Below are 144,179 nucleotides of genomic sequence, written 5' to 3' on the forward strand. Positions count from 1 at the left end.
TAAAATATGCATTTTGAACGAACTCACTTATTAAATTTGACCAAGTTAGCATTGTTGACCAAGTTTAGCATTAAATTTGACCAAGTTGACTGGATGTTAAATCAACGTAATAAATTTCAAAATGATGAAAAATGCAACTTCATTCAAGCTTTTGTCTTGATGAGGATAGGAAAAATAAGTTGTAAATTCATGTTATTTTGTTAGAGCAAACCTGCATCGAAATTGTTTTGGACACATTTTTACGTAAACCATATTGATTTTCTGAGCGCTCCCAGAACAGAATACAGATCCGACCAGATTAAGACCAAAAAAATTGTGTGCCGCAGGCAAATTTTTGACCAAACAGTTCAAAAATGTCATTTTAGGGCCTTTTCTGGAAAATTTTGTTAAATGTTGGCGTTTTTTTTCGCGCGTGCCTCTTCAAAATTAGTATATTTTGCCGCCTTTGCAAAATTTTAGGGTTGGTCGGTCTAAACTGGATGTCATAAAATAATTCCAAACGGGTACCCTTCGATTGGTGAGAGGGTCGAATCCGGGAAGGGAAAAACGTATGCCCCCGATCTACCCAAAATCGATCTCTTAATGTACCTGTTGTAAGTGGTTTTTAGGAGTATAAATGTTTGTTCTTAAATAAATCTCAAAAAAGACATCAGGGCTCGAAAATTTTCAAACAATTAAAGGTTGCAGAAATGACTCAACTTCAGCAAGTTTGTGATACAACTGTTTTAAGGTATTTTTTTTTGTATCACAGGAAGTAACGTACATTTTTTGAAACGGCTGCCTTGTCTGCAATGTATTTCAGGTCTGCAAACTTTGTGGTCGTATTCCTAATTTTCAAGAAACTTGAAAGCCAGGTGAAGAAATTTATAAGCTTGGATAGTGGCCCTCCCAATGTTAACTCGAATAACGCAATGATAGATAGAATTTGTTTTTCGATTTTTAGTTTCCCTGTAAGACCCAAACTTTTTTGAGACGGTTTTTGCGCCGCTGTATGCCCTTTTCAGCTAATTTTAAAATCCTGCGTTTGATCATTTTTTTCTTCAAAGAAATGCATAAAAATGGTTATCATAAGTAAAAAATGTTTTTGATTGATCGAATGATTGAAATGACGTGTAAATGATTGTGTGAATATAGTGACGTGTAAATGATAGTGTGAATGTATGAAATGACGGTCAGAGAAATGACTGGTGATATATTACAATAGGGGTTAGATTCAAGTTAAATAGCTGCATAGCTTTTTGTTTTACTTCGAACAGTATTTATAATTTATTTCAGAAGCCAAAATTTTTGGCAAAAGAAAGGTAAACTTTGAATTTTTGACAAACAATTTTCCTGGCAGAGTAATGAATTTACAAAAATTATCTTAGCAGCATGTACCATTGATTGAAAATTAAATGACTATATGGCAATAGTTTTCAAATTTAATAGAAGCACTAAACTCAAAACTACCACTGATTGTAATATATCACCAAACGACGATTAGGAGTGTCTGAAAATCCCAGTTAGCTGATCGCAGAACTAATTTTGCAGAAAAAATTAACAAAAAAATCCAACGAAACAGTAAAATTTTTTGTCAATTGAGACAAAGTGTTTGCAACTCAGAAAGCATTTTTTGATAAATGCTTCCATGCAAGTTGTTTTTTTTTGCAAAAAAAAACAGCTGAGGAAAAACTGCCAACCAATCTTTTAGCATATAGTTTCGCAGGGTTAGCACTCAACACAAGTAATAAACAATTTTGCGAATCAACGATATGGATAATTTTAACTTTTTTGTGATACAAACCTCCTGGAATCTTTTTTTGAACTGAAAAAATCAATTAAGTTTTTATTTTTTTATTTTTTATTTGAATTTCAGTGATAGCAATCTTCTGCGATAACCTTATATATTATATCAGAGTTCTCAAATTTAGTACACGCCTTATACTCAAAATTACCACCAACTGTATTATATCACCAAATGACGATCAGGAATTTCTGAAACTTAACTGGAGTTAAAACCAAAAAAAAAAAACAGAAAAAACAACTCAAGCATACCAGAAGACAAAGTTCCTCCCCATGCTATACACAGTCCTAACAATAAAATTTGCGTCTGCCAGCAAAAAATTGAATAAACGAGCTTGCGATGATTCTGAGTGCAATTAAATTTGCATTATAATCATAGCGTGCATGCAGAGCCGGAAAGCGCGATTTCAATACAATCTTTTTTTGTAAAATTTACACTGTTCGATTTTGCATTAAATTACATGAGATTTTATGTTAACTTTAAAAGACTTTGCTGGCAAATTTATTTTAATTTGATAGCCAAAAAAGTTCGTTTTTGCTCAATAGAAAATCTTTGAAACGTTTTTCTCAAAAGTTTTGAGATTATACTCTCCATAAACTTTGCCGAGCTCAAAAAAAAATCAGTCCTTCTAGCATAGTTTCCATTGGGCTAAAACAATGATAGGTTTCGAAGTAAAAGTTTAGGCCTGAAATTTTCAAATCATCTTGAGCCATAATAGTTTTGTTAAAACTCTATGCAAGTTTTATTCACATCATTTTCATCTGCAGTCAACCAAATTTGAGAAAAACGCGTTGTTTAAATTTCGATTTTGATTGACTAGATTTGTTGGATTTTTTAAATCAGCTTTGTAATGGCGTTCAAGTTTTCTTTAGCCGGAATGCATATGTATAAGCGGTTATTTACCTAACTTAAGTTTTGAATCATTTTGTTCAAATTAAAATTATTAATTGATTGAATGTCGGCTGAACACAAAGTTAAATTTTAAAAAAATATTGCGAAATTTTTTTCTCACCCAATTGAGAAATCTGTTGTGCGCTAGATTCAACATTTTCAGCATGCTTTTAAAAAATTGGTGTAAGCCACCTTTGTCATCACCAAAAATAGTTTGACTAGAAATGAGAAAAAGACAAAAAAAGTAAATTACGTCGTTGCGGAGTGCTTGACTTTTTGTACCTACTATCGAAGAAACTAACGGATTATTTGTGCTCGGCTGGTTTTTCTGCAGAAAATTTTCATACTTGTTACTATTCATTTTCACGGAATTTTTTAAAATCAAATAAAAACTTTTGATGTCCTGAGCTCAACATCAAAATAAAACTTCACTTGTGATCTTTTTTCGCAAATTTATGATGCTGCGAAAAATACAAATTTCCCAATTTGGAATAATAGTAAAGGATACAGGAGCGGAGTTTTCTCGAGGGGGAGGATTTTCAAAATTTCGAAAAGTTTGTCGACTTATTTTTTAGGTCGAAAAAAATGATTTTGTGAGCTCTCCCAAAGCTGAAAATAGTTTTTTTTCAGACACTTTTTTGATTTTTTTTTGCAAAAAATCGCGTTTTTCGGCGCGCGCTGCCCCTTAAAAATACTATAATTTTGCGCCCAAGGCGCTTTTAGAAAATTTTTAGGTCAAAAATGGGTATCTCAAAATAGTAAAAGGGGACCCATTGGGTATGCAGGGGTCGAATCCCTGAGGGAAAAGGGCGCCCCGCCACCTTCTAAACCCGCCGATGTTTCTTTTTATATCGAGCACCGTTTAAAATAAATTATCAGGCCAAATTGCGCCAGCCAGTAGCTTTGCAAACTGCGCAGCATGTTCCGACCTGAGTCATTGAAATGAAAAATGAAATATGGAAAAAATAGACTGCTTGGCACTGATCTGCTCATTTTTTTCTCGGCACATTTTTTTCATGTTTTCACTGGTCCATTGACCGTAAAAGGCAGTCGGAACAATCAGGGCTTCGCCCTGATACGGGCAGTTTCTTTTTTGTTGGCGCATATTTTAAGTTTCGCTCATTTGTTTAATAGTCGAACACTACTCCAGGAACGTTAAATGGCAGTCAGAGCATTCCTGAGGTTGCGCTGATACGATCAACCTTGTTTCTCATTTTGATTTTTATCTCAGCTAAACTCAATTAGTACATCCAAGTATAATTCTACGCAACCTAATAACGTTCTATAAGATCAGAAAAGGTTCTACACTCGTAATTATCAACTATAGGAAATTGTATTTTTTTTAATTGTATTTTACTGTTTTCTCAATAGCTGTCGAGATAATTAAACTCCGAAGATTCCACTTCCAAAACAGTCGATTGAATTGAACACTTCGGGATTCTGAAACAAAAAAAAACGAATTCTTCGACACTTTCAGCGCATCCCATTGCAGCTAGGTGGATTGCGTAAAAAAGGATTTAATTGAGCGTTTAATTAATTCTTGCTTAACAGATTGGTGGGATTTCGGGTATTTTCTATTACCCGGTCCAAAACTGGTATTTTTGATGTTAATCAAAATTGGATCATAATGCTGGAAATTGATTGGTTAAAAAAATTGAATCATAATGCTGGAAATTGATTGGTTAAAAAAATTGGATCATAATGCTGGAAATTGATTGGTTAAAAAAGTGTAAATTTGGGCCGTATAACAGAAAAACCTGGGCATTTTTTCATTAGGCACTATGTGAGTTTCGGGTAATTAACAAAATCCCGAGAAAATGATGAGATCTTTGACTTTTTTTCTATTTTTTGTACTTGAACAGTCGAGTTCACGTATATTCACCAGAGGAGTCTTATAATTTAAAAATTGCAGTTTAAAAAATACCAAGTGGTTTTATATGGGGTATCATCATGCGTGAAGGAACGAATACGCAAAAAATCGCAATCAATCAATTTAATGCCTATGACCATCTTTATCGCTTACTTGCATTGAAAGTATGATTTAAAATTCTGATGGGCTAGCCAAGTTTTGGCCCATTCGAGCTTTTGCTCATAAAACGTTAAAACGTTACCCGTTTAGTATGGGGACCGGCAGATTAGCATGTGTGTTGATTAGCATGCCCATGTAACAAAATGTAGTTTAAAGACTCGCAATTTCAAGTTTTGTTCAGACAAATTTTCAATTGTTATCAGCGCGCATTTTGCCAATTTTTCAATCGCGCAAAACTATAATTTTTATTTCTCTAATAAATTAAGTAGTTTTTGAAATTATTTAAGTTATTGGACTAATTTGTTTTCGTCAGAATACACCCAATTAAAGTAAATACCGCATGTGATTAGGCACACATGCTAATCGCTACGCCCCCGTTTGTTATGCTCACCCTTCCACACGCTTCTTTGAATTCGTCGAAAGTGATTTCATTTGTCTGTCGGTTGGCAGAATATTTCTAAACAAAACACAATTAAAATTACCAAAGAGTTAACTTACCAAAAGGCTTCTCCTGTGATTGTTTGTACATCAGTTTTGGCACTATACAATTCATTCTTTTTGCAGCAAAAAAACGAGGATCATCATAACAGCTACCATCTTTCAAGAAAAGGGGTGTAATTGTGAAGTAGATTACGCTGTTGCACTTGTTGGCCGATCAGAACTCAGCAAAATTTGTAGTGCTAATTTACTGATTTTGTTTTTCGGAGTGGATTCTTAGTATCATTCTTTAGTAGATACCACAGCGAGGGAATTGTTTAGTACATCCCACGGTATAGATTCTGACTCTGATTTTCAGTTTCATCTTAAATGCTTACAACGTTTCTGTTTTGTACCCCACATCAGATTTCGCTGATTTACGCTTTGAAATAACCGCAGATACTCTAAAAAGACTCTTACATTTGTTCTGTGGTTTTTGCCCCACAACTTTCTAAACCAAAACTTTGTCTGTAAAAAAGCGCACTGCAAGAATTAGATGCATGAATCAGATATGTAAAATCAAAGGTGAGATATTACGGAAAAGTGACACAAAAAGCTAGTGTTCTAAGTTTGAACATTTATACACATGGTTTTGGTTTTCTTTAATTTCAATAGCAATCTTCTCCTGTGATTATTTGAAAAACCAGTGGGTCTTTTCGGTTATACCCCCCCCCCCCCTAAATGATAAAAAAATAAAAATTAAAACTTACTTAAAAAGTTTGACTGATTTTCCTTAAAAATGCAGGGCTGATATCGCGAGCGTTAAATCAAGCTAGAAACTAAAAACGCCTTTAGCATCCTTTTAATGAAGCTTATGCACAGAAAACTGGCAATAATTGGCGAAAATTAAGTAAAAGTAGTTCGTTTTCACCAGTCCCATAATAATATAGTGCCTTTCCTATCCTAGCAAATGTCGCAATGATATAATAAAAAATTTCATTCCACTTTTTCTGATTTATGGGGGGGGGGGGTATAACCGAAAAGACCCAAACTAGTTTTGGAATATGAATTGATTTTTTTATGCACTTAACCAAAAAAAAACCGAAAGATACTAAGTCAAACAATACATCATATTGAGGTTATTTCCGTCGGTCGTTCAAACCGCAATAAAAAATTAATTTATAGGAAAAAGCTTAATAAAAAAATATCATTCAATTTATTTTTCAATCTACATTGTCTAGCAAAAACGAATTACAATCAAATTACCTTTACCGACTTTCTTTAACTTAGTTTGGAAAAACGAAAAAATCTCGTGAAAGGGTTTTCAAAGTGGAAAACCACGGTGACCTTTTTCGTTGTAGGTGGAGCTTCATTGGTTGCCACATAATGTCTAAATTGTTGTGCAAGGTTTGTGTGCAAAAAATCCGGATCTAAGAAATGGGGATTGTAAAGTAGATTAAAACAGACGAATTTTCTACCAATCAGAATGCAGCAAAATTAGAATTCACAATAGAAAGCTCGGTGCTAATTTACTCTAGTTAGTCATAGTGGGGAGGTTGTTAAGTAGAGACCATAGGGGGAGATTGTTAAATAGATCCAAAAAAAATCAGTAGAATTGGCCCAATAATTTCCGATATATTTCAGTTCGGGTTTTTGTATATCCAGTATATCCAACGCTGAGGGTAGAATTTTTTCAATCAGCATTGATCACATTGTCAACGAAATTTAATATAAAAAAAATCTAAATTTCTTAGTAGGTTATCTACTTCATTATGACTTCTTGATGCCTCGTGCTAAAAAAAAAACGATAATATGAAACTAATTTTAGAAAAATAAAATTTCTTAGGTAAATTTGACATTGAAAGCAATTTAAAAAAAAATTAACAGAAGTCTGTGGCAGAAGCAAATTTTCTGCGCTACTTGCAAACAAATACTTCTGAATTTATGGTGTCGATTTGGACTCTGTTTGATGACGATTTGGTCGTGTCTGTGACATACTATCTTTACAGTTCACAAAAGGGCGTTTTACACCCCGCATCCGACTTTGCTAGGCTATACTTTTAGATACTTGTAGATAGACCAGGTAGATTTTCATATTTCATTAGCCTATACTTTCAAGGTAATCTGAACACAATAGTTTTTATCAAGTCTACATGCTATTTTCGTAAATTGTATTTTCTGGTTTCGCAGCGAACAAACACCAGACCAAAACAAATTATTCATAAAATTTGACAAATTATTCCTAACAGAATGAAGGACTGAAAACTCGAAAACGTAAATGATTCAAAAGTGCCCAAAAAAAGTTTTATATTTAGCTGGGCTTTTTTTTCTTGTAAGTTTTTGTTATATTTAATTTAAGTTCGCATCAGTAATTCAGCAAAAATCCTAAACTTCACTCTTTGAAAAACTGAATTTAATCAAAACTGCAATCTTTTAACATTTTCTGTGAGCATTTTCATTCCAAATATCGATGGAAGTGACGGAATATTTGTGCTCGCGGTGATTTTTTTCTCTGGACAATTTCGACTTGTTAACTAGCCATTTTCGACTTTTGTTTTATCGATCGGAAAATAATGTTGCCCTAAGTTCAGTTTGGATAAAATATCTTAGGAGTGATCAATTTTTGTAAACTTACGGGGGTTTTAAGATTGCAAAAATGGGCATTTTTGATAATCAATGCGAGATTAATATCGTTTTGTAAACGCGTAAGAGCAGATTTAATCAACATTAGAAATCGTTTCAATTTGAAATAAGGCATGCGAATTGGTCTAACTAATACTTTGCTATCTGCAAAGTATTTCAATTTTACTTTGCATAGCGTGTGGGGGGATGATTTTTGAAAAAAAATTTAAGAAAAAATTGAAAAAATATTTTTTTTTGTTTTAAAATTTGATTAATATTTTCAAGCCGAACTGTGCTTAATAGATAAAAGAATGGCAGTTGCAAAATTCAGGACTTCGCATTGATACGAGCAGTCTTGTTTTTTGGTGCCTTTGCAATAAACCCCCACTAAAACAACTCTTTACTCAACAGAAAACTACATGACAAGAAAAATTATGATAACGATAATGGGCACTGTTCTAATGTCAAGACGACGCTATTATCATACTCGGGGAGTTGATTTCTCAATTTCTTTTTCAGTCAACGTCATCACGAGACTGACTGAATTTCACGCTTTTTTGTTTTGAATGCCTAAATAAGGGATTTCGATTGGCTTACGCAATTTCTGCCATGATGGGTTCCCAAAGTAACAAATGCGCCAAAACAACTAAAATCAAAAAGTAAAAATATTAATAATAACAATCAGAATAATAATCATAATAATCAAAATAAACAAAATAATTATAAAAGTCATCATAATAATCATATTACTTTTCATTATAATCATAATCATAATCATAATAATCATAATGATAATCACATTAATAACTAAAATCATAATAATAGTCATAATAGTCATAATCATAATAATCATAATAATCATAATAATAATCATTATTATAGTCATAATCATAATAATCATCATAATCATAGTCATAATAATCTTAATAATTATAATATTAATCATAATAATCATAATAATTTTTTTATAATCATAATAATCATCAAAATAATCATTATAATACACTGTTTCCAAGTAAAGTCATTACACAAAAAAAATTACAAATAAAGAATTTTCTTACAAAAACATCACTTGAGGGAACACCAATACGTCTCCTGAGTCCAGATCCGCAAATCTAGAAAAAAAATTGGAAACACTATTTTGAAAAATCGCCCCCTCGAGAAAACCCTAGATCCACCTCTGTGCATAAGTATAACGCAGATGAGATATAGACAACTCTGAGCTATCTATATTCATAAATACAAAGGTGGCAAATTTATTTTTTTTTTCAGTTCTGGATGATGAAATGGAGTTTTCAACTTCAAAATGTGTTTTTTTTTCATCGCAAATATACCCCGAGATAAAGTGTTATACATGCCTCATAGATATGAGACATATTTTACACAAAAGGATAGCTAGTGAGCAGAAGTAGCGTACAAATAACATAGAGGTTGATTGCCATTGTCAGGTAGAACTTTCGATTTCGGGTAGATATACCTCTGAACGCTTAAATAGTTAGCCTTACATTTTTATACTGATTTTACAGTCGAAGTCCAAAAACATATCGGAATTGTTTTTGGAGACATTTTGAGATTCGTTTCTTTGATTTTGTTTCTGAGCAGAGCTAATGTGTCACTATGGTACAGTAATAATACAGTATTCTGTGGCATTACTGGAACAGTTTTGAATAGTATGGCATATCAACCCTTTATGTTCTAAAAGGAGGCCCTGCAGTGGGTAGAGCCGGCTTTGATACAAAAAGTCCGTGTGTGTCTCGGTGTGTTTGTGTGTTTGTGTGTGTTTGTGTGTGTGTGTGTGTGTGTGTGTGTGTGTGTGTGTGTGTGTGAGCGTACATTGATGATGTTGTCGACGTGTAAGGAGACTGCACTCTCCTCTGCCTCGCAGTCCTTGCCCACCATGTAGTAGACAGACTCCACCATTAGCCGCAGGTCCTGTCTGCTCAACACCTCATCTCGGTCTATGTCATACAGCTAAAATCACACAGATCAATTGCTAACCATTATCGAGTTGGTCGAATTATGTTTCAACCGGTCGACTGCTGGCCTCTCTTGACTTGATTTGCATCATGTATCGACCCTGGTCGACTCATGCATCGACCCTGTTTGCTGCGCCTTATTCATATTCCCCCTTTTACGCCCCTTCCCCAATTGACGCTCTTCTTTGTATGCACCCCCCTTTTTTCGATGTTTTTTTGAAAATCGAAGACGTAATTTTTGGGCTCTTTTTCGAAGTCTGGAAATGTTCCAAATTTATTGAAAGTTGTAAGTACGCCTTCCCCTTACTTTTCCCAATTTCTTGTCCTTCTTCCTTCCACTACCCTCACACTCCCTCTCGACGTATAAATGAGGGAGGAGGATGTGTTTGGTAGGGGGTGGGATGAGTGAGTGTGAATGAGCGGAGGAGGTAAGTGTCTGATGAGGGAAGAGTATCGGAAGAAAAACAGAATCAAGTAAACATCCCCCTTAATAGACCAACAGAGCACTTTCGGAAAATATTGCTCGGAAACACTCACTTTGAAAATCCACTCGAGTTTGTCCTCTGTCGATCCTTTGAGAATGACTGACATAGTCTGCAGAAACTCCTGACAAACATCACATTTCAATTAGAGCATATAAAATCTTTCAGTTTTTTTGTCATTTTTTCATCTATTGGGTTTTTTGCAGTTCTGATACAGCAGTTTTGAAGGTGGAGATAAATACGTACATACATATGTACCCTAAAAATTTTCTAATGGCGCCTTTGACGCCAATATATACTAACTTTGAGGGGGAGCGCGCGCCAAAAAAAACGCGATTTTTTTGGTCAAAATTTTCCAAAAAGTGCCCAAAATTTGATTGAGGCGCAGATAAAAATTGGCCGAAACAGCGTCTTTTTAGTGCTTTAGGAAAGCTCGGAAAATCAATTTGGTCGACCTAAAAAAAAGGTCAAAATTTTCGATAAAATATATATATGAAAAAAGCTTATAGCTTTCCTCACTTTGACTTTGATGCTTTTTGAGCCTGATTCATTAGCATGAAAATTATTGCGTATTAGATGTCTCAATAGCGGCCGAAATGGGCAAAGTTCCAGCCAGTAATTTTACGATAAGTAACCGGTCAATTATTTTTTGAATCTAATAAGTCATTAACTTCTAGATTGCATTTTTTGACGGAAACTTAGCAAAAAAACGAGCACAACGTTTTGTCACTTTATTAGAAAATCAGAATAAAAAATTAGCAAGACAGGTCATGTATGAGGGTAAAACCCTTAATGCAAATGTAATTGTCCTGTATCTGGTCTCAAATAGTTTCAGTTGAAAAAATTTCATAACATGAAAGTTTGGAAAGTTTATTTTCTTACGCCTTCAGTATCTTATATAAGATCCTCGAAGCGCCCATTCGCAAATCAGAACGTTAAACATTTGGCATTTTTCAAGCCCAAGAATTTTACCAACAATTTTTATGCGAAATGCTTCTTTTCAGATTTGAACTCAAGAGGCAGATATTTCTATTGGGGCAAAAAAAATGTTAAAAACTACTGATTCGATCACCGAGCAAAAAATGTTCCGAAAAATTAATGTTTTTTGTTTTAAGTTGGCACAAAAGTTATAGTTGTGGTAAACTTCAGTGTTCAAATGCAGTCCCATGCAAAATAAGGCCAATTTAAATTGTGAGCTTAATTTCATCAAGATAAAACTCAATGAATGGCTAAAAAAAATTTCAGATTTAAAGTCAGAGAAATATAAGTGATTTCGAGTTTTTAAATGCCATCACATACAGTTTTGTGAATCCACTTAACTTTTTACGCTTTTTGTTCAAAATGCAGTTTTCATACAGCGACAATGTTTAAATAAATACATGATTCAAATTGTCCAAAAATGCTCCGACGGAAAAAGTTTACGACGATAAGTCACTTGGGGGAATAATTGTACAATTCAGGGGCGGATCTAGGATTTTCTTGAGGGGGGGGGGGGCGGATTTTCAAAAAAATTTCAAAAATTTTGTCGACTTTTTTTTTGAGCTCTCCCTAATCATGGTTTGGTCCCTTTTTCGGCAAAATTTTGTGCGCCGCAGGGAAAAATTTGAAAAAACAGTCCAAAAAAGAGGTTTTTGGGCACTTTTTGGACAATTTTGATAAAAAAAATTGCGTTTTTTCGGCGCGCGCTCCCCCTCAAAATTAAAAAATATTGGCGCCAAAGGCGCCTCTAGAAAAATTTTAGGGTCAATGGGCCAAAAATGGATTTCTTAAAAAGTACCAAAGGGGGACCCTTTGGGTCGGCAGGGAGTCGAATCCCTGAAGGGGGGTAATGTCCGCCCCCCACCCCCCTAAATCTTCCCCTGGTACAATTGATCCCCTTTTTGTTCCAACCAGTCACCGAACCAAGTGACTGGAAAAACTATGACATAGTTCTTCTTGCCCAATTTTCGGCACCTGAAGCAAAACTCGTGAGGGGTCATGTGTAGTATCATATTGAAACCCTATTGGCCAGGATTCGGTTTCCCACAGAAATTTCACAAACATTGACTTGCGCCAAAAAAAGAACTTTTTTGTTTTTCAGAATAACGGCTTTTTTGTAAAGTTTTAGAATTTTTTCTCGTATTTGAAACTGTTTATTTATTGCTACCAATGGCAATAATAAACAAATTGAACTTTTCATCATTTTTACATGTTTTTCCCTATTTTTTCAATTTTGCAAGTGATTTTAAGTTCAGAACCAGGCGCGGATCTAGGAATTTCTCAAGGGGGGGGGGTGTCGGATTTCCAAAAGGAAAATTGAAATTTTGTAGACCTTTTTTTTAGGTTGACCAAATTGATTTTCTGAGCTCTCCCAAATCACCATAAAGACCCTAATTTGGCAAAATTTACTGCGCCGCAAGCAAATTTGTGAAAAAACATGCCACAAAGGCGTTTTTATGCTTTTTGGAAATTTTCGACCAAAAATCGCGTTTTTGCGGCGCGCGCACCCCCCTTAAACTAAAGGTGGACTCACGCTAAAGGTGCCTTCAGAAAAATTTTAAGGTCAGTCAGCCAAAAATGGATATCTCAAACAGTGCAAAGGAGGGACCCTTTGGGTCGGCAGGGGGTCGAATCCCTGAGAAGGGGGGATGACGTCCGCTCGCCCACGCCCCCCCTAAATCCGCTACTGCTCAGAACATTATGTGCGAGTTCGCAGAAACTCTCTTTTTTTCTTGATTTCGAACACAGTTAGAAATTTTATCAAATTCTATTCTTCATTACAATTGGCTTACCTGGAATAGAACGTTGCCGTATGGATCTCTTTCGAATGTGTTGAATACAAAATGGGCGTATTGATTCGTGTCTAAAATATTGAATAACATCATGATCAATCCATAATTATGTCATCAAATTTGGCTCTACAATCAAAATTGACTGGATTTTAGCTTGGCATTACTATATTTGTGCAACTGACCTCCGACGGGGAAAAACTGTTGGAAAACTCTTCGGAATGTCTCCTCTGTAAGATAACCATTTGGACACTCCTGCAACACGTAGAAAAATTTGTTCATCATAAACTTTTGATCCTTTATAAAAATTCGGATTGAACATTTTCTCAAATATAAAAACTGCTACTGTCATGTCATTATTGGCATGCTTCTCATCTTTATTTGACCCATCCTTTTAATTTGACCAAATGGCTCTTTTCTCTTTTTTACAGTTACATATTGAAAAGGGATAACACCTGTTTGAATCGTCTGTAGATGTCTTTGATTTCGTGTCTCTCAAAAAGAGTGTTCCTTGTTAGCTGCTCTATGCTGTGTGGTTTTGCATGAACCATCTGCAGATCCAATTCATCGAGAATATCTTCTGAAACCAAAAAATCGGTAATTAGTTATAACAGGCGTAGCCCGTTGCTGTGCAAGCAGCACAAAATATTACCAGCAGAACATTGGATGCTAAAAATTGATTGTTCGGCACGCAACATTTGCCTTCAAAAAAATTTGAATTTTTAAAATTTCTTTAGGGAGTTTTTTCTTCAAGTTTTCTTCAAGTTTTTTTTCTAATGTTTTTGGCGCAGTAAAAACATTATCAGTTAACTAAACGCAAAACTAATCTTATCCGGGCAAAGCCCTGAATGTTTGACTGCCTTTTGAGATTTATGGGGGAAGTGCTTGCATTTGAATAACATGATGAAATTTAAGAAAAGAAAACGTTTTGAATTTCTTCTTCTTTCTATTTTTAAAAAACCATTGCTCACACACTACGTAAAAAACAAAATGATACATTCCCAAAAAAGCAAAGCAATAAATTGACCAAATGGCATGCTTCATTCCAATTTGGAACATTTTTTTCAGACAGATTAAATCTCGGCATAAGCGTTAATAGCACGAATTATTTTGCGCGTTAATAATCTCAAATTGGCAATCTTCAAACCCCCATAAATTTAAAAAATATTATTGCAAATAAAATATAGTTTTAGTTTTGATTTCAGGGCAAAAAATACTATTCAGATGATTTCCAAAAACTTTGTCAAAATATCTGGTAAAAAATTGAAGCTAGTCTGGAGAAGAAAAAAACCAACTCGCGCACACATATTCTATCACTTTTTTTGAAAGTCGCGCCCAAAAAATGGTTCAATAGACGTATATTTAATCTCTTTAAAACATAAAATAAGAGTAGTCAATTCTAGTACATATAGCTAGCACATAATACTCTGACCATTTTGGAGATATTGTGTTATATTTTTTGCCACATCTTGGAGCGAATGTAAGGATACGTTATATCAAAGTTAGCTGCCCTGAGAGATTGCTCATAGAAAGGATACAGTGATAATTGATGTTGATTTTTTTCTTTTGAAGTTCAAACTGAAATGACTTTTTCAATATCTCCAGTGACGAAAAAACGTAAGAATGTTTATTAAAATCAGTATAATAAACTTCTAAGCTTCATCAGACTCTTCTGTGGGGAATCGAACAAAAAATTACTACAAAAGTCACAGTTCCATCTTTGAGGTCGAAAAAAAGTGTGCTTAGCTGGTGTTTAACCACACAAATATAAATTGAGTTATAAGATAACCAAATAATTTTTGAAAGAACTGCGGCGTTTGTCAATTTATCTTTTTCCAAAAATGTTTTTTATTTCCATAAAAAATTGCGTATGAAAGTTACGAGGGATTTAGTATAAGAGCGGTAGAAACTCAGTAATGTGCAGACATCGCAAAATCTTCAGGAAAAATAGAAAAATGAAGAAAAACTATTTAAAAAAATTTTCACAGAAATTTCTAAATGTTAATGATGGGGAACGTGGAACATTTAGCAGTATACGGGTCTATGTTGGAGCTTTCGAAAAACTGTTTTAAACGTTATTTCTAAGTAATAAAAGTTTTTGTCTCGCCTTTTGACTGAAAGTAGTTTAAATCAAAAAACAAAGAAAATAACGATTTGAAAAAAAGTATTAGTCAATCATAGCTTTCTTTCGTCACTGCGATATTGTAAAAGCCATCGCAGCTTGAACCTCAAATATACAAAATTCAGAAAAACTTATCAGCATATCCTTTCTGACGCTTGTTGTTCAGAATCTTAAGTGCAAAAAGTAATTGCCGCAACAACAAAAGCGACTGGCTATTTTGAACTTTAAAGCACAAATTTCTTCGGTTATTCTAATTGTCGGAAAACTTTGTACAAAAACAAAATGAATCTATGTTCAAATCACATATTTCGATCAATTTTTGGAGTTGAAGCACAAAACTAGACAATAGTTATATACTTATTACCTTGAACAATCATTGAAAGGAAAAAAACATCGAATGTCATTTTTTAGGCAATTTCAATTTGACTCATTCTGTTTATATAATTTGACCTACATCACAGTGCTCTTGTTTATCTCGGAAATTTCACTAACTCTCTGAATTTCGACAATGTTTTGCTCTTGTTCAAATTGTGTAGCAAAAACTATCTAAATATCTTTTGTCCGATATCGTTACTTCTAAGTTAAAGTTGCATCAAAGAGAAGGGAATTCGCGTGTACATATGCAGTTCTCTAGAAAAAGTTCAAATAATTTATGACCACCAAATCAAAATTTGCCAAAAATATGCTACATTCGGAGTGTATGAAGCTCGGTTTTGATTATAAAAACAAAATGCAGTTTATCTAACGACTTGAAAAAAAAAACTTTTGATACGCTCGACCACAAAATCTTCTTGATTGAATAACAAAATATGGGAAAATGCTGACACTGGTGCATTGTATATTTATCAGCAAGGTATCATAATGTGCATGAATAATTGTCTTATACGATTGGTTGTCAATAACCTTTGGGCTCATCAGTGATCAATTTTTGGTCTTTTTTTGTAATTTTAATTGACATTCAACTTGCTGCATCAACATCAATTGTCTTTATCTACACTGACGACACTCATGTTCCGTGCAACAGTGAGAGCTCATATGAGTATCAGTTAGACTACGCCAGATTGTGATTACGCTAATTTTGGCAGAACTAGTATGCGTGAAATTAATTCTAATTATTATGTTCTTGTAAATAATGTTTTATTTGGTCCTCGCTTTGTGTGCATAATTGCTCTCAATTGACAAAAATCACAAATCTATCGTTTACCACCGCTGTTTCCCTAATTCGCTGATATTCGCCAAAAATATGTTTTTCCTATATCGGGTAGTAAAATATATCTAAACAAAACTGCTCGTATCAGGGCGAAGCCCTGAATGTTCCGACTGCCTTTTAAGGCTTTTGGAGCAGTAATAACATTAAAAAATTAAATGTAATAAATCAAAATGAAATTTTTTTTTTCTAAAATTTGAAATTTTTTAAATGAAAATCATCCCCCCACACGCCATATAAAGTACAAAAATATAGATTTCGCTCCTTGTAACAAATCAATTATGGTAGATAGGCTTCTTTCAACCAATTTGGAACGATTTATAAGACGGATTAACTCTCCGCTTACGCGTTAATAGCGCGAAATATATCGCGCGTTAATTGTCCCAAATTGGCCAAAATGGCAATCATTAAACCCCCATAACTTTACGAAAAATGATCACAGGTGAAATATCTTTTCAAAATTGAGATCAAGACAACAATACCTTTCGAAGGATATAAAAAATTCCGTCAAAAATGGCTAGTTAAAAAGCCGAAATTTGTCTGAAGAAAAAAACCCACCCCGAGCACAAATATTCCGTTACTTTCGTATCGAAAGTCGGAACAATAAATACCGTCTGATATCGTTGCTTCTAAGTTAAAGTTCAATTGCATGCATTACGTTGCATCAAGATCAAACGTGAATCTTTTCATTCACGACGCTCACATCGCGTTCAACCGTAAGAATGCACATGTGTATCGTTTAGACATATTTACTTTTTAAACCTAACTGTATGCCAAAAAATAAACCTAAATTATGATAAGATGACCTTAACCCAATTTAGTCATTTTAAAAATGCTTCTAAGAATTGTAGAGACATAAATAAGGTGATATTTAGTTCAAAAAAACTCCAGAAAAAAGCTTTATTTTTTTTCATCAGATGGTGTGGGAGGAGAACTCCACACCATTTGATATTTAACGAGTCTAAGGAGTGGATTAAGGCGACAAGTAACGGATGGACAAACGCATAAATTATAAATGGCCTTTCTTCATGACCTGTTTTCATTATGATAGAAGTTCATTGGTTTAATAGATAACATGTTGTGGAGAATTATTATCTCTCTATTAGTCGCTTGTTAATAATAAGTTAAGCAAAAAAAAATATATATTTTTTCAAATTATTACTTTGCAAATTATATCGCTAATCAATATAGAGTGAAATTTTCACAGTCGCTCAAATGGGTGCTGAAAATACTCCACTATAGCTTATCACTCTGTCTCGTTTTGCGAGCATTTGGTTACAGAATTTGTATGAAAATATAATCACCCTTATCAGAATTTCAACCTCAATTTTGGGAATCAGAACAATTATTTAGGCGAAATTCGGTTCATTGTACGTCTATAACTTTTAGGAACATCGATTATTGGTTTTTGGATCGTTTTGCTCAGATGAAAAACGTCTAATCTCAAAGCCCCCGGACGAAGTTTTTTACGATTAAAAGTTGGGTAACTTACGAATTACTTCCTTGTCTGGGACGTGAATAATTTTCGTCTCAATTTTTTGGCAGATGACGTTCAAACACGCTCGCAAAGGTTTCATTGTTTATAGGTATTTAGTTTACAAGGGTTAGAAGATTATGAGAAAACTAAACGGTTTTTCTGATAAAAACTCAGCGGCGTTTGTATGAATATAGTAGGCTTTTTGAATGGTACAAAAGTATAGATGGTTTGAATGGTTCCTCCTTAGGCAATTTTTTTTATTCTCAAATAGCGGATTGGGTTGAATAATTCAGAACTGGACAGAAAAGTTATATCCCGCGGTTAGGTTAACGATAAGAATTAAAATTGTATTAAATATATTAAAATTTTTTTCTGCTAGCTTTCAATGAAATAATACAGATTTTTCTGGTATTGTCAAGGAATGATAAAACAGGGTAATGGGGCTAATAACATACAGGCAAGCCAAATTATTGATTGAAAAACTTCAGCGTGACGGATTAAATCGGGAAAAGCTGCAAAAAATGAACAGAACAAAAGGGAAAACTATGGAAAAAAAAACAGTTTTTAACTATATAGAATAAGCTCTACTTATTTTCCGACCGGTTATAACGCAGGATAGAATAGGAGGCAGTAAAACTGAGGAATTACAAAAAACAGCCTGACGGAAAATAAATCAGAGTGGGAAAAAGTGATTGAAAGAAGAAAAAATGTGCATTTACTAAAAGTTGGTATATTTAATATTTTGCGCGGTATGTGTTTATTATGAGCTAAGTGGCACCGATTTAAAATTCCTCAGGACGGCGCACTGCTCTGAAGTGCTATTAAAAGTAATTCAATGTCTGGGGCTAACAAATTGATTTTGGGAAAAAGAACCCTTTTGGTTTGTATATACCTGTTAGCGGAATACTGAAAAAGTATATTGATTTTCTTTTTGAGTTCTTGATTAGACTCGTTGCTTCTACTCAAAGCAGATAGAAAAAAAAACAATTTTTTTTCGACGTTCAAAAAAATTCTCAAGTTTCAACTCCTTTGCTTGTGCTTTTTTTCTAGATTTTTTATGAAAAAAAAATTGGTTCAACGCAAGTTTATCGGTTTTAAGGGTATTATGTATTCTATTTGAATACATTTGCAACCAGTGCTTTTTGTTGGTCTGATTCGAATAGATTGCTTAAGAGAGTATTTCTTAAGATTGGTAAGTGTTCTGTAACGTAAAGAAAAGATTGGGTGATGGCATTTAATCAATTTACCATTTGGGAGGGGAATTCCACGCCATTTGCTTTTTAACGCGTTTCTGGAGTGGATTAAGACAACAAATAATGCATGGACAAACGCATAAATTATACATGGCCCAAATCATTCAAAATGTTTTCACTAGTTCTTTTTAGAATCACTTGTAAAAGTAAAAAAAAATCAAGTATGTATCATGAAAAAATTGCTGCTATCAAACTCAAAAATTCTAACTATCAAACGAAATTCAATAACGAAAATTGTACTGATGTTGGTTTTTAGTTTTAAGGTTTTTAGATCAGAATTGAATTGGCGTTTTTTAGGCTTTTTTATTGCTCTGCTCGCTTTGCAGTCGCAATTACTCAATAAGCAAAAAACAAATATCTAGCTGCAATTGACGGGGGAAAATCTAAACAGGTTGAATGAAAAATGCGAAAAAAGTCAACATTTAACTAAAGTAACCAGGGGCGGATTTAGGGGGGGGGGCGGGGGGGCGGACGCCCCCCCCTTAGGGATTCGACCCCCTGCCGACCCAAAGGGTCCCCCCTTTGATACTTTTTCAGAAATCCATTTTTGGCGGATCGACCCTAAAATTTTTCTAAAGGCGCCTTCGGCGCCAATATATACTAACTTTGAGGGGGAGCGCGCGCCAAAAAAAATGCGATTTTTTTGTCAAAATTTTTCAAAAATTGCCCAAAAACGGCTTTTTTGACTGTTTTTTAAAAAATTTGCCTGCGGCGCAGAAAATTTTGCCAAAATAGGGGCAAAGCAGTGCTCTGGGAGAGCTCGAAAAATCAATTTGGTCGACCTAAAAAAAAAAAAAAAGGTCAAAATTTTTCGAAAATCCGCCCCCCCCTCGAGAAAATCCTAGATCCGCCCCTGAAAGTAACTATAAAGTAATTCTTCCGTGTTCCTATTTTTCACAGTTTGTTCACATGTTATAAGACCAATCAATGTGTACTAAAAATTCGATTCGCTTGGTTGATTGATTTGCTTGGTTCAGTTGAAAATTACAACGTTGTCAAAAAGGGTGCAAGAGTGCTGAAAATTGCTTTCAAAATAAGGTTTACGAGTACTAAGGAAAACATGGTGGGATCCACTTAACAATTTCCCCACTACCTTTCAAGAAAGGAGGGTTGTTAAGTAGATTAAGTAAGTTAGATCAAGTAATTTTCGATCAATCAGAAAGCAAAATTAGAAGTCTTAGAAATTCTTACAAAATTATACGAAATTAGATACTCTTGGGGAAATATTGTTAAGTAGATCCGGCGGTCCTGTAGATCGTAGATCCTTCATGTACTTCATGACAAGTAGATCATTCATCTTCCGTCCTTGCTTCGAATAAATTATGCCTCTAATATGGGTCAAAATTTTTCGGTCGCGCCATCTCCGGAAGTCGCGAAGGATCATTGTGGTCGCGAAAGTCTGGAAATACCTAAATTCGGTCGCGAAAGTCTGGACATACCTCAAATTTGTCGCTAAAGTCTGGACATGACTCGCTGACATCGACCCGCGTATACTGCAGCGGATTTAGCAAGTTGTCATGCGACAATTTCTTAACAAGCAATGTGGGGTACCGTTTAAATATCCGCTATATCAAAAATCCGAAAAACCAAAAAGCGTTGCGAATATCCAAAAAGCAGCTTTATTAGGGCAACTATCCGACGTTTTTCAAAAACTAGCGCAAAGATTTTAACGTTTCTTTAACAGATGCCGTAGATGCCGAGTAACAGATGCCGTAGTGTTCGAGTGAAGACGGGTCGCCGCCGTTGCGTCAACATGCTGCAAGCTTGCTAGCCAGCAGAGGGCAGGATTCTACACAAAATTTGGAGGTTATTGCTAAATACGAATCAGATACTTGAAATATTTTGACTTTATTTTGAAATTCTTAAGCCATATTGCAACAGGTGAAAAGAACATTATAAGCTACTTGCATAGCAACCGGCTATCTTTGCTAATTTTTCACATAATGCAGGAATCTGATCGGCTTAACATATTTCTAACGGAGAAAATCTGGATTTTCACTTAAGAAAGAAGCTTAAATAACAATTTTTGTTTTTTGATGTATAAAAGAATAGCTGAATTGGGATCGGATAAATAAAAAAAATATGTCTTAATTATGAAGTAGACGTCAATTTTGGAAAGTCGAAACTCACGTTTCAGCGCATTTTTCATTTTCAAACAAATCTTAGAAAAACTTTATTTGCTATTTTCTGTCAATTTTTGATATTTCAACAGAAATTGGTGTCAACCAAAATAGCAATTCGGTTTTTAATTATAACAAGACTGCTCGTATCAGGGCGAAGCCCTGAATGTTCTGGCTGTCTTTTAAGGTTTTATAGAGCAGTAATAACATAGAAAAATTGAATGTAAAAAAAAATTAAATGAATTTTTTTTTTAATTTGAAAATATTTATGAAAATCGTCCTCCCACACGCCATTTAAAGTACCAAAGAATAGATTTCGCGCAATGTTACAAATCAATTATGGCAAATAAGCTTCTTTGAACCAATTTGGAACAATTTCTAAGACGGATTCACTCTCCGCTTACGCGTTAATAGCGCGAAATATATTAATTTAAGTTGAATTTTGATTCAAAAACACGTATCTACAAAAAACAATCAATTGTTTTTGCTATTATGGTGTTACTTGGAGCAATCAAATATCAAGGATTCGAACATAGGATGCGTGTTTTGAAATTTCGTTTTTGCGTTCAAAAATTGAACCGCTTCAACCTTGCAAAAATTTGATTTTCGTGGCAATTTTGAAGCTAGCCATGCAGTCAAAGAAAAAATGAGAATTATGATCCGGTGCATTTTGGAGCAAGCCACTTAGTCAAAGAAAAAGAGAATTATAGAACTAAATTTAAAAATTGTGGAATTAAATGCGAAAAATGAAGCCAAATATTTGACTCAATTCATATCTCATTGCAGCTCACACGACCCTGTGGACAATCAAGACCTAGCCATAAAAGAAATTATGATTTTCAAACTCAATTTTTAAGTTTTAATTCCGAATAACCGAACAATATAATTCGCCTTTTTCCATCATCTAGCTTTTCCATTTTGTATGCAAAATCAACAAGACTGCTCGTATCAGACCCTGATTGTTCCGACTGCCTTTTAAGTTTCAAAATTTGAAATTTTTTTATGAAATCATCCCCCACACGCCAAATAAAGTACCAAAGAATAGATTTCGCGCGTTGTAACAAATTAATTATAGCAAATAAGCTTCTTTCAACCAATTTGGAACGATTTTAAGACGGATTCACTCTCCGCTTACGCGTTAATAGCGCGAAATATATCGCGCGTTAATTGTCTCAATTTGGCCAAAATGGCAATCTTTAAACCCTCATAACTTTACGAAAAATGATCACAGGTGAAACATTTTTTTGAAATTTGAGCTCAAAACAACAATACCTTTTGAATGAAATAAAATTCCGTCAAAAATGGCTAGTTGAAAAGTCGAAATTTGTTTGAAGAAAAAAAACCAACCCCGAGCACAATTATTCCGTTACTTTCGTATCGAAAGTCGGAACAACAAGAAATAATAATGCATATATATATATCGGCTCATCAAAAAGCGCATATCCCACGCATTACTAAAGAAAAGTAGTTATGCAAGAATTATAGGCTTTTTCTCCGCAATCAAATCTCCTTGAAACATATTGTGGTATTTGTTCAACAGCAGGCTAATTTGAGTTGAATTTTGATTCAAAAACACGTATCTACAAAAAACAATCAATTGTTTTTGCTATTATGGTGTTACTTGGAGCAATCAAATATCAAAGATTCGAACATAGGATGCGTGTTTTGAAATTTCGTTTTTGCGTTCAAAAATTGAACCGCTTCAACCTTGCAAAAATTTAATTTTCGTGGCAATTTTGAAGCTAGCCATGTAGTCAAAGAAAAAATGAGAATTATGATCCGGTGCATTTTGGAGCAAGCCACTTAGTCAAAGAAAAAGAGAATTATAGAACTAAATTTAAAAATTGTGGAATTAAATGCGAAAAATGAAGCCAAATATTTGACTCAATTCATATCTCATTGCAGCTCACACGACCCTGTGGACAATCAAGACCTAGCCATAAAAAAAAATATGATTTTCAAACTCAATTTTTAAGTTTTAATTTCGAATAACCTAACAATATAATTCGCCCTTTTCCATCATCTAGCTTTTCCATTTTGTATGCAAAATCAACAAGACTGCTCGTATCAGACCCTGATTGTTCCGACTGCCTTTTAAGTTTCAAAATTTGAAATTTTTTTATGAAATCATCCCCCACACGCCAAATAAAGTACCAAAGAATACATTTCGCGCATTGTAACAAATTAATTATAGCAAATAAGCTTCTTTCAACCAATTTGGAACGATTTTAAGACGGATTCACTCTCCGCTTACGCGTTAATAGCGCGAAATATATCGCGCGTTAATTGTCTCAAATTGGCCAAAATGGCAATCTTTAAACCCTCATAACTTTACGAAAAATGATCACAGGTGAAACATTTTTTTGAAATTTGAGCTCAAGACAACAATACCTTTTGAATGAAATAAAATTCCGTCAAAAATGGCTAGTTGAAAAGTCGAAATTTGTTTGAAGAAAAAAAACCAACCCCGAGCACAATTATTCCGTTACTTTCGGATCGAAAGTCGGAACAACAAGAAATAATAATGCATATATATATCGGCTCATCAAAAAGCGCATATCCCACGCATTACTAAAGAAAAGTATTTATGCAAGACTTATAGGCTTTTTCTCCGCAATCAAATCTCCTTGAAACATATTGTGGTATTTGTTCAACAGCAGGCTAATTTAAGTTGAATTTTGATTCAAAAACACGTATCTACAAAAAACAATCAATTGTTTTTGCTATTATGGTGTTACTTGGAGCAATCAAATATCAAAGATTCGAACATAGGATGCGTGTTTTGAAATTTCGTTTTTGCGTTCAAAAATTGAACCGCTTCAACCTTGCAAAAATTTAATTTTCGTGGCAATTTTGAAGCTAGCCATGTAGTCAAAGAAAAAATGAGAATTATGATCCGGTGCATTTTGGAGCAAGCCACTTAGTCAAAGAAAAAGAGAATTATAGAACTAAATTTAAAAATTGTGGAATTAAATGCGAAAAATGAAGCCAAATATTTGACTCAATTCATATCTCATTGCAGCTCACACGACCCTGTGGACAATCAAGACCTAGCCATAAAAGAAATTATGATTTTCAAACTCAATTTTTAAGTTTTAATTTCGAATAACCGAACAATATAATTCGCCCTTTTCCATCATCTAGCTTTTCCATTTTGTATGCAAAATCAACAAGACTGCTCGTATCAGACCCTGATTGTTCCGAATGCCTTTTAGGTTTCAAAATTTGAAATTTTTTTATGAAATCATCCCCCACACGCCAAATAAAGTACCAAAGAATAGATTTCGCGCATTGTAACAAATTAATTATAGCAAATAAGCTTCTTTCAACCAATTTGGAACGATTTTAAGACGGATTCACTCTCCGCTTACGCGTTAATAGCGCGAAATATATCGCGCGTTAATTGTCTCAAATTGGCCAAAATGGCAATCTTTAACCCCTCATAACTTTACGAAAAATGATCACAGGTGAAACATTTTTTTGAAATTTGAGCTCAAGACAACAATACCTTTTGAATGAAATAAAATTCCGTCAAAAACGGCTAGTTGAAAAGTCGAAATTTGTTTGAAGAAAAAAAACCAACCCCGAGCACAATTATTCCGTTACTTTCGTATCGAAAGTCGGAACAACAAGAAATAATAATGCATATATATATCGGCTCATCAAAAAGCGCATATCCCACGCATTACTAAAGAAAAGTAGTTATGCAAGAATTATAGGCTTCTCTCCGCAATCAAATCTCCTTGAAACATATTGTGGTATTTTTTCAACAGCAGGCTAATTTAAGTTGAATTTTGATTCAAAAACACGTATCTACAAAAAACAATCAATTGTTTTTGCTATTATGGTGTTACTTGGAGCAATCAAATATCAAAGATTCGAACATAGGATGCGTGTTTTGAAATTTCGTTTTTGCGTTCAAAAATTGAACCGCTTCAACCTTGCAAAAATTTGATTTTCGTGGCAATTTTGAAGCTAGCCATGTAGTCAAAGAAAAAATGAGAATTATGATCCGGTGCATTTTGGAGCAAGCCACTTAGTCAAAGAAAAAGAGAATTATAGAACTAAATTTAAAAATTGTGGAATTAAATGCAAAAAATGAAGCCAAATATTTGACTCAATTCATATCTCATTGCAGCTCACACGACCCTGTGGACAATCAAGACCTAGCCATAAAAGAAATTATGATTTTCAAACTCAATTTTTAAGTTTTAATTTTGATAAAATAAAGAAACCACTTCTGATTTGAAAAAATTTCCATATTGCCACGAGTTATTTTTGATGGCTCCAAAACTTTGGCACCCCTTATACTAGCGCGACTTATAAGTTCTTCCATGTATCAAGTCGCATGAGCCATAATAAAAGTTGAATCGGAAACAGCACCTAAGGAAGTTGCATGACTCAAAAAAAATTATTTCTAAGGTAAAAGTTTGAGAGCTTTTTCTTACATTGAAAGCATCAATTGATTCATTATTTCAAGTCGTAAAACCTTTTGGCAAACGAAAAGTTAAGTGTTGATTAATTTCAAAAGTCATGTTCCTTTAGCCTTTGCAACAGTTGATGTGAAAAAACAACAAAATAGTAAACTTGAACAATAGTTCATTCAAAATTATTAATTTTCATTAGCTTTTGCTAAAAGTGAATGAAAAAACACCCAATACCGAAAATTGGGTTATTTATTGCTGCAAATTTTGAAGTTCTAACAATCATTGTTCAGGCTGCAAGAAAAATGCAAACCAATTTATGGTACGACTTATTATACCCTTTGTCCTCCAAAAAGTTGATGTGAAACAAGGGCACACGATTGCTTGATTGTTTCAACAAAAACTTAAATGTTCTCAATGTTTCAACCAACATTTTGAACAATAAAAATTTGAAAATTTTTCTGAGCTTAAATCGACTTGCAAAACTTAATTTTTCGAATCAAATAAGTTTTTGAGCGGCAAAATAGCTTAATTTGATAGCTTGAATTGTTTTGCAAAACATTCAGTCAAACTTTATTCGATCAGCTTGCTTAAAAAGTTCTCATGCTTAGGTTGTTTTACGAAAAAAGAGGAAGGTTGATTTTTTTTTATTCAAGCCGATCTTGACTAAGTACTAACCTTTTAAGAAAAATATCCAAATCACTTCAGATTTAAAAAATTTTGTCAAGCTTGGCAGAGACGTTTTTTAGTAGACATTACCCTCAATGGAAACTTAGAACATTGCTTTCGAAGCGAATTCTGACTTTAGTTCAATTTATGAGATTAGATTGTAACAATTTCGATAAAAATCTCTTACATGAAAAAAATTCACATTAACTACAGTTAGAACTACGTTTTAGCAAAAAGATCGATCGCTATCATCATACACTCTTTTTTAAAAGTAGAGCACAAGAAAGCAAAAAATAAAGCACAAAACTTGAACTTAGCCAACAACTTGCGAAAAATAATCTTTACATGCAGGGGCGTATTATGGTGGATTCGACACCATGCCGGCCCACAGGGTCCCCCCCCCCTTGTACTTTTTGAGATAACCATTGTTGGCCAGACCATTTTCTACAGACGCCTTGGAAGACAATATATACTTATTTGAGGGGAGAAATTTTTTGGTTAAAGTTTTCCAACAAGAGCCTAAAAACGCCTCTTTTGGCCTTTTTTTTCAATAATTTGGCAATCAATTTGATCAATTTTCAGAAAATCAATTTGATCGACCTAAAAAAAGTTCGACAAAGTTTTCGATTTTCTTTGAAAATCTGCTCACTCGAAAAAATCTTAGATCCGCTCCCTGCCTTCACGTATTTTCCCACTTAAAAAATGATAATCATGGCGCAGAAGACATTTTAAACTTTGTACATTGAACTTTTAAAACTCATCTGTCGTTCAAATAAAGTTGCTTTCGTGATCCTAGACTCTGCGTTTGCCAAACTGAACTAAACCCTGCAAAATAATTTGCCAACTTCTGTTTCTTATTGACAATTTGGTACCAAACGGAATGGAAATTGACACTGAAAAAATGAGACACAAAAAGTGAGATTGAATTTTGTGACTTTTGAGTGTCAGAGTGATTGATGGCTTTGACATGAGCAAAAATCATGGCTAAAGGAGATCAGCATTTAGGAAACCGCATTAGACTCTAGGCATGAAAAAAATGAGATCCTTTAAAAAAATCAGACAATTGGGGAGTTGTCTGACTTTTAGAGGAAAGTCCCATTTGCTGTATGATTTCTAGGAACCACCCCATCGGTTTTGGATTCAGAGTCATAGATTCAACCACTTTATCACCTGTTTCAAAATTTAGGTTGGAAAAAATTCCCAAATACTGTACTTATGTTCAGCATGCGGCTCTTTGTCTTCTGCATTATCTGCACAGATATTTTTTGTCGTGAAATCTAAATCAGGTTAGACATTTTAATGAGAAAGCGATTTTGACATGTCTTGTCTCCGGTGCAGTTTTTCTCGACAGGATTTTGTTTGATGCTTTTTTCAAAACAAGGAACGTGGAATGCTATTTTTAAAACAAATGTGGACCTCGCTGATAAAAACAAGAAAAATATATTGTGAAAACATTTAAAGGGGAAACCGGCGAAAAGACACTATAGGCTTCGTTGATCTGGTCCAGCTATTATACTACACGCGTCCGCTGGGCTGGGAGACGGGGTGCTATTCTCATGGGCGAAAAACCGAATGGGCGAAAAACAAAAATTGTCGGAAGTCAATTATTAAAATGGATCGATTGCCGTTCAACTAAAAGGAATTAAATGAAGCAATGTTTTGCTTCTTTTATAAAAACGAAACCCCTCAAAAAAAATTTGTTCCAATTCGCCGGCGTTAGTGTCAATTTGAAAACTATCGCCCATTCGGTCCTTCATCTATCAGGAATTCCACTTTAAGAGGCAAGCCGAAAGACAAAACTATAATCAAACCGTTGACAGAGAAAGGTCAAAGGAACAGCCTCAATAATTACTGTGGAGTGTGCTTGCTGAAAATTGCATCACCAATCCTAACTGGAGTGATGGTGACAAAATTAAGATATTGAACGTAGTACTAAACCTAAGGGATGAAACCAACAAGGCTTCAGCACAGAAAAGTATACTGCGGATGCGACCAAATTGCTCATCAGGATCCATGAGTATTCACCAATTACCAAAGAATAGAAAGTGAAAATTAAAAATCAATGATATTCAAAAATCTATTTGCGATTATTTTATTTTGGTACAATATTCAGACTACTGCATGGTACATGCGTCATTTATATCTTCAAACGCTCTGAGCCAATTACAAAGGTCTTTGCGCGAACTTTTTTCTTACTTTTTACTGAGAATCAATTAAATTTAAATGCATAAAATCGGAATTTATAATTTCTTGTCTAAAAAAGATAACCAGATTGAGGAATCAAACCATCTTGGTATCAATGATCATCACATAGAGAACAAATCTGAGTGTAAATACTTAGATTCGATTCTAGATTTAAATCTGTGATTTCAACTGCAAGTGAATTTTTTTAAACCAAATTGGCTCGAGGCATGGAGGCCAAATATACAATTAGGCATTAATTTCCTACATTATCCCATTTAGATAACGCCATCATTTTTTGCACCAAGTTCAAGCAACTTCAATGAAGTCTTCGAGTAAGCCGTAGAACTGTGCCATAAAACGTTCGTTTTTCTTATCCAAACGAAACCTATCCGTCGTTCTGCGTAAAAACAAGTCCTTATTCGGAAATGAGAATAAAATTGTATTTAAATGGGTACCTTGCCTACGTAAAAATTTTATAAATGAAAGAAAACTTTTGCAAAACAAATAAAGTTACCAACAGTCAACTACAGAAATGATTGTTGAACTAACAAATAATTCTTGATAATCTCTGGTCAACTGCTTCTATTCAAATAATTTCTAACCACACGTCAAAACATGATACTCATTGTGAGATCCGTTTTTTTTAAGTAGATTTGTATTTATCACCAATTAATTTTAATGAAATCTTTAAGTTGGAATGGTTTTAAATTTATGTACATGTATAATTTATTTCTATTTTTAAGTTTTTACTTGTTACTTTCATTCCAACACTAAATTCATTGCATTTTTACTATTCAAAAATTACTTTGCCGAAAAAAATTTGAGCAAAATCTTCGATACAAATCAGATCACAACATTACATGATTTTGAATAGAAAAACAAGCAAAATTGAAAAATCAAGCTGCAAAGGCTACCTAAAAAAGTCGAAACAACCAGGTGCGGAAAAATTTATTAAATTCGTTTTGAATGATGGCTATAAACAGCATTGAAAGCTCTTGACTTTCATTAACCGTGCGGCAATTAAGAGAAAAAACTTGGGTCGACCAAAAAAATTCCAAAATTCGAAAAAGTTCCAAAAATAACTAGCACATTTTTTAATTTTCAAGGCAAGTACGTTTTTCATTAAGAGAAACTACCGCTGAACCAATTGAGCTGTGACAACTGACAATGTTTTTTCAATTAAACCCATAACCTCAGATTTAGCAGTGAGTTTTCATGAAAAAGAAAAAATTTCTGAAAACGGTCAGAAACTCAAAATTTGGACATTTTCTAAAGCCAAAAACATTTTTTTTGCCCAAAGTAAGAGCAAAGCAACTTACTCGGGGAATATTTCCAAAACACGTGTTTTTGATTGAGTTGTTTTCCTATAATTTTTTATGGTAATTTACGAGAAATAACAATAACCCTAAGAAAATCAGTAGAAAATACTATCACATTAAATTTTCGAAGGTCGTAGACTAGCCATCACAAAGCCCGGAAAAAATAGGGAAAATGTGGAATTAGGTGAGATAAAAAAAAGTAGGGATACCTTTATAGGACACAACGCTCGGCTTGTGCAAGACCCAAAACTTTTACGACCGATCTATACTAAAACGGGCATTAAAAAACCTTTGGAAATACTTATAGGAACTTGATTTTACCAAAAAACGACACCATTAACCAAAAAAAAAATCCAAAACACAGAGACAAAGCTGAACTTCGCATCATTTGCAATACACAATAAAGCTCCAAAAATCAAAAGATAATTTGTCTCAAACTTGGAAAACTTGAAAGACTTTTGTTGAAAAAATCATAGGCTAAAAGCTCAAGAACTATTTATTGCAAATATCAGTTACCTTGGGCTTTATTTTATCCATTTCTTGGATGAAAACGATAAGCAAACTTTTCAATCAAAAAGTTCAGATACAAAATTTCCCAAATGTACTCGAAAATTGTTCATTAAATCTTGCGAACAAACAATCTGCATATCCAACAAAAACAATCGGGTGTGAAAGACCCTATCCGTTAATTGCTATAATATAAAACGAAAAAGAAATAAAAAACGAAAAAGAGAACTTCAAAAACATGAATGCAAGAATTACAAACAATAGTCACAGAAAAGAAATTGTCAAAATTTTGAAAAAACTTTAAAAACCTATGAAAATAACCCAATTACATCAAGAATTATCAATTAAGAATATTATTCGCAACGGTAAATGAGCTAGATCACAAAAACAAAAAGAAAACTTTACAAAACCACCAAGAAAGGAAATAAAAAACACTTTAGCCAGAAAAAACCACACCCCTGAATCTTGGGCTATACTTGCCGCCACATTCCTTTGCATACAAAACAGTCGAGTCAATCTTGCAAAAATATTTGGAAAATTAGGTTTTTTTTTGACATATCGAAACAATACGTTAAGTCATCAACTTCAATTTATGTCAAATAAAATTGCTCAAACCTAAAAGACACTTAACTAATTGAAACTTAAACTAGTTTGCCAGCAGAAAAAATCAAAAAAGTTTTATTTCCAACAAAAAATTTTGGTGCCTATAAAAACCAGAAAACCATGAAGGATATTTACCCTCACGTAAATGAAGAAAAAAGTACTTGAAAAATTGGTCAAAAAATTAAATAGTTAATTGCCCGGCAAGCAACCAAAACTTCAATAAAGGCGACAAAAAATCAATAAAGGTCGAAATCAATAAAGGCGACAAAAAATTTATACCTACAAACTATTTTCTAAAGAAAAAAAAAGAAAACCATTTTTTTAATGAAAAAATAGGCTGAACAATTCATTTGAACTAAGTAAAAAAAACATCATCTATAAAAAAAATCTTACCTTGTCTCGGTTGATTTTCATAAACTGCCCAACCACGCCTTGAGAATGAATGACTGAGGGGCAACTGAGGGGAAAAAATAAATCGAATATTTTCTAGCCGAAAACTCTAGCCGTAAAAAAATATTAGAGCTACCAAAGTTGGTCTCTTTTCCACTTCCCCCTATCTATCAACTTTTTTAGTTGTTTTACGTGTCATTATAGCAAAACGCGCAGAGTGAAGTAAGAACAACAAATCTGCTCACAATAGTTAGTTTGTTCAACATGCTAAATTTTATTGTGTTACTACTACATTTAAGAATTTTTTCAAAATTGACTTCAAAAGGAGGGTGAAAGTGTAAAATAACTCAAATTTTTAAACTCAATTTTTTAAAACTATCCCTCCCGAAAAGCGCAAAAGCATTTCAAAATCTCAATCGCGCCTACGCAATGTGAAATGAAGAACCCGGTCTAATATAAGCGAACCTGTTAAAGCGAATTCAATTTTTTTTTTCAAAATCAGAGTCGATAATTTTAATAACTACAGAAAAATTCTTTTAAGTATTGTAAAAAATGATTAAATGGAAAAACCCAAGCATTGGAAAAAACTATTTCAGTAGTATCACTTGAATTTTAGAACAATGGTAAATCAACCGACAGCAATTAAGGCGCAAACCACAAATCCGAAAAAATCTACATTTTTCAATAAAGATATTTGAAAAAATTAAATTTACCACCTGAATTGATCTAAGATGTAATTTTGTTTGAATTCAAGCGAACTTGATCAAGTCAGGTGGTGCAAATTATGTGAGAAAAGTTGAGTTGTTTGCAGGGGGAAAAGTCTCGTTCCCGTTTACAACTCACTTGCTCTCGCAGGTGAAATTACACTTTACTGTCTATTGATGCATAGACTTTTATACATTATTGGACGTGTTCTTTCTTATTATTATTCTAAGCAAACCAGGTGAATGTGATTTAATTTAGCAGACACAAAAAGATGTTTGATGATCAGAACAAAACTAGTGTAAACGAACGAGAAGACAGTCGTGTACCAGTGGTGGTGCATATGCGAAAACAAGGTAAAAACAATTGAATGGTCAATTTTTGGGCTCTTTTTCCTCTCCCCCACCCTCAAATTTTTTATAATTGAGATTACTCTTCACATTGTCTTATTGCCAGGAAAATTGACAGGCTAAAATTGACTAATTAGGCTATGACAAACATTTTTGATATTCATAATCAACCTTGTAAGACCACTCGTTAGACCATAAAACTGATGCTTGTGTGAGGTGGGAAGAAGGAAAAAGAGCCAATTTTTGCGTAGACTGCTATCTGCGGTTTCACAGAAGATATACCAAAAAGACAAGCTGGTTGAAAAAACTCGCAAACTTCAGAGGGCACAGTAGATATCAAGCTGAACAGCCGTGACCGCTGTTGCGGCACAACTACCGTAAACTGTATCTTCCTTTGGAAACTATTTGAAGCTGAATGGCACAAATAAAACCAGAACTATTGCGAGATAGATATTAAGACATAATTTGGAGAGTCCTGGTGCATGCTATCATCGTGTAATAGTAATGAATGGACGAATCTTGGAACTTTTTGAATGGGGAAGGATTTTCGAAAAAAAATCAAAACACGTGACATTTTATTGGGTCGACTGAATTAAATTTCCGAGCTCTATCCAAACACTATTAGTTCCTTAATTTTACAAAGCATTCTGAGCTGCAGGCAAACTACTGAAAAAAAAAGCTTGAAAACCGCCGTTTTTTGGGATTTTTTCGAAAAATTTTTGCCAAAAAAAAAACGTTTTTTTTTTTGGCGCGCGTTTCCCGCTCGAAATTATCGGGACAAAGGAAAAAGGGGGACAATGTGATCCCTGAGTTTATTTAAGTTTATATAAGACCATGAATCATTGAGGGGAAAAATCATCATACGAGCTGCACAGCTCGTAACGGCGATTGGCTGTTGTGCCCCTGTTTAAGAACTGCATGCAATTTTTTTTATAATTTTTCTGGGCTGGGTAATGTTGCCTTATCCTCAAGCAACGAGCACGGATCATTGTGGGCTTGGATTGAGAGGCGGAGACGTAAACACTTCACCACCGCTTCCTTGTCGGGGAGGAATTTTCAACCCTAAACGCGTCGCTGCCACGATGCATGATACTCCCTGACTCAGTAATTATCTAGCAACTAAATAAGTTTTGACGTGAAAACTGCAAAATAAAATTTCTGCCACAAAGTTTCTACCTAAAAACTGATCTGAAATATTTGAGACTGAAAATTGCAATCGATGTATAAGATTCACTTCGCTTTTTATCGATCAAAACATATTGCTTCATTATCCGGCAAAAAACAAAAAAACGATTTAAAAAAATTGCAGTAACTGGACTTAAAGAGGCAAAAAAAAATTATTACTCACTAAAGCATTATTTTTTATCAAGCATCGTATCATCAAGCATTCAGCCAAAATAACATGTAAGACAATGGAGAAACTGGAAAACTTGAAACGTGGGGGAGTAGAAAAGACAAACAGTTTTCTTTAAAATAATAAAACAAACAAGAAATGAAAAAAAAAATTATTGAATTTTTTACCAATATTTTTGCAGTAGTAGTTTTTTTAAAAAACACTGCTTTTTTTGGCGAAGATGAATTAAGTGTAAAAACCTGGAACAAAACTTAGTTTTTACTAGCTAAAATAAAGTTTTTTTTTCACAAGAACTAATGGTTTTATAACTCGTTCTGCGCCTTTTTGAATGTTTTTTCAAATAAAATTTTAAATATTTTTAGAAGCAGTCGATTTGTGCATATGGTACCGACATTTCATTCTAATTTTAGCTTCGTGGTAAGTGTGTTCCATTTAGTTTTTGTCTTTTTTTTGTTGATATTCTTTTAATTTTCCAGATTTATAATTGATTTGAATAGTTTCTAGCTTTCAGTGTTTGTGGTAACGAACTATTAAAGCCCTAAAACGGTAGCTTATATTTTACTTGGGACCATGTGTAGGAATTCTCGTGGCGGTCTTGTATTTGATCAGCAAATATATTGATCTAGCTAACTGCAGATTAAAAATACATATATACTGGATGATTTTGCAATCTGCATCTGTAAAACGCTTATACAAGCAAAAAATCCGACAACAATTCCATTATTTAAGCTTTGCGCGACCCATGTTGCGACTTGGCGCGACCCATTTTGCGATTTGCGCGACCCAAAATAGCTACTTTGCGACTCTGTGCGACCCATGTTCCGAGTAGATGCGACCCAAATTAGCTATGCTGCGACTTTGCGCGACCCAAATTAGCTATGTTGTGACTTTGTGCGACCCATATTAGCTATGTTGCGACTTCGCGCGACCCAAATTAGGTATGTTGCGACATTGCGCGGACCAAATTGGGTATGTTGCGAATTTGCGCGACCCAAAGTAGTATGTTGCGACTTTGCGCGACTCAAATTAAGTATGTTGCAACTTTGCGCGACCCAAATTAGGTATGTTGCGACTATGCGGGACCCAAATTAGGTATGTTGCGACTTTGCGGACCAAATTGGGTATGTTGCGAATTTGCGCGACCCAAATTAGGTATGTTGCGACTTTGCGCGACTCAAATTAAGTATGTTGCAACTTTGTGCGACCCAAATTAGGTATGTTGCGACTATGCGGGACCCAAATTAGGTATGTTGCGACATTGCGCGGACCAAATTGGGTATGTTGCGAATTTGCGCGACCCAAAGTAGTATGTTGCGACTTTGCGCGACTCAAATTAAGTATGTTGCAACTTTGCGCGACCCAAATTAGGTATGTTGCGACTATGCGGGACCCAAATTAGGTATGTTGCGACTTTGCGGACCAAATTGGGTATGTTGCGAATTTGCGCGACCCAAATTAGGTATGTTGCGACTTTGCGCGACTCAAATTAAGTATGTTGCAACTTTGCGCGACCCAAATTAGGTATGTTGCGACTATGCGGGACCCAAATTAGGTATGTTGCGATTTTGCGCGACCCAAAATAGGTATGTTGCGACTTTGCGCGACCCAAATTAGGTATGTTGCGACTGTGTGCGACTCAAGCCTCTAGCGGGATGATAGAGTTTTGGTCGCAGAAAGTCCATTTTGGTCGCAACATGAGTCGTGGACCTCAACCGAGAGAGGAAAAAAAAAGAAATTTTTCTAATTTCGTTCGAAGCATAAAATGAAAAGTCCTTTAATGTAATATATCATTTGACTTGTTCCACTAATTAAAATGGGAAGTAACCCATTTTGGTTCAAAAACAAAATAAGCCTGCTTGCTCACTATGTTTGCTCGAAGTTATACCAAAAATCAACAGTTTCAAACCAGACTTCTCGATAAAATTTTGTTGAAATTTTTTATATGTCGTTCAAACCACCACTGAAAAAGCTCTACGATGATATATAACTCGGCCCAATCCGAGGTTTTTGTGGAACTTGACTTTGCGTGGAAAAAGTAAAAAAACACCCGAAAACAGACTTCCTCTCCGTTTTCAATGGTCGGAACAAAAATCCACTATTTGATTCAAAAAGGCCCGCTCAGCGCATAAACTTTTTAAAGTTTTTTTTTAGAAATCACAATAAGTGCCAAAACTTTGAATTTCTTTCAAAGTTTCGATTATAATTTATAAAACAATTCAAAATGCAATTTCAGGCATGAGATTCCTAAATTCCGATCTACTGACAAGAAATAAACAATTTCATATTTACTGACGACAAAAATAAAAACTCTGAGACCATTCTTAAAAAATTAGCTCAGTGTTTGGGCGACAATCGTGCTCAAAAACTGAACTGCTTTCAGCATCAAAATCTGATGAAATCGATGAATCTTTTGGGCAATTTTTTTGGACGAGATTTTCCAATATCATTTCAAAAATTAGAAAAAAAAGCTCAAATTTTAAGAAGGACCATACCTGCATTATGAATGGCACTGAAAGCTGACGAAGCGGTTGTAATTTTGGACCAAATTTTTTTCATTCTTGAAAAATGCGTTGATGCAGTGGCGAAAAAATGATTTCCAGAAGTAGATCGATCGGGACTCGAACCTCCTACGTTCATTCCTATTGCAACGGCCATTCGTCTTTGGGGTCTGCCGACTGTGGACGAAGGCTCGCCTTCCGATATCATTTTTACGGTTGAAATTTGTAAAGGTAAATCAATTGAAGAACATCCGTATAGTAAACTCTTTTTTTTAAAGCTGTTCTTTTTTGACAACCTAAGTGGTTTTTGGCGTTTTCTGGGCTAAAAGTACATTGTAAAAGCGACCCAATTGTAAAACTGCTCGCATTATCTAATCAATATTTTAATCCTCCAATAAAATCGGGAGACTGAAGAAATGTGAAATAAGAACGGAACTGAAATTTTTTCAACTTCAAAGAGAAATGCAAGCCGCAAATGTTGTCTTTTTTAGATTCGTAAAACGTAACAAGAAGCAAACTTTATTACTCGGGGTCATAAAAAGTTAATGAAACACAAATTAAAAATCCCTATTTTCAAACCTTCATAAATAAAAAATATATGAGTGAACATGGCTTTTTGGTCGTTTTTTTTTTGAAAAAAAAAGTTGTTAAAAAACATACGGTTTTGCTTTTTGAGTCAAATAAATTGTTTCATATATGTTCACTTTGTTAGATAAATAAATGCTAGCTTCAAATAATTTTTCAAAACTTCTTTGTGGACTAAATAAGAATAGAGTAATTTTAAGGATTTTAGAGCATTTTTTTTCAGACGCTTAAGCTATCCTTCATAAGATTTGAAGTTTTTTCATAAAATGCTTTCTGTGGTTTTGGTGCATCAGATTTTTTAAAATGAGATATCAGCATTCCTGTTAAAACAAGTCGATATTCTTGCTCGTACCATCAAATTAGTTTTAAAAGAAAAGTCAAATTTTTGTTTTAAACTTGAAAAGAATGTAGAAAAAATTGAAACCTGGCTTGCATCTATTTGTCTTTCATCGAGAGTTGATAGTTCAAGGACACAAAATTAGCAAATCTTTTCTTAAGTAATGGAAATTGCAAATTTTTTTAAGCTAACCTGTCAAAAATTTAGCTTGAATTTCTAATTGAGGTTTTTTAAGCAGTTATATTAATTTTTCGAGAAATATTGCCACGCAGATCTTCAATGAAGCGATTAATCTGCAAAAAATTTGCACTTGTGAAAATTGCCATTTTGCAGAACAAAGAAAATTCCGTTTAAATACTTCCGTTTAGTGAGTTCTTAGAAAACTTGAGGCGCCAATTAATAACACAAAAAAGTCTGCCGTGAACAATTAAAAAAATACATGCTTTAAACATTTTTCAGCCATAAAAATGACATAAAAAACACTTGTCATTTAGTTTTTTTAAACGAGTGGAAAGCTCTTTGACCTTTAGAACATCTTTGAAGAAATTGATAAAAAATTTTCAAACCGACAATTTCGACGCTTTTATGAAAACTATTGGGTATTACGTACGAAGGTGGTAAATCAGTAAGATATAATGGACGCTAAAATAGTTCAAATTCCCACAGGACAAAAACAAAAAGATAATGAAAATTTCATAAACTCTGAAAAATTGGAAACGTCGTCACTGACATATTTATTCATTTTAAAATCAGTTTGCCTATAAATATTATAAGCTTTGTAAATACGCTTAAATAATTGATTTATAGTTATTTGAGCCAGCTTTTAATGATTTTTAATATCGTTTTGTAGAAACTAAAAAATTGATCCATTAAAAATAGCTGCTCTTTGGAGCTACAAATGACTTTATTTTTTTTTCTGAAGTGGGTTGGGCTTTTTTTCTCAATGAAATCAGTTTTGGTTCCAAATGGATAAAATAAGGGATGAAAAAATAAATGAAGCATAAAAATCAACCTCACAAAATTTGTATTTCATTAGCTTTTTATGACCCCGAGTAATAAAGTTTGCTTCTTGTTACATTTTACGAATCTAAGCACAAAAATCCAGTCAAGCATTAAAAACACTTCACCACCGCTCCCTTGACGGGGAGGACTTTTCAACCCTAAACGTGTCGCTGCCATGATGCATGATACTCCCTGACTCTAGTAATTATCTAGCAACTAAATAAGTTTTGACAAGAAAACTGTAAAATTAAAATTTCTACCACAAAGTTTCTACCTAAAAACTGATCTAAAAAATTTGAGACTGAAAATTGCAATCGATATATAAAATTCACTTTGCTTTTAATCGATCAAAAAATATTGCTTCATTATCCGGCAAAAAACAAAACAACCATAAAAAAATTGCAGTAATTGGAGTTGCAGAGCCAAAAAAAAATTAATACTCATTGAAGCATTATTTTTTTATCAAGCATCGTATCATCAAGCATTCAGCCAAAATAACATGTAAGACAATGGAGAAACTGGAAAGTTTGAAACGTGGGGGGAGTAGAAAAGACCAACAGTTTTCTTTAAAATAAAAAAAAAACAAACAAGAAATGAAAAAAAAATTATTGATTTTTTTACCAAAACTTTTGCAGTATTAGTTTTTTTAAAAAACATTGCTTTTTTTGGCGAAGATGAATTAAGTGTAAAAACCTGGAACAAAACTTAGTTTTTACTAGCTAAAATAAAGTTTTTTTTCACAAGAACTAATGGTTTTATAACTCGTTCTGCGCCTTTTTGAATGTTTTTTCAAATAAAATTTTAAATATTTTTAGAAGCAGTCAATTTGTGCATATGGTGCAGACATTTCTTTCTAATTTTAGCTTCGTGGTAAGTGTGTTTCATTTAGTTATTGTCTTTTTTTTATTAATGTTCTTTTAATTTTCCAGATTTATGTTTGATTTGAATGGTTGGCGACCCAAATTAGGTATGTTGCGACTTTGCGCGACTCAAATTAAGTATGTTACAACTTTGCGCGACCCAAATTAGGTATGTTGCGACTATGCGCGACCCAAGTTAGGTATGTTGCGACTATGCGGACCCAAATTAGGTATGTTGCGACTTTGCACGACCCAAATTATGTATGTTGCGACTTTGCGCGACCCAAATTAGGTATGTTGCGACTGTGTGCGACTCAAGCCTCTAGCGGGATGATGGAGTTTTGGTCGCAGAAAGTTCATTTCGGTCCATTTCGGTCGCAACATGAGTCGTGGACCTCGACCCGAGAGATGAAAAAAAAAGAAATTTTTCTAATTTCGTTCGAAGCATAAAATGAAAAGGCCTTTAATGTAATATATCATTTGAAATAGTCCACTAATTAAAATGGGAAGTTACCCATTTTGGTTCAAAAACAAAATAAGCCTGCTTGCTCACTATGTTTGCTCGAAGTTATACCAAAAATCAACAGTTTCAAACCAGACTTTCTCGATAAAATTTTGTTGAAATTTTTTATATGTCGTTCAAACCACCACTGAAAAAACTCTACGATGATATATAACTCGGCCCATTCCGAGGTTTTTGTGGAACTTGACTTTGCGTGGAAAAAGTAAAAAAACACCCGAAAACAGACTTCCTCTCCGTTTTCAATGGTCGGAACAAAAATCCACTATTTGATTCAAAAAGGCCCGCTCAGCGCATAACCCTAGCAAATTTTTTAAAGTTTTGTTTTAGAAATCACAATACGTGCCAAAACTTTGAATTTCATTCAAAGTTTCGATTATAATTTATAAAACAATTCAAAATGCAATTTCAGGCATGAGATTCCTAAATTCCGATCTACTGACAAGAAATAAACAATTTCATATTTACTGACGACAGAAATAAAAACTCTGAGACCATTCTTAAAAAATTAGCTCAGTGTTTGGGCGACAATCGTGCTCAAAAACTGAACTGCTTTCAGGATCAAAATCTGATGAAATCGATGAATCACTTGGGCAATTTTTTTGGACGAGATTTTCCAATATCATTTCAAAAATTAGAAAAAAAAGCTCAAATTTTAAGAAGGACCATACCTGCATTATGAATGGCACTGAAAGCTGACGAAGCGGTTGTAATTTTGGACCACATTCTTTTCATCCTTGAAAAATGCGTTGATGCAGTGGCGAAAAAATGATTTCCAGAAGTAGATCGATCGGGACTCGAAACTCCTACGTTCATTCCTATTGCAACGGCCATTCGTCTTTGGGGTCTGCCGACTGTGGACGAAGGCTCGCCTTCCGATATCATTTTTGAAATTTGTAAAGGTAAATCAATTGAAGAACATCCGTATAGTAAACTCTTTTTTTTTTTTTAAAGAGTAAAGCTGTTCTTTTTTGACGACTTAAGTGGTTTTTGGCGTTTTCTGGGCTAAAAGTACATTGTAAAAGCGACCCGATTGTAAAACTGCTCGCATTATCTAATCAATATTTTAATCCTCCAATAAAATCGGGAGACTGAAGAAATGTGAAATAAGAACGGAACTGAAATTTTTTCAACTTCAAAGAGAAATGCAAGCCGCAAATGTTGTCTTTTTTAGATTCGTAAAATGTAACAAGAAGCAAACTTTATTACTCGGGGTCATAAAAAGTTAATGAAACACAAATTAATAATCCCTATTTTCATACCTTCATAAATAAAAAATATATGAGTGAACATGGCTTTTTGGTCGTTTTTTTTTGAAAAAAAAAGTTATTAAAAAACATACGGTTTTGCTTTTTGAGTCAAATAAATTGTTTCAAATATGTTCACTTTGTTAGATAAATGAATGCTAGCTTCAAATAAATTTACATTTTTGTAGAGTAAAATATAATAGAGTAATTTTAAGGATTTTGTAGCTTTTTTTTCAGACGCTTAAGCTATCCTTCATAAGATTTGAAGTATTTTCATAAAATGCTTTCTGTGGCTTTCTGGAGTATTTTCATAAAATGCTTTCTGACTTGCTCGTACCATCAAATTAGTTTTAACAGAAAAGTCAGATTTTCGTTTTTAACTTAAAAAATAATGTAGAAAAAATTGGAGCCTGGCTTGGATCTATTTGTCTTTCATCGAGAGTCGATAGTCCAAAGACACAAAATTAGCAAATGTTTTCTTAAGTAATGGAAAATTCAAATATTTTTAAGCTAACCTGTCAAAAATTTAGCTTGAATTTTAAATTGAGGTTTTTAAGCAATTATATTAATTTTTCGAATAATATTGCCAGGCAGATCTTCAATGAAGCGATTAAACTGCAAAAAACTTGCAATTTTGAAAATTGGTATTTTTGCAGAACAAAGAAAATTACTTCCGTTTAGTGAGTTCTTAGAATACTTGAGGCGCCGACCAATAACACAAAAAAAGTCTGCCGTGAACGATTAAAAAATAACATGCTTTGAACATTTTTCAGCCCAAATAAAACACATAAAAAACAGCTGTCATATAGTTTTTTTTAAACAAGTGGAAAGCTCTTTGACCTTTAGAACATCTTTGAAGAAATTGTTAAAATTTTTCAAACCGAGAATTCCAACGCTTTTATGAAAATTATTGGGTATTACGTACGAAGGTGGTAAATCAGTAAGATATAATGGACGATAAAATAGTTCAAATCCCACAGGACAAAAACAATCAGATAATGAAAATTTCATAAACTCTTAAAAATAGGAAACGTCGTCACTGACATATTTATTCATTTTAAAATCAGTTTGCCTATAAATATTATAAGCTTTGTAAATACGCTTAAATAATTGATTTATAGTTATTTAAGCCAGCTTTTAATGATTTTTGATATCATTTTGTAGAAACTAAAAAATTGGTCTATTAAAAATAGCTGCTCTTTGGAGCTACAATTGACTTTAATTTCTTTTCTGAAGTAGGTTGGTTTTTTTTTCTCAATGAAATCAGTTTTGGTACCAAATGGACAAAATAAGGGATGAAAAAATAAGTGAAGCATAAAAATTTGAATGATTGGCTACTAAACTGAATGCGAAGACAATTTTTTCTCTATTTAGCGCAGCAAATTTAAGTCGATAAAGTATTCATTTTTTGACTGCCGTAATAACAGAAAGAGCAATCAGCGTGTATAAAAAATTAATGAATTCCAAGCTAACAGTTCGCATTTTTGATATCAAATTTCATATGTTCCGTGTTTTCATTCACGGTCTAGTTAATTTTTTATTTGGCGCCCATAGGTGCAAAAAGGGCAATACAGAAATGAGATCGATAAGTCAAAACCTGGTGCAGTATTGTCTTTTTTTTAATTCTCAATTTTTACTTTCTACCCTGAAGCATCAGGTGATGACAGTCACATTCGAAGGAAAATCAAAGTTGAATTCATCAGTCTGTTCAAATCAAAGGCTAACATTTCCTTTTTCTGACATTTTTATCAATTGGTTGTTCCCTCTCACAAATTTAAATTCTCAGCTGAAAAACCACAACAACAACAACAAACAAGATACAGCGCCAAAATTCAAAAAAAAAATTGCCAAAGTATTCAAAAAAATATTACCAAAATGTCAAAAATGTCACAAGGACACTTTTTACTCAGCTTTTGTTTTTTACTCGCAGCAAAAGTTTTCTGAAACTTGACATTAAAAGGAGTCAATTTAAATCCAGAAAAAAATTGTCTCTGTGTCGATATCGTTTCATAAGCGTGAAGCGTTGCAATTTTTTGATGCTGCAGATATGATTGTTTTCTGATTAAAAACTGCAGAGTGGACATGACACTTTTAAGGTTCTGTTGGTTTATAAGCTATTGTTCAATGAATACTTGTAAAAAGACGCTTTTAGAGATATCATCATACTGCGTTTATAACTGACACCAGAATATTGTTAATATTAGAAACTTTTAATGTTTGTGGTTGTGGTTTTTTGAATATCCGCCCCCGCCTCTCGAGAAAATTCTAGATCCGCCCCTGGTTGTACACAAATTTCATCCATTTTTTGAAACAAACCTTGACTTTTGTTTTTCGGCGGCATCGATGATTTTTAACAAAGTTATATTGTTATATAATCGCAATTCTTAGTACAAAGATACTTTGAGTATATTTGAGTCAAAATTGCGGGAAACTGAAGCGTTTTTGCGGGATTTTAACTTTTTTGTTTACCCAAAAAATTTAAATGTCAAAAAAGGTAATCATTTTTTTCGGCTGGCCAATAAAATGAAGAATTTTTTTTGCATCAATCAAGGCAAATCAGTTGCGTCTTTGAATTAATCAAAAGAAAGACAAAACCATCAATGTAACCACGGGTGGTTGAAGGTTATCACCAAGGAGAGGAATAATGAAAGCTACAATGCGTCAGTTTGGACAACGCTTTATTTTTGCCCACTTAATGTACGAAAAAAAAATCAATCAATAACACAAAACAATTAATTTATGCGCATGTTTAAGTGCTTGGTTTAAAAAACACTAAATAAGCTTTTATTTTTTTTGTGGGTATTGCTCTCTATTTTATCCACAGTCATCAAAAATAAGGTGAATCAATTGAAAGAAATTGAAGAGAGATTATCGTAAATGATCACTGATGACCTCCCCCCACCGAGGTAATCACCCTTTAATCACCCTTTATAACAAGACAGCTTTTGAGGGGCACCCACTATTTAGAGGGGTACCTTAATTTCTATAAAGGCAATTATTTTGAGATATGTACTCACAGTTGCATCGCTAAGTGCTGTTTTTTTTATTCCCATTTTATTTCAAAAATGAAGCGGATTGATTGAAAAATTATCACAATTTTGAATGAAAACTTCAAAAAAACTGAGGCGTTTTCTTGGGGATATTAGAGCAAAATGTTTTATTTTGTTTTCGACTGGTCTACGATATATATTTTCTCCATTAAAAGTAAAAAGGTTCTTTTTTTAAATTTATCATTAAGAGCAAAACCATCGATGTAAAAAGAGACGGGTGAAGGTTATCGCGGAGAAAAAAATGATGAAATCTACAATGCGTCAATTTAAACAGCGCTTCAAAATTTGTCCACTTAGGACAATAAAAACAAGTCAAACAATAACAAAAAGTACAATTTATGGTTATGGTTTGGTCAGTTACTTTGTTAAAAATCAATGCAAAAAGCTTTTTTTGTTCAAGGTATTGTTTTCTAATACAGAGAGTTGTTAAAAATAAAGTGTTGCTCTTATATGAAATGAGGGGATTTGCGTTTTGCGTAGTAGGAGGCTAGTTGCCCTACTAAAACCCTTTCATCGCAAAGCAGCCTTTGGTGCGCTATTTGAACTCTAACTTCTAAAAATGCGATTGTTTAGTTTTTTGTACTCACAAGTTTGTGGCTTTTTGCACTATCAACTTTGGATGATTTTTAAATTCCAATTTATAATAACAGTAGAGCAAGTTGTGTTACAATTGTACCATAATCACTCAAAATTTTGAAAAATAAGTAATTTTTCTAGAAGCAGCTTTGCAAAATAAAACTGGAATAACTTTAACGCCTCAAGGACAGGCGATTTAACGCCACATGGAAAAATTCGGATCCTGTCATGCGGAACAGCTACGAGCACTTGTTAACACATCAAAGGCTCAATTTACATTACGAGGCCAAACTGTGCATTGGATAGGCGCACAACTTTGTGTCTGTATTCCAGAGACCAGTCTTTAAACATGTTAAAACTTTGTCGGAACGATCAAAGAAAACGAAAGAACAAAAGAAAAACAAAGGGAGCATCCTTGTAGCGGAATCCAGGTACAATTCACAAAATGCACAGTTTGACATCGTAATGTTATTTCTGAAAAAAACTTTTTTTAACAGTTTTTAAAACTTTTTTTACTGTTTTCTGCTGTTCTTTGTTGCATGTCAAAGTTACTTTTCCCATATGCTCAAATGGTTTTCAAACCATTTTTCGTGAAAACACTGTTCCCTGAAAAAAGTGTTTTAAAATGTTCTCTGAAAGCTTTTTGTTGCTACAAGGAAAAAGGTAATTTATACTTGACATTGCGAATGAATCTTGTTAATCTGACAATAATCTGCTTTACCGAGTCACTTAAAATCTGCTAGTGTAGTATTTAACTAGCATTCAGTTATGTATGCTAGTTAAATACTACACTAATGATTTCATGTTTTCAACTAGATCCACTAGTTACCCACTAGTTTGAGTATTTGGCAGATGTGTGATGAACTAATATGACAAGTACCTTTGAGACAAAAAAACGAGCCCGTTGAACCTGAAAGACATTTTTTCTGAACAAATTGTCCTCCCGGGTTGACGTCCATAGAAGAAAATGCTTATCATACAGTTTCATATATGAAGTCTATGGAAAAAATGCTCATCATAGAAAATTCATACAAAATTTAAAAAGTGTTTTAAAAATTTTTAATGAACATTTTTGATCTACTTGCCTCTTTTGAAGCTTTCTGGTCATTAAAAAATGATTTAAAATTTTTTATGAAAAATTTTTATCATACAATCTTCAGTTGAAAAACGAAATTTCGAAACGAAATTTTTTTGTATTTTCATTTAGGGAAAAACTGCTTATCATACAATTTAATAGTATGGAAAAAATGCTTATCATACAATTTCATTTATGGAAAAAATGCTTATTTTGCTTCTTTCATACCCTTACTTTTGCTCTGTGAAATTGTATGAAAGAGTATGATAAGCATTTTTTTTCATGTATGAAAATTGTATGATAAGCATTTTTGTCAACCCGGGCTGCCTTTGACGGATCAACTAGCAGATGTACTGCTGTTCGACCTAGCAAATTAAAATATTGGACAAAATTAAGACCAGATTTAACTACAACTCGAAAAGTTCCAAAACAAAAATTTAAACTTGCTTGTCAAAACCTGAATGATTCAAGTTTAATAGAAAAAAACCTCAAATTAGTTTGTTTAGATTCTAAATTTTTGATTGCCTATTTTTTTTGTTTAGGTTACTCTTTCCCATATGTTCAATTGGTTGAAAAATTGTTTTTCTTGAAAAAACCTTTGGTATAAAATTCATGGAAAAATGGTGTTTGATAATTTTTGTTGTCACAAATAGAAAGTATTTTTACATTTTGAATGAATACTCTATGGCTGAAAACGAGATGGTTAATATTCTCGATGCAAGTATGATTTCTGTATGTATGCATGTTATAATTCTCTGTACTCACAGCTCTCTGTACTCACAGTTGGGTGGCTTTTTGTGTATAAACTTTGGATAACTTTTTAAATTCCTATTTATAATAACATTAGAGCAAGTTGTGTTACAATAGTACATAATCACTCAAAATTTCTAAAAATAAATTGTTTTTCTAGAAGCAGTTTTGCAAAACAAAAAGTAATCTGATATATATATATATATATATATATATATATATATATATATATATATATATATATATATATATATGTGTGTGTGTGTGTGTGTGTGTATGTATGCAAGCTTCTATGCAAGTAAGGATCCTCGTAAGTGTGCATTTATGTATGTATTTATGTATGTATGTAATTGAGTATAAGTATTTAAATATATGTATAAATAAATGAAAGTATATATTTTATGTATGTATGTATCTTTTTATGTATTGAGGAACATACATACATACATACATAGATAAATACATACATAGCTGAGTGGGGAAAAAAGACATCACAGGACGCCGTGAAACGTTTCTGTACAAATAAGATGGTGCCGACCTAGAAAACAAAACATACCAGGAGTAAGCAGTGGAGTGACCCAAAAAGTGACTCTGCGTCCCTGTACAGAAACGTTTCTATCAATAGATGTTGTCCATTTCTCTCTGTACAGAACGTTTCACGGCTTCCTGTGGTGTCTTTTTGTTCCGCACTCAGCTGTTTTCCCTCATCTTCTGTCATATTTGCTTTTATCATAACTTCTGACTCACAGGCTCCAAAGAACTTCGAGTTCCACAAGCTAATTCAGCTCATACGCATCTACAACTCTACTTGCTTCTAAAATTCTATTTGCTTCTCAAGCTCAACAGTACCCTGATGTTCACCATTTCCCCCTGATGCTATCAACCACTGCCTGCTCTGCTCGCGTTGTTTTTCAAAAGACGCCTTTTTATTTCCCCTTCAACTAGCAGCTTATCTTGGTTTGTATGTATGTGGAGCCGAAGTGTAGTCTAGTAAAAACCTTGATCTGCCAGCTCTAACGTCCCCTTCCGGTATTCTGTCATGATCGAGAGCTCCAATCTGTGGTCGCTGAATATATCTCGTCTCGCGTATCCAGTGCTCAGGGGAATCATTGTCTTCACCGCACCTCTTCTATTTCGGATCGGTCGCATGATCAATTAGATGGTTGTACGCTGCTGCCAACTGCATACAATGGCCTGCCCTCAGCCTTGCTAGCATAACAGCGTTTCTCTGGTTGGTCACGGTAGCTTCGACGCGCTTTGCTGAGTAACTGGCGTTTACAGCTGCGGTTTTAGAGTGTAATAGTTGATAGAAATTTTCATCACGGCTTTTTCACTCTTCAAAATAATTAATCGATGATCACTTTTCAGGATCGAGGCATTGTTTGCTAGTCTGTTTTCAACCTAGTTTCCAGGTATCTCCATTGATCGGGGATTCATTGCGTTTCGATGGGGCGGTTTACGAAAACCAATTGTCGTCTTATATGAATGATGTCTTCACTGTCGTTCTCGAGGGCAGTTGTTAGGTATAGCGAGTTGGTAGAGATCATGATTTTGGCAGTTTCGTCAGTAGCTTGGCCTTCTAGCCAGTTCAGTGCAGACTTTAACGCCTTCTTCTCTTCCTCGTACAAAGAGCTGTCCTCCTCTTTATGCAGGTCACACTTTCTGAAGCGGATGGGTCTCTACCATCATCGCTCCCCCTTCTCTGCTCCCTCCAGAGACTAAACTATAAGTGTAGATGGCCCACATCACCCCGTTGTTTCCGAAGACGTCGAGGGCGTCGTTGCAGTCGTCATCGCTTCTATTCTTTCTGGCTAGCTTTGGGCGCACCGTCCATTTTCTAGCAGTGGGGCGTCTAGGGCAGTGCTAAAAGCTCTCGGGGGACAGACACGTGGGAAGGGAATCAGCGATATGCTTGCTCTGTCTCCTCCAGCTGTCTCGACCGTCTTAGTCTCTGGTTGCCTTCTAGCGCGACAAATCTGGGTGTAGAGGCGGGCACCTGTAGACTTTATGTCTGGACACCGACTCGTAGATGAGCCCCCGAGGAAGAAGTTTAGCCTGTGATCCTTCTCAGCGCTTGGTTTTGCGCTTGTTCAAGACAGTCCAACAGGTTCTTCGAGAGCGCCAGGCGGCGGCCGCCTAATCCATAACGCTCCTTTGGTTGGCGAGGTACACTTTGCGAAGGGGTCTCTTTTCCAGCCTTATTCCGTATTCCCTATGCAGGAAACGAGGTTACATCTTTTTTGCACCTTCGCAATCACGTAATTCACTTGTTTCTGGGAAGGGATGTTTCTGTGCATGTAAATACAAAGGAGCCTCGGAGCTAGATCAAACTTCGTTTCTTTGCCACACATGGTGACCCTTGGGATCTATTTTGCGTCACAAGAGGTGGAGAAGAAAGTGGTGACGCTCTTCTCACTGAGGATCATCTTCTTACCCTGCTGTAGGGGGATTGACTATGGCAAACTCAACTATGGCAAACTGCTCGTGAGAATTTTGGCGAAACAGAGTTGCTGTTTTTACATTAATCTTTAGTGAATTTCCACCTTGGCTCCTTTCAAGAGGCCTGCCCTCACAGTGAAACAAGGGTCTGTGATTTACTAACATCAAAATCTAATATTTCCTATTTAAGCTCAGATGCAGGGGCGATTTTTTCATTGTGTTAAAAGGAAAAATTGATGTGAAAATTCTGCAGTTTGTAGAAGAGTTTTGGATAATATGAAGTTGCCAGCCCTAAGCTAATTAATTTCTCAGACTACTCTTACCCGATTATAATTTTTTAATTCCAATTTCGCTGCTTTTAACAATCTACCATCACGTTCAAATTGAATTGTTCTGTGAAATAATAACATCGAATTCTATTTTGTTCTTTTAAATTTAGGCTAAGATGAACGGAGCATTGTTTCATAGAATTGAAAGGAAACATTTAATGTAATTGATTCTGCTTTAAAATATAAAAAGAATCTCCGATTATGTGAAGTTCTCGTTCCTACATTAACTATATTCTTAGACTACTATTAATCTTTTTTGATTTTTAATTTTAACCCTCGCACCTTTTGACATTCTGTCCTCACGGTGAAAATAAAATGCTTTGTGAAATACTAACATCAAAATCTAATTTTTCCGTTAAATTTAAGAGCAGATGGAGGAAACATTTAAGGAAACAATTAAGGTAAATAATTCTGCCGTAGTTTTTTAGGAAAATTTCCAATAATATGAAATTGCCGATGTTATATTAATTATTTTGTCAGACTTACCAAAAAATTGTCCCCTCCATCTGCGCCGAAAAACCTTCCAAAAAAGAGATTTTGATATTAATACTTCGCCGAGCAAGCAAAACTTCCAGTAATTGGGTTTTTCTAGAATCTCTGAACAAGTTAATAATCACGAATTAACTCCAAATAATATAAAACAAGTCTGAAACGACTTTAAAAACTTAGTAAAACTAAAACTGAGGTGAATGATTTATTGGATTAAAAACAATTCCAATATCTGATAAAAGTAAAACGGCAATATTCAGCAATTGTTTCTCGGCAAACAGAAAATTTCTCTTAAATTCGCTTTTAGAATTGAACGACTGAGAAAGCTTGAATACTATACATTACTCAAGCCCATCCGACCGTGATGGGTACATGAAAAAGCGTGAGAAAAATCACACCATGTGCAAAGTTCCTTTCCCTCTTTGGGGTCGACGGATTAAAACTGATTGACATATATTCGCTGGAAAGCTTTAAAGATTTTCGAAGTAAGAAGGTTACGTGAAATAACAGTAAATGTCTATTGGTTCGGGAGATAAATCTAACTTCTAGTGAGTTGGTGGATATTTGATTTATACATTTCATTTTTTTAACAAACAAAAAGGAAGTTTGGTAATATTACACCTTACAGTTGGATAAATTTTTTGGAGTCAAATTTCAGAGCTAATTGGAAAAAAATACCTTTTTTAATCCGCCACGTTATCTCACCACAAATAATCGAAATACCATGTATAACGTTAACAACTGTTTAGAAAACGGGTAACTTTAGTGAATTTGAAGAGCTCTAAAACAACGGATTCAACCGTTTAATACCGGTCATTTCAAATGCGCGGACAAAAATCTAAGGAATCAAATAAAGGGTACTTTTACTAGCCGATATCTAGAATAACCATATAAAGTAGAAAAAAACGTGTTTCTGAAAAAACATGGTATCGAAGCACAGTTTCAAGGATATTAAGTGAGACGGTTTCAAGTAACATGCTTTTCCCTTTTTATGTCAAGAAACGAATCATGTTTTAGCAATCTTATCCGGTAGAATAATACAGCAGTTCAAATGACTGTATTCAATTCAAAGGTTTCACCAAATTTTTGAATCGAACATGAAATTTAACCTCAGAAATGCAAGATTATGTTTGAAATTTCTCGGTTTTTAGAGATATTGCACCAAATTAAAATAATTCGACAACGTTTTGTGCTTAAAATTTATACTCTTAGGCCGTTTTTCTTGGACAACAACTTTCATCAATCATTTAAACGAAATTTTACCGCAAGTTTTTTAGCTAAGACTTTGCTTAGGAGACTCAAACTCGACTTTGATAAAAGCCGAATCTGCGATTATAAAAATCTCTCTCAAATCAGAAGATTGCGAAATTTCTTTCCGGAAAATACGAGAAAATTTTTTTAAATGACCCTTTACTTAAGATAAAGTTTCTTTTTGAAATTTTAAAGCACTCTAGAACAATCAAATGATAGTATTTCCAATTTTTTGGGGGACCGCAGAAAGATAAATTAAATTTAAATAAAACTGAGACTATATATCTCATTGTTCCGCCCATTGAAAATGTGGAAGAACTTTGTATTCGTGTGTACTTTAGTTATTTTCTTGCTTTTTGCTTTCCACACAAAATCAGGTATCAAAAAAAATGATCGGACTGGGTTGAGTGATAAATCACATTAAAGCCCTTTCAGTCGTTATTCGAATTACTTCTTGAAAATTCCAAAAAGTCTTCCCAGTGTCGAGAAAAAGCGGTTTGAATTTTTTTTGTCTTAATTCGAGCGAATAATGCAAGCGATTAGGCTTACAAACTGAATTGTGCCTAATTTAAGACCTTGATTTAAGCAAATAAAACTAATTTTTGGAGTTTTTTTTAGCTTTTTTTGGGAACCAAATTTTCAAAAAAAATTAAAATTTTCTGCAAAAATTTTTGAAAAAATGTTTAGCTTTTTTAGTTTTTCTAGTCATTTTTCTTCGAAATTTTTTGTCGAGTTTGCCTATATTACTATGTCTGTCTAAAATGCCTAAATTATATTTTTACGTCAGATTTTTTTATCACAACCAGCAGGAAAAAACTACACTAATTTGAAAAAAAAACTTTCTAAATCGTAGTTTTCTAAAGAATATGGCCGAAATTTCTATAAAATTTACACAGTAACCGGCTATCCTTGTTCTGATTCTGCATACGGAAGTCAATCTGGCAATGTGTAAAGTTTTTAGATTCGACAAATAATATAATTTCAGAGTCGATCCAACCAATTGACATACAGACCCAATCGTTTTGAAAAAGGGCTTATGTACAGAATTTAAACCCAGATTAGACACGGAGGCGAAACGGAATTTCGCACCACTTGCGATACAAAACAATCGTAAAAAAGCACTAATCAAAATAATGAACAATTGTGAAAAAAACTAGGTGAACCAAATTTTTTCGTATGTCTCGATGAAGGACACCTAGCCCCAACTCAAGGTAGAGGTACCTGTTTGCTATTTTCTGAATTAATTTTACTGATGCGGGACGATATGCGTAATTTCAAAAATTGGACTTTGCCCAAAACTTTAGTTGTTTCTCTACTAAAAAAAATGAAGAGTGAAAAATTTCGAGATATCAGAACTTTTCCAAAAACAACCTGTCTCTTACAATTAAGGAATAGCCGCTACTGCAGGAAAAATTTGCGCAACCGCTTCTTTCCATTGAATATTTCATCTCAAAATTGATAGGGTAGTTTTTGAAGAAATTCATTAAGTTTCTAAAAAACGGTCAAAATTTGACTTTCCGAAATCCGTAAACTTTTTCTGCTAAAAGCAGGTCGTGGCCGCTAAAAAGAGAAGACTCCCAAAATCGGGTTTCTCGATTGAACATTTAACCTGAGATTTGGCACGGTATTTTCTAGTGGGGACAAAAAACTTCTAAAAAGCGGTCGAAGTTTCAAAATTTTTACTTTGTTGAAGACCATTTTTTTAAAAAGAAACTGGGCGTAGCAAATAATCAAGCAAATAGAGAAAAGTCGAAAAGTTTCGAAAAACGGTAACAAAAACAAAATTTGGACTTTTCCGAAGACCATAAATTTTTGTTTCGAAAAACTTGAGTGTAAGCCCGTAAGCAACTAAGCTTTCCACCACCTGTTCTCTGGATTGAACCCAAAACCCTAAATATGGGAGGATATTTTTTGATAAGTTTCATAAAATTTAGAAAAGCGCTCAAAAATCAAAAAACTGACTTTTCCGAGGACGAAAACTTTTTGAGAAAAAATTGTGAGTGTTCGCTAGAGCACAAGAGCTTCCCACTACTCGTTATCTCCACTGAACCCACACCCTCAGGTTTGGGAGGTAGTTTTCGAGGTAATTGAAAAAAGATACAAAAACGGACAAAAAGATCAAAACTTGCTAGTCCGAGAGCCATAACTTTATGTGTAAATTAAATTTGGACGTGGCAGCTTTTGGAGGGAAGCTTTTTTATTCCTTTCTGTTCATTGAAACCAAAATCTCAGTTTGGTCAAATATTGCCCACTCACACTTTTTTGAAGGCTGTAGACAAAGGGGTAAAGCAAAAAGAAACCAGGGGTATACAGGCACACAAAAATGCAGGTAGTCTTTAGGTACCCTTTTTTGAGAATAGGTAGATGGGTAATTTTGAGAAAAAAATATCACTTTTTTGCAAAAAGTGACAAATTTTCCAAAACGTTTCAAAAAAATTCGTATAAAAAAAACCAAACCCATACACTTTCACATTAACTGATTTTATTAAACAGGAATGCTAAGCATGCATGCCAAGTAAGAGAATTGAAATTCAAATTAGCAACTGAAAAAAAACTTACAAAGCGGAAACAAGGCCGACAACCTTTGAGCAGACACCAGTTGAGCCGAAAAAAAAAACAGATTTTGTAAAAAAAAATTAAAAAAACTGCCGTGAAACTATACTGTAGTAACTAGCACCCATCCAGAAATAAATTTGAATTGTTATGAAATTGAGGATGTTAGCTGAAGAGAAGCTTCATAAAAGAAGCACCATACGTGATTTGCTTAAACCAGTTGTTAACCCGAAAAAAAGTCTACATTCCGATTTGATAACGCTTGCTAATCGCAAGCGTAATAAATCAGAGCAAATTTCACATTAGTTCGAGTAACTTAGAATACACTAATTATTCTGATAATTAAAATTAATGATATTTCGAACAGAAAACAGCTGATCACAAAAGAATAGCCTTCGTTAAGCTATTTGAATTAAATTTAAGATTTACTATTTTTTTACAAGGATCAATTAATTAATCTTTCCGGCAAGCAGTCGATTATGTTAATAAAAATACTACATTAATTCCACTGTTCATTCGTCATAATTTACCAAATGATAAAAAGCAGTTTGGAAAATTACTGCCAACAGTTTTCTAGTATTTGGTATTACCTGAGCTTCAAAACATAAGACATGTTCATGTGTGTTAACTTTAAAAAAAAAATTTAACATATTTTCTTCTTAAGCAGATTTCAGTTTGTTAGAGGAAACCCATTTTTGTTTTAAATACAACTAAAGCTTTAATGAACAAATTGGCTATTTCCTTTACTGATAATTAGCATCAGAAGCAAAAACTGCATCTCAAAGCGAATGAATGAACGGGCTTCGATTGGATAGAACTGTCAATCCCGTAGAAACCTTTTTCTACAATACTGTTTTAAATTAACCAGACAAAACAAACAATATAGAAAAATTTACACGCGTGTTACTCAAAATGGGGTAAGATTAGACTCAAAAAGTGGAAAGAACAAAAGTTGCTTAGAATTACACCAGAAATATTTAGATGCAGTTCAATTTCCGAAACCCAATGATATAAGTTTCTCATCACTTAATTGGTAGTTTCAGCGTAATTAATACAACTAAAAAAAAACATTTTCGGGGTAAATTTTTGGGTCTGAAATTCGCGCATAGCAAATTGCATTAAAATAACTCTGGGCATATGAAATTCTAACTAATTTTAGTCATCTTCTCGTTTTGTCTAATTTTAGCACACTTTGAGTAAAACGCATTGGAACTTTCAATTTTTGTTCAATTTGTACGGATTAATTAAATCAGCACTGTTGTCTCGGACCAAAGCAACGAATTTTTCTCAAAATCAATTTAGTGACAAAATCGTTCACTTGTTAAAAGAAAGTTTCCAGCCAATCAGATTAAGTATAGTACAAGCAGGACCTAATGCTTGAATTTGCCATTTAATTCTAGGAGGCGGAGATCGTACACGTGGACCCTTGTATCTAGTATATTTTCAGATATCAATTTTATGATATGGAAAACAAAAAACAAGGTCACTGTTGTAATTGTGAGTACTGCCTGACGACTGAACATGTCGCCAGACACTTTGACTCATATGGAAGTGGCAGTGATCTTTAATTCAACTGTTCTTATCTAAAAATTTGGTACTTTTTAAATCTCCCATTTAATCTTTCTTTACTTATTGAGATGCCGTCACTGAATAGAAACGAAAGAGTTGCATGTCTTGAATGTGGCAGAGAATTCATTAGATATTGACGATCTTTCTAATTGCTTTGTTTTTTTTTCAAGCACGTATAGTTCAATTTTTGTCTGTTTTCTGCTCTTATGCCCTTTCTGCTCTTACACCATTCTGCTAATTGACCGATCACCGAGTTTGACTGACCAATTGCGAAAATCCAATAAATTCTTTTATAATCAGAAATAAGGTGATGTACTTAATTCTACAAATTTTGAATTTTTCATTTGATTTAAAATTACTCAAAACTCAATTAAGTTTTATTTCTCATCCATTTTTAAAGCATCTTCGAGCGCCTTGAAATTTTCTGAGAAAATGCAAAAATAATAATTTAATTTCTTATCAAATGATAGTTATAACTTGAAAAGGGACCATATCAAAATGGTTTCAAATTTGACCTTTTAAAAAAATTCAGTGTAATTCATATATTTGATCATAAACAGGTGCAGCTGGAGTAAGATATAAAATTGCGGAATTCTTTTCGAAAAAGCTATTGTAAAAATATTTCGTTAAGTTCTAATCAAAAACTGAGTCAGGAATGAAACATTCAGAGACCGAAATAATTGATAATTTTGATAGATTTTCTAAGAAGAACCAAAATAGAGCGATTTGCAGATTAAATGCATAAGCAGTATGGGAAGTTTCTTAAGCACGAAATTCTTATTACAGAACTCGCAGATGTGAAGATAATAACTTATGTTAAGTTGACCATTGTTACACGCAACAAGAAAGGTGGCTAAAGAATTTCACAACTACTTTTACTACTAATAATAAAACACATAGTTAAGTAATTAGCTTCTCAAACTTTGGAGTCTTTCTTGCAAAGCTTGTTCGTCTTCCTCTTCACTTTCGACATTCGCATCCAGTGACTGTTGAGCGGGTAAGGAATTGGTGGGCATTTTGTCCAGTTGACCCGAAATTATCTCTTCCAGAACTTTGTTGACCTCGTCGTCTGTTTCCTGTTCCAAATCTTCATCGCCCAATGCGTCATCTAACGCGTCATTCATCATTTCTTCGATCACGCCACTTTTCATCATTTCACGTTGTAATTCCTGCATTCAAGGTGAACAAAAAATCATTTTAAAAACAATTTTTAGACAGAATTTTTAAGATTTGCAGAAGTAAAAAACTGAGTGTATTCAAAGAACTTAACTCAGACTGAAAGATTCGTCAGTGTTAGCCACACATAATCAGAATTCCAAAAAAGAATGATTGTTCTTATTTAGAAAATGGTGATTTAGAAAAATCTTACTACCGAGAGCAATCAAAATAACTGTTTCAAAAGCAGGTTTTATCTGCTGGTTTTCAATTGGAAAAAGGTCTATGAGCTTGAAAGCGACCAAAAAAAATAGACCTTTAAGCCATTTTTTAACTTTCGAATGTAAAAAGTAGCCACCAGATAGTTAAAAAAGAGAATCAATGAACGAAAATAAACAGAAAAAAAAAACACTGACTTATTTTTGAAACCTCAACTTTCAAATTTCCAAGAGAAAAATAATTGGCCTTAAAGTTTCTTGAATTTCAAAAATAATTTTTGATGGACATTTTTTTTAAAGAATTAACCCAATTTGAGAAAACTGGATCAATACAAAAACTTTTGCTTTGCTGGGAAATCTGATAATTATATACCATTTAAGAAATAAGAAGTCGATCACGTGTTTTTCGTGTTATTTACAATTTTGTCAGTTTGATAGTGGATTTTACCTTCCTTTTAACAACGGAAATGAACTGAAATTACAAAAAATCAAAAGTCAAACCGCGAAAAAGTAAATTTGAGCTTGAACAAATTTTAAGACTTTTCCTGAAAAAAATTATTGCGACCTTATATATGAGTCTGCACTACGTTTATCGACTCTTAAAAAACATATATTATCTAAACTCTCTGAAATTCCAGAATATTCAATGATTGGCACATTTTTTGATGAAACTAATGAACATAAATTCTGAACATTGAAATCCATTTTTGAAAGTAGTAGTTATTCTAGTTTTATGAAACTTTAACCATTGACGCCCCTCAAGTTGAATTGAATTCAAAAGTCAGACCGTGAAAAATCTGATTAAAGCTTGAACCATTTAAAAAAAACACGATTGTCACTTAACTAAATGTAGCAAATAATGATAAAAAATAGAAAAAAAGTTGCCGAATCTTGCCTGCATAGTTTTCATCACTTCTGGGACTCTGACCAGTTTCGACATTGCTTTCATGACTTGGGTGGACTTCTCGAATGCACCACTGACTTTGGCCATAGCCATCTGCTGCTTCATATTTAGTTGGACTGAATTGATGTTCGCTTTAGTCTGGTGGAGTCTGTTCATTCCTTTGCGACCTTGGATGACCTGAAGATAAAAATAGATATATTACCATTAAAAACTGTAGGAGCTCCTTAGCAATTCCCCGATGGTACATCGTAACAAAATCTGCACAGCTATGAGAGCTAATTGAACGATGAAGCATAGACGAACTTTCAACTAAAAAGAACGCTCCTTTTGTACCTATTGTCAAGGGGTGCTTGGGGTATCTATAAACCATACTTGAGCTAAAGCACTGTCTGGTCAATCGGAGCAATCTATACCCACCATCCTGTAATGACCACTTGAGCTATCCACCCAAGCAAAAATAGCAAAACGCATAAAAAGGCCTTTTCAAACTCAAGCAGATGGTTGATGCGAATATAACACGCTATCAATTTGAAACTGAAGTTTTTTATATGAGTGTCGAGAAAACTCTTTGAAAAAGAAAAAAATGACGTTTTTTAAGTTTTTTTCCGTTTTTTATTGTTTGGGCGATCATTGATTCGAGGAAAGCAAGTTACCAGGGTTGGTGCTGTTACTTTTTATCTGAATACCTGCAACTTTTATCCGCTGCACCATAAAAATGTACGTAATAGCATTTTTTTCTTCGCTTGAGACAAAATTTGGGTTCATATGCATCACTTATAGGCATTTGTTTTCACTGGGAAATAATTTGTAAGTTTTCATATTGCGAATTTCGGTATTCAACAAGCATTGGAGAGTCTAGCTCATGATTTCAGATTATCCAAACGATTTTTAAGTGGTAAGAAACATGCCTCAAGTACCTATTGAGCTATCTTCTCCCACGCGAGAATGTCAGAATACATCAGTATAAGTTTTGCTAACAGGAAAAAAATCGGGATAAGTTTTGGTAACAGGTATTTCTGTTGACATTTTAAATTTTTATTAGGATGCATTAGCACAAAATTTATCATACAAAATCTCTTCCAATAACAAGAAATATTATTCCGACCACTTCTAGAAGTGGGAAGGAGCTACGTGATCGGTATGTTTTTTCCTCAATTTCAACTACCTCACAGAAAGCTCGTCCAAGGTTAAGCGTGTTATCACAAGAAAATTATATTGTTTGCGACTAAGATTGCAAAAGCGAAGAAGTTGTCTCAGTGTCAAAACGGGTCTGATTTTGTTCGTCTACCCGACTAAAGATTACCTTTAAGACTGATATTTTAGACTGAATTTCTATCTTGTTCTTATTGAATTTATTTATAATTTAAAAGTTTGTGGTTGGAATATTCTGTGCTACTTGCACAGCAAACGGCTATCCTTGTTGTTGTGGCCATTGAAAATGGGAGAAACGTTGAATTCTGGTGCGTTTTAGTTTTTTGTTTTTTTTCTACTCAAAATATCATCGGAATTGGTCCAGTGATATATCATATAAAAACCCTTTCAGCCTTGATTCAAACAGTTTCAAAATATTTTCAAAAAATTGTCCCAGTGTCAAAAAAAACAAGAACAAATTTATAATTTTTATTCTCATTTCTCGACGGTTATATTTTGAAGTTTTTTAGCGCCATTTTGGGAATCAAAAACAAAAACTGCAAAAAAAATTTGTAACTTTTTGGTTTTTTTAGTCATTTTTCAAGAAAAACCGTTGTTCAAATTGCTGATTTTACCAACTATGTCTGTCGAATATGCTTAAGTTCTAATTTTTTCGTTCAGATTTTTTATCACAAAACGATACTAATTTGAAGAAACTTTTAGTGTTTTTTTTCAACACTATGGTCGGAACATTCTGTGCTACTTTGCAGTAACCGGCTATCCTTCTTTGGTTTAAAATTTATTGAAACAAGTAGGAGCTGAGTTCGAATTCTGAGTTTCAGAAGACGTCAAAAGTCGACCGGCCGTACAAAAAATGAGCGTGACGATAAATAAAAACGTTTTCATTGTCACAAATGCAGCGAAATTCTAGAGCGGTGAAAAAAAACTATTAAAAAAGTTCGGAACTCGTAAAAAAAAATCGGAGACATTCTGCTAAGACTTGAAACAATTATTAAGAAAAAACTCGCCCAAATATCAACCAGGATACCTGTCTTGCGAGGACTTTTGCAGCGTCAACTTGATTTTTCTTGGCCATCTTTTTGCAATCCGCCTCCATTTTCTGAACTTGCCGCTTTGATTGTTGCAGCTCTCGATCTATTTTCCTCTGCTCTCGATTAAGAGCCCTGTCCCATTCTCGAACAATCTCCTCTGGCTTTTTTCGGTTGAATAAATTCATTGTGGAAATTATCAATGTTTGGAAATGAAACCCAATGATATAGATGAGGATTTACTATTCACAAGTTTTCAAGAAAGGGACACACGCTCAGCTCAAAAGACAATCGATTTCTCCAGTTTTTACATTCATTGTTATCTAGAAATAAAACAATTTGTGTCAACAACATGACTCCGACAACTCGCATCCATGATTTAATTTCTAATGTATTATGTATCTTTCAAAAACGATTATTTTTTTTTTGCAATCGAAAAATAAAACCAAATTGCATAGTACTTCCAGATCCAATGCGGTCACTTTAGATTGCTGCATAATAATCTTTTGAATTTGGCTGGTGATTAAAAAAATGAAAAGGGTTTCCATAACTGCAATCCCATATTAATTATGGCGTAGGAAAGTAACCCAATGGAATCATACTGCGGTTCGATTTCAGCCTTAAATTAGTCCTTGATTTTTCGTTTAAAATGGTTTCATCCATCAAGAGTTCTTTCATTGTCAATTTTATTTCAATGTTTTTGGTTCCCTTAAATTCAATATGTTGCACCAATGCATCTATGCTAACCGGCTTAAATTTAGTCGAAACCAAATCTGATTTTAATCAAGACATAAAATCTCAGCTGCGATGGCCGAGTGGTTAAGGCGTTGGACTTGAAATCCAATGGGATCTTCCCGCGTAGGTTCGAACCCTGCTCGCAGCGAAACTTTTTAAAACAGCCAACTGAAAAATGTTTTCAAACTTCCTATTCCACTGTGAAATCCACTGTAAAAAATTAAAATCCACTTGGAAACTAAATTCCTTCACGTTTTTTGCGCCATTTTGACTTATGTAATTAAGGAACTTACTTTGACCTCTTTGTAGCAAATGAATTGAAATTGAACAAAAATCACAAGTCAAAACGCGGAATATTAAATTTGAGCCTGATCAAAATCTAAGATTAAGACTTTCCTGAAACGAAAAAATACGACCTAAATACGTGTCGTTATTTCGTTCATTAAGTTTTAAACAGGCATGTCAAAAACTTCACTGAAGTCATATGGTGTAGTTTCAAACCGCTTGCTCGCAGCAAAATTTTTAAATAGCCCTTTCAAAAACATCATTGATACAAAAAATATCTATTTGCAGCTATATTTATTATATCTTTTGTTTCGTAAAACCAAAGCTTCCTTTGAACAAAAAATATCTGCATCAAAATGTCTTTAGAATCCCCAGTTCAGACAATCAGCAACTGAGCTGGTCTGAGAAAGTGACGAACTTTTTGGCTTGCTGCCGCTCATAGTCGCTTTCTGTCTCTGCAAGTAGTAATTGCTGATGCCGCCAGATCTTGTCGGAACTAAAACACGCGTCAAATGTTTGGCTTTTCAACATGCCAGTATAAATACATCATTGTTATATGAGAAACGAACGTGGACACGACATGGATAGATCTAGGGTGTAGATTCAATTAAGAGTTCCTTGATTTATCTATTGAAAGACTTGACCCGGAATCAATTTTCTTGACTGATTTTTTTTTTAGTAATTGGGGACCGGATGAAAAACTATTTTACCTGATTGTCTCGCCGGAATTTTTCCAATTCTCGTCTGCAAAGCCTGCAACTCGGATTTGGTCCCTTGTGTTTTCGACGCTCCTGAAAATGCGGAGGACGATTATGACTTTTACATATTCCAACTGTCCTTAAAAAAGCCAGCTACATGCTTCGATTTAAATAGTTGGAAAGCGTTATTACGCCAAGAGACCCTGCTAGTTAAAAATGCTTGTTGTTTAGAGACAGTAGATGAAAGTAGTGATTGTGATCACCTGGGATCAGCATCTGTGGTTGTGCTGCATGATGTAGGGAGTCCTGACGGGAGTCCTTGAAGGAGTGTTCGAAGAGTCTTCGTCGCTCCTCGAACTCCTTCAGACTCATTCGGGATATTGACGTCGGCAGACAGAAGTGGGGGTCCTACTAAGTCACAGACTTCCACTTTTGTCATCAACTTAATAATTTTAGACTCACACTCAGAAAATTTTTTAAAAAAGTAGTCATTTTTCATTGAATAGAACACCGTGCTAGAAGATTAGACCACTCAAAAAATCGAAAAAAATTTAGCCGAATTGTTCGTACAAAATTAAAATTGTAGAACTAATAATTTGCAGAAAAGTATCATCGCAATTGTAACTTACGAAACTGATTCAAAATCTAAATCTTCGCCGATCAATTACGAAAGAAAATAGTGGCAATCTATCTTGAGATCGATCCTCTCGCAGCTCCCTGTGCCAATTGTCATGCTCATTTGGGACTTTCTTAGAACACCTGTCAATCACTCCTGTCCTCGCCACATGAGTCACCTTGAAATCTTTTTTAGGTTCACTAGTAGCTGCAGATTCAATTTTTGCTTTGATTGAAGCAACCTGGTCAAAATTTCTTATCTTTTAGTACCTGTCATTTGCTAAGCATTAAAAAATGGCTGTTCCTGAGTGATATTATTAATTAAAAGCGATTATATCAACTCAAACGTTTTCTACCTTTTCTTCATGCTTGCTTTCAAGGTCAATATAAATAGGATATTTCTGATTATCTCACCACTGTTTAGCACCACCTGTTTCACATACTTTGCGTCATATAGACACACTACCCATACTGACAGAAACTCTAATTTGAAGGTCAATCCCATGACAGAATGACCGAAAACTCAGAGATTTCAAACCAAATAGCGTGCTTTGAGCTGCCCAAAACAGACCGAATTCCAAACTTATTGAGCTCAAAACTTTGAATACTGAATTCCAAAACATGATGCTCGGGCATTTGTTCTCACTGGCACAAGAGATTCCCCTTTGGTTCATAGATATATTTTATCGTTGGAGGAAGGGGAGTGAGTGGGTCATATTTATACAGAAAAACAAATTTTCAAAAAATATATTAGTAATTTCTTGCCTTGGATTCCGTTTTCGCAGCTGCTTTTAAGTTCTTCAGTTTTATAGCCGCTCTCTCTAGTGCCTCTGTGGTCAACAAATTCAAAGCATTACTCTGGAAAGAGTTGTCAGTTTTGTCACCTGATGAATCACAGAGGGGCTCAGCTACTTTGAAGCCAACACTCGTATTGGAAGACGTCAACCTAAACATGCACAAAAAATAATGAAGACATCATTTAGACATAAAATTATGATATGATTTGTACATAACCTATTTTACAACCTTTCCTATGCTAAAGGATTGCCATATTTAAACAAGGATAGCCGGTTACTGTGCAAGTAGCACAAGATGGTTCCGACCACAGTCTTAGAAAAATACAAAAACATTTTTTTTTTCAAATTAGTGTTGTTTTTTCCGCATGGTGTGATAAAAAGTTCAGAACGAAAAAAAACGTAGGCATATTTGACAATCATAGTAAAAAAGGCCAATCGGAAAATAGTTTTTGAAGAACATTGAATGGAAAAACGAAAAAAAATTGTAAAAAAAAGTTTAAAAATAAGTAAAATTTTTTTCTAAAACGCTATAAAACTCTAAAAACTATTTTATTTGAATTCAAGTAAGTTTTCACGGCTTAAAGTAAGCTTAAATAAGCTATTGTAAGCCTACACGCTCACATTATATTACTTCGAAATTAGACGAAAATCAAAAACTCAAACCGGTTTTTCTCGACACTGGGAAAACTTTTGGAAAATTTTTAACGTGGTTCGAATCACGACTGAAAGGACTTCAATATGATATATAACTCAACCCAGTTCGACCATTATTTGTGATAACTGATTTTGCGTGGAAAACAAAAAGCAAAAAACTAAAACACACCCGCATACAAAGTTCCTCCCTATTTTTCAAATGATCGGAACAAAAACAATTTTTGTTCAGATTGTTCACATTGAGAAGCAAATCATCACATCAATAGCAAAAAAGACAAATTCGAATTTCGAAATTCACAGGCTGCGAATTCTGAAAGCTCAAGCTCTTTTTAGAAATTAAAAGCAACCGCGTATTTTTGCGCCATTTGCATTTTCGTTATCGTAGATTATAAAGCTTTGTGTCTACCAAATGAGTTTGAAGTCCACTTAAAACAAAAATGAAATTCAAACCTCTAAAACAAACATAGCCAACAGACAGTTGGAAAAGAACCAATGAGCGAGAGTAGACAAAAAAAATAGATGCCCTTAAAGCTCTTTTAATTTTTAGAACAATTGAGACCGTCAATTTTTTTGAGAAAATTAACCCAATTGGAGAAAACTGGTTCAATAGTTACAATTTTTGTTTCGCTGGGAAATCTGAAAATTAATTCCACTTTCCAAACTAGAAATCGATCACGTTTTTTATGACCCTTACATTTTTGCTGTTCGATAATGGAGTTTGCCTTCCTGGTAACAAAGGAAATGAACTGAACTTAAAAAGAAATCAAAAGTCAATATCGCGAAAAACTAATTTTGAAAATTTACTTAAAAACAAAAAATCACATAAATTAGGCAATTGTCTCATTTTGGTCAATGACACTTAACAAAAATGAAAGCAAAATTACAGCGAAAAAATTGCCTATAAAACAAACTCTTCAACCTTAGAGATTGAAAATTGTCAATGAAGAGATCAGAAATGCACGTTGTCTTGATGCCTAGAGACTTAAGCTGAGCTCAAAAGACAACTATTGATTCGAAATTTATTTTAAAATTTTGACACTGATTTGTTATCAAAATCTTTGCAACATTTGTACGCAGAGGCGGAGCGGAGCTTCACATCACTTGCCATACAACCAAGCTAGCAAACAAGAAAACCAAAATAATTTCAAAGAAACAGAAAAAAAACTGTTTTCAATAAGTTTAAAAGTGAAATACCCGATTCTTAAAATTTTTCTATCACTGGTGCCGACAGACGGCCGAAAAAAATACTGACTTGTTTTTTTTTAAAAAAAACTTTCGAAATTCAGAGAAAAAATGTATTGCCTGGCCCCTCTTTGAAGTCCAAGAACAATCAATGATTGATTTTTTTTTTGATAAAATTAACCTTCTTTGAAAAAACTAAGTCAACACGTAATTTTTCATTCCACTGGGAAACTTAGAAAACTTAAGTCCATTTTTGCAAACGGTCGCCATTCGCGTTTCTCGCGATCTTTTCTTTTTTGCCGTTCGCTAGTTGACTTTGCCTTCATTTTCACAGAGGCAAAATATGAACACAAGCGAGTAAGCCGCAAAAATTCAGCTTAAGGCACAAAAACTTGAATTTTGCATGTAACAATTTGGAAGGTAATAAACTAATGGCAACCTCACTAACTTTGTATGTAATAAATTAGAATGTATTAAACCAAATTGCGATGAATTTTGCATTACCGAAATCTCGCAAAGTATATCCATTTGGAAATGAAGTGAACTTGAAAAGAAATTAAACCGCAAAAAAATCAGACTAGAGCATGAATAAATTTTCTGAAAACAAACAGAAATCATCAAGACATATATAAGTGAAAATCATGCGTTCTTTTACACTTAAAATGGGCAGGTAAAACTTATGACACTATCTACAACGAGCTTTCGTTATGATACATAAAATTGCTTGAAAAAATTATCGGCGAGGCTATAGCTTGTAAAATGGCCGGAACAAAATCGGTAATTTTTCAGCTTGAGATGAAAAAATTTTACTGCCGGAAACACTGAAAAATGGATGCATTGCCCTTATAAAGAAGTAAATTAAATACCTGACCTGTCAATATAATCAGACATAGTCAGTCGCTTCGGAGTTATTTTCCGAGTGGCTCTTTCGGGCATTGATGCTATTTTTTCGTCCAACGAAGCATTAAATGACGCCTCCTGAGAAACAACGCCCTCCAGAGCTTGCTTTAAACACTCGTAGTCACCTTTGATCTTCGTGATTTCCGACAACGAATCTTGTCTGACTCGGTGGGAACCCCCTCCGGATGGTTTCGGAGCTGAGGATATTTTATTAGCGGACGCGGGCGAAACTTTGACAATCGTTGTGGGAGTTGGCTCCGTGACATTTATGCTAAACGCTGGGGACAGTTTCGGGCCGTCGTGGTTTATAACCAAATCTTCGGTCGACTTCTGCGATTCGGAACCGTCGAAAGATCTCAACGAATCGAACTTTTTGTTGTCTTCGGTTGGTTCCGATTCTGAATCTGCTTCAGCGGTTTTGAGCGAAAACGTCTTGCGTTCATCAGCCGATTCGACTGAAATTAAAACGTCCATTTTCGAATCTTGTTTGTTGAATAAAAATGTTTCGTTTCTTGGTAATTTGTTGAATTGATCCTTGAACGATTTGGTGTCTACAGTTGCGTCGGGTTCCACTGCGTAAGTTTTTGCTACTTTATTATCGTTTGCATCGTTCAGATTGGTGTTTGAGTTTGTTGTAACTGCGGTAATGGATGGTTTCCTTGAGCTCTGATGCGATCTAAAAAAACTTTGCTTCAATTTTTGAATCTTAGAAAGTTTCACGAATGAAAATACTTTTTCGCTTACAATTTTAAGTAGCATCGAAATTCTTGTTAACATGATATACTTAAAGGGGAGGGATGCGTAGAAACAGGTCCTAGCCAGCGTTTTCACTCAAACTTCAAATTGCTTAAAAAAGTGCTTGACAACAATGCATAAACTGTTACCAACCATTGAATTGCTAGAAAAAATTCACGATGAAAATATTCATTTCTAGACACTGAATATTAAACAGAGAAAAGTCATTTCATGAACACAATAAAAATTATCAGAAACATGAATTAAATTTAAAATTTCTAGCTAAAGAAAAATTTTGAAACTTTTTCAGATGTTTTCAATTCCCACTCACGCTATAAAAAATTACATGAACCTCGTTAATTTACCGTGGGGATATGAATTCACTGTCACTACTGGAGGAGTCAAAAGACTGGAAGTCATCCCAGTCGTCGTCACTGTAAGTCTTGTCAAAGGTACATTCATCCTTCCCATCCTCAACTTCTTCTTCCTCGTTCTCATTGTCCTCTTCAACTATTTTGCCACAAGGAACTTTCTTGACCACCACGGGAGGATCTACACAACTGAAAAGAAGAATAAATATCGTCATCACAAAGAACAAGGAGCGGTTTGAGGGGATTCGGTTAATGTAGTTTGTATCAATTCAACTCAGGGCTCGGTAATTCATATAAAAACAAACAATAACTTCTATTTTAATTGCAAAAGAAAAAAAGTTCACGGCAACCGATACGCTTCTCAGCCTACCTGTATACGTGACAACAAGATAGGGGATACAATTCAGTGCATCCAAAATTCAACGCTGAAGGGTTATGAAGCGAGAAAGAATGGTAAAAGAGTAAGAATATCAAAATCGGTGGCTAAACTCTTACCAATTGACAGGCTGCTTCGAAGGCACTTCCATGCAAATCGAGTTAGAATTGACGTCAAAGTCAAAACTCGCACTGCCATTGGACAATGGCTTCTCCGCCTGAAATGATCAGACAACAAGAGTTTTTTGAGTTAGTTAGAAACCACGCCCAAATCCTTTATTAAAAAAAACCGTCAAAACTGCCCCAGTAATTCTAAACCGACATAAAACTAATCATTTCTTTAATTTCTCTTTAAGTGTTTACTGTTTTCTTGAATTGCAAAAGGTGTTTGAGAAATTCGTTTCTAGGTACAAAAATTAAATATGCTTAAGGATTGAATTATCTCCTTATAGGGCGAAGACTCGTTACTAGGTACCATGGGAATGTGAATAGTAAAAAGGGATCCTACTATTCGTTTACTTAAAAGAATAGCCAATTTATATTTGTATATTTTCATGATTAACCAAACATATAAGACTTTTAAGCAACACTTCAAGGGCGAAGAGATTGCGCAACACATAATTTCTATTAAACTGATGTGATATTTCAACTGACCTGAAAGACGGCGTTCTGCACCTGAATGACCTTGGGTGACCTCTGCGCGGCTGCAGAAGAGATCGATCTTACACTGGCCTGGTCGCCTGAACAACTGTCTATCTCCTTCAGAAGAGACGCCTGCAAAAACCAGAAGGAAGTAAAGGCTCATTGTTCTTTAGACCTTGAAAGAGTAAGATTTACTATAATTTACATTCTAGTCACTGAAATGTGAACCTTAAAATTCGATAACAATAAACTTTTAATTAGTATAGGGTTGGTCGGTTCAAAAGAGAGAGTCTAACACATTTTCTGTTCAAATTTTAGTTGTGACAAAACTAAGACAACCTAGCGATCAAAAACGGATTATAAAAATCGGAGAACTGACAGATTAGGCTATTACCTAACAATGTAATAACGTGATGTAAAACAATAAAACTAAAACTTATATGAGAGGAAGGAAAAAGAGCTACTTTGAGGCACACATTCGCCCATTTTAGAAACAGTTACAGAAACCTTGCTCTTCGGAGTGCTGCAATCTAGAGGCAATTCATCCAATAACTTTTGTATGGCCTCCTGGGCTTTCACAGGGTTGTATTTGGTCACGCCTCTCTGCATGCAGTCCCCACTGGAGTCTGAGAAGGATTCGAAGTCAATGTCCACTTCTGGGATCATTCTTCCACATGTCGAGAGCACAGAGGGGTCAAGGGTCAAAGTGCGACTGACTAGAAGAAAAGAAACTTGATGTATAAAAATACAAGTCATTAATAGTGTGAAAAATATAAAATCGAACAAACTAGGAAATATCTTATCATCTCATCCCGTCTTCGCCATTCAACAGCGCAATTAGGAATGAATCTCAAAATATTCGGAAAAAAATCCTTGTACATACTTTCTGAAGAAGGAACTTAAATTCCAAAAACATTGACTCGTAATAAACATAGCCAACAGTCAGTTGGAAAAAAGCCAATGGCCGCAAGAAAATAGAAAAAAGACTTGTTTTTTGAAAAAACTTTATAATTTCAAAGTAACAAATATATGGCTTTTCGGGTCTGTGAATTTCAAGAGCAATTTATGATCGACAATTTTTGGCGATTGAATGGTAGTTGAAAAGATCTTAGCAAACAACCAAATAACGGCGTCAGATAAAAAAAAACTAAGCACGGCAAACAGACTCCCCTCTCCCACACTACATAACCTCAATTTTACGGTGATGGTATTTTTTAGGTTATTGTAATTTTTACACGCTTAATTTCATTACAACCTTACAAGGTGAGCAAAGGTTTTCTGAGTTGCTTTCTTAGTTAGGAAAAATCAGATATGGGGAAAACGAAAACAGCCAAAGCTTTTTTAAAATTTAAAACCACGTCAACCGATTGTATATCCACAGTATCAGCAAAACTTACCACCAAGTATAAAAAAAATTTATTTAACAGATTGTCATACTTGAATTGTCAGGACGAATCACTGATGTTTTCTTTTCAATTGACGTTCGCAATTGCCCAACATTTCTTTCACTCAACGTTGTATCCTCTCCTTTAGCACTCTTGCTATTTGTGTTTTCAACATTGAAGTCAAAATTGGTGACGTAAGTCGATGAAAATTTCGTCAACAACATTGACGGCTGATGCCACACGCATAACTGCACTTTTTCTAGAATAAAATCACAAGTTGCAACTTCTCTGAATTTGTTCATCTCGAAGTGCTGAAACAAAACATGTTCCCCGAAGTTGATGAAATATTCCACTTCTTCTGTACTCGGACTCATTTCAATCGTGAGCGAATCTGAACTCTTTTTAGCCTCGTTTATAAAAGAGTCGAAATCGGTTCGGTTTTTCAGCGGAAAATCCGAATTGATTTCCGAATAATAGTTTCCGACATCGTTAGCCGAAATAAATTCAGAGTCTACAGTCTCGCTTCGTTTCGCCAACTCGTAATTTAAACTCGATACTTTCTCAGCAATATCTTCGATGTAGAATTTCTCGAAGTGAGACATCAATTCAAGCTCGTCTGCAGCTTGAAGAGGACTTGACTGAAAATTCTTCGCCGAATCAAAAGTTCCGTTTCCAGAATTACCAAATGAGTTTTCCGAAAACGAAGTCGTAGTTGACAAGTCGTATAAGAACGAAGGTGTCTGCGGGTTTGGAGGTAGAATCGACTCGAAGCTTGTTCGGTTTTTGTTCGATTCCGGAGTAATTTCAGGCTCGAATACTGGCGTTTTCGCAAGACCGGGGTTTCCGTCTTTAAGTGCAGCTGATTCGGACTTGCAAAAGGGTTCCGAATAGTCGTTCAAGGTTTCAGTTGGTTTTGACATTTGGGTGACCGAAAAAGTTGAAAGATTTTCATCTACCGACGCTGAGATACGGATCTTGTGTATACCACTATCAATTTAATATTAAAGACTCGCTTTTGGAAATTTGAGGTTCTATTTTAAGTTTTTCAGGATATTTTAAAAACAAGTGTTCTGGGTTTCTGTTAATGCCAGATGAAGGAATATTTATATTGTTTTAGTTCAATGATAGAGATTTTTTAAATCCAAATTTTGTTGAGAATTGATTCAGTTCATGATTTTGAATCACCTCTCGAAACACTTTTAAGTTATTTTCCCAAAATATTATGCACAATTGAGCTAAGTTTTGGAAAAACAAAATCATTTTCATCATATGCATCAAAACGCGGTAAAATTGCGTTTAGTATGTACTTGGTACTTAAATCCGACGTTGGTTCCAAATAGGACTTTTCAATAGACTTCAAAAAACTTGATTTGTTCAAGTGGTATTCTCAAGGTCACTTTTATACTCTTGTTATCGCTTTTAGTGACTCCTCTGTTTTTCGAATTATTGTTCCTGCCGTCACATTTTCCATTGCTAGTGTCATCTTGACTTTTCGAACTCTCGTACAAATTAGATGCCAACTTTTGAGCTATTTTTAGTCTCTCGCCCGACATCCTGGCTGCTCGAATCATTTCTTCGTCTGAGCTACTTGACCTCGGTGTTCGCTTCTTAACTGGTTTCTGCTTCACCGGTTCGTCTGGTGGTTGAACAGGCGGCTCAACGTCTCGAGATCGTGTCGCACTTTTGGACCTATAAAAGGCAAAGATGAATGTAAATTTTACTTTTAGATTAATGTTCACATTTCTAGCCAAAATTTCAGTAATAAAGGGGAGTTTTAAGATAGCTAGACCTATTCACAACCTGACCCTAAAAATCACTCCTTTCTTGCCTCAATTTACGTTGCACCATTCTTGAATTTGCTCTATTTTGTAAAATGAACTTTGGCAAATGTCAAAAATTAACAAAGCTCTCTAATTTTGAAAAAAAAATAACCTTCATTACCTTGAAACAACTTTACAAATAGTCTTGCAAAGTTTCTTCTGTCGCTTGAAAATCTCCGCAGTCGCATTTTGCTCGCGACCTTCACCTTTAACTTTCAGCAACTTCAGTTTATCAGCTGTGGGTGGCGACTGGGGATCATAGTACACTTTCTGCGCAGTCAAGAAAGCTATTTTTGGAGATGCAGTAGCCGAGGGTTCGTCTTGGGTTTCAATTGAGATCGATTCATAAATGGGCGAAAACAGAGCCGGGTTTGATTTGTGAAGAGTATTCATAGTCGTATCTGATCTCTCGTTTTTAGGCAGGGGAGTTGAGTTGGAGTTGGATGATCTAGTGTTCCATTGGGATGTAAGCGAGGTTCTGTTTTTCCAGTTTTCCTCAGAATCTTCGCTTGATGTATTCCTGAAATTCGAATTAAGCTTTCCACACGAATTAATCAAAGTTTAGAACATAAATTTGCAAAAATTGTGTTGAATATGCTGGTATTTGTTCGAAACAAATCATTTTTCCTTAATTTGCAAAAAAAATTAAATTCGTTTGAACGTAGAAACGTCCAATATATCATTTCAAGGAAACCAGATGTGATTTTCAAAAATGGCGTAATTAGAAATTGAGTTTAGTCAACTTTTGACCTACAACTTCAAAAAAAAATGTTCCCCGTTTTATCAGCTCAAGGATGACTAGCGCTTATTAACCCTTATACGACAGCAGAAAATTCCAGAGACTTTTCAATCTCACCTCAAATTTAGAGCGGGTACATCTACTTGTGGTCTCAAATTAGGTCCATTGTCCATTGAGTAAAGAGACAGATCTTCCACCAAGTCTCTTCCTCCTCTATCTTTGTCTCTACTGGACCTTGAACCAGTTCCGGTCCGCCTCGCTTTGTTCACACTCGAATTTTTGCGACCTGTTATGAGAAAAACCATAAGCAATAATAAGCGACCTGCCCAAGTAGCACAAAATTTTCGTATGTCTCGATAAAAATTAAAGAGGGGCCCAGCTAAAGCTAGAGCGGCGTCCCTCATGCTGGAGGGACCGAATGCTTCAAATTTAATTTGGCTTATTTTCAGCCAATCAGAATTGAGTATTCAAAAATCTCAGGGAAATCGCGGAAATCTCAAAGAAAGCAAATAAATCCAGGCCATTAGTGTTAATATTGACCGATTAGATAAACAGCAGATAAATGAAAATGATGCCGGATCGACGGCGGATTGGAACAATTTAACTATTTCTAGGATACCGATTTAGGAAAAATGGAAAAACAGAAAACTAAATTTATTATACCTGCACCTATTATATCTGCATCTAGTATATTTATTACATTATGATTTTGCGTTAATATAGACTTCGATTTTGTGAGAAAGGCTTTTAGCAAATAGGAACGCTTAGCGATTTTGTTTAGTTGAAATTTTTCCAGCATTCAGTCCCTCCAGCATGAGAACCCTCCCATAAAGCTAAAGGTACGTATTTAATGAAGAATGAGTTTGCTGCGGCACAAAAAAAGTGATTAAAAAAATGAGACTTTGCCTATAACTTTAATTGTTTCACTACTAAAATAGTCAGAAAAGCTGAAAAAATTTGAGATAATCAGTTTTCCAAAGGAATCAATCTTCCCAAGGAGATAATCAATCAAAAAAATTTATCTCATAAAAAATTAAGGAGTCTCGGCTTCTGCAGGATCAATCATTGGAATCGGTTTAATTGACTTTTTCATCTCAGATTTGATTGTGTAAATTTAAGAAAACTCAAAAAATTTCTATAAAACGGTTAAAAATTCTAAATAACGGTCAAAGACTTTCCAAAGTTCAAAAAGTTTTTCCGTAAAAATCAGGTTATGTGTAAAGTCAATAAGTTTCCAAAAAATCTGTCAAAGTTTGAAAAATTTGCTTTGTTTGAAGACCATAATCCTGATCAATCGATAACACCTATGATATCAAATTTGGCAGGATAGTTAGTGAGAAAAGTCCAAAAAAACAGTCAGCAAATCAAAAATTTGACATTTCCAAGAATCACAGCTGTAAGAAAAAACTAGAGAAAATGGAGAAGGATTTACGAAACCTGTGGTTTCGATTAAACTCAAAATCTCAGAAAAGGCAGGGTAGTTTTTGAGAATATTCAAAATTAAAAGAAAAATCAGTCAAAAAATCATTCAAAAAATTTGACATTTCCTAGTGCGATAACTTCTTGTCTAGAACCTTTTGTGATGTAAACTAATGCAGAGGAGCTTCCCATTGCCTATTATCTCCACTGAAACCACAATATCAGATTTGAGAAATTAGTTTTCGAGATAAGTCGAAAATATTCATAAAACGGTCAAAAATCAAAAACATGACTATTCCGAGGCCCATAACTTAACGTGTGAAAATAATTTAGGCGTTACCACTAATGCAGTGGAGCTTTTCAAAAATTAAAAAAAATCAAAATATGGGTCAAAGAACCCCCCAATTTTTGTAGGCCGTAAACAGAGGCGTCAAGAAAAAGACCATAGAAGAGTACACAGGCACACAGGGAAGAGGGCGGTCTTTCAATGGCTACACATTTTTGGAAAATCAGTAGAAGTTTCTGAGAAAAACTATAAAATTTTCCAATAAATTTGCAAATAATTTTTAAAACAAAAAACTTCATCAAACAGATTAGTAAACAAAAAACCAAACTGAAAAGTGCCGATGGGAGCGTGAAACTTAAGTTTCCCTTGAAACAACCCGAAATTAGGTAATTTGCCCAATGAAAAAAAAGCCCAAATAATTTGGGCCGAGGAATTTGTTTTAGCGAAACAAAAAAACAAGGAAGAAAAACAAAGGCATGGTAAGTAAAATTACAAATTGTAGGCGTAGATCATACACTAAAATAAAAGTGAAGAAAAATTCGCGCAGCAAATCAAAAACGATTCCGAGATGTGACAACTAAGCCGACAACAGATAAGCAGACAAATAATTGGCCGACAATTTTATCTGAAACAGAATATTTCCCGTTTGAAAAAAAAATAACAGGTCCTGGTCAGAATCACCCCTAGGAGCATTGGCGTCCCAGGCAGATTCGTAACCTCCAGGCTAAGTTTGCCGGGAACGCTAAGAAATTTTAAGACATTATGAAACAAGGTAGAGATGAGTCCAGACGTCTAGATAAGTCCTGAATAAAATTGTTCACGGGAAAAAATGTCTAGTATCCGATTGCAATACCCTTGCTTATCGCAAGGGTAAACAATGTTACCTTTACTTAATATTTCGTTTTTTATAATTCTTGTGATTTTATAGGGAAGGGAGGAGAAAACGGTAATATACTTCGATTAAAAAATAGCCAAACGTAAACTTTAATTAAACCCCTTACTTTTGCTCGTCGTCTGATGATGTTGATTTTGCTGAAGGGTCTCCTGAATCACTCTATCCAAATGCCTGTCTATGTACTTCCGTACTTCATACCTAAAGCATCGAATTAAAGCATCCACTTGCTTTGCAATCAGCACAGAATCTACCAACTAAGTGTACTTTTCTTACAATACATTTGTTAATACAAATAAAAATAGCCAACAGATACTTGGAAAAGAGTCAATAAACGCGAGGGGGCAGTACAACAGTGCCGAAAATGAAAACTTTGTTCAACACTGCCGAAAATGAAAACTTTGTTCAACAGTGCCGAAAATTTGAACAAATTTCAACATATTATGTGCGGCAATCAAAAATTAAACAGCAATAGTTTACAATCTTAAGTAAAACTGAAAGATTTTGAGCGAGAAAATTTGCAGCTTACACGTTTTGACGCCAAAATAATTGTTTAATTTGCAGTTGCGGACATATTGGCTCCAAAATTGGAGTGATTTTCTTTGATAATTAGCGCCAGTAATTTCCCGCTCTTTAGAAAATGCGTGTAAATTATTCTGAAATTTTCCCGCCTTTTTCGGCACTGTTGTACTTCAGCACTGTTGAACGCCCCCAACGCGAGATTTGACATGTTTCTTGAAAAAACTTGGTTGAAACTCTGTTTAATAATAAACTCAATAAATCACTCAATTTGAAAAAACTGAATCAACAGATATATTTTTTTAATTCACTGGAGATTTCAAAAATTAAAACGAATTCTTTGATTTCACTAAAAACATATTTTCAAATTGTTCACAAATTTGAAAATAACCTTTAAGTTCAAATGGTCGGAATGTTACAAATCACGACTAAAACGAAAATCAAAATGATATACCAGCAAACGAGAATCAACATCACAATTCCGTAATTTCCTTTTTTTTCACTTCCAGAGAGACCTTTTGACTGGCAAAAATTTTAATCGTACCATTTTAAAACGTTTTTAACCCAAATCTGGAAAACAAATTTATTTTGAAGCTTAACGCGAAGCCCAGCTTGAAAGTCATTTTACTTATATCGAAAAAAAAAGCGGCATTTCAGCTCCAGTTGGAAAATCAAGTTTGAGCAGCTAGATCTTGATTAGTTAGATATTCAAACTAACAAAAAAAGACAATCATAATTTAAAATAATAACAAGGCTGCTCGTATCAGGGAGAAGCCCTTAATGTTCCGACTGCCTTTTGAGGTTTCATGAGCAGTAATAACATCAAGAAAATTAAAAGTAATAAAACAAAATGAAATTTTTTTTCTCTAAAATTTGAGATTTTTTGCAGAAATCATCCCCCTACACGTCATATAGAGTACAAAAGAATAGATTTAGCTCTTTGTAACCAATCAATTATGGCAAATAAGCTTCTTTCAACCAATTTGGAACAATTCCTAGGACGGATTAAATCTCCGCTTACGCGTTAATAGCGCGAAACACATCGCGCGTTAATTGTCACAAATTGGCCAAAATGGCAATCTTTAAACCCCCATAACTTTACCAGAAAAAATCACAGGCGAAATTTAAGCTCAGGGCAACAATACTTTTTGAATGGTATAAAAAAATTCCGTAAAAAATGGCTAGTTAAAAAGTCGAAATTTGTCTGAAGAAAAAAAACCCACCCGAGCACAAATATTCCGTTACTTTTGTATCGAAAGTCGTAACAATAAATATTCTTCAAAACTTCGAAGTATTCGAACTTACGAACAAATAGTGAAAAAAATAAAATTGCATAAATAAAATTGACTAGAACTTGTGATTAAATTCCTTTTTTCATTCCAAATCAAATTCCGGTTGAAAAAGAAAACTCCAGTCAATTGAAAAATTTTGAGCTTCCGAAGAACAACAAAGATACGTTTAGAGCCCTTTAAATTTCAATAAAGATTAACTCCTTTTTTCGATAAAATTAACCCTATTTTACGAAAACTGTACAAATAGAGAGTTTTCACAATAATTCTTGCCATCTGCGCGTTCGCAATTGGAGAGCGCAATTCACCCGATCTTAAGCAGATGAGTTTGAATTGTACTCAAGTGTATAAACGCACTTCTGTAATTTTAAGAGCGTTTTGAGACTTTTTTCATAAAAAAGCAAATAGAAAGTTGAAAAAGTGTCAAGGAACGCAAGTAAAAAGAAAAAAAAAACATAGCCAAGAGACAGTTAGAAAAAATTCTATGAACGCAAAGAAAAAATTAATAATTAAAAAAGCTTCCGCCTTAAAGCTCTTTGAATTTCAAGAGCAATTTATAATTGATACTTTTGATAAAAACTAAAACAATTTTAAAAAAAAATGGATCAGAAAGTTTTTTTTGCAGGGAAACTTGGTAATTACCACCCATTTTCGAAATTTAGCAGTCAATCACGTTTTTTAAGACCTTTACACTTTCGCTGTTCGATAGTGGGATTTGCTTTCCTTTTAACAAACAAAATTCACTGAACTTGAAAAGAAATCACAAGTCAAACCGCGAAAGACAAACTTTAAGACTTCCTGAAAAAACAAAATCACGACCATATAAGAAATTGAACTACGCTATCAAAGATATCATGTAAACTTTGATCAAACTAAATCCTGGTCAGTGATTTTTAAAACTAGCCGTTTTCATGAAAAACCTTGTCCTTGAATTGATAAACATTGCAAATCTCAAGTGTAAAATTTCAGTTTCTGTTTCTAATATTTGGTCTCAAGCAGCGAGAACAAACCAATTCCTTCTTAAATAATTTCTAACATGAATACATATTTTTTCATATGCGCGATATCTCACATGATGTCTTCGTCCATCAGACTGCTCTGACGAGTTGGTGCGAAGGGGTTGTAGATATCATTGCCTGTGGGATTGTTTGGATCACAAGGTGCACTGTTTCTTCTTTGAAAGTAGAAGGACCGAGAACTGGCCTCTTCACCTGACACATCTAGAAATAAAAAGCAAGTGCAAAAACCATTAAAATCTACATCGTTAGAGATTTCCCAAAATTTATGCTTGGCCTTATAAGGTCAACAGAATTCATCGTCCGAGTTTTTTTACAACCAAAAACATCCACAAATTTGAAAAAAATCGACAAAAAACTGTTTCTAAACGAATAGTAAATTTTCTTCAGTTTTCAAAAAAGCTCTCACTTTCAATCTCAGTATATTATTTCGACAAGAGAAACATTAGGAGAGATTTAAGGGTTTGTCGGCGGTCTAAGAATGCCATAAAATAGTACCAAACAGGTGAGCCTGTGATTCGTAAGGGAGCCGAAATGGCGACAGTCGTCAGCCTCTCGCCCTACACCTGCCTGTGATAGTAACCAAGACACATCAGAGCAAATTTGAGACATCTTTATTGATTTCCAATATTATACACCACTTGCGGTACAAAAGTGAATGACTATCACTCGCAGATGAGCCGATAAATCGACAAATGAAAAAAAAAACAATTTCGTAAGTGTTTCTCAAAAAAATATGTAAATTGCTTAAGTCCGAAATCTACTAACTGCGATACAACACATACATAGCATGATAAACTAACCGACAGAAATAGAGATATTACACTGTGTTTGTGAAGCAGATCAAAAAAATATGCAAAAATATGAAATTTTTCAAGCTGAGACCGATTTCATCAACTTAACTACAACATTAAGTTCTTTGTTCGTTAGGTCCTTAAAAAGAAAAAACGGATTTGAAATTTAGATAATAAAAAGAAGACGGTACCTTTTGGAGACGAGGTATGAAAACTCTTTCGTCTCATGAACTTTTTATTACTCTCTCCTCTCCCTTCTCCTTCATCCTCGTCTTCTGATGGGTATTGGGTAACGAACGGAGGGTACATGACCTTGGACAAGTGATGAGCATGTTAGATGCTCAGCATGAAAATTTATTTATTTTGATTATCAAACAACGGCTGCAAAAATCAATTCGATATTTTCAATCCCCCCCAACTGACCCAAATTTATCCTTAGTACCTTGGGCCTTGCTTCCATAGGGGATATAAATGTCATAAATTTCGCCAAAGCCCACGGACATCCTGTTTGAATCTTACACGCTCTGAATAGCCTGAAATAATCTCTTCGGTAACAATAGAAATCATAAATTTACATGGACAGTCGAATGCACAAAACGATTCGACTACACTGATTAAAAAGGAAATGGGTAATGTAATGCACCATTCCATATTCCCACTAGATATAGTTAACGCTTTCAACAAACAGTTCAGCAACGCAAGCACCCACATTTCAGACAAACCACTTTGTACAGCGCGATGAAAAATAGTCGAACTCAATATATCAAGTAACACTACGGTTTCCCCACTGCAAATTTAACTAATCATTGGGGATAACAAACCTTCCCGAGTACTCGGTCCGGATAGCCTATGCAATATGCACTTGAAAAATTTCGGTCCTCTGGCCTCGCATTACTAAACCTTTCGTTTTTAACAACGCGCTGTCTGAAAACAATCCCTTAAACCTTGAAACACTTGAACATCAAAGCTCTGTACAAACCAGATGAAGAATTGAAGCTGTGAACGTCACAGAGGCCTACATTTTCACTCAACATCTAGCAAGCATCAAGATTGTTTTCGGCAATTAATTCCACTACCACTGCACTTTCAATCGTCGAAATTTACGTCACTGACAGCCTTAATCAGAAAAGCCCTCTGTTACGCACTGTCCTTGCTACACTAGACCTTTCAAAGACTTTCGACATTGTGGGTCATCGAACACTCGTGGAAATAATTGATGGCACACTGCTCCTAAGATGCTTACTACGCTGGCTCAGAAACTATTTAAATGGACGCCATCCCGAACAGTCAACCGCCATTGAATATTTCACTGTGGACTTCCCCAGTGTTCAGTACTATCACCCTACCTTTTCAATTTTTATGTCCAAGATACCCTTATGTCAAAATTTCCATGAGACAATGCTCAATTTTCCTCACACGCGGACAAAGTTCATCCTTTCCACCCAAAACTCAGAGATCGAGCAAGCATTTAACTTGTTGAATGGCTGCCTGCAGCTTCTATACGACTCTGCTTAACTTTCGTGAGCAAAATTTATTGCAAACAAAGTTATCTCAAATATAAGTAACCTTCTTCCGTCTTGCGACAAAGACTATAATAAGTAGGTACCTAATATTGTTTTAACGATGAGCTTCTACCGCTGAGGGACTCAAAGTTTTGCTTCTTACTTGATTACGCTTCCCTTAAACGAAGTCTCCTCCCTCCAAGGTTATCTGTATTCCTCCATCAAAAATTTATCCTGCAGAGCAATCCCTCTCCTGAACTATCCGCATTACGCGCAACCAACTATGTTCCGGCTACAGACGGCTTTTAAACACTTACTTTTCCCGACCCGATGGCTCCATTTCCGCCTACGCCTAACCTGTTCACGTGCACTCTACGCTAATTGCTATCTTTTCAACTGTCCCAAAAATCCTTCCTTTCTTTCCCCTGCAGACTTGTGGCTTCAGCCGGTGGATGCCGCGAAGTTCTGAGCCTGGAGAAGGACGAGCCCAATGTTGTTGTTGTTGTTAGCCCACGCGGGTCGGGTTGGGCTCTTCTGTCTCCAGGTCAAGGAACTTAGCAACCTCTACCGGCCGAAGCCACAGGTCTGCTGGGGTGAGTGGGGAGGGGTTTTGGGAGCAGTTGAAAAGGTGACATGTTGTGTGGGGGGCAAGGGAACAGGTTGGGCAAAGGTGGGAGATGGAGCTGTCGAGGCGGGATAGGTAAGTGTTAAGGAGCCGGCTGTAGCCAGACCGGAGTTGGGAGAGCTTACAGCGCGTGGGACGTGGGAGAGATTTTTCAGAGGGGTCAATCTTTGGGGGAGGGATACAAATAACTTTAGACGGAGGGGTTTCGGCTAGGAACTTGGTTACAAGGGAGGTATGGTTGTCTTTTAAAATTGGTTTGTAGTAGTTAAAAATAAAAGTGGAGACTTCGTCTCGGTCGTCCAGAACTAGAGGGTGGTTTGCGTAGACTGAAAAGTCGGTTAAAATTTTCTGGGTGTCTTCTTTGAAGCAGCTTATAATTGAGGGGCGAAGTAGACGGGGAGGAGGGGGATGTGAATGTATAAAATTAATGGGATGGTGGGAACGATAGGTAGAGATAAAAAATTGAGATGACAGAAGGGTATGGTGGTCTTTGACCGTTAGGATTTCAGATTCACTGTGCAGGTGGGCAGTTGAACTCATTAGATTTGATCCAGTAACAACGCGAAGGGATTGGTTTTGGGCAACCTGCAGGCAATTTATGGAGGTGTTACTTGATGCGTGGGACCATGCGGGGGCTGCATAGTCAAGTATGGGGCGAATTAAAGCTTTAAAAGTTAGGAGGAGGGTTTCTTTGGAGTGACCCCAGGTTGATCCTGCTAATGCCTTCAGGATTCCGATCCTGCGTCTGGCCTTTTCAGCGGATTGTTTGCAGTGAGTGGCAAAACAAAGTGTTGGATCAAATGTCACCCCTAAGATTGTTGGATTTTTGTTTAGGGGTAGCGCCTCGTTATTTAAAAGAACACTAGGTGTTTTATTAAATTCTTTGTTATAAGAGGAGAAAAGTGTAACTGATCCTTTAGAGGACGCGAAACTTAGTTTGCGTGAGGTGAAAAAATCGTAGAGCCTTTTTAGGTAGCTATTGAGGGAGTTTGAGGCGATATCAATATTGGAACTGCTTGCGAAGGGGTGGAAATCGTCTGCATACGAAACAAGGTTTACATTATCGGGAGGTGGCGGTGCATCATGGACATAAAAATTGAAGAGTGTGGGTGATAAAACAGAACCTTGGGGTACGCCACAGTGGATTATTCGATGGGGGGATGTGTGTTCACGGAATGAGGTGGCAGCCTGTCGACCATTAAGGTAATTACTTAGCCAGCGGACTAGACTTCTTGGGAGGGGAGTGTCATGAACGAGTTCCACAAGTGAGCGATGACACACCATGTCGAAAGCCTTAGATAAGTCAAGTGTGGCCAGTACCGTACGTTTAGGGGGGCGATTTTGGTTAAAACCGTCTGAAATGTAAAATTCGAGAGTGGAGAGAGCTGTGGTGGTGGAGTGAAAAGGGCGGAAGCCGTGTTGGTGTTTGGCGTTGGGGAGATGTTTGGTAAAGATGGGGTGAACGAGCCTCTCCAGAATTTTAACTGCTGGGCAGAGTAAGGATATAGGTCTGTAAGATGTTGATTGTTTAAGATCCTTATTGGGCTTTGGAAGCGGTGCAATTTTTGAATTTTTCCAAATTTGGGGGATAATGTTTTCGGACAAAGAGATATTAAAAAGGTATGTTAAGTATTGAGTAGCAAGTGGGCCGAGATGTTTAAGATGGATATTACAGAGGCCGTCGGGACCTAGCGCTCGCGATGGTTTGCTGTCTGCAATGGCTTGTTTAGTATTTTCAGGGGTAAAAATTGGGCTGTCTGACAGTGGTAGTTTGGCAATTTTTCTTCTCGTTATACGAAGGAGTTTGTCAGAGGCGTGGGGTCTGGCATTGGTGAATTGTTTGTTAAAAGAGCTGGTAATATCACGAGGTGAGTGTATGGGTTTAGAACCAAAAGTAATGGGGTGTCTTCCTGCCACGGGCTTAGATCCATTTAAGGAGCGTACCACTTTCCAGAACTTTCTGGCACCAGTGCGGTAGTCGCAAGTCCGGAGGAATTCTCGCCATTTATTTTCTTTGTCCTTTGCTGTCTGTTTCATGAGTCTACAGTTCAGTTGGGATATGACTTCTGGGGGGAGATTTTGTTTTCGGCTTAAATCTCTTTCGGCGGCTAGGGCAGTGGACTCGGGGGAAAGAGAGGGAGTGAAGTGGCGAATACGGCCAGCGGGGATGTGGTGGCGTGCTGCCCTGAGCACCAGGTCCCTCAAGAATTTCTCTCCAGCGGCAACTCCGGAAGGTGGAACCGCTGAAAAGAAACCCTCCTCAATTTCCTCTGTGAATTTGATCCAATCTGCTTTTAAAAAATTTACAAAAGTCCTTTTAGGCGAAAAATTTATAAAATCATCCAAGGGTAGTTCTAGAAGAATGGGTAGGTGATCTGAGCCTAGAGATTTAATTGGGGTCCATGATGTGGAGAGTAAGAGCGATTGGGATGCGAGGGAAATATCTGGTGACGAGAGTTGGTTTTCTGAGTTAAAAGGGACTCTGGTTTGTGTGTCATCATTTAATGGAGCAAAGGTGGATTCGGTTATTTCATTGCTAAGTACAGAGCCGCGTTGATCTTCCTCGATGTTGGAGTTCCATAGTTGCGAATGTGCGTTGGCATCTCCGAGTACTAAGGCGTCCCCAGGTTCAAGTAGTTCGGCAAGGGACGCAGAGTAACCAGGGGGACAGCTCGAGCGAGGGGGGATGTAGAAATTATAAATACGAAGCTTGGATGAACTGGCTACCACTGATATGCCCATAGCCTCTAGTGTTCCATCGTTGTTAATATTTATTTCTTCGTATTGTATCGACTCATGTATGGCTATGAGAAGACCGCCCCCTTCTTTTTCTCGATCTTTTCTAATTAAAGTGTAGTGTGAGCCAAGTGAGGGGTTTCGAGATTTCTTTCTTAATTTAGTTTCTTGGAAGACAGCAATATGAATTTGATTTTGAGATAAGAAAGCAGCAATTTCGGGTGCTTTTCCGGAGATACCGTTGCAATTAAATTGAAGGATTTTTAAAAGGCCTTTGGCAGGGTGTGGTGAACTATTTACATTATTAACAGCAGTATGATTAAAATGGTTGTTTGAACTTGAGTTATTTACACTATTTACACGATTACGATTTGCGCGATTTTGGGAGGAGGAATTATTATTCGAGGAGGTGGGAAGGGTGGGAGGGGGAGGGGGGTTAGGGAGGTGGGGTTGGGGGGCGGTTAGGGAAGTTGAACAAGTTTGGGAGTTGGGGGTGGTCAAGTTAGAGGACCTGGTGCCTGGGGGAGGTAAAATGTAGGTAGAGGTACAGGTAGGGCAATAGTAGTCAAGGTGGTGTTGGTTAAGGTGGGTAAGACCACTACATTTAAGGTGAATGTAACCACAGATGTGGCACCAGACGCTGGGCTGGGTGCGTTTGATGCGGAAAGAGCAAGGGGAGCAAAAGTAAGGCCCTGGACCAGGGTTTGGATTAATGCCGGAGCGGAGTAGTAGTATAAGGATGAGCAGACGGAGCAGCCTGGCCGGCTTCAGACGCTCCGTAACCGAAAACCCGGAGACTTCGGAGCTTCTCCCGACCCAATGGGAGGGGGGGCTTGACGCCATTTGCATCTTGGTGGGGCCCAAGATGTCGGATCCACCACTGGAAGGCGGCGTCGTCTGGATCCTGGACGAGCCCAATCCGACCCCGCGCTAACAACAACTCTCTACGAGATTTCTTTCAATTAATCAAAATGAGCTAAAAAACAGAACCTACGCCAAAGTTCCTTTCCTCTTCATGAAGTTGTCGGAACAAAAATTGAAAATTGATCAAATATTTATAGAATTCAGACTAGCTCATCATCAATAATCCGCAAAAAATACAATTATGTTTCAATTATAAACTATTTTTGAATTTTTGAAAGGGTAAAAGAAGAGTGATCTTTGAGCTTATTACAATGTTGTTAATGAAAAGATCAATTCGAGCTGCTCTTGGAAACTTAACTTAGCAGCAGTTTTAAAAGTCAAATTGTCGAAATCCATGCAGAATTGAATGTTCAGATTAATTGAAAAAAAAACGACCAAAATTTGTGACTTCACTACGTTCACTCTCATTTAAACTTTAAAAACTTTTCCATCTGTAGAGCTAATCTAGTTCAATTTTCACTCAATCATTGTGCCCAAACGAAATATTGGCTTCGTAAAATAACCAGTACAAATCAATTCTTCAAAAACTTATTAAGCGTAAATTGTTGACTTTAAATGATCATCACTGCCTTGGCCAGTCGCTTCTGAGATTGATCCACAAAATCTGGACTTTGGTAGATCTTTCGACGCTCGTCAGTCGGCAGGAAACTGTGGTTAGAAGGACTGCAAAAAATTACAATTATTATGAACAAAAACTTTTCATGATTAACTGACATGAATCTAGGACCAAACAAAAAACTTGAAAAAACAACATCTAATTTTCACGATAATGTTTATAACCTTGTCATTTTAGACCTAATAAATTTCGACATTATCAATTTACAGCTCATAAATCAACTCTCTGCCCCTAACAAAAATAATATCTGTTCAAAAAACTACATTTAACATGTCTCAAGATAACATGTTTACATTTCTAAAAACATGTATTCAACATAATCATTATGTAGCACAATTTTACATTAAAAAACCTGCCTGGTGGATGCGATGTTTCCTCTCTCGGGGATGATTTTGGTTTTGTTAGACTTCGTCGGTGGAGTTCTCTGTGGAGCTCCAGTCGAGTCCATTTTGTTGGTCTGCCTCGCTGATGGCGACGATGTAGATGTGCCCAAATTTGAGATGTTTGAAAATGAAGTGCTCGGAGACTAACACAACCACAAAAAAATTAATTAACAAATATTATATGATCAAAATTGTATCAATTAAAAGCAAAATTAAACCTAAATAAACTTCAGGCAAGAGAACTTTGTCGCATTTCGATATGAATATGTAACAGCAATTAAGTCCATTTACGCGAGCTCGAAGGAGAGACATTATTTAAAACGTTCATGCACGCCGTAGTCAAAGGTAAAAACACAGCTCAAAAAACAACGAATGATAAACCATTCATCATTTAGGACTTTCCTGAAAAAAAAAACACGACTTAAATACATGAAATTTTTTTCGTTTAAACATGCAATAAACTTGCTTTGATTTAAACCAAAACCCAAAAAGTGCGCATAACTCTACATGGGTGAAAACATACTTGAAAGACATCAATTGTTATTGAGTTCGAGATGCAAATTACCAAACTTTAACACACAGAAAAAAAAATGAAATCAAACATTGCACGCAGCGTTCTTTCTAGAACGGGTTAAGCTATCGAAAAACAACACGAAAGCAAACACATTTAGTTGAAATGTGACTTACGAATCCCCTCTGAGCGAGTGCCTTGTTCAGTCTCTTCCTCAGGAACCCTTTCATCTCACTCTTGATACTCTTCAGACTAGAGTTGTGGTTGTTGTTCTGTCCATGAGAATTATGCTGCTTATGGTTTGGATAGGACGCACAACTGGCCTGCGATTTTTCCAATTTGTCTAAACGAGCGAAAACAACCATTGCAGGAAAACAAGCACACGGAGCAACTACAAGAGCATACATACTAAAGCGTTTTTAAACGGAAGACTTAAATAGATTATACATGGGGAAAAGAACCGATGAAGATAAAATACGTTTAGGGTCTAATAATTGTCCACATGCCTTATTTAATTACAATCGTCAAAGACAAAAAAGTATATCTTCTTACCTTCACGTTAAATATTTTTTTTTTGCGCCGATATCAAATTTTCCCTTTTTTCGAAGTAAATTGTTATTTAGAAGTAGTCAACTTTTGCTCAGAAGAGTCGCACTCATTTGACGACCTTTTAAGTTATTATTTATCATTCACCAGGTGATCCGGCCACGCCCTCCAACGAATGTCTGTCACTCGAGGTGGACGAAGGAGTGCTCCTGACCAAGTGCACGCCAACACTTGTAGAAGGCGAGAAGAGAGGGGGACTGATGATACTGTTCTGCTCACAGCTCCTCTCGTGACACTTGATACCACTTAGAACTGCTGCTCCTCGTTGCATGTCTAAGAGATATTTCTTTTTCCTTTCCCTTTCGAATTTAACCAGATTTTTACAACAAATTAATAGCATTAAGTTCAAAGAGCCATGATTTTTAAAAAGCAAAAGTATGTTCTTTTTTATTTCTTTTTCAAAAAATACATTATTACTTGCAATCTTAGCATTAAGCAGGGAGAAAGGGTAACATTCAAGTCAAACTGTTGATTTTGATCCAATGCGGGTTCTTAACTTCCACCTGAACTCATTCATCAATGATTTAAGATAACATGCATTTCAGATGAGGAAAAAAACAAAGAGAGCAAAAGCCCTGTAATCAAAAGAGCGGGAAAAGAAGAAAATTCCTGCAAATGAGATCTTCTCTTGTTGTAGTTCCACCATACGATCTCCAGACCGCGCCACCAGCAGACCTGATAGATCCAGAAACTCCAAGTAAGTTTTCTGGCCAATGTCCAGCTGTAGCCACTTGGACAGTATCTTGAAAAGATCTTGTAGAGTTATCAAGTCTTTTGAATCCTGAAACAGCATATACATTTTAAAAGAAAGGTAAAAATAAACTATAACCTTAAAACATCAATCTGATAGTGGACACCGAAAAGCAGAAAGGAAACAAAAATCCGCTGTTGCTTCAGACAGGGGCGGTCTAGGATTTTCTGGAGAGGGGGGCGGAGTTTCAAAAAACTCGAAATTTTGACCCTTTTTTTTTAGGTTGAGTGGCTTCAAAAAACAGATAAGACAAACCAAGTGGTATTTTTATTAGCATTTGAGGTTTTGTTCTACTCCCCCCCCCCCCCCATTTCAAGTTTCCCGATTTCATAGTTTTTTTACGAGATATTTTGTTTCGCTAAATGCCTGATGTTACGATGTAAAGTATGATGAACAAATCTGTTCACAACAGTTAGTTTGTTCAGACTGCCAAAATTCATTGCATTATAACAACGTTAAAACAGTTTTTCAATATTGAAACAAAAATGTGTGGGGGGAGGTGGAGACGAGCCGCCTTTGATAACAGAGAGTAAAATTTTTACAGATTTGATTCAGCAAACAATAAGAAACATAAAAAGCCTTTAATTTTTTTTCAATTTCTAGGCAAAAGAACGAAATTTTCGCTGCGAGCAGGGTTCGAACCTACGCGGGAAACTCCCATTGTATTTCAAGTCCAACGCCTTAACCACTCGGCCATCGCAGCTATTGTTCATAATTTACGATTAAAAAACTATTCGTGAACCACTGATGGTATATAAATATCAATAGCAGTAATAGCGCAACATGTGCACATATAATTAGTCGCAAAAAATTGAAACAGACAAAAATAATTAAAAAGAGCAATCTGCCAAATTTGAGCAATTTTTGCACTCAAATTTGAGTTTTTAGGTCACCTTGATTTATACTTTCTGTCTAAAAAACGAGCTTTTGCATGCAAAACTTTCTGAAATAGATCATTTGATCTGCTTTTTAAATTCTGTCTGTTCCAACTTTTCGCAACTCTCTATAACACATTACATTTTCATACTTTGTTGTTTCACACCAGAACATTTGGTTTTAAGAACCAAATAATTAAATGAATTTAAGATTACAGTGATCGTTTTGTAAGGCATTCCAGATTTTCAAATACATTTCAACTTCCGTGTAGTAAGATTAAAAACATCGGATCTGTTACAGACTTTCTTCTAAACTTACTGAGTTGAGTTCAAAACTCTAAAATTCACATATCATATGCCAGGTTCAGCACACTCGGACATCTATGAAAACGTTAAAAAGGAAACAGATAGAAAAATGCAGCTTTAAAAAATATTTACAAATGGAAACTTCGAACTTATATTTTATACCATTGAAAAACTACACAATTCTTATCGCAAGATACATCGAGCAACAGCAAGATAGGAGAAAAAGATAATATCAGTGAAAGCTATGGTGATAAATTGAAGAAGAAATGCCAATTACTGTACAAGTATCAAAGAACTTTACAACAGTAATGAATTTTAAAATCGGAACCAGACTGCTCGTATCAGTTCAAAGCCCTCAATGTTCCGACTGCATTGTAAAGTCTATGAAGCAAAAATAACTTGAAATAATTGAATGTAATAAAACAAAATAAAAAAATATATATAATTTGAGATTTTTTTTGAAAATCATCCCCCCACACCATATAAAATACACAGTGATAGATTTTGCTCCTAATAACCAACCAATTAAATCAAACAAGCTTCCTTCAACCAATTTGGAACAATTTCTAAGACGAATTGAATCTCCGCTTACGCGTTAATAGCGCGAAATATATCGCGCGTTAATTGTCCAAAATTGGCCTAAATGGCAATCTTTAAACCCTCATAACTTTACGAAAAATGACCACAGGTGAAATATCTTTTCAAATTTAAGCTCAGGAAACAATACCTTTTGAATGATATTTACAAATTTTGTCAAAAATGGCTAGTTAAAAAGTCAAAATTTGTCTAAAGAAAAAAACCCACCGAGCACAAATATTCCGTTACTTTCGTTGTCGGAACAAAAACCAAAAATTTGCGTCATCTTTTTCTTTAATTATGTCACTTTTGTGAGTAGCAGGAGTATTTTATTAATCACTATCAAAAATAAGCCATAATGCCCCTAAAAATCATTTGGACAAGACCGATTGTTTTGTGCTCGCCCGAAGTAAATTAGTCTTAAAAAAACGTAAATATTCGGAATCGAAGAACATATCGAGAGAACTTAATTGAAGGAAATTGATAATGAGCAAAAATAAAAAAAGTTATGATAATGAGCAATTCAAACCGAACCAATTACCAACATTCTTTCCTTAAAGTGTAGCAATAGTTGCCATCATTTTGAGTATATTCATTCTGTTTTTCAAAATATTGTTTTGCGCAAGATTGTTTTGTGCTCGCCCGAAGTAAATTAGTCTTAAAAAAAACGTAAATATTCGGAATCGATTGTTTTGTGCTCGCCCGAAGTAAATTAGTCTTAAAAAAAACGTAAATATTCGGAATCGAAGAACATATCGAGAGAACTTAATTGAAGGAAATTGATAATGAGCAAAAATAAAAAAGTTATGATAATGAGCAATTCAAACCGAACCAATTACCAACATTCTTTCCTTAAAGTGTAGCAATAGTTGCCATCATTTTGAGTATATTCATTCTGTTTTTCAAAATATCTCAAAAAATGGATTTTAAAAAACAGATTTTTATTTTAAAAAACATTCACAAAAAAATTCGAGTATTGGAAAAAAATTAATCATTGGATTTTGAAAAATGAAGACAACGAGCCTTATAAACGAGATTTTTCATAACTGAATTTCAAATGTGGAGAGGAGGCAAATTAAAAAAGCCTACTGTTGTTATGCAACGTTAGCGTTATGCTGATGCAATTTCGGCTTCAAGATATGGCAGTTTGTAGATATTGCGGTTTGTTGAACATCCGCCGGGTTTTCAGCACATACATTGGAATTGGAGAAAAAAGTTGCACAGAATATAGTGTGAGTCAAGTTGGAAAATATGGCGCTCTTTTCTACTTTCGCCCCAACATTCAAAGCGGCGGCTCTTTTCCATTTCCCCCCCCCCTTTCAAATTTAATTTTGAAAAGCTTATTTAACGTTATCATAATGCAATGAAATTTGGCGTGGTGAACAAATCGACAACTGTGAACAGATTTGTTCTTCATACTTTACAGCGTAACATCACACATTTAGCCGTAATAACACGTAAAACAAACATAAAACTCGGTATTTTGAAAAGGGGGGGAACTGGAAAAGAGACAAAGCGGCTCTTTTTCATTCCCCCGTTCAAAATACCTAGTTTTATGTTTACTTTACGTGTTATTACGGCTAAATGCGTGATGTTACGCTGTAAAGTATGAAGAACAAATCTGTTCACAGTTGTCGATTTGTTCACCACGTCAATTTTCATTGCACTATGACAACGTTAAATAAGCTTTTCAAAATTGAATTTGAAGGGGGAAGAACTGGAAAAGCGCTTTCAAAGCTTCTGTTTTCTAGTTGTTTTTGGTGCTATAATGGCTAAATGATTGATGTTACTATGTAAGGATATGCAGAACAAATCTATTCATAATTGTTAGTTTTAAAAGCAGTTTTCCACAATAGAAATTCAAATCTGGGGGAAAGAGCCAAAATGGAACCCATACAAAACTAAAGTCAAGAAAGCAACAACATCGTCTAAATTTAGATCTATAAGTATTGCCAAAACAACAAAGAATAAATTTAGACTGATTATAGCATTAAGCTACTAGAGATAAATTTAAGAGTTATCAATGATGGAAAACTGCTTTTAAAACTAATAATTATGAATAGATTTGTTCTGCATATCCTTACATGGTAACATCAATGAGTTTCCTCACGATGCTTGACAGCCCCCTCCCAAAGAAACCCATGCAGTGGGTAGGGGTAGGGCCGGCCTAAGAAAAGAGAACGTTTTACCAACTTGTGATGCCATCCAAAACTGTCTGAAGTAGCGTCGCTCGTCCTCAATAGAGAAAAAGTGGACAAACATTTTGACCAGATGTTCAGTCGTACACACAGTGCTGCCCCCACCATTTCCTTCATTTCGACCAATCCTACCAACGGATCTTTTCCAGCAAACAAAATTAGATTATCTGATTAAGCTACTTTCTTAGATTGAGCTATTCTATGCTAAGTCTTTCGAATTTTTATCAATAAAATGCAACGTGTTGCAATTTTGTACACGAAGTTCTACGAGGAGCATTTAAATGCTATTTTCTGTCTGTCCTACCCCCCCCCCCTCTCCGCACAAACAAACAATTGAATTTTCAAGTTGAATTACTATTATTATGTTGTAATGAGCCGTTGTATAGTGAAAAACTAGTCTGAACACATAGGTTTTTCGTCTCTTCCTAAACGCCTTTTTCAAAAAAATAATCTCCACAAAAGTGTGAGTCGAGAAGCCGCGATTTATCAATACACAAACGTTGAAGCAGTTTTCAATTAAAGAACGCAGGAAATTGATTTCATGTTCGAAAAAAAACGCCATAACTAAATCCTATAATTTTCAAACAGATTCCATAAGAAGCGCTCAAGCTCAATTTGTATGATGTTAACTCGAAAAGATCCCTATCGCTCTTCTTGCTACGAGGTCTCGCACCCCCGGAACCAGCTACCAAACTGGACCCCGAAACAATCCCCTTTCCGGACTCCCTAGGCTGTGACGACAATAACTGATGCATAGTCGTCAGTTTTCGTGTATTGATCGTGTGTATAAGCGCGTGATTGTATTTTGAAGGCTTTGTTGCTTAATATTTGAGTTAGGCAGCAGCTAAAATGATTACAATATTGTAGATAAAGCAATATTTTGATTAGGCAATAACTAAATGAAGAATCTTTTTCCTTTTGATTTCATTTAGGCAACATTTTATTTCGACAAGAGATTTCAAGTTTTTATAATGGCTATCAAAAAAGCTCGATTATTATAAATATTCTGAGAAAAAGATCCTTCTGTTACAATAAAAAAATCTTCGAATTTTGACTTCAAAATATTTGCCCAAAGGCAAAAGGTATGGCTATTACTAATCGTAATTACGAGAAATAAAATAAAAGAGACAACATAAAAGCGCACGTGCGAATACCGAAATATGATCTTGTAATCATCTCATCTCATTATACTTACGCTTTTGCTATTCACGCTCAGTTACCAATATCTACGACGCTGCCTTGTATTAAAGAAAATCTGATTCTTTCTCGTCTAAGATAACTTCTATGAACTCCTTAACAATTAACAATACGATTGACACCATGAAAACATTACTTACCCCTTCTCCCAAGAAATAGCAATGCAACGATCAGAGAACCTCCATATTCCCCCTAAGCTACTCAAACTACTTTTGAAAAGCAAAAATCATGTGGTGATCTGATTATTTTCAGATCCTTTGCTTACTCTAAAAATTCCTTTGGCTCTTTTTCATTTTCCCCCACACCTGCAAACTTTTATATTTTAAATTACTGTGCAACTTTGGAACCTGATCTAGACTACATTTTATGATTGGATAATTTAGATATTTTACCAATGTAAAGTATTTAATATTAACCAATCATGATCCATCTAACTAACAACCCACTTATTTGTAAGTGCTGAAGTTACTTGTAATTTCAGCACCAGAGAGATTTGAATTTAACTTAGAAATTAGTTGGACTCTCCCGAGCACTTCAGCAGCCGCAATAAACCAGTATACCCTAGATCTATTGAGCCTAGCAGAGACTAGTTAAACAACCTGAGACTAGATAGTATAAGAGTAAGATTAGGATCGGTATTAGACTAAGAAGTTGCACGAATCTATCCGGCCGAAAATAAGATAGCGTGACGAGCAGACGGTGTACCCTATCCGAAATTACTCTATGAGTTAACCAACTCGGTCCTAACTCATCTGGTGCGACCATAAGTCTCGAACAAGACCTTAATAGCTTAGAATTAACCAAAATTGATTAGAAATTAGACAAAAACATTTAAAAAATGTTATACGACAATAATTTAATCGAAATGTCTCTACGACTCAATAGATCAGAGCCAATATTCCGAACCATAACAGAACTACCCGGAATTGGAAGAAGACCTCGAACCAGAGACGACATACGACAAAGTAGAAACTTGCCATATAGCTATATGATAGTTAGGCAAAAACCAGAACAAACTTTTATATTTAGAATACTACTGGCAATGAATTTAGATTTTCATTTGCAAACATAAAACCTTGAAGTTAATCTTCAAAATCATTTCAGGCGCTAAACAAAATTATTAATATACAATAACGATTGATAAAAAGATCTAAGATCGTTTTCCTAAAACTCTGCAGTAATATACAAAACATGTTTGAAAAATATTTATTGAAAAATAAAAATAAAAATTAGTAGCATGACAATAAATGGTTAGTAATCATAAATCATCCTGTTGTTCCAGCTCCATCACCTAAAACATAACAGCAATCATAAACCCACTAATATCATCAAAACACTAAATCTTTCCTTTACACACATTTAAAATTTTATTAAAACTTAAATTCACTTAATTTTAAAACCAGATCATCAAGGCTTATCCTTGGATCTTAAATCATTTTCTACTTAATTAAATTTCAAATTTGATCATCAAGGCTTATCCTTGGATCAAACAGAACAACTTTGTTCTCCCCCACCCACTTAATTAGTGTCTAACGACCTCAAACGTCGATTCACTACCCAACCCTTTCTAAAGACCTAAGACTAATAGAAATTTTTAAACAAAACTAATCATTCAAATTAGGATAAACAGTGAAGAACTTCGGTTATTCATCCTTCACTTGACCCCCCCTCTTACCAGACCCAGGATAAATCTTAGACTTAGTAAGTTTAAAATAGTATCTAACGAACTACTCGCGTTCTAATTATACCTGAACCTTGTGGATCGATTTACTATTCTCCAACCCTTGAACACAATCACTACCCCTAAGTAAGATTAAGTAAGTTAACACCTTAACTTATACTAGCCACGAGAAAGTAAAAAATCATTCTTCGGAATCGATATACTTTTCTCTCCAACCCTGAACAAACAGACCCAGGTTAAGCTAACCAAAAAATCGTAAGAACTAACAGTTTAAGAAAATAGAAACCATTTAACAACCTTTTGCATCCGTCATCCTAAACCTTATGTCATTTAAAAACCTAGGAAATAAACAAACAATCGTTTTACACAATTGTGAAATAGATAACAAAAAATACGACCTTGTAATCACACCTCATACACAAACAGTTGGATACATTCGAACAAAACGACAAACACTAAAAAGAAAAATAATAACGAAACAAAGACAAATAACACGAAAAAGATTTTGAAAAAATCGAAACGCATTTTCAGAATCAGAAACCAACAGTTTAGACGAACTTTACAAACTAAAAGAATCAATAGATAAAAATTGCCCACTTCACGATCAATTATATTTTTCTGACTCAGAAACAACTTCAAATTCATCAAAAAGAGGAAAAAGAAGAATAAAAAAGCAGTATAAACACAAACCAGTACATTTATACAATTGGAATCAACCAATTCGACACATTAATAATTACATATTAACAGTCATCGAACGAAAAAATGAGCTCAACGCACACCCCAGGTGAAGAAAGTCCAGATGATGATGAAATCTTTCCTTTTATAGTAGATGCAACCACTGATAGAGGACAGCATATATTTTGCAAAAATTTACTATTAAATTTATTTGAACCCGGAATCAGTCCATGTAAAACAGAGTTCCCAGATGTAAAAATCAAAAGACAAATCATAGACCACTACTTAAAAGATATATGCAACATAACACAACAGTATGGAATCTACTCCATAGAATTCACCTCACCAAACCATAATAATAGAAAATATACAATTCAAACAGACGATCTTGATTTAGAATTTTCAAAAGTTTTTTCAGAATATATAAAAAGCATCCAATATCATAACTCACAAAGAGCAAACTCCATATTCACCAATGAAGTTTTCGCAATAATATATAGTTATATTTCGATATTAGAAAACGAAATCCCAATAACAAATGTCTCACCGACAGAAACATCTAAACATTTAAGAGTACGACATGAAATCACACTACTCTCTAGTTATTTAAACATCATTAAAGAAAATTTCACGAAAGACGACGTTTCACAACATACAAAACACGATCTACAAAAAATTTTGGCATGGTTCATAATAGATTATTTCACACACAATATTGATTTAATTGCACAAGCAAGAAAAAATTTTAGACCCCAAAACTCGAACGATGATACCGCTATCACAGAACAATCAGATTATGTTTGGGACCCCGAATGGTCTCATCCCGCATTTATAAGCTTCCCACAATCAATCTCAAGTCAAGCAATAAGTACGATATCTTACATAAGAGATTATGTAAAAGTAATACCATTAACCATTGATGCAACACCATTAAACTATCATACATTTTTGCCCGATACACAAAATAATAGTTTAAACTCTACAGTTATACACAATGAAAACCTCAATGGAACTAGGAATCTTACTCAACAAGATATCCAGACACCATCACACTTCATAAATGAAAAAATTGTACACACAACAACTACACAACAAAGTATTTCACCAATACGCCCAAATTTAACAACACCAAGAAATACAAATCCTTCACAAACACAGGTAACCTTACAATCAACCGTTAAACCTTCGGTTGCTCCTAAATATTCACATATGGATTACCAAACATACAGACCCATGACAATACCATCAAAAACACGCAAAACATTCACTAGAAACAACTTTGCAGACCATAATTATAATTATACACATCCATCAAAAACATATAACCAACCACAAAGAAATTTTAACCAATATACAAGATCTCGAAATTGGGATAACCCAATGACCCAACCTAATTCAATAAATTTCCAAACAAATCCTCCACAGGATCACAGTGAAAATTACCCATTTTTTCAACAAAATAAAAATAAAAAACAGACATCTTATCAAATGGATTATTTATCCTCAGATGATGATTTCTTACAACCAGATATATTTGCACCAAATCCTCAAGAATATCGTAGACAAGGAATACAGAGAACACGTACAAATCATAGAAATTTTTCTCCACAACCAATAGATGCACAACATCAACAACCAATTCAACAACAAAATCTAATTAATACACAATCTTTTCAACCAATTCAACAACAAAATCCAATGACTGCACACTCGTATCAACCATCACAAATGCAAAATGAAATACCACTCCCATATTATCTCCAACAACATGAAATAACAAGAAACCAACTTTCAAATTTTTCTCAAATGCCAAATGCAGCAGAATCATTACAAATGACAATGAATCCATACCTTATGGGTGGATCATCAATAACATCAAACAAACCTTTAATGGTTTTCACAGGAACAGACCCTGAATACTCTGTAGAAGATTATTTAAATGCAGTAACAGCAAACCTGATTTTAAATATTGGACCTGAACCAATTAATACGCCACTACATCAAAATTGGATACATCGACGCACAGCGTTAATACAAACAACCTTAGATGGCGCAGCCCAAAAATGGTTTTCAGTACTACCTCTAGAAATAAAATCAAACTGGAAAAGGTTTACACAGGAATTTTCAAAAATGTTTGACTCCGAAAGAAACAAACAACAACAAAGAGTTTTATGTAATGAAATTCGCAGATTACCAAACGAAACCATCAAGCAAATAGCAGTACGAATCGAAACACTAGTTCGAAAAGCATATTCATTAAATACACATGACTATAAAAACACAAAGATGACAGAAATCTTAATGATGACCTTAACACCACAATTAAGGAAAATAGCAATAAAAAAGAGAGCATCCCATCCTTCTTCAATTCGAGAACCCGATTTAGATTTTCGAAAACTAGTAGACAAATTAGAACAAGCAGAAATCACGATGAAACTAGAAGAAACGGAAAATCTGAAATTACAATACGTTAACAGAATTGAAACGACTCCCATTAATATTAATAATATACAGGAATCAGAGACAGACCTCGTTGAAAAAATCACTGAAATACTCAATATTTACGAAAAGAACCCAAACTTTAAAGGCAAACCATCTTTCAAAAAATGGTGTAATTATTGCCGACGATACGGACATAGTATTTCCGAATGTAGACAAAAACAGCAAGACAATCAAAATAAACCTCAAAAATATAAAGAACCAAATAAATCATTCTATCAATACATGAAAAAAGATCAAAACCTACCGAACAAAACAGTCTACAGCAACAACAGTTCAGGAAAACCACTCCCGAACAATACAAATTATACAAGAAATCAATCACCATATAACTCAAGTTATAGAGGAAGATCACCAGAACGAAGAAACACGCATAATTCATCACAAAATCACTACAATAGACCAAATAGTCGAAATAACTACTCCAGATCACATTCAAATACACAACGATTTGTTTCTAGATCTAATTCCCAATCAAGAAATAACTACTATCCAAACAACCAATCACGAAATTCATCATACGATAGGAATAGAAACTACTCCTATAATCGAAATAGAAGTTATTCAAACAACCGAAACCAGAATTACCCGAACAATCGATCAAGGAATAACTCATATAATAGATCGAACTATAACAGACCAAACAACAATTATCAAAATAGATCGCGAAATAATTCACAAAATCGACACTCAAGTTATAATAATCGTTATAGAAATTATTCCCAATCACCACACCGGAATAATAATAACTATAATAATTCTAATAATCGCCACAGAAGTAGTACACCTAAACATCAAAGACAAATCAATCAAGTACAATCTAATCCAGAAACAACATCAGACCCTCCAGGTATTGATGACACAGTAACTGATACGTTACAACTCAATCAAATAAACTGTACATCATCAGATTCAGAAAGTGATACTGAAAACACTCTTTCTATCAATATGATAAAAGTCGAAAATGACTATGAATCTGTCATATATGAACAACCCTTTTCATCACACATATATGAAAATCAATCAGAATTTCTTCAAAATTATTACACTACACCCATAAATTCCACACCAACGACGCAAGAAACAAATGAGATTAACACTACAAATCAAACCAATAAAAATATCAAAACAAAATGCTTGAATACAAACCACATTTATCAAAATATACAAAAAGAACCACCCAAAGAAAAAATTTGGACAATACCATTTCTCTTAGAAAGCCCAAGAAATAAAGAATTTCAACCACCAGACCTTGAAATAGATTTTTTAATTGATTCAGGAGCAGAATCAAACATAATAAACATCCCCACATGGAATGAAATAAAAACTTTACACCCAAAGCTAACACCTCTTGAAACCTCCAGTAAGTTAGCAACAGCACAAGGATCAACATTGATAAACTACGGAAAAATCCAATTATTTCTCCTCCCCACCAGAACAATGGAGCAAAGCAAAATTTTAAATAAGCCATTTAAACAAATATTCCATATCACTGACATTAAATATAATATCATTGGAATACCATTTATTTCGAAGTATATACCAACAATTAACATACTAAATAGTAAAATATTAATCAAAGATAAATATACAAAAACAAAAGAAACATCCTTAACATTTTTTCAAAGATTAAATAAACAACCACCATTCTTTTCAAAATTCTACCCGATATTTAACCAACAAAGAAAACACCTAAAACCACTATCAGGAAATATCTATAATTTTTCAATCAAACAAGTTCACCAATATGATAAAGAACAAAACAAACAAAAATTTTATATGTCAGATTTTGAATTCAAACCTATTCACAAATTTTTCAAAATCACAATCTCATCCATAAAATATTTGAAAAATTTGAATTCAGATATCATTTCCTTACATGTCTATAACAACACACCTTACCAAGTAACATTACCTTTAGGACTTTTAGGATATTGTGAAACCAACGCTACAATATCACCAATACACGAAAAAGCCTATCGCGTAAATAATATACTCCAATTACTAGATATTTGCCAATCTACAATTCTTAATGAAGAATTATCTATAAATAATATAATAAGTAACGAAAACAGAAATACGGATTATTTCACAAAAACTCCATATTTCAAACCTACATTCAACATAAGTAACTACACAGAGGACCAACAGAAATTTTTAACAATGTTTAATTTCCAACATTCACAAATAACACAAGACGAATTCGAAAAGTTAGCCAAACAGCTAATTAAATATTCATCAGTCTATGCAACATCAAAATTCGATGTTGGAAAAATCAGTTCATCACTACATCTCCCGTTAAAACCAGACGCAGTTTTCAAAAAACAGAGAGCAAGTAAAGTACCAATTCACTTACATGATAAAGTGAACAGATTACTCGATATTTTAGAACAATACAACATTATATCACCAGTTAATAAAGAAGAACAACCAAAAGGGAACACATTTATCAACCCCGTTATCATTCTAGCTAAAGGAGAATCATTAAAAATCGTTCTCGATGCTAGATACCTCAATTCACTTATAGATGAATCAAAATGTAATTGGCCCATTGAACCAATACAAGTTATTTTAACAAAAATAAACGGCAAATACTTTACAACCGCCGATATGAATAGTGCATACAATCAAATGCCACTAGATGAACAATCACGACGTTTAACACAATTTGTTATCGGAAACCAACAATATGAATTCAACCGCTTATTCTATGGAATATCCATAGGACCAGCAGCATTTTCAGCTTTTATGAGCAAAATTTTTAGACCACTAATACTCAAGAAAAACGCAATCACCTATTTAGACGATGTTTTTATGCAATCACAAACAAAAGACGAGATGTTCAATGTTTTAGAAAAATATCACCAAATACTTCAGAACGAAAATCTGAAGGCCGCCCCCGATAAATCACACTTCTTTTTGACAAGAGTTAAATTCTTAGGACATAATATAGAAAGAAAAACAATCACTCCATTGAAATCACGCATTGACGCTATTCAAAAACTTCAACCACCAACAAATAAAAAGAAAATCCAAGAATTTCTTGGAATGTTAAACTTTTTAAGTAAATATGTTTATAAAATGCAATTATATCTACGACCATTTTATAACATCCTTAGACAACAAAATAATTTTGAATGGAACACAGAACATCAAACACGATTTGAGGAAATAAAGAAACTTTTAACTGAACAAATTTCAAACACAATTCCAGATTCAAATCAACCATTTTATGCAATGTGCGATGCTTCGAACTTTGGCATCGGTGCAGCACTATTACAATCACATAATGGTACAAATAAAATGAACCTCATATCAGCAAATTCTCGATTATTCACTCAAGCAGAGCTACGACTCTCAACTCTAATGAGAGAATGTACAGCCATAATATATACACTGACAGAATATGAATTTCTGATACTTGGATCAAAACATCCAACAGTTCTATTCACAGACCATAAACCAATCATCTTTCTCTTTACACAAAAATCTAACCCAAACCACCGAGTTTACAGATTTCAACTAATTCTAATGAAATTTCCAAACTTACATATAGTTTGGACTGCAGGAAAAAATCTTGCATTACCAGACACCTTAAGTCGAAATACACCACCTGAATTACTTACACGAAAAACAACAGTTGAAATACCCAAAAACATAAAATTCTACCTTGCAGAAAACCAAACATCACCCCGATTGGAATGCAAATATGCAGTAAAAACTGATATTGAACAATCACAAATAAATAGTTTACAACATTTCCCACTTTATTTAGATTGTCAAAATAATCATTATGAAGTTGATTTACTTGGAACATCAACTTTCAAACCAATCCCATATTCTCAATGGATAAAAAATAACACCCAACAAAAACGAACAAAACAACATCCGCCTAAAAAAGACCATTTTCCACTAATTGAAAAAGAAGATTTAACTGATAAAATAAATTTATCAGGACCACAAACAAATGATTCAAAATACACAATAAATCAAGTTTTTGACCTTCACGACCCACTTGATACAATACCCTTATCTAAATTCGAAATTGAAAACATTTTTCTCCCTCCAACAGAAACAATTACAATTTCAACACTGAAACAATATCAAAATCTTGACCCGATAATTAGACAACTAAAATCATGGCACAAATATAAAACTAAACCTGTCAAGGCAGATTCAACCATTCTAGGAAACAAAACACTCCTCCGATACTTTCGCAAATTTAACAACACAACAATTAACGAAAATACAGACCTTTTAGAGTATAACCTGAATGAATCTACAGTTCCATGTCTCCCTTTAAGTATGATTCTTATAGCTTTTAATATTTCACATACACAAAATATTAAAGGACACTCTGGATCAGAAAAAACATATTCAAATTTTATACAAAATTTTTACTTTCCAAATGCACCAATTTGGATAAAGGTACTATGCAATGATTGTATAGTATGTCAACTAAATAAACCTTACCCAAATCAAAAACAAATAGCACAAAAACAAGATTTTAAAGGACAAAGTTTGTACTTTAATCATCGTATCTCATTTGATACCAAAGGACCAATTTCACCCTCATCCGAAGGAAACTCCTACATTATGGTAATTGTTGACGCATTTACACATTATGTAGCACTTAACCCAGTACCACATTGTAACGCTTATTACGCTTACACAACACTCTATGAACACTGGATAGCAAAATTCGGACTACCAGAAATTTTAGTTACAGACAACGGTACAGAATTCATAAATAATGAAATTATCACACTATGTCATTTATATAACATTAAACACAAACCACGTACATCTCATGCACCTTGGACAAACGGCTTAGTCGAAGGTATGAACCGTTCATTACAAGAATATCTTAGATGTATCATCAACGGAAATGATACAAAATATACCGAATGGTCAGCAGATGTAAAATTATTTCCCTTAGCGTATAATTCACAAATTACGACAACTTTAGGAATGTCACCATACGAAATGGTTTTTAACCAAAAGCCACGCAAACCAATAATGTTTACAGCAAATTCTCATAAAAACGCACAAGGTTATTGTCAACCAAATAAAGACTCAATTTGTTATAACCTACCTTTACATACACACGATGAAGATCATTTTCATCACCCACAAATTCTTAAACTAGCCTCCGGTACACACACCGAATGGATTCTAAATAGAGATAAAAAACACAATGAAATTTATCAAAAAATAACAAAAAAGTTATTACAAAGACAAAACATTAATGAACAAATCAATTCACGTTTTACACCAGCCTCCGAATTAAAAATTGGAACATTTGTTTTAATACCTAATTTTAATACTCAAAAGGGAATTTCTAAAAAATTACAACCCCTTCGAAAAGGACCATACCAAATAATTGCAAGACCCACTGAGGTCACATATAAAATTACCGACTCAAACAAAAAAGAAATCGTTCAACATCGAAACAACCTATTACCTTATTACCCAAAAGAATACGCACTCCGCGAATTAACTCAATTATATTCTTTCACAGGATTAAAAATCATTCAAAATGAACCACATCTGAAAAACACAGAACAAAATGATAACCCCACCGAAAATCAAAACACAAAACCAATCGCCACCAAAAACAATACACAAAACCATAAAGAATCCCCAAAACAAAGAAAAAATAGAAAAATGACCGAACAAATAATACCCCAAGAACAAATCGACAAATCAGAAAATAGAAAAACAACAAGACTCCGAAATCAACCACGTAAAAACTATAAAATATTCATCCCCCAATCTAAAATTTTAAAGAAAGTGGAATTTCAAAAGTAATTTTAACATTATACTTCACAATCTTGAAACCTTCGAAACATTTTTCATTTACATTTTTCAAAATAACATGCTGACAAGTACGTAATAATTCTAGTTCAAAATAGACCAATAGGATTCATCCAATCCGTCACTTTCTCTAACTCAAACTAAGACCAATTAGACGAATCATATAGAACTCCAGGCACATCTATAACTATAACTTTACGACCTCCAGGTCAAAAATAAGCAAACCACTCCAACTTGACAACTAAAATAAATATCACCATAATACCGTACCCCTCCCTTATCTAATAACCCAAAGATCAACAATATTTCCCCAACTCAGACCACGAATACCCCCAAAACAAATTTGTTAACTTAGCCTAAGGTAACAAAATGAACATTTTAATTAGCCTAAAGTATAAAAATCTCACCATACCCCGGATCATTTGACAAACAAAAATAAAGAAAAAGACGACCTCCCAATCACCATGAAAATTGCCCCCAACAATTTTTTACAAAACTCAACCCACTTGTCAAAAAACTAATAAATAATCCGACCACACTAGAAAATCGCCTCGAACAGCAAAAAATATTCGACCAAGAGATCATTTCTTAAATGCTCTTCTCTCAATCAGTTACTCAAATACTCATAAATTTTAAACATTTTTTTACAATACTTGAAACCTTTATAATATTTCTTTTTGATATACTTGAATCTTTTCTAATAATCCTAATCATTTTTTGTAACATTTTTTTAATTTTCTACACTATACTCGAACTATTCCTCCAACTTTCCAAAACCCTTGATGATATCCACAGGTACGATTCATATAACTTGTCTAAATGATACGAACAATTTTCAGTAGAACTGATATTTTTTTATTGTTTGTAATTTTCATAACATTTTTATCATCCCTCATTTTGACAATATGCAAATGTATAAAGAAAGCAATCATCACATTTGCCCTAGCAACAATTTTTCTAATTATTTTTTTGGAAGAATATTATAATAAACATAAACCTTCCCACTAAAGTAACAATTCAAAAATCCATCAAAAATTGCTACCCAACAGTCACAGAATCAGTCTTCACCGACATCATCCCAAGATAACCCAACACCACCTTCAACTACTCAAAATCCTCAAACATCTACACGAATTTCTTTTCAAGACAATCCATACACTTTTGAAGAACGACATGCTCGTTTATCAGAACCACTAGAACCAGTTCAACGACAAGCACCTCTAAGCGAACCAACATATAACCTATACCCAACACTACCACAAGAACTAAGTAGAATAAGAAATCCTAGTCAAAACCAAAATACAGTCGAAATAAATAGACAAATTATACATCCTCGACGAAACAGAAATTTTCAAACTCCCCGAGTTCATTTTGATATACCTCAATCCCCATCACAAAACACTCCAGAAAACCCCATTGATATATTACCAGAAACCCCTACGCTTCTTTCACAACGTAGCACCTCAAGCCTACCATCAGATTACTTAGGTTCAACACCAACATCTGAACAAATACGTGAAAATCCCTTTAACCCCCCAAACCAGGCATCACGACTACCATATTGGACAACACATTCATTTACACAAGGTGAATTAAATTTAGTCAATAATCCAATAGATATCTCTACGGATACAACAACATCCTCATCACTACCAGAAACATTATCACTACCATCAACACCATCAATAAGCCAGATTTCACCACCACCTTTTAACTTAAATTTTCCAAATAATCTCGACGCCAGATATCGAGAACAATCATCAATAAATATTCCTTTAAGACTAGATTGGAATACATTTACAGCACCTCCACCATTATTTGGACAACATCAAGAAAGTAACCGCCTTCATAACTGGGCACTTAATAGATTACAGTATCGCCAAGATATTCACAACGATATCCGTGATCACAATATTCAAATACTCCAACAAAACAGTTTACAATTAAAGTTTGAAATCACAGTTAAGTTAAATAATATTACCCAACATCCCTACCCATTAAATCCACCTAACATAACAGCTCAATCACTACCACCACCGTTTATAACTACTGAAGTAATATACAAATACGACAGATATACCAAAAACACAATTGGCTACATTACATTTTATAATCCATACTCAGGATTATCATACACATGTATATTCTAAAATTATTAATTTTTCTCCAACTCCTTTTTCTAGTAATCTCAAATCAAAACATAAACCCTTCCCCTCGTACAGGACCACAAGATTTATTAGTAACACATTACGATTGTGAAGAAAATGAACAAAAAACACTACATAAATATGCAATAAATCAAGTATCACAATGTGAAACAGAACCACAAGCTATAGAAACCACAGATGTAATAGCAACACTCTATTCAAAAGCCCGAGCAACAACAGTTACAGGTTATAAATTCACAGCAACATTTTCCGAAAAGAAAGTACATTGTTCACAAGTCTCGAACGGAAACAAAAACCGACTTGACCATGAATCATTCTATCAGAGTAATATAGAACGTCTTTTACATCTCAACCCCGACGATTGTAAAAATGAATTACTTAGACTAAACATCACACAAAATAAAAACTCCGACAGAAAGTTAGTTAACTTTCAAGTTTTTTCAGACTCTGTACATCAATCACAACTTGAAAGACACCAAGGACATATAAAACTAGACGAAAAATACCCGTATAAGGGCGCACACGGACGATTAACCTATGACCTACACGATAAACATTGGATACCACACATTGGTATAAATGACCCATCAAACTGCAAAGCAGACACAAAAAATAAAGGATACCAAGAAATAATGTTTTTCGATTGGAAAATACAACTCGAAAAAATACAACTAACACGAGATTTATCAGATAATACAATGATCTATCAAGGAATCCGATTACCTTGTAAAAATGATCAAGGTTATTGCGACCCTACAACGAGAACACAAGCAACAATTGTTTGGTTCCCCGAAGATACATGTACAACATTTCAAGTAGCAAAAATACACGCTCGTATGATAAAATTTCACGAAAAATATTTTATACAATCAATTCCATATGAACAAGTCCATCCATCACGAAAACTAAGTTCTAATTTTAGAAACATAGACAATATAGAAAATAAATTGACACGTTTTCAAATATATCAAGAAACAGAACTTGCATGTAAATACAGGAATCCACTTCACAGAACACAATACTCTGAAATATTAGTTGAATACGAAAAAGGATTCGACATGACCACTGGAAAGGTAAAAATCGACCCATATGCCACAGGTCATCCTCCAAACGAAGGAACATCCTATATACCAGTTAATTTTGAAAAAAGCAACGGACAACCTGGTGGACATCTAAAACCCCATGACACCAGAAGCACACGCTTACAAGAATTATCACTAATGAATACTACATATTTCGGTAATATCCACTATGATATTCATTTAGATATGAAACTAGATTATACAATTAGCCGAATTTTTCAAGAAATGTCACTCTCCGAATTAGAAACACTACACCAACTATGCGAATTAGAACGAACACAAATATTACAATCACTTGCACTAGCAGTATTAAAAATACCCTATGCAGGATACTTATTATCTGGAAATAGATCAAATTTTTTAGACTATGAAGGAAACATCTTATGGTTTTATACTTGTACTAAAAAAGTATCACCACTATACGTTTTTGAAGATAAACGATGTTATAAAAGAATCCCTATCTTTTATAAGAATAAAGTACATTTCGTGGATACACTTTCACGAAGAACCTATTTCTGGGATACCGCAGTCCCATGTGGATCAGAAAACAGCCACAATGTAGTACAACTAAACCCTGATGAAAATAAATATTATCTTATCACTCCATATCCCACATTAATGCAATCACTCAAAAAATTTTCACCAGAAAGCATTCGCGCTATTGCTCGAAACCCAAATATAGACTTACAATCAATAGGAATCTATTCAAAATCAGATATTCAACATCACATTAGAACACAACAATTCCAAGAATTATTAACACAAATGGACACTATACAAAGACAATCAATAGACCAAAATTTACGCAAACTTGCAGAAACCGCAGGATTTGCCGATATCTACACGCAAGACTATAGCGGATATTTTAAAGACATTAAAGATTATATATATCTAAACGGTGAAAAATACCGTCCCCAAGATATATCACCAATTAACATTTTTAGCTTTGTTACACTCAAAAATGAGATCCTCGATTTTCTAGGATGGCCCTACTACATCTTAGAAAAATTGACTATTTTATACGCAATGTTTAACTTTATTGGATTTCTTTTCTCACTTTTAAAAGGAATCTACAACACATGTGCTATACACACACAAGTAAACAGACAAGCAAGCGTAGCACGCATACTCTTTGCAGGATTTTTTGGAATCTTTTCTACATCTATAAACAAAATTCTTTTGGACGCACAAATAAAAGAATATAACACAAAAATAGCAACACGACAAAATACATACGACGAAGAACATAACAATGTAGACATAACGCCAACGGCACCACAATTACCACCCCTACCAAATAACCATCCACTATCCCTAGTCCCACGAAATTTTCGAAATTTAGCCATCACACATAATCCAAATTTTCGACTCACCACATCACAAAGTCCCATCCAACATATAATGACACACCAGTCACAAGATCATAATACTTATGAACAAATTATTGAACAACCCCATACCACCGCTTTTCAGTCTCAAAATAATCATTTTTTTAGCCCACGATGAGCCGCCAACTTGGATCACTACACCGATCAAATTCCCACCCAACCAATCTTACCTCTCCAATCCCAATAATACCACTTTTTGCTTTTCCGCCACCCGATTTTCCATCTAGTAATGTAACATCAGGCATGAATTCCGACACTAATTCACACATCTCAGTTTTATATTCCATCTCACAACTCAATAACCCGAATATTGAAACCCCCGATGAATTTGCCGACTCAGAACCATCCCCATCCAATAATTTTAATAACTCTTCTAATTTTTCTCAACCCCCTTTTCAACCCATATTATCCAATAACCCTGACCCAATCACTCCAACACCCTCTTATGCTTCCCAAGCTACCCCAACCTACTCCTCATTTCATTCTGACCAATCATCTCATTCTCCAGACACCCCCCGAATCTCCCCAGAGCTAGATAATTTTATTACCCTTCAACAACCCTACCACCTCCATACCCCAACAATAAACCAAATCTCCTCCACAATCAATTCATCCAACCCCCTACCCCTACACCCTCTTCAAATTATACTGAATCATTAGCACCATCATCCACATCAACTGAATCTTCACACAATACTAATAGAGCTTACCGCACTTTTAAAAGAAAGTTCCCCAACCATCCTTTCCCAGCAAAACCAGGAGCAGCCCGTGAATACATCAACCACCCCAAGCATACTAACACAAAAGAATTTTTAGCCATCACCTTACCCTCATTCCCACAATACACCTTAAACACCCCCCACGACACTAACGAAACACGCAACTTTGTAGATGAATACGTTTTAATGCCCACTCTCTCTTGGACTTCATATTATCATTTTACTAACCCTCTTTGCTTACCTTTATCTAACACTCACATCGATATAGAGCGAAATACGGACATGCTATATCGACTCACTACACCACTAACCGCTAGACAATTTACTTACGTTGGATATAAAAAATCACTAAAAACACACACTGCACCTAGAGCTAACGAATACACACTCGAATACTATGATCACAACATCATCAGAGCTAACCAAGATCAATTCTTAGACGACGATCGCTTCGCTAATCCACAAATTACCGAGAAATTTTTCATCAAGACACCATATATATTTACACTAAACATCTTCGACCGAAAGTTTGATCACATTATTTCAGAAGCACTAACAGACACACAAGCATACGAAAGTTTTAAAGAACGCTTCCAAATATTTTCACTAACCTTTCATTTCCTTGCACCACACGAAAGAGATTTACACTGCTCACACGATATTATGTTGCGCACTAAACAAACACACACATATAGTTATTATCGCTTCATCCAAAATCACTTTGACCTACACACACCCTCTAGACAACCACACCATCGTTTTCAATTCATTAATTCCAAATACACTTCACCATTTTTCCTAAATTTCACATATTGCATTAAAGATACTAACCTTCATGGTATTCTTCGCAATTATGATCCCATAACCCAAATGTACATCTTCTGTCCCATCACCAAGACCTTCAACGCCGAAGAATCCCGACCCTTCCTTATCCCGCACGAGTTTGTACAACCTATAGAAATCCCAATTTTAGAATTCATCCACAACACTAAATTCAATCACAAATTATATAATCTAATCCAAAACACACCTTATGAGTTTGCAGTTGGCACTGAAGAACTAACCACTATTAAGGCACTTCAATTGCTTTGGCCACTGCTTCAGACTAAAAATATCATCCGCATCTTAGCTAAACTACTAACAAATTCCGATCTCATCCACGACATCTTCCCCCACGGTTTTTTCCCCGACGACTAACAGGTAAGTATGAATTAAATGAATATTACTAACTAATTAAAATATTAAAAAACTCACCATACTTTATCCATGTTTTCTTTAGATTTTTAGCCTTCATCCGACGATCACCTACAAAAACCACAAAAAACAAATAAAGATCGCAAATTTCATCAAACAGATTTCAACAATTCTATTAATCTCTTACACTTATAAATTTATAAATTTAATACCAATGCAGTAAATTCATTTCTAAAATTTTCCCCACAAGCAGTAAATCTAATTATGATGAAAATTTGTAACTTAAAATTCCCCCATAAACTAGCAGTAAATTTCCAAATTCTATGCAGTAAATTAATAAAATGCAAATGCAGTACTAACCTTTTGATATTCTCATTCATTCGCACAGAAATTCTATCCACACTCGCACAGCTCGCCCACGAAGAATTGTTTAAAATAATGAATTTCAGTTTCAAGTTTTCACACTCAACAACTCTAACATATAATAACATGTTTCAAACTTTCCTTTAACCCGGTTGGAAAGGAATCATATACTAAACAAAACTAACCAACGCAGCTTACTAAATACCACAAATCATAGAATAACAGCATGACTAAGAAAAGGAAACCAACGGTACCCAAACCGGATTAACCCAGTTTAAAACTGGATAATTTATTCTTTTGAAGACTATTATAAAGTCTAAGAAAGAAATAATAAAACACAAAAAAGTCGAAAGACAAACCCATACCACGAACAATTTGCTTTTTGGAAAAAGGACATAACCAACAAGACATAAGAAAAACCACAACAAACCCAACATAAAACGTTGTCACATAACAGGACCCCTCACAAAAACCGCATGAAATCATACTCCCACTCCTGGCCTAACCCACCAGGAAGGACGTCCTGAGCATGCTCTATAGCCGGCCTAACCCACCGCGCTACATCCACGCTTTGTGACCACACCTCTATTTTTAATAAGAGCTACTCAAGTGTGAGTAACTCTTCAAAATAACCGAACTAAAACAAAAAGCTTTTGTGAAAACAACTAACTAAAATCATAATTAAAAAATATTAAACTATTAAATGTTTTATAAAATGTAAATTACATTATGCAATACATAGATCAGAATACAACACCAAGGACGAACATCTAAAGACAAAATGACCCCACTACACTCGAGAGAGAATGACCAACCACAATCGATATGCCACTCACAATCACAACTCAAAGGATTTAGAGTACAACTTGACTTCGCAGAAAAGGACTTCATTGAACTAGACCAATGACCACCTCGATGTTCAAGTATACGTACAGATCCGAGTAACCAGGCATCCCCTCCACGCACAATCTCCACGCCATTCCCAAATTAGATCAGACACAAAAGAAGTTCTCCACGCAGAACAGAAAAACCTGACATAGCAAACCATTCTGAAATCAGATTTGAGTTTGTTGCAAAGACTTAGTCGTTGTCACTAGAAGACACAACGTCTTATGTCTCTAACTCCAGCTTCCTGGAACTTCTTTAACAAAGAGGAAACAGAAGAAATATGATGTTCGCCAAACACCAACGTCCATCATCCATCCTTCGAATTGCAGAAGAACTATTCTAAAAAACTCTGTAAAACCCGGATGGGTGGAACCTGATCTAGACTACATTTTATGATTGGATAATTTAGATATTTTACCAATGTAAAGTATTTAATATTAACCAATCATGATCCATCTAACTAACAACCCACTTATTTGTAAGTGCTGAAGTTACTTGTAATTTCAGCACCAGAGAGATTTGAATTTAACTTAGAAATTAGTTGGACTCTCCCGAGCACTTCAGCAGCCGCAATAAACCAGTATACCCTAGATCTATTGAGCCTAGCAGAGACTAGTTAAACAACCTGAGACTAGATAGTATAAGAGTAAGATTAGGATCGGTATTAGACTAAGAAGTTGCACGAATCTATCCGGCCGAAAATAAGATAGCGTGACGAGCAGACGGTGTACCCTATCCGAAATTACTCTATGAGTTAACCAACTCGGTCCTAACTCAATTTGTCCGATTGTCATGAAAAATGACATGCAGACTTATTAGGCCACGAGAAATATATTTGGTCTTCATAATTAACCTTGTAAAACCACTCGTTAGACCATTAAATTCATGTTATTGTGAGGTGGGGGGAGGGGAAGGAAAAAGAGCCCTTCTTTTTTTTTTAAAATGATATCTAACAATTGCCACCTGTGAACAATATTCCATTGCGATCAATTACAGCCCTCAAAATGTGAACTCCAAATTTTAAAAATCATTTCTCTACTTTCTGTAACACACCACAATTTCTTACCTCGTGTTAGATTCACATCAAAACGCTTGATTTTACAATATAAAACGCAAATAAAACTAATTTAAAAATGAAGCACAAAAACTTCGAAGCGTGGTAGTATATGAAAACCTTGCATACTTGACAGTCACTCTTCTAAACTTGCTCAATTAAAATAATTTGGTGCCTTTCCTATTATAACTCCTCAATCTTAATAGCAAAAAAATTATAGCCACCCCCGATTGACTTTGAAGCAATCGTTGTGCTTTCATTAATTAATGCAAAGGTGCATCCATAATTTGTTAATACAAAACTACGCGCTGCAGAGAGTTAGGTATAAACATTTAAATATGCACATGCTATTTCACTGTGCATGTTAATCTACTTTGTCTGATTTATTTACTGGGGGGCTATCATTTACAGAAGGTGTTATAATGGGAAAGACTTACAATTTCATATCAGTTCTGAATACAATTCTGATTTTAACAGTCTGACTCTTTTCCATCCTTGAGTTTTTTTGAAGTTCGACTTAAACAGCCTATCAAAGTTGACTCTTTTGATGTACTAAACTGCAATAAAACTTGACAGTGTGAACAAATGAACATATTTTTACAACATTTTTACACATAGGCGTAGCGGCGCGTTGCAGCAATTGCAATACCAAAGAAAGTTGGGAATTTTTTTTTCAAAACACATAATAATTACATTATGTCCCGAAAGATGTTCAATTTCTGTCCCGAATGATGTTCAATTTGAGGTGAGCACGTCCAACAACACAACCGCCGGCAAAGAATAATTATTCGCACAAATTAATCGAGTAGCAAAAATTCAAAAATACAAGGGTAAATGCCCGTTGCAATGAAAAAAAAAACAAGTTGTTCATGACCATAGCGAACATACAGTTGGAAAAGAGTCAGTGAACGCAAGAAAACAAAAAAAAATACTGATTTGTTTTTCGAAAAAATCTTAACTTTCGAATTTCTAAGAAACAAAAGATGAATCTAAAGCACTTTGTGACTGACACTTTTTTGCTTAAATTAACTGAATTTGAAAAAGTAAATCGATAGGTAAATTTTTTAATTCGCTGGGAAATCTGACAGAATATCCACTTTCGGAACTAAAATTTGATCAAGTTTTTGTGAGCTTTTCACTGCTGCAGTTCAATTTTGGAGTTTGCCTTCCTTTAAAAAAAAGGAAATGAACTAAGCTTGAAAATAAATTAAAAGTCAAAATCGCGAAAAAGTAAAATTGAGCCCGAACAAATTTTAAGACTTTTCTTGAAAAAAAACGAACAAAAATCATCGCTGCATATATAAGTGTCTGAACTACGTTAATCAACTCTTGAAAAACTTTGAGCTATAAGTTCTGAAATTCTTTAACGGCCATCATTCGGAAACACACAAATGATGAATCAAAAAACAATTTCAACAAAGATAACCGATTGCTGTGCAAGTAGCACAGAATATTTCAATCACATTCTCAGAAAAAAAATTTTCTTTTTGTTAGTGTCTTCTGTGTACGCCGTGTAATACATTATGCGAACGCGTAGATAATTAGTGAATTTGACATCAGACATCAAGGATTCCAATTATCTTTAAGAAACAAATCAGTGAAAAAATTTTTTAATTATTTTCTTCAATTTTTTGCCGCACTTAAAATCAAAAAACACTTTCAACAAGGATAAACGATTGCTGCGTAAGTAGCAAATAATGTTCCGACCGCATTTTCAAAAAAATCTTCTTTTTAGTGCCTTCTGTCTAGGTCGTGTGATGATCGAACTATGCACACTCATTTTGAAATATTTTTGAAAGTTTTTTTTTGTGCCAGAGAAGCGCTAAAGGCAGATTCCAAAACTAGTTCTGTAGTTTTTGAATCAAAAACTAGTTTCAGTAAACTCCACTTTTATAGCCCAAATTGCTAACTTTCATATATAACGAACGTTCTTCGAGCGCTTTACTCGCTCGAAATAGAGGAAAAATTAAAACCGGTTTTTGAGAGACACTGGGAAATCACGACTGAACGAGCTTTGAGTTACATCACTCAACCAGTCCAATTATTATTATTGGTGGCAACTGATTTTGCGTGAAAAGCAAAAAAAAAACACAGAAAAAACTATAACACACCCCAATATAAGGTTCCTCCCAATTTTCAATAGTCGGAACAATTGCAAATAAAAAATCTGAATGCACAACAAAGGAAAAAAGTGGCAACTAAGCCTACAAACAATAAGCAGGCAGCCGATCACTTTTGATACTAAATGCTTCAGGTAAGAAACAGGCGCTGGAAGGATTAGCCGTTAACTAGTTTTCGTACCCGTAGTTAAATTTGAAATTTCAAGAAAATGAGCATGTTTGCTGCAGAATTGAGTGCTGCACAAACGATTCAAAGATTTTGCTACACTAGTTAACCCGAAAAAAGTCAATATTTGGATTTGATAACGCTTGCTAATCGCAAGCGTAAGCATTCAATTTAAAAGCAACTCTACTTTGTAATTTTAGGAGGGGGTGGAAAACTGGAAAATAGCCGACAATATAGATCATATATATGATTAGGGAATGACTAGAAACGTACATTTCCCTCAACTGCGCCTCAATTAGAATCTGAACAACAGACAGAGAAAATTTAATTAAATCGAGAAAATAAAAAAAAACATTTATTTCTATTTTTTTTATTTAATCTACTTCATTTTCTAACAACTCTACTTGAGCTCAACTACCAAGATCTAAGACACTGCATAGGATGAGGGTAATCACGATACTTCAAGCCAGTGATAACTTCTGTCAACGCCGAAAAAACTGTTAAGACTGTCAAAATATTACTTATTCTTGTCTCAAGAAGCAGAAGGGAAACGATTTGAAAAATTTTCTACTTAAAGTGAAAACTGCGCCTCAATTCATTTGCCTTTATTTGCTGGCTATTTGAATACGAATCATTTTCGTTTATATGGTGACCAGTTGGTTATCTTGATTTTTTTCAGATCCTTGCTTACTCTTTGATTTTAAGAAAAGTATATGAAGACAAAGCGCACACGCCATTTTTCTTGATAATTTAACCATGTGAACATAAGGTTAAAAAGTGTTAAAATCTCAGGTAGAGGGATCGAAAAGCCACTCCATTTTCTGTCAGCTTGCAATACAAGGAGAACAAAGCAGAAATGGAACATCTTTAAAAAGGCTTACTTTCTCTTGAACCTTTGTAACTTGACAAAAATTCAACAAAAAAATGAATAAAAACCAGTTTATTTGAAAGATGCAGAGAAATTTCATCCCACGGCCACTTTTGCTATTAAAAAATTCTTCATTCTGCTTTTTGGGAAATTTTTGGGAAGAAGACAGATTTGATTCCCGTAATGGATACTGATACCTTCCATTTAAAACAATTTGAGTTGATTCAGTCCACCAGTCATAAGGTACCCTAGATACGAGCATTGTTACGCTCTAAATTAGTCAATTTGAAAAAAAAATTATGTCGCATAATTTTTGGTTATTCTCAAAAGCAAATTGACTCTCGATTGAATGGGGGCTTCAAAATGATTTATGATTTCACTCATTCTGCGGTTTCTCTGAGGTATATTTTGCTAACTAATGCAAAGTTCCTCGTAGCCTTTATTAAATTCGTGATTGATGGGAACAGAAAACTGGATCTTACTCTTGGTGACAACATTCGCGCTCTGTTATCTGAGCACTTGCAAGATCTTTGTACTGGGGTAATTTTCAAGTCTGATTCCAAGTTATTTCGGTAACGCAAACAGGACACAGAAGGTTTGATTATGAAACATCCTTTCAGTAATGATCTCTACAAAAACGTTCCATATCCGTTGAAAAAATCACCATTAAGGCAAAATTATTGCTAGAGGAGGTGAGCAAAGGAGAAAAATGAATAAACACAGTTCCTGTGAATGAACGCAGTTCATTAAAGTCTTATTCGATAAATAGTTCAAACAAGTGTTATGCAACTATCCATTACATAATTTCAATGCTCTAGCATTTCTCTCAAACAAACAAAGAAAAAAACATTTTCAACAAATTTCATTACAATAACTGCAGTTGGAAAATTGTGCTAACTGCAAAAACAATATCTACTTTACTTCAAATTTATAATTCATACCGAGGCTTAGGAAAAAACACTTCAGTTATTTAGATTTATAGAGAAAAAAATGCATGAAAAATTGAATGAAAAAACATTCCTGAAAATAGTTTAGAAGTCAAAAGACAATTACAGAAAACATAAGGACGGACAAAATTATTTAAGCTAAAAAAGAGAAATCAATTTTTTCTCTAAAATTTGTGCTGTATCAGTTTTCCCATTTTAATTAAAAATTTCAGGAATTTGTAGAGTTTTGAATGTTCGAAGAAAATTGAAGAAGTAGTTTATCTAACCACAATCAAAAGAATAGTTCCAGAATTGAATGGACATTGAGAAATGAAGTAAAAATTCTGCCAAACACACCAGGGTAGACAAGCGTACAGACGAAAAAAAAATCGTTCACTGAACCATGTACACTTGAAAAAATTTGAGAGATCAATTTTTATGCCCCCGTGCGCAGACCATAACCAATTGCAATATGAGGTATTTGAGCTGATACAAAACAGGCCTAAATCATGAACCCGAAAAAATATCGCAACTGAAAAATCTGCATGGATCATCGAGTTGGCAAATTTGAAAAGTCGAGACAGTTCCAAGAAACTATGCTCAAAAAAATTCTCCTAAACTATTTGGCCCAGTTAAATCAACCAAAAAACTGTTAAACTAGTTGTTCGCAGAGAAACACCAGATTTGAAAACCCAAGAAGTAACTAAGCATACTGAATCATTCAAATAGTAGTAAATCTTTGGTATCATTTTTAGACGCTCTTTTATTTCAAAGAATTGTCTCTTGCTTCTGTTTTTTTCCATTATTAAAAGGCCGACAAAACCCAACAGACAGCTTTTACACTCAATTTTTGCGAACAAGGAAACGAAAAGATACCCAAGTCAACCACTTAAAAACTTTGAAAAACCAACTGAGGATATAGGTATAAAAAAAATTGAGCTGTTGCGGAATCCTGCTAGCAGTTGAACTAAGCAAAAAAGCTCATTTACTGCTAACAATTGAGCTACCAGTTGAACTACCGGCGATCTCAATTCTGCCAAATTACCACAAATTTCGATCTCAATTCCTGTCTCCAACTTAACCCCAAATTCGACATCATTTCCTGCCACCTTAAACCTAACTTCGATCTCAATTCTTGCCAGGTTGGAGCTCAATTCCTGCAAGGTTCGATCTCAATTCCTGTCTTACTTTAACTTCAATCTCAATTCCTGTCATTTTGACCTCAATTTCTGCAAATTCCTTCGATCTCAATTCCTTTCCATCTCATTCCACGTCTCACTACTGGTCCAAAAAACAAATTTTTCTGTTTATTGAACTTCGCTTGCACAGTTTTGCGATACAAATGGTTCAGAACTATCACGAATTGTCAGCTTCAAAAAACCGATTGAGAACTGTGGAGGTGCATGCAAGCATGAAAATTCTTACAAGATCATGGATTTTTCAAGAGGTTACTTGGCATGAAAAAAATAAATTCATTCTGGGTTGTGTCAGTTGGCTTTTTTCAAAAAGGAGGCTACGCTAATCAAGGCTTTTCTTTGAAAAAAAAAATAGCGAGCTAAAAAGATTTAATACCATTGGCTCATAGCTCGAAAACGAACATAGCAGAATCAGCCTTGAAAAAGTGCTTTTAAAAACAAAGGCAACAGCCAATTGAAAGTTTTGACCAAGAGGAAAAATTTTATACAGAGGCGAAGCGGAGCTTTGCACCAGTTGCGATAACCCACAATCATTAAAAAAGCATAAGTCAGGGAAAAAAATGAAAAATGTTTTTAAAAAATTAGGTGAACCAAAATTCTTGCATGTCTCGATAATTTTCGTATGTCTAAAACTAAAGAAACCTGTTTGGTACTTTTTGAATTTGTTACACTGATGCGGGACAAAATGCGCTATTTTAAAGATTGGACTTTGCCCAAAACCTTAGTTGTTTTTGTACTAAAATAAGTGAGAAGTCTGAAAATTTTCAAGATTTTGAAATTTCCCCGAAGACTAACTTTTTCGTTCACAAAAAATTAAGGAGTAGCCGCCTCTTCAGGAAAATTTTGTGCAACCTCTGCTTTCGCTTGATATTCTCATCTCAGATTTGATAGGGTAGTTTTTAGGAAAATTCAAAACTTTTTAAAAATGGTCAAAGCTTAAAAACTTGACTTTCCGAAGTTCGTAGTTTTTTTTCTGTTAGAACAGGACGTGGCTTGTTAAGTAGAGAAGACTCCTAAAATTGGGTTTCTCAATTGAACACTGAAGCTGAGAATTGTCACGGTAATTTTCGAGAAGAGTAAGAAAAACTTGAAAAATGATTTCAGATTAAAGCTCTTTGAATTTCACGAACAGTTTATGAATTAGGTTTTTTAACAGAGGTGACGCGGCGCTTCGCACCACTTAGGACACAACAAAAGCTCAGCATTGCAAGCTAGCAAAAGCAAAATATGACGGAAATAACAAAATCGTTTAAAAAATGGTAAAAACAAACTAATTTCAGAAAATTGTCAAAAAACACAATCACCCGTATTACAAAACTTCAAACAATTACCCAGCTGCTACCCAGTCAACATCAAGAGGGTAGAAGCCTGTATAGTCGAAAAATTAAAAAATGCCATAGAAAACATTATCATGAAAAACTGTGAGCAATCAAGTTTTAACGGCACAAAATGAGGTATTTTACATAAACATTTCGACGGGGACTCGAATTCAGACTTTCGGGTACAAACGCAACCGCTATATCTCTAGGCCAATTGAAAAGAAGTATCGAAGTTGCTAAGGTTCACTGATTAAGCAACTTTTCTGAATTTCTTACTGATTTGTAAAAAAAAATTGTTTACGCGAAATAAGTCTTTTTCCCGATTAGAAGACACTTGCTCTCCTAAATGTAATAAAAATAAACCAATTTGAAAACTGGAACAATTTTTATTCCACTGGGAAATCTTGAAATTAAAATCCACTATCGAAACTAGATTTCGCGCCATTTTTGCATTGGTAATTGGAGAGCCCAATTTACCCAAATTTTAGGCGTTGAATTTGAATGTAGCTCAAAAAAGCATATATAATCAAATGCATTCATAAAAGAATTAATATGTATGAATGCAATTCTAGTTATTCGAGCAACTTAAGACTCTAAAAAAATCCATCAACACGTATACAAGTGAAAATTTCAGTTCTTTTACACTTGATTAACCATTTGTCCTCTTTCAAAGCAAAAAAAAACAACAAGTAAAAATATAAATCTAACTAATTGACAGTTGGTTAAATATTAATGAAACCAAGAAAACCAAAAAAGATTTCTAAATTTTAAACTTTGAATTATTCTCAGCAATTTTTGAAACGAACATTACCAACTGCAATTTCAATTTTCTTTTAGTTGGCTTTGTTATAGAAACAGTTTATTTTTGAAAACTGGATCAATTACAATTTTATAGTCCGCTAGGAATCAAAATCAACTTTGAGACCAAAACTCATTTCCACTTTTTAGTGACACTTTTGGATTTTTGTTATTGGAAAGCGTAGTTTGCCTTCCATTCAGAAATTTATTTGAAGATAATTTAAAAAAAAACTAAGTCAAATCGACAAAGAATCAAATTAAGGGCGAACTACTCTCAAAACTTCCGCCAAAAAAATACGACCTTAATAAGTGAAAAATTGCTTCATATATCACCACTTGGAAAATGGCGAAATGTATGTATAGATCGAGAGTTTTACACTGTTTTCAAAGATTTTTCAACATATTTGATTATGAAATTTGAAGAGCATGCAATTTTTCAGGACTGCTAGTGCGTAAACACTATACAAAACTCAGATTTCAGTAATTTGAATTTTTCTCCAGTTACATGTTTGTTAAAAACAAAAATTTTGCTACGTTTGAAAATTAACTTATTCGAATGTTTGGTTTTAATAGAATTGTAAGTAGACATCACTGATTCTAACGGATACATTGGCTCGACTGTTTCTCATATCTAGACAACAAATTACTTTCAAGTTCTTATTTTTAGGCATCATATTTTGTAGGGGCTGGCTATAGTATCTTATCGAAGACAGCAACTTGTACCACACGCCAGAATCAATCCTTTAAATGCCTGTCCAAAAAAAATAAGATATTAGTTGGTACCTTGTTTAAAATATATCATCCTCCTGTCAAAATTGTCTCTTGAACTTTGTCCAGACTACTGTCAACAAAACACAATTATTAAAGTATTTAATTTTTTTCTATTTTTAAAATAATATATATTCCGCAAAAATACATCAAAAGTTTTATTATGCAAACTACTATAACTTGATTATTTGTACAGAGCATATATTTTCTTTGGTGCATTTGTATGGACAAGACTTTGTTGTTCCTCGTAGCCAACTGTAATTAAAAGATCCCTTCGGAACCATCTGAAGGTTGAGGTCAAGGGCTGCTAGAAGACACTTCTGCAGTAAGGACAATTGGCAGTTCCTTTCTCGAACCAGGTGAAGAGACACACTGCATGGAATTTCTTCTTACATACTTTGCAGGGCTTCGTTGGAAGTGATCTAAACATAACCACATTCATCACTTAAAAACCATTCGGTGTATTTGCAGATTTTAACAAGAATCGCCGGTTGCTGCGCAAGAAACAGTATGTTCCGACCATTTTTTTAAAAAAAAATAGTCGGAACAACGAGAACAAAAACAAAAATACAGCACGGCCAGTTATGTTGATAGTTTTACTTGGAGCAAAAAGACGCAAGCCAGTTCACTGAAAAAAAAAGAAAGAAAGACATGCCTGTTCAAAACTCAACGCAAACAGGACAAATGGGCGCAAATCTAGGTCTTTTTTATCAGCAGTCTAGTAAAATTATAGCACATAGAGAACACTGGATCAATAGATAACTTTTAACCTGCTGTGAATTCAGAAAATTTACGTTTTTCGTGACCATTTCTCTTTTGCTGTTCGATAGTGGAGTTTGCCTTCATATAACTAAGGAGAAAAAGTGAACTTAAAAAGAATCCATAAATCAAACCGCGTGAACAAACTTGAGCGTGGACAAGTTTCAAGACTTTTTCCTGAACAAAAAAACGAACAAAAATTATCAAGACCTATATAAGTGAAAGTTTACACTTAATATACATTGGTTATGAAAAATTTCAATCCGAAAAGTGTCGTTTTTCAAGGACACAAAAAGGCAAATGTGACAGTTTGAAGTCGTTTCAGCTTCTGGGATGGCAAACTTAGCTTCAATCTAAAACACTGAAAGCTGCCCATCGAGCTGTATTGTTTTTCGCTTCAATCTAACACACTGAAAGCTGCCCATCGAGCTGTATTGCTTTTCGCGCAGGTTATAAAAACATGATAATTTTTGGTTATTTTTTTTTACCTGTTGGAGGGATGTAACACCGCCATACACACACAGCACTCCTCCACTCCCGAGAATATCTTCTCCAATGTGGACTTCCACCCTAAGATGCCATGCACAAGGGAGGAGGACTCCTGCTCCAGACAGATCTTCAGATCCAAGAGCAGACGTTGCCACTCTTCGTCCTTGATTCCTGAAAACACACAGACACCTGAAAACGGACTGCAAATTTCTGCTCTTCTTCACTGTCCCCCCACATTTGAAAATCAATTTTGAAAAGCTATTTTTATGTTGTCATACTGCAATGAATTATTATTACATGATGAACAAATTAACTTTTGTGAACAGATTTGTTGTTCATACTCTAGATCGTAAAATCACAGATTCAGCTGAAATAACACGTAAAGCAACTAAGAAAGTGGAAAATTTGAAATATGGGGGAAAGTGGAAGAGCCCCCAAAGTTCCAAGGATCTCTCGCAATCTGTTTGAAATTTGTTTGAAGATTCTCTGCATTGTACATGGAATCTAATTAGCAAACAACATACTATTACTTCCTGTATGTGGCAGCGCGCACAATAGTTTTTGTTGTTTTATCATTCTTTTTCCAAGTCTTAAATTTCTTGACCATCGTCCAATTCCTACTACAGGACGGAAGGATGCAACACTTGTAAAAAACCATATAATATAAAAATCAACTCCTGCAGGAATTGATGCGAAGCCAAGTTAGAGTTGAAGCGAGAGAAGTTAAAAGTTAACGCTGCGAGCAGGGTTCGAACCTACGCGGGAAGATCCCATTGGATTTCAAGTCCAACGCCTTAACCACTCGGCCATCGCAGCTTATTAAATTCATCAAAGAGGTAATGCAACATTATTGAACAAATAAATTACTGGCACTTACCAACTTTCTTTTTCTTTATCTCTTCAATGTTTATCCTTCCAAGGGGATAGTTTTTAGCAAAGCTCAGTTTCACGTCAATAGCAAAATCCTCAATCGAGTACTGAGCCTGTATCGTGTTCTGGCCTTGGAACGTTTTGATAGTCAACCTATCATCTTTGTTCATGTCTTTATCCATGTTGACATCGCCGAACGCTTTTCGGATTACGAAAGGCGACAAAAACGTCGCCGTATACCAATCGACGACTTCCCGCTTTCTTCTATCTAGTCTTTCAAACCATGATCTGCAAAGTTGAGGAAGGCTCAAAATTGAAGTCATGTAACAATCAATTGCTAAATCAGACAGAAACTGTTGCGATCGTTTTGGCCTCACGCTCGAATAAATATCCGAACAATTGTAATCAACATTCGTCACCGCCTCTGTGTCAATTATCCGGAACAAAAACGAGAGAAAAGACTCAATTTTTACGTCTTGGAATAATTCGGACTCCAAGAGCGCATTTATTTTGGCCGACTTTAGTTTTGATAGCAGCAAAGCTAGCAACTTCATCGCCATTAGAAAAGAAGTCACAGCTTGGTTCGTTTCGTTGTCGACAATTTCAAACGTATCCGAGTTTTCCAAATCACCGATCGACAACATCGAATCGCAATCTACAGCAGACAGTTCTGCTACTTTCAGCAACATGTTTGCCCATTCTTCGACAAAATCCTCCGAACCTATAATGATTTTCTCAAGAGCCAAACAAGCCATAAATTGAGTCACGCAGCTGCGGGATAGCAACCCCGGGCTCAAAAACGATATGCAGTTTGCACCGTCAGTAAAACAACTAATACTTTGTTTAAGAGTTCCCGAATCAAAGCGTTTCAAGCACGATACTTCTGTTAAGATTTTTGTATTGAATTCTCTTGGCAATTCTGACTTTATGAGCTTAATACACACATTGCAACAACTTTGAATCAATTCTTGCTTGAAAACATCGTGCCATTCTTGGTTCAAATCAGGGTGATCGAATTTAGCAACCAGATCTTCAATCAACTCATAGGACTTCAGGAACCATTGGGCAAACGATACCAAATTCAGATTTTCAGATAAAAATTCTGTCTTCTGCAAGCTGTTTCCGTAACAAACCAAAACGCACAAAACGCTATCCCACAGTTTTTGCACAATTTCAACTGTAAGACTCTCGTTTTGAAGAAAAATGACAATCGAAATTAGAACTTGTCTGTTTAGAATTTGAACTTCACTGGGAAAAGCTTTTATATCCTCTCCGTCACAGAGTAATTCATCCTGGTCTGATATAATTCCCAGAATTTCGGTGATAACTTTGCTCATTTTTTCCAAATTATTTGAACTATTCATAGTTTGCACATGAAGAATATTTGACATCTCTAGAGCGTCGACATCATCACGGAATATTTTTTCACTGCTTTCGCTAGGAAGGCTCAAACTGTTTAGGTAAATCAGCTGACCATTGTCTCCAGCAAAACCTTCAGACTTTTGAAGATCAACAAGGAAATTTGTTTCCTCTAAATTCGAGAAAATTTGAGCAATGTCACGACTCTCTTTTTCACCTGTTTCATGAGACGCAAATGGAACGATGTGTGAACTTAAAACATTTGAAACTTTTTTCCATTTTGACAGGTCTAAGTTCAAGTCTGAGAACTTTGGGTCACTGAGAACACCGCTTATTTTGGCAACGAAATTCAAAAATTTTGACACTGATGAAACATTGATATCTTCAACTTTTACTGAGCTGAAACTTTTATGCGCAGGTAACACAGCATTGAAAATCAATGCTTTCAAAATACTAGAACTGCACAGCGACAGTGAATTGTGCAATTCTTTTTCAACTAAATTGTCTAGCAGGTTGGAGAAATCTAATTTGTTGTTTGCTTCGAGGTTTTCGACAAAAATAGAAAGAACTGATGTCAAAATATTTGCTTTTAGCTCAAACAAAGCAAAGCTATTTTTCATTATGCCAAATGCCCATTCTTTCTGAGTATACTCAAGGCCATCACTTTTCAGAAAAGCTTCTAAAACAGGGCAAAAATCTTTCGCAATTGCTTCGTGGAAACTATCTGTGTCTGAGCAGTCGGACAATACGCTTTCAAATATTGTAAGCCGGATGACATTTCTGCTGCTCTCTAGCACTTTCAAGCTTTTCTCCGCAAAAACAGGAAGCATTTTTTGATTTCTGAACAAAACGATATATTTCTCGATTAACTGATCGTCAAGGGCATTGCAGTTCGCTGCAATTATTGCAGTCAGAGACTCATTGCCATCGTTGCCAATGAGGTCCAGCAACTTTTCACTTCTAAACAGCGTCTTAGATTCAGATTTCAAATCTGCTTTAATGATTGGTGTCAATGCTCGAGCATCTAACTTAGAGCACAACTGACTTAGTTCTTCGAGACTGTAATTGCAACTCATCAGTAGAACCGCAGCATCAGATAATAGTCTTTCACTTTTGCTCGTGCAAGCAATCAACAGATCTTGCATGTACTCAGAACAAACTTTAAACTCAGGATTCTGCTCAAGAAATTTCTCCTGGATAGCTATAGTCAGTTCAATGCAAGCATCAGTGTCAAGTTTTAGGCCCTTCACTTTTTCCAAGTTGCTGAAAAAAATTTCGTCAAAAGTGTTGGTGTCAACTTCAGTTTGGTCTTTTTGAACAATTGTCACTTTTTTAACCAAAGGTTTTGGCTTCAGAAACTTCAACAGTAATTTAATGGCAAACTCATTGTTACCACACTCTTCTATGCAAGATTCGATGCAATTCTTGGAGGTTTCAAACAACGCTTTGCAGTTTACGCTCGATTCATGAATCAAAACAAAGAAACTAGTTTGCAAGAGAACTTGATTCTGACCAGTCGAAAGGTTTTGCAAGCTGTCTTCCACGAATCGCGTGACAACGTCTTCGATTTCTGTCCCCGTCCATGAAAAAATGGCTGTAAGAGTGTCATTCAATGAACCCAAGCGACAATCAGTATCTTGCACAAGTTTTTCAAAATTTTTCACGAGATCAGTTAGCCATTGACTTTGGAGGTCTTTCAAAAGCAAAGAACTTCTAAGGTATGAAGATATGTGAACGACGTTTGTTGGAGAAAAAGAAGATACGGACGATATCAACTTTGTTCGCCATTGTTTTTCATGCTTCGCAGCTCTGGAATAGAGTTTCGTATTTTCCAACTTAGCGATTAAAGAGCAGCTTTTACTACAAACATTATCGTCGGTTTCTGTTAGAGAGAAATGCTCAATTGGCTTCAAGCTGACGCCAGTAACGACTTCGATTTCGAAAATGTCAATTAGCTCAGTCCATGACGTCATTGCTTCAAGAAGCGCGAGAAAATTTTTCTGTATCAATCCGTCTTGCGATTCGATCAGTTTATTGAAACTTACTGAAGAAATCAAAGTAGGAAGAACATGTTTTTGAACATGCGCTCGCACATCCGCAGATGAATCAATCAGAAACTTAGTAAGAGCTAATGACTGACTTATCAAACGATTGAACTTATGCTGCGATGATTCTGAGTCATCGTCTAGAGAACGCGAATCGACAGCAAAATTTTCTAGAATCAAAGCTGATATTTCTTCCTTACAGAACAGGAGAGCATTTTTCCATTTTTCATCAGGAAAAATGGCAAAGAAGGCCGATTTTGCCTCTTTTCCTGCAGCCGCGTAAGGATCAAACATGCTAAGCAGCCAGTAACCGGTTACTGATTTCATGTAAGGAACAAATTCTTTCTTAGTGTTAGACACAATAAGGCGATGCAGTGCTTGGGTTTGTCTTCGAACTGACGTTTCATCGTCTGAACAAAGTTTTGGATAAATCCTACACCACTGAGGCAAAACACTGAGCCAGGTTTCTGCTCCATGGTTGGGTAAAATTCCGCTTAGGTCGTTAAGACCCTTTATCTTAGTACATGAATCCTTTTTGCTCAGTTTCTTGAGCTGTGTTTGAATTTCAGGAATTAGAAAAAATGAACTTTGTGTGTCAAAGCCAACAAAAGATTGTGCATTTCCAGCCACTAAAGCAGCTGCATCTACACTTTTGGCAGGTTTTACATTTCCTTTGACTCTATCCTTTTTCGACATTTTGGTTAGCAGAAATCGAATTCATCAAATCTAAAATAAAACAAGGATAAAGGTAAAAACGGCAGATCAATGTAAAATAAACTCCAGAAACGTTTTCGACATAAAAGTCATCATCAGCCAATCTAAAAAACAAAGCACCTGTAAAACCGGAATGGAAATGGATGTGAAAACTAACATTAAAAAGAATATAAAAATAGCATCAGTTAAGACCCGAGTTAGTCATGTGACTAAAACAAACGGACTTAAAAAACCTCACAACTTGACTGTGAAAAACAAGGATAGCTCGTTGCTGTGCAAGCTGTGCCATACGACATGAATGCCGCCAAAAATGGTTTGATGGAACGAATTTCTGGGGTCTGAAATTACACATAAATTGTTCAGAAGAAAAATTATTAAAATGTGAACTCGAACGTTTTCAGAACTATGTCCTTCGTCAGGTTAACAAAATTGATAAATAGTGATTTACAGATGTTAAAACATCATAAAAGACCATTAAGTGGTTCTAATGCTTGTATTCAATTTTCAGATTCCACCTTCTCTTTAATTCATGGGTAACGTTTTGAGTGATATTAACAGTGTGCAAGACTTGGGATTAACTCTGAACAAAGCATAGAAGTGGTCAGAGCATATAAACAACAAATTGTCAAAATGTCACAAGGTTTACCAAATGATTAAACGCAATACTTCTTCTAGTATGGGAACTACATCGAAGCTTCAGTTATATAAAGCAGTGTTTGTTCCAACAATACTATATGGAGCTGAGTGCTGGTCTCCGAGTAGTTCAGATATTACGGAGATGGAGAAGATGAACAAGAAACTACTCAAATGGGTTGATCCGCCTGAACGTGTAACCATTACCATATTTTCAAGCCATAAAGGAGCTTTTACTTTTATCAAACATCGTTGAGAACAAATTCGACGTGAATTTTTCAGAAAATTATCAAAGAGTAAGTAGTCGTCGTGGGCGCTTGCGATTCTCTCTACCGAAAGTACAAACTGCGAAAGAAAGAAATAATTTCTGGTATCGTGCGTGCATGAGAGCAAATATTTCTGATGTGAATATTCGAATGTGCCAGAAATTTCGAATGTCCCAGTCGGTCATATCTGGAAGTTTGACCTTGAGGGACACGAAAATACGTGATTTTGCAGTGAAGTTTTAATTTTCAAAATTTCGAATGGAGCCTTTCATGCTCAGTTTTCTCGCACCAACTGAAAACACAAAGTGAAAAATCAGAACGACCGAATTTGCGATTGAGGAAAAACACTTAAGAAAACAGCAGGAAATTGCAAAATAATACACGAGTAGAGCCGTCTTATCCTGAAATATGAGACGAGATAATCGCGAGAGAAGAGCACAATTATTCGAACTGAACTAGAGTGAACCTTCAACGGAAAGGTGGACAGCTTGAGTGTCCCAATGGTTCAGCCAAAAACTCCAATTCTAGAGTCAAAACTTATTTCTGTTATCAAAACTGATTAGTATTGAACTTATCTAGTTATCCTACTTAATTCTCGAGTTGCTTATCAATTTAATTGCTCCCTGTGCTTGAGTGCATCAACATGTGAGTCCCTAACTTAATTTTCTCGAGTGTGTATGTTGAGATAAGGCGAGTTTTAGGTTGATTCATCTGAAATGGATCAAAGTTCCACTGTCCAATAAAAAGTAACTTAACGGATTGTTCCGACCCTGTTTTTAACGGCGTTCGTGTATTTTGGGTATTTCGTGATCTAATTATGGGGACGTTCTTATTTTCTAGAGTGGGGGGATATTTTGGTAGTAGCCTTTAAGCTGTAGCGGGTTCTAGTCTCATGTCTGTGCCAGTCGGTCATATTTGGAAGTTTGACCTTGAGAGAAGCAAAAAACACTTAATTTTGGAGTGAAATTTAATTTTTCAAAATTTCGAATGGAACCTGTCATGCACGATTTTCTCGCGATAACTGAAAATCAGAAAAGATAAGTCAGAACGATCGAGTGACAATCGCGGGAAAGTGGCTAGAAAAATCAGTGGGAAATTGCTATTCGCAATTTCAGTAGCAATAATAATCGAGAGTAGAGCTGTCCCATCTAAAACAGAGACGAGCGCATTCCCACGAACTGGATTGTTGTGATTGGAGTATTTATTCTAAACTGGACTAGAGTGAACCTTCGGTGGAAAGGTGGATAGCTAGAGTGTCCCAATGGTTCACGAGAACTTACAGTCTAGAGTAAAAACTTGTTCTTGTTATTACAACTGACTAACATTAAACTCATTTTAGTTACTTTATTGATTCTTGAGTTGCTCACCGACTTATTTACTTCCTGGTTCTTGAGCGTGCTACAATGTGAGTACTAATTTAAATGTCTAGAGTGTGTTTTATAATTGTTATGTTGAGGTAAGGCGAGTTGTAGGTTGATCCATCTGAAATGGATCAAAGTTCCACTGTCTAATAAAAAGTAACTTAACGGATTGTTCCGACCCGGTTTTTAATGGCGTTCATGTATTTTGGGTATCTAGAGACCTAAGTATGGGGACGTTTCTAATTCTAGAGTGGGGGGATATTTTAGTAGTAGCCTTTAAGCTGTAACGGGTCGTAGTCTCATGTCACAAGCGAACCGAATTGGCTCCGACTGATTTGAGGTACAAAAACACAATAGATAGTGTCCCTGACTCTTGAACCAATGGTTATAGGGCCTATTTTTCTTAAGCCTCATGTGTGACTGCAGTAGACGAATGTTACATAGTGTTTTTATGGCGCTCCTGGGTGTTTACGACATCAAGACTACGGAGTCGAACCCACTTGAGACAGCTTCGGACTGAATGCCCATTCTAGAGTACCGGCGGTACGGTTCGACAGGAACGTGCAAACCTTCCGGTTGTACCGTGATAGCTTTTTAAGAAAACTCAAGAAAACTTCCTGGTACGCTCTCCGAACGAGGCTTAGCTAACCGAGTAAAGGGGGGCAACTAGGGGGACAAAAACACGAGCAAAAAGACAAAAAGCGAAACAAAAACCATAAAACGAAAAAAGACAGTGACTTTGACACCAGATTAGTTGGATCAAACCTTTATATTAATTAAATAGTATACCCATACTGTTTTACAAGTTCGATCGTTTCGATCAACCTAGCAATTTAACCCAGTAACCTCAATAAAGTGCCCGAGTGTGGGGCGTTGTCAAGGGTTTTTAGATAGCTTGGAACTTAGCTGGACAACCAGGAGACTTGACTGGAAGAGGTGACCAGCCGAGTGGGAAAGTGGTTCAGGAGCATTTGAGCTGAACCAATAGGAGACTTGACTGGAAGAGGTGACCAGCCGAGTGGGAAAGTGGTTCAGGAGCACTTGAGCTGAACCAATAGGAGACTTGACTGGAAGAGGTGACCAGCCGAGTGGGAAAGTGGTTCAGGAGCACTTGAGCTGAACCAATAGGAGACTGGACTGGAAGAGGTGACCAGTCGAGTGGGAAAGTAGCCAAGAAGGATTTGGCAGTTCTCGAGTTCTCAAGTTGGGCAGAACGGGTATCGTTAAAACTCATACTACATTATAGGAAATAAGTGTAAAATTGGATAAGCGATATCCCCCGGTTTTGAGGAACGTTTTTACTTGAGCAGGCCTGGAGACAGGTGTACGGTTTTCTCTTGAGAGGTTTAGCACCCGGCGCTTAAGGTAATTTTAGGCTTAAGAAGGGGGGCTAAAAAGGGGGGAGGTTAGAAGGGGGGCTGGTTAAGTTAGAGGTTGGCGGTTGTAAATTGTAAAAAGGAGAGAAATTAGAGTAACTAATTGGTCGACATTGTTGATTTAGTTACATTAGTCATTTACACGCGTTGGTCATAGGAAACGGATATCCAAAATTGGAATTAGGTTAAGGTAGGTACCCTGGTCGGATCGGTAGGGGGAAACGGACATAGACAGTTTTTGTGATACCCCATAAGATCGCTAGCAGGGGGGAAGGAAACGCGTGGCAATTAGGTACCAGACATTTTTTTTTCGACGAAAGGTAGACATTGGTCACCTTTGAAATTTAGGTGGGCTCATTTTTCAGTTTTTATTACTTTTTCTGGCTTGGATTTTTTGTTGCATTTTGGGGAGGATTTGTGTTTAGTTTTTATACGAACAGGTGATCACAAGATACCTGCGCACAGGTTTTGGTCTCAAGTTGCTTGGAACATTGAAATAGAGGTAACTAAAAAGAAATAAGAAAAAAAGAGGGGTCAGCATTTGGCTTTTAAGAAAGGGTTTTTGGGAAAATTTTACTAGAGCTTGAGTGGTGGTACAAGGCACAGTGAATCAAGAAGTCCCCATAACGAAAAAGAGAGAAGTCCCACCGCTCAGACACTTGTCAAACAGCCTTGGGACAGTGCCAAAGAAGTCCAGGGACAGTGTTGGACCAGAACAGTCTTGATACAGTCTTGGGACAGTGGTCTTGGGACAGTGGTCTTGGGACAGTGGTCTTGGGACAGGGTCTTGGGACAGTGGTCTTGGGACAGTGGTCTTGGGACAGGGTCTTGGGACAGTGGTCTTGGGACAGGGTCTTGGGACAGGGTCTTGGGACAGTGGTCTTGGGACAGGGTCTTGGGACAGTGGTCTTGGGACAGTGGTCTTGGGACAGTGGTCTTGGGACAGTGGTCTTGGGACAAGGGTCTTGGGACAGTGGTCTTGGGACAAGGGTCTTGGGACAGGGGTCTTGGGACAAGGGTCTTGCGACAGTGGTCTTGGGACAGTAGTCTTGGGACACTAGCCTTGGGACACTAGCCTTGGGACAGTAGTCTTGGGACACTAGCCTTGGGACACTAGCCTTGGGACAGTAGTCTTGGGACACTAGCCTTGGGACACTAGCCTTGGGACAGTGGTCTTGGGACACTAGCCTTGGGACAGTAGTCTTGGGACACTAGCCTTGGGACGGTAGTCTTGGGACACTAGCCTTGGGACACTAGCCTTGGGACACTGGCCTTGGGACAGTAGTCTTGGGACACTAGCCTTGGGACAGTAGTCTTGGGACACTAGCCTTGGGTCAGGGGTCTTGGGACACTGACGGAGTACTGGGACATTACCGAACAATCTTGGGACAGTAAAAGGAAGCCTGGGACGGTACGAAGAAGAGTAGGGACGGTAACTGGAAGTCTTAGGACAGTATAAAAATTGAAGTAAAATTACAACAAGTTGTTTTAAGACAGAATTAAGACAGAACAAGACTAATTGGAACCCGGTACGGTTGGGACCACGAATAAAGAAAGTTACTCGAAGATTTTAGAGAACTGGAACAAGGTTTTTATCACGTTGTATATTTTCTTTTAAGAATTTGTTTCCACAAAATTTTTTTTATTCTTAGAATAGAATTGTGTATATAATAATATTGTAAATAAGGGAAATTGTAAATAGGAATAATGAAACGGAGTAGGGTACCGGTGCTTGAAAAAAGGTCAAGTGGATCAAACACGAAATATAACTCGTCGCTGCGTGGAACAACATCAAGGGGCCCAGGCAAAACAAGAAATAACTTTTCAGTTAGCATGGTCAGCACGAGGAGTGGCACCGAGAGCAAGACGCGAGAAGATGCGAGGGAAAAAGAGGTGGAGCCTACAATCGAAATCGACCTAGAGACACCAGACCAGAGCGTAGATGAACTGGAGAAAAAGACGACGGAGTCAACTCCAATGCCCAATGCAGAAGAACCAAACCCGAAACCCATAGAGTTCTCACCAATAGACGATGTGGAAGATGCAATAGGCAACACCGAAGAAACGGTGAAAGAAGACTCTCAAGTAAAAAAGACATCTTTTACAGAAAGGTTGGCGATGATGGTCGGAATAAAATCGAAAGAGAACGTGACTGAAGAACCAAAAGCTGAAAGAGCACGAACATTTGGGACAGTGAGCACAAAGACGACAGAAGCCAATCCGAGAGAGGAACAAACTAAAGCAGAAGCAACGGCCGAAGAAAGACCAACGGCTGACCATGAAGAGGCTACTCTTGAGCTAGGTGACTTGATGGCAAAACTGAATCAGATCGACAAAAAGCTGAAGCACAGCGAAGAGGACAGAGAAGTGATAAGAAAAGAATTATGATATAACAAACACGAGTATCTGGATAGTTATTTTAACCTGGCTAAGGCAACAGACGAGAGACTCAAGGAGATGACAGATAAGGTAGAAGCCACCAATAAAGAACGAGAAGGGAACATCAAAAAAGATTGGCAACAGTTGAAAAACCGATATGATGATGTCAACAGCCAAATAGGTAGCCTGGAAAAGAGGCTGGACACAATGAGCAAGAATCAGGCCGAAAGTTCAGGTGCAATACAGACGAAACTGGATGCAATCTTGAGAAATTCTACCTCACAAGAAAGACCGGCAGCGGATCGCACGCAAGGCACCAGAGTTGACTTTGTGGAACCACAAAGGGGCAAACGGCAATCGACACCGTTGCCCTTAACCCGGGATACGGTGAGCATAGCACCAACGGCTGATAAAACAATCATGAAAAGTGGGAATTCAAACACAACGAGTGGTCCGGGGGACTCAACAGCTAGCAGCAACGCAGGTCCGGATGCCATGACGTGGGCAAGCACTTGGGAGATGATGAACAGGACTCTAGAGGCCTTCGCCACGAGGAACACTAACTCGAGCGATAGGAGAGACGGAAAATCAAGGAAAACTTTCAAGAAGCCAAAAGAATTCAAAGACGACTCAGATGGATGCATTGACACGTGGGTGGAAGTGATGAGATTACATCTAGAACAAGATAACTTAAATGATGAAAGGCAAGCATGCACAGCCATACTCAGTAACCTGGAAGGCACGGCATTGAAATGCGTGGTTGCAAAGAAAGAAGAAGAACGCGATACCGCGGACAAGATCTTCGAGATATTGCTGAATCGATTCGGGTCAGGCATGAAGGGTCACCAAGCGATGATGCGATTTGAAAAGAGAAGGCAAAGGGACGACGAGTCAATAGATCGGTTCCTAGATGATCTCGAGAGCTTGAGAAGAAGGAGTGACCCAGAGGAGTCGACAAACAGAAGAAACTTTAGCATTGCCTCGAAGTTCATTGATGGGGTAAAAAGTGACGACTTAAGGACAATGTTAGCAACATACTACACATTGTCGAAAGACAGCGCACCAACCCCAGAAGAAATGAGACAGAAATCAAGGGAATACATGCTGATGAAACCCAAGAAATACTCATATACAGAAAACAGGAACACGCAAGGGGGAAGTCAACCCCAGAGGTCGTCATGGTACAAGCCTAGAGATGACATGGACAAGCGCAGATCATGCGCGAACTGCGGGTCGGCGGATCACCACGTGGCTGACTGCACAACATACAAACAAGGCATGAAGAGTCTAGGATATGCACCAGATGAGGAGGACATGAGCCAGATGGAGGAACACGAGTACTATAGTGGCTTAATCATCAAGATAGGCGCAAGATGCTTCTTCTGTAACCAGGAGGGGCACTTCAGAATGGTTGTCCCCCCTTGTTCTGGGAAGCGGTCAAGGACCAGAGTCACCCCAAACGAGGCAACGCAGGAAATACGACGAAAACAGTGAAAGCTGTAACACATGTTAATGGTGCGATAGAGTCCGCGGCTGGGAACTCGCTAGAGATAAACTATGAGAAAGCGGCGACGGAAGCAATTGCCAAAGTAAAACAGGATCTGGCTGCGAAAGAAATAGAGCAACGACTAAAGCTGGAGATCGAAAGACAGAATTTCAACGAAGCATTAACCGGATCGAACCAAACACCAGAGGCTGTACCGGGCTCAACAAAGACGGGGAATTGTAACACTGTAAAAATGGTGACGGGAAAGCCATTCGGCATATCGAAAATTGGGGCTAGAATAATGTCGATAATCACAGTGGGCGGCCACGAGGTAACCAGAAACTTGAGCGAACCGAGCGACCAGACGATAATGCACATTGACGTGTACGCAGATTACTTGAGCTGTTTAAGCCCACAAACGACTTCTAGAGCCTTGAGAGCACTACTCATGAGAGGGGGCAGCAAGTCGGTACGTGTTGATAGCAGATATACTGAAGCTTATGGTCCACACGAGGTGATGCTAAATATAGATGGGATTAACATCTATACCAAGACGATGATAACATGTGACGAAGACCTAATTGGACAAATCTACGTAGGGAAAGAAGAATTGAAAGTGAGATCGATTGGACACTGCGCCATGCTTGAAGAAGATGCAATGCACATCGGGACGGAGGCAGATGTGACAGGGCACGTGCTGGATATAAGTGGCAAAAAGACTCAGTTGCGTGGGTTGCTTGACACGGGAGCAGTCTTGAGCGTCATACCAATCGAAACTTGGGAGAGGATGGGCTTTGACAAAGGTGACTTGATAGACTCGAGAATACGGCTGTCGGCTGCAAACAAAGGGGCCCTTCGGGTGCTGGGCAGGACGCCGATAATAGCCCTCAATTTGGTGGAACGTAACCTGTGGATGAGCTTTATCGTGGTAGAAAACCTAGATGAATCTGACCAATTCATTTTGGGCAGAGACTTCATCAGGAATTTCGACGTAACGATTGATCTAAATAACGCAATGTTCAGGATACGGAACCCGGATAGGAGGTACGCAATCAAACCGGTAAATTTAATAATGGCAAATGAAAACAAAGCACCGGTATTCTTGAGTAGGAGGGTGAGGCTAAAAGCTAATGAAGCGGCAATCGTAAGTTTGAGGATGAAAAATTACAATGAACTAAGTGACAACAAGCAAGTGTGCAAAGTTCCGAATCCTAATAGTCAAAGTGCTGCTGTTTTAGGAAGATCATTTTCGATAACGAAGAGCGGCCTCTGCGTCAGTGTCTTGTTGAATACCCTTGATATACCGATCACGATACAGAGAGGGAGGAAACTGGGATATGCTTTACCGGTTAAAACTCGATATGAAACAATTGAGAACTCAAAACAAAATGAAGTTGTTGATTGTCCCAATCACAGGGACAAAATTTGTATCTTGAGACGATTGCAGAAAATAAAAGATTCTTCAGGTCTTATTAAATCACTTAAGTCAGAAACGGATGATGGTCTTTCGAGCTGTTCGAACTTTCCAGAGCGACCCACACTAGATGAAATGCAAAATGAAAAACCGGTCCTGCCGGAGATTGAACATTTGAGGGGCAAACTGAAAGATGAACAGCTCGAAGCGATCAAGGACGTACTAGAGCGGAACGAGGAAGTTTTTTCGAGGCATAAGGCGGATATCGGGTGTTGTAATTTCGTTGAGCATGAAATAGAACTTGAGGAAAACGCGGTAACACACAGGGAGGGGGCGAGGCGCATGACCGCACACAAATCGGACGCGTGTAGAAAAGAGATCGAGACGTTACTAGAGTATGACATGATAGAACCATCCAAGTCACCGTGGGCGTGTGGAGTAGTGATGGCCAAAAAGAAAGGCGACCAGTTGAGGGTTTGTTGTGACTTTCGATACCTGAACTCCGTCACGGTGAAGGATGCCTATCCCATACCTAGGATTGATGAGAGCCTCTCGAAGTTAGGTGATGCAAAATTTTTTACGACTCTTGATTTAGGCTCGGCCTTTTGGCAAGTACCACTAAGGAAGCAGGATAGGGACAAGACAGGGTTTGCCTGCGAGTTGGGTCTGTTTCAATGGAAACGGATGCCGTTTGGACTTTGCAATGCCACAGCCACGTTTCAGCGGTTGATGGCACACGCGCTGATAGGCGTAACGAAGAAGTATGGCAACCTGGTAATGTGCTACGTGGATGACGTGGTAATAGCGACGCCAACACTGGAAGACCACATTGAGAGACTAGACGAAGTGTTTGCATGCATGAAGAGGTCGGGGCTAAAGTGTAAACCATCAAAGTGCGAGATACTCAAGGACTCAATAAAATACTTGGGCAGGATGGTAGACAAGCACGGCATCAGACCTGATACGGACGCCGTGTAAGCAGTCCTGACCTAGAAATCACCGAAGACAGAGCACCAGTTGATGAGCTTCCTGGGTTTCGCTAACTATTATAGAGAGTTCATCAAAGGCTATGCAACAATTCCCGATGCAACAATTAATGAGACACAAGGGCAAGAAGTTCACGTGGAACAACGCAGCAGAAGAGTCATTCCAGAGGATAAAGAAAGAGCTATGTGAGGCACCAGTATTGGGTATGCCGACTGAGAAAGGGATGTACGTGCTGGACACGGATGCGTCGGTAGTCGCGATTTCTGGGATTCTCCACCAAGAACAAGAATGGAATGGGAAGACAGTCTTGAGACCAATAGCGTACGGGAGCAAAGTCCTGAGTGACACGGAAATGAAGTACGGAGCACCGAAAGCTGAGATGTTCGCGGTGGTTACCTTTGTCGAGAAATACAGGGCATACCTGGGCAGTGAGCCATTCAAGTTGCGAGTCGACAACAGAGCACTGAGCTGGCTGAAAACGTACTCAATGGACCAAAGTTACATTGGGAGGTGGATAGTTCGCCTGGACGGATACAACATGATAATTGAGCATAGAACGCGAGATAAACATCAGAATGCCGACAGCTTGAGTAAGAAGACGGAGTTCTATGAGAAACAAGAGCAAAGAGAAGCAGACAGACCTGAAATCAAAGATGGCTTCTCATTCATGGACAAGGAAACGTACGACAGTCTTCCAATCACGAGATGGCTGGACAAGTCAGGCAAACCGATAGAAGATCATCCTGAATTGCCTAAAGAGCCTCCAGAGAAGACCATCTTGAGGAAGAGCAAGAGGATTCCGATTGAGATTATACTCAAGTCGAAGATCGTGAAGGAGACGCTCAAGGCAAAAGGCTATGATCTTAACCAGGTGGAAGCAGGAACTGCACAGATAGATGATGACTTAATGAGGTTGCTCGAGAAACTATCAGATGATAAGCCCGTGATCCAGGAGAAGGGTCAAGAGAAACCGCAATTCACTATACTTCGGAGAAAAGAGACAGTGAACGATACTGACTCATCAAGAGGAAGCGTCACTGACAGCAAAGATGTCGTGCGGTCACTAGTTGACAAAATCACCGAAGACATTCTGGAGCAGACCAAGGTTAGGAAAAAGAAAGTGACGTTCAAGGAAGATACTGAACACCTGGGACTAGGTCAAGAGTCCGGGGAGTGTTCCAGGTTCACGGAAGAAGGAACCGGAGAAGGAAAATTGTCCGGGGAGCGTGAAGGATGGGATGAAGACTCGGATGAGAGCAGCGAAAACCAAGACAGTCTGTGCATGATACTGGCGGAAGAGAAGACAAGGCACCACGACAGGGAGTTACAGACGGATCCATCTTCAGGAACATACAACATGGACATACAGGAGATGCGAGGTGGTGAGGAACTTGAGAAAATTGCGGTCGCAAGGAAACCATTCAGGGAACTATCATGCAACTCAAACTTCAGAACGAATCTGGTGCCAGAAGATGATATGAAAATCGTGAAAAGGATGATATGCGTGAAACTGAGTGATGACATCCACAACCCTGGTGAGATAAATGGACAGATCATGGCGCTAAAGGAGCATGTCAAGGCAAGATATAGGCTGTCAGACCTAATAAGAGCCCAGAAGAATGACAAAATGACAAGTAACCTCTCCAAATGGATCCAGTCGGGGGTCAAGGAGAAGGGGGAACTTGAGGAAGACAGCTACAAGATCTTGAGCCAGTTCTACAAAGAAAAGAAAGACTTACTTTATCACACAGCTGATGGAGTGGTAGCGTGCAAGAGGAGAGATGAGGAAAAGATATTACACAAACACAACCTCATCATACTACCACAATTGTACCAGACAGAGGTGCTTTTCAGATCACACGACCAGATGGGTCACCAGGGGATAGACAAAGTACAACAAAGGATACTTCACAGATTTGATTGGCCAGGAATGAGAAAAGCTTGCGAGAGATGGGTGAATGCCTGCCTGGCATGTCTCCAGGTAAAAGACCCAAGGAAGATGAAGTTTCCCCTCAAGTCCGTTGAGAGCTCGGAGTTCAATGAAGTGGTGCAGATAGACCATCAAAAAATCTGCATGACAGAGTCGGGATACAACCAGATACTGGTTATAATAGATCACTTCACAAAGTTGGCGGAAGCGGTTCCGTGCCAGACAGCCTCGGCCGAAGAGACATGTGATCATCTGATAACGCATTGGATATCGCGGTATGGTTGTCCAATGACTTTCCAGTCGGACAACGGCAAAGCTTTTGTGGGGGACTTGACAAAAGAATTGATGAAGAGATCGCACGTGCTCAAGCACACTCGACGACCTATCATCCGCAGACCAATGGGTTGGTAGAGAGACAAAACAGGACACTGGTCAACATGTTAAGGGTGTACTGCTCAAGATACATGACGGACTGGGACAAATACCTGCAGTACTTGTACAGGGATAAATACAGGGACAAATACCTGGAGCCTACAACAGTACACAGCACTCAACTACGGGCATCAGTCCTTTCATGATGTTGACGGGCAGGGAGAGAGCAATGCCTCTGACATTCTTTTACCCGGAATACGAGGGGAAAAGGACGTCGCCTCAGGCATACGTGAAAGAAGCGATCAAAAGACAACAGGAGTTGAACGAGCTATGCAGGAGGAACACGGCGCAAGCGCAAATGAGGCAACGCAGGAAATACGACGAAAAAATATTAAGAGCAAAGCCATATGAAGTGGGCCAATAAGTGTGGGTCTTCCAAAATGTAATACCGCCCAAGGGAACAAAGAAACTACTCAAGAAGTGGAGGGGACCATTCATGATAACGGAGGTTCATCAACAAGGACGGTTCTATCGCTTGAGTACTGGGCGAGCGGCACATTATGAAAATCTGAAGCCTCACGTCCCGTCCCCAGAGGATTGGTGCATACCGAAGGACATGGAGGGTCTTGAGTACCTGGTGGTAGAGCCAGCGTGTGAAGTGAATGAGAAAGGTACTCGAGAGAAAAATGATGGTAATGAGAACTTGAGTTTGGACGACAATGAAAAGATAGGAGTGGGGTCTGATGCAGGATCATTTGTAGAAGAAGACTGGAACGACCCGGAGCAAGACGAGGTGCCGAAGTGGATGGAGCCGGATCGACCAACAGCACCAGTAACCAGGACTGGCAATCGTAAACGCACCGGCATGAGGTACAACAGGTACGGGGATGACTTTTTGATCGATAAGATACAGCCAGACAATTTGGGCGAGGAATTACTGAAGGCAGGCGAACTGGAAGCCGGAGAGGAATGGCAGGTCATTGACGATGGTGGTCATTATCCGCAGGATGATTACTCGACGCCAGAAGTAGAAACGGATCTCGAACAGAGTGAGATAGAGAGGAGGGAGAACACGAACTTGAGGATTCTAGAGTGGATGCGTGATGTCAAAGACGAGAGCCGCGAAGGACAAAGCATTCAGCAAGTCGATGTATCAGCGGCAAATTACATGAAGACAGAGGACCCTCTTTTCGGATGGACGGCAACAGACAGGCCACTGGACATTCCTCAGGACAATTCAGACCCGCCAACATCGACGGGGACGTCGATAAATAATTTTGTCCGGGGAGTGGGGGTAGGACTTACCCACACCGAAAATTTGATGATAAAGAAGCTCAAGGAAGTGAGAGAAACGAGCGAATTGGAACTGGAGGAAGAAGAGCCAGAGCCTACTATAGGTCGGAATTTCAAAACGAAATTCGAAATACCCAATGAATACTCGGAGAACATCATGATAACGGACAGCGACTTCATCCTGTCAAACAGGACCAGCGCGATCTGCATCACGGCGGACATGAGTTTCAAATCAAGATTGGAAGCTGACTTCAAAAGAGAGTACCAGAATGTAGAGTTTCTGTTCAGACAGAGACCAGGACTGGGAGGGATGGCAGCGCTTCCACCGTCAGTGGCACAAGTCCCGGGCAAATATCTGTGCTTCCTAGTAACGAGGGTCAATGACAGGAACACAATTGATCCCGAACACGTGATATTGGCACTAACAAGATTACGAGACTTCATGATTGAAAGAGGGATAACAGAGGTCTCAATGCCGGTGTATGACCCAAACAGGGGCAAACTGAGCCCAAGGGAATTGTACGCTATCCTACATGTCGTCTTTGCAGAAACTGAGATAATGGTGTATCTTCATAAGAAGTACTACTTGAGCATCGCCTGAGTCGGGTACATGGGGGTATCGAGTCGGGTGTGAGGGAGGAGTCTTGAGTTAGGTACTGGGGTGCGGCGCAGGTAAAGGGATCTTAAGATATGATTGGCATGACAATTGAATTTTAAAAAAGAGTTAACGGTGCTAAAACATAAAATGAATCTGCATGCTTTTAAGGAAATTCCAATTGAATTGTTTTAAGTGATATGAGAATGATAAGATTTTAACCATACTGGTGAAAAGGGGGGCCTCTAGGTTAGGAATATGACATGTGAAGTTTTAATATGCTTTCTGTTTTCAGATCAAGTTTGAAAAACAAAGTTGAAAATCCAACTATACTCGAAGCGAGAAACAGAAAGGGAAATCTTGATTGAACTCGCGATAATCCGCACCTACAGCAAGTATTTGCAAGGGAACGTTTCTAGAGAATTCTTGAGTTGTGTAATACTTAAGTCGGTTGGGTAAATCTTGAGCTGGTAAACACATACCTATATACATCCCGAAGTCACGAAGAATGGCAGACCGATTCTGGAAATCCATGCCCGCGGCCCTGAAGAAGCCCACTCTTGATGAGCTGTACAGACGCCTGAGGGACTTGGACTACACCCAAATAGACGAGAGAATGGCGGTGATGCTGAATGCCATCCTCCAGTTGGAGGACCAGGGTGAGTGCAGGGAGTCTGCAACGGAGGCTGTCTTGATGATCGGGTACACCACCGAGGGTATATCAAACCAAGAACAGACCAGACGGTTGTCTTGGAACGTGAATGGAGGAGTAAGGGGCTTTGACTTGGCAAGGAGTCCTGGCCTGAGTAACAACACTGAATATGGCGCATGGGAGTTCCCACTACCGACTAGGCCAACAGCAAGATCTACAAGCCAGGGCTCGAGTAGGGTGCCGTCGATGACGCGAGCGCAACAGACGACCGAGGCATATCCGGATCTGGGTGTTCTAAAGAAAGAGCTCGAGAAGGCGCAGAAGGAAAGGAACAAGGCGAACCTCGATCGGGATCAGGCGAAGCTGGATCGGGAGAAGATTCAGCTGGAGAGAGACCAGGCAGTCAACGAGCGAGATCAGACTCTGAGGTTACTTGAGGTGCTAAAAGTTGAACATCAGCAGGAACTAAGGGTACGGGAGAGCGCCGCAAATCGTGATCAACTGAAGTCGGAGTTGGAGAGAATAGAACAGCGACAACGTGAGCTTGACGCACAGAAGGGAGCCAGGCCAAAGGAGCGAGTGGTGACCAGCTCGAGGCCAGAGTCGCGCATGGAGGTGGATGAAGCTCCCAGGGCAAGAGGACGGTTCAACCTTGACCGCGAGGCCAGAGAACACATGAGTGAAGTGTTGGAAGTTTGGATACCGAATGACGCGACGCCTTCCTTGCGTGGCCTAGAGACACAACCTGTACGTCCACTAATGGATGTGGCGCTGCCGGGATATACCCCAACCTCGACCTCGAGCGACAGTCAGGTGAGTGGCGGCTCATCGCGCCTGAAAGAGCTAGGCGAGAAATTACAACAGAAAAACCGTGAAAGATCGGCAAGACCGGAGCTTCCCCCAACTTGGAGGGAACAGCCGGTCAGGAGCGTCGTGATCTCGAGCTATAATAAAAATACAGAGGGAAGGTACCACAGGCACAATCGACTGGATTGGAGTGCGGAACAGGGAGCCAGGAGGGACTGCTTCCATGATGCAGCCTGGGTGGAGTATCTCGCGCCACCTCGTGTGCCAGAGGGTGCAGTTCACCTAATCATAGGGGACAGCCTGGTGCGGGTGTTGACCCGGATCCAGTCGCATTGGCAGACAGGAATCTTGAGTTTCGCTGGAGCTGCCACGCCACAGATGTTGGCAACCCTGGACATGCTAGGGATGACTAAAGTATACACGGTGACCCTGATGATCGGGACAAACGATGTGTCAAGGGGAGAAGCGAGGAAAATAATGAGGCTGTACGACAAGATGAGCTGCCTTCTTGAGGAGCTGAGGATCCAGATGGACCCCATTCTGCTGACAGTATGTACGGTCCCCTACAACATGATGTTTGATCAGCACGCCTTGGAGATGAACGAGAAGGTGCGGAACCTAAACAAGGTGATCCGAGATATCCATCGCAAGAGTGTGCTCCCTGTCAGACTGTTGGACGTGGCAGAGCGCATGGAGAAAGAGGGATTCCCTGAAGACACCTCCAATGATGGAATCCATTTCGATAGACCACGGGGAGCAGAGTGGCTAAACGACGTCTTCCAGGAACACATAAACACGCTAGAGTCGGATCTGCTAGAGACAGCCCAATTTACCTTAGGACCACCTCCGAACCCACCATTCCTTGCCTCAAGGGCCTTGTCTGGTCGCTTGGGAACGAGAGTTGACGCTAGAGACGGTTCGAGGAGCATCCAGACCCGATTGCAGAGTGCCACGCCAATGGAATCTGAGGAGGTGATGTCATCAACACCTCCAGGCTCGGCGATGTCCTCAGTGGTAGTGGCAGAGAGCAAGCGGGAAAAGAGGTCTATGGAGACCGCTCGCTTGAGATATCCTGAGAAGGTGAAAGAACTGGACCTAGAGAGTTTGGAATGCAGGCGAGAATTGGCGGAAACCCTGGGGATTGAACGAGTGTCGCACGAGGATTTGAATAGACATCATTGCGTGGACTGGTTGAAAGCTCATGAGGCGCACTTCTCGAGATCGAAGTTGATGGAGACCACAGACCTGACTGGAATTCCCACAAAAGCGATCATGGGACCCATTAACTACCGACCTCTCAAGCTGCTGGGGAGTCCTGGACTTATAACAGAACCTCCCAAGCACCGAACGAGCATCGCCAGGATCAGGTTGGCGACCCCGGCACAGTTGAAAGTGGTGGACAAGCTACTCAATCCAGGATCGATGGAATTGCCGGATGCCGCTTACGAAGGCTCGAAATTGGCGGAAGATCCCAGGTACGGGAAGCCCTGTGGCAGCACCCAGCTGGCCAAAACCCTGGCAGTTTATGATAGAGCAGATCCAGCTGCTGCGAGAGTAGTCATTGTGGCGGGGTCGGACTTCGAAGGAACGTCTCCCAAGTTGTTCTGGTCGGAGACTCTGATATACTCTTTGCCAGGAGCTGAATTAAACCAGATGTTAACTCTGGTGGTGGCAATAAAGTCAGAGATGCCCTGCGAACCTGAGCTGCTATTGTTTGCAGGAATGAATGATCACCTGCACGCGGTGGGACTTCTTGAGCAACTGAAGGGCGATGAAAATCCGCCATCGAGGAAGATATGGGAAGCCATTCAGTTGTTGTTTGCGGCGATGAATGAAGTACAAGAGAATGTTGTCTCGAGATTTGGGTCCAAGACGAAGGTGGTGTTTACCACATCCCCAGGATACGCGAATATGCCACCCGCCCTACAATTCGTGTACGCAGTCTTGATCCTAATAGCAGAAGGGAATGAATGGCGGATTCTAATGGCAGCCCCCAATCGGGAGTTGGAGCCATCGAAACTGAGGCTTCGCAAGTCAGAATTGGCGGCGGCATGGGCGGACATATCTCATGCACTGAGGGGCTTTTATGGACTAGCCGACATCCTGATCGTATTAGATGAGGTGCTCTTGCTAGAGATATCGAACTTTGCCAGGCAACTCAAGTTCAGCCCAGTCATCAGAGACGATCACCCGGCGATAAGCCAATTGACGGCCAGGTTGTGGTTTCGGAGTATGGACGTGAAGATCACAAACTCCACCAGCAAGTCTAGAGGTCCCAGTAACGAGAGAAGAAATGTGGCCGAGACGGAGAAGCAATTAGAATCGATGAAATATCGATTGACTCAAGAGAATGGCTGGTGGCCATTCTTGACACCAAGGCTGGAGAACGCCACGAACAAGACGAGGGAGGAAGCACCACCCCTCGTGAAACAAGTCTGGAGTTTTCTGGAGAAACAACTGGAGCTGGCCGAAACAAGAGACATGCCGGTGGCTAGATTTGTCTCGGCCGCCAATGAAGTGACGATTGGAGGGTTCTGGAGAGAGCACGCCAAGGGTGAATTGAGGACTAGGAGGGAGTATGAGGTTCTCAAGTTCTTGAGTCCTTGCTGGGAGAAGGAATTCATGGCAGGAATGTTCGGCACCACGGCGACTATCTTTGGAGCCTTCGTGCAGGAGATACTGGGCATGCCCATCAGTCTGCTCTTGGCTTTGTATTTGGTTTACCCCAGATACTTGTTCAACATGGGCCCAGCATACATGTTTAGTCGAGGAGTGGAGACACTTCGAGTCGATGGGTACCTGGCACTATTACTCTTAACCCATGGGGAATTGGTGTCGTTTCATCGATTAATGGAATATGGAGAGCCTCTGTCTATGGGGAGAGTCCACTCGAGCATTGAAACCAGCTCCTACAAGTGTGCCGCGGGGTTGAAGACGTTGTTGGTGCAATACCTCATGATGCAGAATCGGCACATGACGGGTGAAGATGAGAATCCAACCTCGAGAGAAGAATGGAAGAAGACGAATAGAGGGATGCCTCTGCTGACGGACCTGTGCCTGGCAATGAGGTCGGACCCAATGGGGATAATCCGGGGCCTAGAGGAGGTGGTGACCTGCATTTATGGTCCAGCAGTGACGTACGCGTTCCCAGACCCCCTGGTGACAACGTATCGTCACTCTGTAACGCACTTGAGTCTTATCAGTATACTGGATGGGACGGCGTTAAATTGGTGTCAGCAGGAGGTGCTCAGAGGGCGAATGAGCAACACGGTACTCTTTGGAAAGGTGAAAGATGCCGAGCTAATAGTGTACAACTTCAGGGGGCAAATGCAATGTAGAATGGGAGGCAAGCGAGAGGGTCCCATCGAAATGTATCCCAAATTCTGGAACTTGAACCCATTGACGGCAGACGGACGAGAAATCTTGAGAATTCCTGCCTGGAAGGAGTGCTTCGCACTGGTGAAGAGGGAGCTGGAGACCATAATGGAGAAAGAAATCCTCCCAGCCACC

General features: G+C 36.3%; 6 protein-coding genes and 3 non-coding genes across 21 annotated transcripts; 1 reads left to right on the forward strand and 8 right to left on the reverse strand.

The window, feature by feature from the left end:
• Positions 1-3,944: 3,944 nt before the first annotated feature.
• Positions 3,945-50,284, reverse strand: LOC134848393 (Kv channel-interacting protein 1-like). Of its 12 annotated transcripts, none has more exons than XM_063865812.1 (9): positions 50,085-50,284; positions 40,123-40,569; positions 13,424-13,548; positions 13,154-13,223; positions 12,972-13,042; positions 10,256-10,324; positions 9,576-9,713; positions 5,095-5,160; positions 3,945-4,114 (listed from the first exon to the last, which is right to left on the reverse strand). In XM_063865812.1, the coding sequence occupies exons 2-9, from the start codon at positions 40,334-40,336 to the stop codon at positions 4,058-4,060; spliced, it is 810 nt and encodes a 269-aa protein (XP_063721882.1). In that variant the 5' UTR covers positions 40,337-40,569; positions 50,085-50,284; the 3' UTR covers positions 3,945-4,057. The 12 variants fall into 12 exon arrangements, with proteins under 12 accessions (XP_063721882.1, XP_063721885.1, XP_063721883.1 ...); XM_063865815.1 differs by lacking the exon at positions 50,085-50,284 and adding an exon at positions 43,716-43,735 and having other exon boundaries at positions 40,123-40,542; XM_063865813.1 differs by lacking the exon at positions 50,085-50,284 and adding an exon at positions 41,975-42,503.
• Positions 50,285-55,575: 5,291 nt separating this feature from the next.
• LOC134847965 (charged multivesicular body protein 3-like) lies at positions 55,576-59,556 on the reverse strand. Its single transcript, XM_063865267.1, has 3 exons — positions 59,236-59,556; positions 57,048-57,233; positions 55,576-55,948 (listed from the first exon to the last, which is right to left on the reverse strand). The coding sequence occupies exons 1-3, from the start codon at positions 59,422-59,424 to the stop codon at positions 55,688-55,690; spliced, it is 636 nt and encodes a 211-aa protein (XP_063721337.1). The 5' UTR covers positions 59,425-59,556; the 3' UTR covers positions 55,576-55,687.
• A 481-nt stretch (positions 59,557-60,037) lies between these two features.
• Trnas-uga (transfer RNA serine (anticodon UGA)) lies at positions 60,038-60,119 on the forward strand. The gene has a single exon. It is a non-coding gene; the product is annotated as a tRNA-Ser (tRNA).
• A 428-nt stretch (positions 60,120-60,547) lies between these two features.
• LOC134848561 (uncharacterized) lies at positions 60,548-61,404 on the reverse strand. Its single transcript, XM_063866074.1, has 3 exons — positions 61,218-61,404; positions 60,967-61,047; positions 60,548-60,752 (listed from the first exon to the last, which is right to left on the reverse strand). The coding sequence occupies exons 1-3, from the start codon at positions 61,324-61,326 to the stop codon at positions 60,619-60,621; spliced, it is 324 nt and encodes a 107-aa protein (XP_063722144.1). The 5' UTR covers positions 61,327-61,404; the 3' UTR covers positions 60,548-60,618.
• Positions 61,405-61,589: 185 nt separating this feature from the next.
• On the reverse strand, positions 61,590-79,259 carry LOC134847723 (uncharacterized). 2 transcript variants are annotated; one of them, XM_063864910.1, is made up of 14 exons: positions 77,576-79,259; positions 76,647-76,794; positions 73,876-73,967; positions 71,287-71,455; positions 70,552-70,950; positions 70,016-70,299; positions 68,663-69,571; positions 67,733-67,941; positions 67,238-67,357; positions 66,704-66,801; positions 66,203-66,397; positions 65,074-65,778; positions 62,335-62,515; positions 61,590-61,811 (listed from the first exon to the last, which is right to left on the reverse strand). In XM_063864910.1, exons 1-14 carry the CDS (start codon positions 77,691-77,693, stop codon positions 61,593-61,595), a joined length of 3,846 nt encoding a protein of 1,281 aa, XP_063720980.1. In that variant the 5' UTR covers positions 77,694-79,259; the 3' UTR covers positions 61,590-61,592. The 2 variants fall into 2 exon arrangements, with proteins under 2 accessions (XP_063720980.1, XP_063720979.1); XM_063864909.1 differs by having other exon boundaries at positions 68,663-69,584; positions 70,008-70,299.
• Positions 79,260-83,624: 4,365 nt separating this feature from the next.
• Positions 83,625-85,558, reverse strand: LOC134848653 (uncharacterized). The gene is made up of 4 exons (XM_063866170.1): positions 85,375-85,558; positions 84,858-85,024; positions 84,144-84,313; positions 83,625-83,834 (listed from the first exon to the last, which is right to left on the reverse strand). The coding sequence occupies exons 1-4, from the start codon at positions 85,556-85,558 to the stop codon at positions 83,723-83,725; spliced, it is 633 nt and encodes a 210-aa protein (XP_063722240.1). The 3' UTR covers positions 83,625-83,722.
• A 1,101-nt stretch (positions 85,559-86,659) lies between these two features.
• Trnas-uga (transfer RNA serine (anticodon UGA)) lies at positions 86,660-86,741 on the reverse strand. The gene has a single exon. It is a non-coding gene; the product is annotated as a tRNA-Ser (tRNA).
• Positions 86,742-118,972: 32,231 nt separating this feature from the next.
• Positions 118,973-125,219, reverse strand: LOC134847814 (E3 ubiquitin-protein ligase listerin-like). The gene is made up of 3 exons (XM_063865033.1): positions 121,008-125,219; positions 120,130-120,301; positions 118,973-119,304 (listed from the first exon to the last, which is right to left on the reverse strand). The coding sequence occupies exons 1-3, from the start codon at positions 125,098-125,100 to the stop codon at positions 119,190-119,192; spliced, it is 4,380 nt and encodes a 1,459-aa protein (XP_063721103.1). The 5' UTR covers positions 125,101-125,219; the 3' UTR covers positions 118,973-119,189.
• Positions 120,865-120,946, reverse strand: Trnas-uga (transfer RNA serine (anticodon UGA)). The gene has a single exon. It is a non-coding gene; the product is annotated as a tRNA-Ser (tRNA).
• Positions 125,220-144,179: the final 18,960 nt, after the last annotated feature.

This window comes from Symsagittifera roscoffensis, chromosome 6 (genome assembly GCF_963678635.1).
Source record: "Symsagittifera roscoffensis chromosome 6, txSymRosc1.1, whole genome shotgun sequence".
Classification (NCBI taxonomy): Eukaryota; Metazoa; Xenacoelomorpha; order Acoela; family Convolutidae; genus Symsagittifera; species Symsagittifera roscoffensis.

Excerpts from the sequence above, each read along its gene's own strand:
- LOC134848393 (XM_063865812.1), bottom strand. The coding sequence starts at position 40,336 with ATGATATCGGAAGGCGAGCCTTCGTCCACAGTCGGCAGACCCCAAAGA. Across the intron at positions 13,224-13,423 it reads TCTACAGACGATTCAAACAG|GAGTGTCCAAATGGTTATCT; the intron begins GTGTTATCCCTT and ends TACGTGTTGCAG. Across the intron at positions 4,115-5,094 it reads TCAAAGAAGCGTGTGGAAGG|AATCCCGAAGTGTTCAATTC; the intron begins GTGAGCATAACA and ends TTTTTGTTTCAG.
- LOC134847965 (XM_063865267.1), bottom strand. The coding sequence starts at position 59,424 with ATGAATTTATTCAACCGAAAAAAGCCAGAGGAGATTGTTCGAGAATGG. Across the intron at positions 57,234-59,235 it reads CAAAAGTCCTCGCAAGACAG|GTCATCCAAGGTCGCAAAGG; the intron begins GTATCCTGGTTG and ends TTTTATCTTCAG. Across the intron at positions 55,949-57,047 it reads AAGTGATGAAAACTATGCAG|GAATTACAACGTGAAATGAT; the intron begins GCAAGATTCGGC and ends CCTTGAATGCAG.
- LOC134848561 (XM_063866074.1), bottom strand. The coding sequence starts at position 61,326 with ATGAGTCTGAAGGAGTTCGAGGAGCGACGAAGACTCTTCGAACACTCC. Across the intron at positions 61,048-61,217 it reads ACCACAGATGCTGATCCCAG|GAGCGTCGAAAACACAAGGG; the intron begins GTGATCACAATC and ends CCGCATTTTCAG. Across the intron at positions 60,753-60,966 it reads AATTCCGGCGAGACAATCAG|TTCCGACAAGATCTGGCGGC; the intron begins GTAAAATAGTTT and ends CGCGTGTTTTAG.
- LOC134847723 (XM_063864909.1), bottom strand. The coding sequence starts at position 77,693 with ATGTACCCTCCGTTCGTTACCCAATACCCATCAGAAGACGAGGATGAA. Across the intron at positions 66,398-66,703 it reads TCGAAGCAGCCTGTCAATTG|TTGTGTAGATCCTCCCGTGG; the intron begins GTAAGAGTTTAG and ends TCTTCTTTTCAG. Across the intron at positions 62,516-65,073 it reads ATGTCTGATTATATTGACAG|GTTGACGTCTTCCAATACGA; the intron begins GTCAGGTATTTA and ends GTGCATGTTTAG.
- LOC134848653 (XM_063866170.1), bottom strand. The coding sequence starts at position 85,558 with ATGCAACGAGGAGCAGCAGTTCTAAGTGGTATCAAGTGTCACGAGAGG. Across the intron at positions 85,025-85,374 it reads GGGCGTGGCCGGATCACCTG|ACAAATTGGAAAAATCGCAG; the intron begins GTGAATGATAAA and ends TCGCTCGTTTAG. Across the intron at positions 83,835-84,143 it reads GGAAACATCGCATCCACCAG|TCCTTCTAACCACAGTTTCC; the intron begins GCAGGTTTTTTA and ends AATTTTTTGCAG.
- LOC134847814 (XM_063865033.1), bottom strand. The coding sequence starts at position 125,100 with ATGTCGAAAAAGGATAGAGTCAAAGGAAATGTAAAACCTGCCAAAAGT. Across the intron at positions 120,302-121,007 it reads GATAAAGAAAAAGAAAGTTG|GAATCAAGGACGAAGAGTGG; the intron begins GTAAGTGCCAGT and ends GTGTGTTTTCAG. Across the intron at positions 119,305-120,129 it reads GTGTTACATCCCTCCAACAG|ATCACTTCCAACGAAGCCCT; the intron begins GTAAAAAAAAAT and ends GGTTATGTTTAG.